The sequence below is a fragment of the Aulonocara stuartgranti genome (genome assembly GCF_965226115.1).
Source record: "Aulonocara stuartgranti genome assembly, chromosome: 17".
Lineage (NCBI taxonomy): Eukaryota > Metazoa > Chordata > Actinopteri > Cichliformes > Cichlidae > Aulonocara > Aulonocara stuartgranti.
In genome coordinates this window covers 14,155,713-14,299,891 of record NC_138953.1, presented here as the reverse complement: position 1 = coordinate 14,299,891, position 144,179 = coordinate 14,155,713, and the positions used below count along the sequence as shown (strand labels likewise).

Genomic DNA, 144,179 nt, shown 5'->3' with positions numbered 1-144,179 from the left:
TCAAGGTGCTTTATTTTGTTATCAATTAATATCTAAATATCATTTTTTGGACAGGCCTGGTGGATATAGCTTCTGATTTTGGTCCCTTTGAGGTCCCTTAAACCAAAATTCTTTCAAATATCCAGCAGGGAGCGACTCCTCTGGTTTGTTTGGATACAATTATGTGGGTAAACAACCCTTGGCTTCCTTGATTCACGACCTCAGCAAACATTCATACCCTCACTGTGATGTCGCCTTTTGAAAATTTCTAAAATTGTGAAAATGCTCAGTTCAAAATGGATGAGTGATGTCACAGTGACAGCCGTCTTTTATATACAGCCTTCTAATCACAGACTTCCAATTTTAAGGTCTTTGAAGCCAAAACAAAAAGATTGAAGAATGTAACAGTCTGAACAGTGCGCCTCATGAACGGCGAACTGGCTTTCCATTGTGACATTGGTGACCCTTTGAAGTCTCAACAGGTCACCAGTTATGAATGGTGCATGCAGTTTGAAACTGTACATGGAGTCTGGCCTGGCACAATAAAATCACAAAAATGTGAAAGAATGATTAAAAGGAGGCTTTTAAAGAGTGGCCATCACTTTAGTGAACATACCATTAGTGAAAATCATTGTATTAGCATTTTATGCCCAGTCGTATCTGTGTTTCCTGCTCTCTGTTCCCGCCGTGTGCTTCTAATCATTGATATAAACCCCCTCATGACTTGTGGGCTTGTGCCCTACATCAGTGCTCAACTGCATGTCTGCAGAACTTGCGATAAACGCTCCGTAAGCACTTTATCAGAAACGCTTGTTCTTTTGGTCTTTTTCTGCTTTCTTGTTGTTTTGTTTTTCTCCCTCCCTCAATCCTTCCCCTGCCACCCCCTCCACCTCAGAAAAGAAACCTGCATTCTGACACTCATTAAAAGAGAAAAGAGGGGAAAAAAACATCAGGAGATGGAAGCGAGGCACTCTCCCGCTCGCTTCTCTCTAACTTGCGGTCACGTACAGCCGTCACAGCGCAGGTAGGTGCGCTTGTTATCTAGATCAGACTCCACTCACCAGCCATCTCACATAAAGGCGATCAATTATGGATCAAATGAGGGCTTGTCTTTAACTCACTGCTGTTTCCCTTCACTCAGTCTGTCCTGCATGTCTCCTCCTGCGTGGAATCATCACAGTCAGGGCGATCACCAGGTCCCGGAAAATATACTCAGGGTCAGCGACACCCTGCTTAAGTAACTAGTTACAGTTACTCAAGTATTTAGTAAAGGGCACTTTAAGAATACTTGTTTTTTTTTACATTTGCTGTTAAGTTTGTTCTCAAATTCTATATTTAGCCTAAATAACACAAGCTCTCTTCTTCACGACCGTCTGTCTTTGGTGTCTGTCACTTCTGTCTTTATTGAGGTTTTCTCATTTTTTAGTCCACCTTCACCACCTTTTTCATATTTAACTTTTTCCCTAAACCAGTTCCTCCATTTTCTCTTCTCTCACTTTTATTTTTGTTTTACATGCTGTTTTCTTTATCTCTAACTATTCTTGTGTTTTCCATCCTTAATCCAGTGCACCTTATGTTTTCACCCTATTCTTAAACCTATTAATTGCATCCATTGTTTTATTTTCTCTCCATTTTTTTCTATATTATTTTTTCCTCCCCTTCTTTTGGTCTCTTGGGAAATGTGTCTTATTTACTTCCTCTATTAATTCTTTCCATCCTTCTTCATTTAATGAATACGTTCTCTTTTTTCTTTTTCTTTCTTTCCTCCTTTCCTCCTTTTCTTTCCTCCTTTATTTCTTTCCTCTTATTTTCTTTTTCTTATGTCCCTTCAGTTATTGCTCCTTTCCTTTCTACTGTTTTCATCTTATTTTTGATGTTTTCTCCGGTCTCCTTAATTTTTTACCCTTTTTTAACCTTTCTTTTTATTCCTTTTTCCCTCTTTTAACTCACTCAGGAACATGAAAAGGACAAAAATTCTAACTTGAACTTTTACCTCAATGCAAAACTTAAGTTATGAAGTTTCTTCTCTGGTAATAATACCTGTTCGCTCTTCATTACAGTGACAGGATGAGGTGGGATAACAGGCCGTTGCACTGTGTAACCCTGACACTGTGTGGGTGTGTGTCACTTCTCTCCCTCTCGCCTCTCCAGCTGTTTCAGTAAAACAGAAGATAACACTATAACATCAGACCTCCTCCTTCTGTCTCCCCCTCCTCCTGCTCTTCTCCTTCTTATCCCTTCCATCACTCTCATCCATAATTTATCCGGAGGCTGATTTTTTTGCCGACACAATCCCAATGTAGAAGCGCAAACACTCTCTCCAGTTTCACTAAGGCTGTGTGCTGCGTGGCCACTTCCTCCTGCAACAGGAAGCAGGTGTCGATAAGTACAGGAAGTGAAAACTGGCACCAGCTTCAGGTGAGTCTGTCCTCTTAGGTGTTAGATATCCCTTACCACCAATCACTCTGCCCCCCCCCCCCCCCTCCACACACACACACACACACACACACACAAACACAAACACACAGGATACAAACACCAAGAAATAGATCATTCACAAGGGCATCTTACATATTTTCTGTTTTAAAGTGTCTTTATTACTTTATTACTGGCGATCGTGGCTCAAGAGTTGGGAGTTCGCCTTGTAATCGGAATGTTGCCGGTTCGAGCCCCGGCTTGGACAGTCTCGGTCGTTGTGTCCTTGGGCAAGACACTTCACCCGTTGCCTACTGGTGGTGGTCAGAGGGCCCGGTGGCGCCAGTGTCCGGCAGCCTCGCCTCTGTCAGTGCGCCCCAGGGTGGCTGTGGCTACAATGTAGCTTGCCATCACCAGTGTGTGAATGTGTGTGTGAATGGGTGGATGACAGGATATGTAAAGCGCTTTGGGGTCCTTAGGGACTAGTAAAGCGCTATATAAATACAGGCCATTTTACCATTTATTAAAATCATGTTACATTATGTACTTTCTAATCTAATTAATAATTATTATTATTAATTTGTCTGCTTCTTACTTGCTCAAATATGATACTATCAGGAGTTAGTTAAAAGTATATATAAACAAGTTATAGCAATTAATGACTAAAGATGTGAGGGTCTGCTTTTATTAGTGATCTAAATGTTAGAAAAAATTTAATTCTAGAATTTCTGTCAAAATTTCTGAGCTCTAATCATGAATGCAAATTCTCTCCCAGATTATGAAAGTGAGTAGTTATCAAACTTTATTGCAGAAGATTATTTCTGCATGCCCAGGTCTAATGGCATGCTGGGCTTTTCTCAGAAATGAAGTCCAGGCAGCTGAGGGAAGCCTGCTATGATCTCTACAGGTGTTAAATATCCGTGCCTTGTGGGCTTCAGTCAGACAACAGTTCACAAGTCAGTGGTGTTTTTATATTTTATTTTATTTTATTTTATTTTATTTTATTTTATTTTATTTAGTCCTTGTTGTTTTTTGTAAAGTAAATTTAAAAACTGTACTTTTGAGTTAAAATATATATTTATAATTTTAGTAAATGACAAATTAAAAAAGCATGAACATTTTTCTGTATCGAAAAAATATCGAACCGTGACACCAAAGTATCAAACCGAACCGTGAGTTTTGTGTATCGTTGCACCCCTAATATATATATATATATATATATATATTAGGGGTGCAACGATATTCGTATCGATATTGAACCGTTCGATACAGTGCTTTCGGTTCGGTACGCATATGTATCGAACAATACAACATTTGTAATTTATTTTATCAACTTTCCTTCTGACGATGCTGTCTGTGTTGAGCGCTCAGTGAATCTGCGTTCGACTACTCCGCCTAGGCTGCACTGTCGAGCGCAGATCCACTGAGCGCTCAACACAGACAGCATAGTCAGAAGGAAGAGCGCAGGGCAAGCTAGCGAGACAGAAGTTAAGCTCTCCTTGCAACATGGACCTCCCCCACTCTCATTCAGATCTGGCGTTTGGAATTATTTTGGTTTTCATGTGACGTATGACCCTGAAGGTAAGCCAGTCATGGACTAAAGTAAAACAGTATGTTGGATGTGCCATGCAATGCTCAATTACATGGGTGGGAACTAGTGTGTTAGCGCAGTTAGCTCGTTAACGTGTTGGCCGTCTAGCCCCATGCACGGGGCGATCGGCGGTAGCTCGTTAACGGAGATTTGCCGTGTTGTGGCGTTAAGGTCATTTCAACGAGATTAACCTGAAAGCACTAGTGGGAACACAACGAATATGACTGCACATTTACGCCGACATCATCCTAGTGCAAAGACAAAAACAACAAGCATGCTACTAACTTTAGCCGAGTCATTTAGACAGCTGCTGAGAATATAGCCCAGAAGAAGCGGATAGTATAGCTTTTATTTTGGAAAGAGCCATTTCTCTGTAATAAACTCTCTTTTCCAAAGATGAGTGATTCCTCAATCAGATACAGGGCTCGCAATATCGCTGGCCCGACGTCCTGGGGCTAGCGATTTTTTCAGTCGGGGTACCAAAATCTATCTCTGCCCTGCCCGTCGGGCTATTGTAGGAAGGAAAAATATATGTCAATGCTTTTGCATTCTTTCAGAAATGTAGCTGGGTAATTATGTCATTGGCATCGGTGAGCCACTGTCAATATGTGACATATTGAAATCGCGTTTGAATTTGCGCTTGTGTTTTTTTGCTTTCACTTTGCAATCGCGCGAACTGTGTATAGAGAGCGACAGCACTTATCTGTGAGTGATGATAATTTGCGCACCAATTCCTCTGACATCGTCTTATCAATTGTTAGCTTACTATGCAAACATGACAAGTGAAATCTCCCGCAGCTTAAACATGTGAGAGGTTGATCGCGCAGAGAATCGCTGAGCTTATGTGAGTGCGTGTGTAAAAGCAGCAGGATTTATATTTGACTACGATGACCTGGATGACTGAGAACCTTCACAGACAGATATATATTTTAGTTCTGCTGAGCCAAATAAGACAGGTCAGGGTGAAGAAGTGACAGCCAAAGAAAAGCTTACCACAAAACGGAGAAGTTATGACAAATCAGACTATAAGACAAAAAGAAAGTGCAGCTTTATGGTTTCATGGACAAAAGAATTTCTGTGGCTGCAATATGACGAGCTAAATAACCAGGGCTGCACATAAGTGGTCCGCAGGTGCGCATTCGCTGTCAAAATAAAAAACACGCACAAGGGTTAGGGTTAAATTTAAAAACTGTACTTTTGAGTTAAAATATATATTTATAATTTTAATAAATGACAAATTAAAAAGGCATGAACATTTTTTTTGTATCGAAAAAATATCGAACCGTGACACCAAAGTATCGAACCGAACCGAACCGTGAATTTTGTGTATTGTTGCACCCCTAACTAATAGGTGTTTATGTAAAAAGATATTTTTTTCTATTTAATAAACTAAAATAACTGTACCTTTAAATAGCATCATTATATCTACTTTTTAAATAATACACTAAAGGTCCTCTTTACTTTCTTCTAAAACTGCTAGTTGTTGCCTACAGTTAAGTATTTTGTGAAGTTGTACTGTTTCTTACATTGTGCTAAGTTATATTCTTTTTATATTTTTCAAGTTGTTCAGTTTTCAACAATATCTTTTTCATAAATCTGTGCTGAATTTTAGAGACATGTAAATATTGTTTGATTAAACAATGTCATAATTTAGTAATAACATTTTTTTTTATTAAGAAATGTTAAAAGAGGTATCTGATTAATAAAAAAGGACGTGATTTATCAAGTTACAGTTTACAGAGGGGAAAGTGTAATTAAGCAAGCAGCCCCATCCCATTTGCCTCCATTCAGTGGTGTCATATAACTGCTTTGTAAATGTGCAAATCAGCAGTGGTTCAGAGAATAGCACTTAGTGACCACAGCCAGAGAAACCCGTCCACTCTAATACATTCAGTACAGCTTTATTCATCCTTATGATTATTTTTCATTTTCTTCGTGCTTTCTTCTATAACACTAAATGATGAGTCAAGCAGCAAATTGCAATCATTTGGAATACCTTAATTATATATCACTCATGAATTTAGATGAATACATCTGGATTCAACTCACATCCAATGATGATGCATTGTTGTTCACTCTCATGACTGAGTTGCTTGCAGCAATGAACGACTAAAGCACGACACAATTGTGTCAGAAAAGGAATTGTTGATATTATATATACTCAAAAGCTAAATGCTCAAAATAATTTACTAGATCCAGTAAATTATCTAAATTATCTTTGTTGGTTGCAGCCAGCAACCAACAAAGAGCCTTAAAGACCACTGCAAGTAGCCTTAAAGACCACTGGAATAATGCTCCAAGATCCTTGAAGCTCTTTGTTGGTTGCTGGCTGCAACCAACAAAGATAATTTAGATAAGGATCAAGGATCTTGGAGCATTATTCCAGTGGTCTTTAAGGCTACTTAAAGACCACTGGAATAATGCCCCAAGATCCTTGAAGCTCTTTGTTGGTTGCTGGCTGCATTTTGTTTCATGACATAGCTTCCACCATTCACAGATGGCTGTAGCTACTCACTGATTTTCAGTCCAGTTATTGTGTCATTCTTTTATAATACAGGCCCGATCAAAAGTTTAAGACCACTTGAAAAATGGCAACCAAAAAAAATCATGTTTTGCATGGCTGGATCTTAACAAGGTTCCAAGTAGAGCTTCAACATGCAGCAAGAAGAAATGGGAGTGAGACAAAGCATTTTTTGAGAATGCAATTTATTGAAAACAATGCTTAAACTGAAACAGGCTGTTTAGGATGACATGCCTTTAAAAGGCCAAATCTGTGCAAAAATTTGGATTCATTGTCATTTACAGTCAGGTACTTAGTTTCAGCAGCACTGAGCCGGAGGATCCAATTGGCTGTCTGTCAAGATACTGGACGGTCCTCAACCAAAATTAAAAGCAAAACACATCTTCAAAGGCCTCGTCTCCTTGAATGCCACAGAACTTAGCATTTGGACTTTGCAAGAGAGCAAATTGAAAGGTGAAGAAAGTTTTATTCTCTGATAAGAAAAAGTTTAATCTTGTATGTCCCGGTGGTTTCCAACGTTACATGTACACGTACATGACAACCAGATCCCACCTGAGATATTAATATACTGTATATATTCATATTTAAACTTAATGCTGCACAGAAAATAAAACAGATATTTATAAAATATAATATAGTGTATCCGCAGCTAATAGATACTTAATGTCATGATTGCAGTTCAGATCAGATTTTCCAGTGGAGCAAATAAGTAATTCCTGGGCACATTCTCCTGCATGTTTCCATCACCCTGATTTTTATTGTGATATACTGCATCATTTTTGCCCTTTCATGCCTCTAAAAATGTTAAACATAATAGGCATGCTTCATCATATTAGAGGGTCGCAAGCAAGAAAGGGGGACATCATAGCTTTATAAATTAAAAAAAGGGAAAGAACAGGACACCACACTGGTGGAGTTCACATAAAAAATATGGAGATGTTGCCAGTAGACACCATACTAAAGAAAAGGTCAGTGAAAATATTACCTCCTCTGAGGCCCCTGAAAATTCATACAGAATTTTGAAGGAACCTGACCATAATTTTTGAGATAACCAGTTTTAGATCAGCTTGTCAGACAAATGGACTCAGGCCTGACTACAGTGATATAAAATATCATCTCTGTTTGGCAATGATTCTGATTGGCTCTCACCCTATGATGTCATGAGGTGATCACAGTTTGAAGCCCAGATCTGTATCTCTTTCTGTGAGAGGGGCAACTAATCAGAAGAATTAAATGACATAAGTCGTCAAACCGATGGACCTCAGATGACCCATGTTTTCGCTGCCTGCAACAACAAACAGCCCCCCACCCCCCTCTCTCCCTAGCTGATCATGGCAACATTCCCAGGAGACAGTTTTCCGAACAGTTTTCCGTGAGCGGGATGGGATGAACTCCACATCTCTCACCCGTAAAGAGACGGAGCAAAAAGCAGCTGCCTCAGCACCTGCCGGCCCCCAGTGAAAATCAAAATATCAATAAGCTCTTATAGCATTAAGGAAAATGCCTAAATCTGACACTTTCTCTCCCTATATCCCCTCCTCTTTCCCTTTGCCAATATCACTCAACCACTTACACTTGGCATGGGCCCACTGGAGAGTTTTACATGTACATTAAGAGAGGCTTTTTGCCTCTATTTATCCTCCTCTACCTCTTCCTCCTCTCCACTATATCTATTAAAGTAAATATACACTGGCTGGGTGGTGACACATAGTCCATCCTCATTCATTTTTGAGCAGGTGATTGACATGGCTTGAGTTATAGCCACATTAAAGAAGAGGACCGCAGTAAGATTGCCCTGTGAGTCTAGTAATAATGTTAATGCCTTATTTCATGAGGAATATCACAGGAAAACAACACAACTGTTTGCTGCATTAGAGTACAGTGGGAATCAGTCATGTTTAGATAATCCATCAATGTAAAAGCACAGATTGACCTCGTCAAAAAGTGCCTTGCCAAGGGAAAAAGGATAAAGATATGATGCACATAAAAGGGCTGGAAAAGTGGGCCGAATAAGCAAAAAGAGATATCACAGGGTGAAGGAGTTTAAGTAGGGAATAAGGTGTGCAAGGGAAGAATGGCCTAGGGCAGGAAGAGGATAAAGAGAGGAAGAGAGGGATGGGGGACAGAGAAAGAGAGAGAGTGGTGGTGGTAAAGCTGATGATTGCTCTGTGAGAATTATTATTGATGATTCAGGCAGTGTGAATTATTAATGGGGAGCGAAAAGCATCTTTGAACGTGTCTCTGACATTCAATACTGACAGAGATCAATGAGCTGGCATGGACACGAAGAGGAAAGATGAAGGGAGGAACGAGGAGGAGCGTTTGGAAAAGAGGAAAAATAACAACAGAAAGGAGGAGATGGAAGGAAGGTGTGTTTGGACAAGTCGGGTCCTTCAGGTTGGGTGCTTGTCCAAAAGCTTTAAGAAGAAGGAAAGACGATGAGACGGCCAACTGCAAGGAGTCATGTGACAGTGTTGAAGGTGATTGGCTGTGACATTGTCTTAGGTCTAATGCTCCTCCTCAGACGCAGGAAATAGCAGAGCAGTTCCTCCCTCCCCCCAATGTCTTAGGAACTGTCTCTCCTTCCTGTCTGCTACACTGCTCTGTCTTAATAAATGTGTGTGTGTGTGTTTAGGAGTGAGTGTGTGTAAAAGGAGACTTTATTGTGGTCCTTCCTTGGCTAGCCTCAGTGAGCTTGGTTTCCTACACAACATTCAGGAGACGTGGTAAGAGCTGGGTTAGTCCTCATTCGGGCTCTCTGAAGTACCCTATTGTGCAATGATGAGCTTTAACTTTGTAATGCTCAAAGCTTGTAAAATCAAGTTGAAGCTGAGGTTTAACTTTTAAACATAAAGTAAAAAAAAAAAAAGTATAAAAACTTCAGCAAGTATTTGAGATGTCACTTGGGAAAGCATCATGCCAAAACTGAAAAATAGTTTAGACTTGAGAAAAACAAACTGCTTGCAAAGCAGGAGATGGATGTACAAAGTTACCACAACTGTCAAGAGCTGGAGTGAGAAGTATCCAGAACAAGCTTGACACAGTTAGGAAGCGAAGGATTTCAAAGACTTATCCAAGAAACCAGAGAGAGATGTGTATAAAGATCCCAGAACAACTGCCGACACACCTGTGAATGATTTAACCAAGCTGGGAATTGTAGTAAATGGTAAATGGCCTGTATTTATATAGCGCTTTTCTAGTCTCTAAGGACCCCAAAGCGCTTTACACAACCAGTCATCCACCCATTCACACACACATTCACACAATGGTGATGGCAAGCTACATTGTAGCCACAGCCACCCTGGGACGCACTGACAGAGGCGAGGCTGCCGGACACTGGCGCCACCGGGCCCTCTGACCAAAGAAGAGAATGACAATTCAAGAAAGACTCCACTTCTCCACAAGAGACACCTTCAAGCCTTGCTGAAGTGCACTGAGAAAAACTGGAAGAAAGAATACACATACTGGATCAGATAAGACGAAACTAGACCTATTCAGCCAAAGAGTTGCTGCTTATGTTTGGAAAAGCAGGGAGAGGTGTACCATCCAAAGTACGACATCCTCACAGTGAAACATTGTGTGGATGCTGTGCGGATGCTTCAGTGTGTCTGGAACTGGTAATATTATCAAGGTGGAAGGAATTATGGAGAAAGATTGACATGTGAAGACTTTGCAAGAAAGCTGTTGTGTCATTGTACTTAGTTTGCTTTTCCAAAATGTCATCTGGGGCTTCTTAGCAGACAGCAGACCCTGCTTATTCTGACACAAAGTAATGAAAATACTTGTAAATGTACAATGTAAAGACTCCCCTCTCTGCCTCATGCTGAGCTGACTGACACAACCAGAGGAATGGATACATTACACTAGACACATACCCAGGAGTCAGGAGGGAGACAATAATGTTGTAAATGTATTTGGTATTCCTTTTTTTGGTGACAAACAGGTAAACACACCAATAAAATATAGTAAACATAACAGACTGATTATTTTTAAAAAGTAAATTATTTCAATGCTAATCTGTGACATTAATTAATCTGCTTGGTTGTTGTGGTTTTAGCATGTAAAGCCACTGTGCAGTTGTTTAGTAGAAATCTCCGCCCGTGTGTGTGTGTGTGTGTGTGTGTGTGTGTGTGTGTGTGTGTGTGTGTGTGTGTGTGTGTGTCTGCAGAGGTCAGCGGGTCATGCAGGAAAGACTGATCCTAAGGGACAAACTGCCAGTGTTACTCAGCCACTCCTCACAAACAGACACACACACACACACACAGAGATGTTGTTCTTTCAGACTGTCAGTCTGACCATTGTGATGCGGACATCGCCAGGGCTGACACTAAAAGGGGACAGGGCTCAGCTCTTATCGTCACGGTAACAAGCTGATGGGAAGACAGACGAGCTCCAACCGCCACACCTGATCAAGAAGGAGGAGGACAGTCTCTTTGAAACAATCCCTCCATACACCAAGCATTCGCTTCCTCTCATTGTCACATGTGCACACACACTGGAGTAAGTCAACACTGAATAATCTTTATATATATATATATATATATATATAAAACACCCAGCACGCCCCTGCGGGCGGTTTATCCTTCAAGCTCGGGTCCTCTACCAGAGGCCTGGGAGCTTGAGGGTCCTGCGCAGTATCTTAGCTGTTCCCAGGACTGCGCTCTTCTGGACAGAGATCTCCGATGTTTTTCCCGGGATCTGCTGGAGCCACTCGCCTAGCTTGGGAGTCACCGCACCTAGTGCTCCGATTACCACGGGGACCACCGTTACCTTCACCCTCCACATCCTCTCGAGCTCTTCTCTGAGCCCTTGGTATTTCTCCAGCTTCTCGTGTTCCTTCTTCCTGATATTGCTGTCATTCGGAACCGCTACATCGATCACTACGGCCGTCTTCTTCTGTTTGTCTACCACCACTATGTCCGGTTGGTTAGCCACCACCATTTTGTCCGTCTGTATCTGGAAGTCCCACAGGATCTTAGCTCGGTCATTCTCCACCACCCTTGGGGGCATCTCCCATTTTGACCTCGGGACTTCTAGGTTATACTCGGCACAGATGTTCCTGTACACTATGCCGGCCACTTGGTTATGGCGTTCCATGTATGCCTTGCCTGCTAGCATCTTGCACCCTGCTGTTATGTGCTGGATAGTCTCTGGGGCATCTTTACACAGCCTGCACCTGGGGTCTTGCCTGGTGTGATAGACCCCAGCCTCTATGGATCTTGTACTCAGAGCTTGTTCTTGTGCTGCCATGATTAGTGCCTCTGTGCTGTCTTTCAGTCCAGCTTTGTCCAGCCACTGGTAGGATTTCTGGATATCAGCCACCTCCTCTATCTGCCGGTGGTACATACCGTGCAGGGGCCTGTCCTTCCATGATGGTTCCTCGTCTCCCTCCTCTTTCTTGGGTTTCTGCTGCCTGAGGTATTCACTGAGCACTCGGTCAGTTGGGGCCATCTTCCCAATGTATTCTTGGATGTTCCTTGTCTCATCCTGGACTGTGGTGCTGACACTCACCAGTCCCCGGCCCCCTTCCTTCCGCTTAGCGTACAGCCTCAGGGTGCTGGACTTGGGGTGAAACCCTCCATGCATGGTCAGGAGCTTTCTTGTCTTTATGTCAGTGGCTTCTATCTCCTTCTTTGGCCAGCTTATTACCCCAGCAGGGTACCTGATCACGGGCAGGGCGTATGTGTTGATGGCCCGGATCTTGTTCTTACCATTCAGCTGACTCCTCAGGACTTGCCTGACCCTCTGCAGGTACTTGGTGGTTGCAGCCTTTCTAGCGGCCTCTTCATGGTTCCCATTTGCCTGCGGGATCCCCAGGTACTTGTAACTGTCCTCTATGTCTGCAATGTTGCCTTCTGGTAGTTCAATCCCCTCAGTTCTGACTACCTTCCCTCTCTTTGTTACCATCCGACTACACTTCTCCAGTCCGAACGACATTCCAATGTTATTGCTGTATAGCCTGGTAGTGTGGATCAGTGAATCGATGTCTCGTTCACTCTTGGCATACAGCTTGATGTCATCCATGTACAGGAGGTGGCTGACAACTGCTCCGTTCCGTAGTCGGTATCCGTAGCCAGTCTTGTTAATGATCTCACTGAGGGGGTTCAGGCCTATGCAGAACAGCAGTGGGGACAGAGCATCTCCTTGGTAGATCCCGCACTTGATGGTGACTTGTGCTATGGGCTTGGAGTTGGCCTCTAGTGTTGTACGCCACATCCCCATTGAGTTCCTGATGAAGGCTCTTAGGGTCCCATTGATCTTGTACAATTCTAGGCATTCCAGTATCCAGCTGTGGGGCATTGAGTCATAGGCCTTCTTGTAATCAATCCAGGCAGTGCACAGGTTGGTCAGTCTGGTCTTGCAGTCTCGGCTGATTGTTCTGTCTACCAGTAGCTGGTGTTTTGCACCTCTGGTATTCTTGCCAATTCCTTTCTGTGTCCCGCTCATGTATTGACCCATGTGCCTGTTCATCTTAGCCGATATGATGCCTGACAGGAGCTTCCATGTAGTACTGAGGCAGGTTATTGGTCGGTAGTTGGAGGGGACCGGTCCCTTCTTGGGGTCCTTGGGGATCAGGACCATCCGGCCTTCAGTTAGCCATTCCGGGTGTCTTTCGTTAACTAGCAGCTGGTTCATTTGTGCTGCCAGACGCTCGTGGAGTGCAGTCAGCTTCTTCAGCCAGTAGGCGTGAACCATGTCGGGCCCTGGTGCTGTCCAACTCTTCATACTGGAGACCCTTTCTTGGATATCTGCCACTGTGATGGTTACTGGACCCTGTTCAGGGAGGTCGCTGTGGTCTGCCCTCAGATCCTCTAGCCACTGAGCATTGCCGTTATGGGTTGCATCCTTCTCCCATATGCTCTTCCAGTATTGCTCCGTCTCCAGCCTTGGTGGTGCTGTTCTCTTATTGTTCCCTTGCCACTGAGAGTACACCTTTGCTGGTTCTGTGGAGAACACACATATATATATATATATATATATATATATATATATATATATATATATATATATATATATATATTAGGGGTGCAACGATACTCGTATCGATATTGAACCGTTCCATACGGTGCTTTTGGTTCGGTACGCATATGTATCGAACGATACAAAATTTTTAATTTATTTTATCAACTTTTCTTCTGACAATGCTGTCTGTGTTGAGCGCTCAGTGGATCTGTGTTCGACTACTCCGCCGAGGCTGCACTGTCGAGCGCAGATCCACTGAGCGCAGCACAAGCTAGCAAGCCAGAAGCTAAGCTCGTTGCAACATGGCAAATTGAACCTCCCCCACCCTCATTCAGATCTGGCGTTTGGAACTATTTTGGTTTTCATATGAAGTATGACCCTGAAGGTAAGCGCGTCATGGACAAAAGTAAAACAGTATGTTGGATGTGCCACGCAATGCTCAATTACATGGGCGGGAACTACTGCGTTAGCGCAGTTTGCTCGTTAACGTGTTGAGGCTGTCCAGCCCCATGCACGGGGCGATCCGCAGTAGCGCGTTAACGGAGATTTGCCGTGTTGTGGCATTAACGTCATTTCAGATTAACGCTGACAGCACTAGTGGGAACAAAATGAATATGACTGCACATTTACACCGACATCATCCTAGTGCAAAGACAAGTGGAAGCAGACAAAAACAACAAGCACGCATGCTACAAACTTTACCCGAGTCATTTAGACAGCCGTTAGCACATGATTCTCCTTATGGGGACCTGATATGTTTAATATGCTGCTGAAAATATAGCCCAGAAGAAGCGTATAGTATAGCTTTTATTTTGGAAAGAGCCATTTCTCTGTAATAAACTCTCTTTTCCAAAGATGAGTGATTTCTCGATCAGATAGATTTATTTTTTTATTACTTTGTTGTTTCAGTAACATTAAATTTAAAAACTGTACTTTTGAGTTAAAATATATATTTATAATTTTAGTAAATGACAAATTAAAAAAGCATGAACATTTTTCTGTATCGAAAAAATATCGAACCGTGACACCAAAGTATCAAACCGAACCGTGAGTTTTGTGTATCGTTGCACCCCTAATATATATATATATATATATATTAGGGGTGCAACGATATTCGTATCGATATTGAACCGTTCGATACAGTGCTTTCGGTTCGGTACGCATATGTATCGAACAATACAACATTTGTAATTTATTTTATCAATTTTCCTTCTGACGATGCTGTCTGTGTTGAGCGCTCAGTGAATCTGTGTTCGACTACTCCGCCTAGGCTGCACTGTCGAGCGCAGATCCACTGAGCGCTCAACACAGACAGCATAGTCAGAAGGAAGAGCGCAGGGCAAGCTAGCGAGACAGAAGTTAAGCTCTCCTTGCAACAGGCAAATTGAACGTCATTCAGATCTGGCGTTTGGAATTATTTTGGTTTTCATGTGACGTATGACCCTGAAGGTAAGCGAGTCATGGACTAAAGTAAAACAGTATGTTGAATGTGCCATGCAATGCTCAATTACATTGGTGTGAACTAGTGTGTTAGCGCAGTTAGCTCGTTAACGTGTTGGCCGTCTAGCCCCATGCACGGAGTGATCGGCGGTAGCTCGTTAACGGAGATTTGCCGTGTTGTGGCGTTAAGGTCATTTCAACGAGATTAACCTGAAAGCACTAGCGGGAACACAACGAATATGACTGCACATTTACGCCGACATCATCGTAGTGCAAAGACAAGTGGAAGCAGAAAAAAAACAAGCAAGCATGCTACTAACTTTAGCCGAGTCATTTAGACAGCTGTTAGCACATGATTCTCCTTATGCTGCTGAGAATATAGCCCAGAAGAAGCGGATAGTATAGCTTTTATTTTGGAAAGAGACATTTCTCTGTAATAAACTCTCTTTTCCAAAGATGAGTGATTCCTCAATCAGATACAGGGCTTGCAATATCGCTAGCCCGACGTCCCGGAGCTAGCGATTTTTTTCAGTCGGGCTACCAAAATCTATCTCTTCCCTGCCCGTCGGGCTATTGTAGGAAAAATATATGTCAATGCTTTTGCATTCTTTCGGAAATGTAGCAGGGTAATTATGTCATTGGCATCGGTGAGCCACTGTCAATATGTGACATATTGAAGTCGCGTTTGAATTTGCGCTTGTTTTTTGCTTTCACTTTGCAATCGTGCGAACTGTGTATAGAGAGCGACAGCACTGATCTGTGAGTGATGATAATTTGTGCACCAATTCCTCTGACATCGTCTTATTAATCGTTAGCTTACTATGCAAACATGACAAGTGAAATCTCCCGCAGCAAGCTTAAACATGTGAGAGGTTGATCGCGCAGAGAATCGCTGAGCTTATGTGAGTGAGTGTGTAAAAGCATTTCAGTTCTGCTGAGCCAAATAAGACAGGTCAGGGTGAAGAAGTGACAGCCAAAGAAAAGCTTACCACAAAACGGAAAAGTTATGACAAATCAGACTATGAGGCAAAAAGAAAGTGCAGCTTTATGGTTTCATGGACAAAAGAATTTCTGTGGCTGCAACATGATGAGCTAAATAACCAGGGCTGCACATAAGTGGTCCGCAGGTGCGCATTCGCTGTCAAAATAAAAAACACGCACAAGGGTTAGGGTTAAATTTAAAAACTGTACTTTTGAGTTAAAATATATATTTATAATTTTAATAAATGACAAATTAAAAATGCATGAACATTTTTTTGTATCGAAAAAATATCGAACCGTGACACCAAAGTATCGAACCGAACCGAACCGTGAATTTTGTGTATTGTTGCACCCCTAATATATATATATATGTATATATATATATATATATATATATATATATATATATATATATATATATATGTGGTTAAATGATTAATTGTCATAACTTTGGATGTTTTTCCTACAGTTGAAATTTAGTACATATATTCACAACTTTATCCTTGGGGTAATTTGTAATAATGGAGGATTTAAACATCATTTAAAAAAGTATTTTGTTCAGTGCTTACTAACTATGTGAAGGTTAGCAACCTAAAAAGGTGGTAAATCTTTTCCAACATCCATAGCTTATCTTTATATGCAAGTTAGCATGCAAACATTATAGCATAGCATTTCATATTTTTCATTTTGTCTTAGAGTGCCTATGATATTTTTTGCCTTATATCAACCAAGAACTACACTCCCAGTCAAAAGACACACCTTCTCATTTAGTCATTTCCCTTTATTTTTACTACTTTCTACATTGTAGATAAATACTAAAGGAAAGGAAGAAAAGGAAGACCAAGAGTCACCTCTGCTGCTGAGGACAAAAGTCATCCGCCTCAGAAATCACAAGTTAACAGCACCTCAGATTAGAGATATGCCACACAAAGTTCCAGTAGCAGACACATTTCTACATTAACTGTTCAGAGGAGACTGTGCAAATAAGGTCAAATAGCTGCTAAGAAACCACTGCTAAGGAAAAGGAACAAGCAGAAAAGATTTTTGGGTGCCAAGAAACACAAGGAATGAACATTAGACCAGTGGAAATCTGTGCTTTGGTCTGATGAGGCCAAATTTGAGATCTTTGGTTCCACTCATCATGTCTTTTTGCGAAGCAAAAAAGGTGAACGGATGGTCTCTACATACATGAAGCATGGAGGAGGAGGTGTGATAGTGTGGGGGTGCTTTGCTGGCAACACTGTTGCAGATTTATTCAAAATTAAAGTCACACTGAACCGGCATGGCTACCACAGCATCCAGCAGCGACATGCAATCCCATCCGGTTTGTGTTTAGTTGGACCATCATTTATTTTTCAACAGGACAATGACCCCAAACACACCTCCAGGCTGTGTAAGGTTTATTTGACCAAGAAGGAGAGAGATGGAGTGCTGCACCAGATGGTCTGGCCTCCACAGTCACCTGACCTAAGCCCAATCAAGATGGTTTGGGATGAGATGGACCGCAGAGTGAAGTCAAAAGGGCCAACAAGTGCTCAGCATCTCTGGGAACTGCTTCAACACTGTATAAAAATAAAACATGTTTTGAGTTATTTCACACTCTTTTCTTTACTACATAATTCAATATGTGTTCATTCATAGTTTTGTTGCCTTCAGTGAGAATCTACATCATAAACAGTCATGAAAATAAAGAAAAACCATTAAATGAGAAGCTGTCTCCAAACATATGACAGTGGGAAGGAAAGTCGATACTCCTATTGATTAAAACTTGCATAATGAATTTGAGGTCTTCAGAGGTCTGAGAGAGTTCAGCGGTCTTGATTTTGAATTTCATGTAACTGTACTTTCATTTAGTTCCGATTGTATCTGCTTTACATTTATCTTCATTTTTTCTGCACTAGAACGCCCGAGTGTGTCCAGGGTATGCATGATTCCCATAAGAGGGCAATGCGAATGCTGACATGTCTGTTTTTTTATGATCTGAGAGCAATTTGAGCAAAATCCAATTTCTTTGCATCCAGATATAGTTCATTGTATGAATCCTTATATGACAGAATTTGCACTGAGACAGAGGCTTTAACTGGAACTCAAGAGTATATTGTACGCAAACGTGTATTTGCAACAGAAGCACAGAAACACACATACACACACATACACACACACGTAGATGATACGCTACAGATATTGATGCACTATTCAAACATTTTTAACACCATTAGAATTTTGTGGGGGTTTTTTTAATAAGTTTTACTTATACACACTTACTTAACCAGATGTCTTTTTCTTGATTAGCTAAGAATTTCTACCATTTGTTGTATTGGGACTGAACTACCAGGGCAGTTGCCTCCCTCCTCCTCACCCTGCCTCTCTGGCTGTCTGTCACCTCTGAGCTTTAATACAAAGGGACGTACACGATTGACCTGGTTCCAGAGCAGTAACAGAGTGTCTGGACACTTTACAGCCGGTAAAGAGAGATGCACTATTAACCTCCATCAACCCCGCCTCCCTCACTTTCTCTCTCCTGTCATTCTCCACTCCGCCCCCCTTTCGCCCCCCCATCACTACCTGGAATTGGCTGGGGGTGAGGTGTTGGTGAGAGGGACATCAGAGGGGCAAAAGAGTGGGGTTAAGAGCGGGGTCAGTGGCTTTGTGTGATATGTCACCCTGTTGGTGTTAAAGGCATATCCAACTGTGGTGATGATGATGTTCTGGGAAAACTGACTGCATCAAAACATGGTTTAGTACAGCGTAGTTCAGACATCAGTTGCCTCAAGGAGCTTCATATATTAACGTCGACCCTACAATAATACATACAGAGGAAAACCCAACAATCAGGACAAGAGACATGCTGTGAAGGAGAGAGAGTCAGAGATTAATAACAAGTAATGATTCAATGCAGAGAGGTCTATTAACACATAGTGAGTGAGAAAGCTCAATACATCACATTTTATCACGACTGGTCCTCGGGAGAAAGTCAGGGGATGTTCACATTTTCTTGCTATCACTATTCAATAAGGTTTGGTGACAAAAACTGTTGTATATTGTTAGGGTGAAGGAAAAAAAATAGCTGTTTGAGTTTAAATTATAGTCTGTATATAAAACATGGAAGAAGTCACTCATAGATCTCCCACTGGGTTACAGGCTTCTGTGTTTGAAGCCTTGATCTAGATTTGATTGCAAAACCAAATCAATTGCATGCTCGTATCGTAGTGACTTGTCATTCAAGTCAGTGCATAAACGCTTTATCAATCTGGACTGTAATAGGGGAAGTAATTTACAAAATCAAAGACTGAAGCCCAAAAAGGCACCAGGAAAATGTTCTGTACCGTACAGGCTATAGTGAATATATTCTTCTACAACATTAAACTAATTACAAAGCTCTATTCAAGATTTCCAGGGTATAGAGGCTTGCATTTTACATACGAGACTGTGGAGGTTGCTTAAATGTGAAATTTAACGTTTGGTAAGAAAAACAGCTTGCACAACGAAATCTATTGGGTGAACCTATGCGGGTGTTTTCAGAGGAATGACAGGCTGTAAAAATGTGAAACCATCATTAAAAATGTTGTACAACTGCATTTTTTTTTAGTTTGTTGTTTTAATAGCAGTCGAAGTTACATCAGTATCTACTCTCTTAAATTGCTTTGCTCCCATTTCCATGACAAAGTGAGACAAACCTTATCAGCTACAGTCATCTAGTTGTTTAGTTTGACAGACAACTTTCACATCAGCATAACTTAATCAACACAAATGTGGCATCCCTGTGAGGGAATGACCAAATTAATATTATTTGGTGTAAAACCGGTGTTATGGGACAGTTTTCCTTACTATATGTACTCCTTTTCAGTTACTTTAAAAGAATAGAAACCCATGAAAAGGGAGTCATTTTATGTTAGAAAGCAGTGAGGGCGGAACGTTGGTGGTTGCTCCAGGGTTTCAGGGTGCAGTAAGTGGAGCCCACCTTCCGCTGCTTCCTCAGACACGTTCTAGAGGAAAACAAAGATGCATCGTGTCTTCCTTACTCTGCTCTTCACCTGCTTTTACAGGTAACATATTTGTCATCGTGGTCTTCATCCTTGGGACCCGTAACACAAACAAACAGCAAAATTTCCAACAGATAGTTGTCAGACACGGTGGTTTCCTGTATGTTTTCAGACAGGATGAAAAATTGTATTGATTTTCACTAACGTATTTATTTTTTCATTATCATGTGTCAGCTGTTTGTGTGGTGGGAGTAGTGAAGGAAAGGCACAAATCTTGTTTTTGAGACAACCGATGGAAAAAATTGTTTCCCAATTTGCAAATTTATGATCGCGGTCACATTTGTGCCTCATTGTCTCATGTTAAACGTATATTTGAGACTCTCTCTCTGTTTAACTAACTGCTTCCAGTTGAGGGGAGACAAATCACTGCTCATTTGGAGGCAATTCTCAGAATGCATCATTTGCCCTGTTCATGGGACGTTTGCCGGGAGAAACCCTTCACATGCACGCACAGGAAGACAGAAAGAACGTGATCGAGAGGAAAGAGGCAAAGAGGCAAACGGGGATCTCAGACAGCAGTGGAGAGTGGCACAGGAGTCCCCATAAAGCCAAGGTTAATTCCTCAGTCTCTCCATCCATCACTGAGCAGCTGAGAACGGGGGGTGGGTGGTATGGGGGTGACATACCACTTTCAGCCATATATATGTGTGATGAAAGGAAAGAGGGGTGGTAGGGGTGACAAGAGAAATACAGTTCAGAGAGACTGGGGGGGTGAGGGGGAGTCTGTATCGCCCCATTGTCTCCCCAAGCACCCATAAAGGGCGTAGGAGGCAAGGGATCATAAGGCTCGTTTGGCAGGAGTTATGGCTGCCACCAGAAGGCGAGTCAGAGCAGGCAGGCAGACCGGACCAATGACAAGCTCGGGATGTAATTGTCACGGTAACTGGTGGGCACTGATGCCGTCGGGGTCAGGAACAGTCCTGGGTGGACAGCAGCCAGGACATCACAGTGAGTGCGGTAGAGACATCACTGTCACTAATGATCAATGGTCAGCTGAGGCAGAGAGGGCGGTAGCAGTGGTTAGCCACCCAATGAGAGAAACATGGAGAGTGGCAGGTAGATTGTTTTAACTGAGGTAGCAGTGATACAGTCCAGAAAGGAAAAGTGGAAAAAAAAAACCAAATGTGGGAAAGCCAGATTGTTTTAGGACTAGAAGTCTAAAAGATGTCAAAGCAGCTGCTGAGAATAAAACTCTGGGTAATGCATTCATAAACTCCTTTCTAGTGATGCACACAAATACCCTAACACTGCTATCTAGTTACCAATACTTTTAGTTTATGTGGTTAGAGAAATATAGTTGTTCTCAGGGGGGTATTACTGATGCTTCAAACAATTGTAGAGGTAATGTTTAGGTTAAGGTCAGATTTTTGGTTAGGGTTTCTGTAAGTACGCCTAGATGTTGCCATTTTTGTCAATGTGTAGCTACAGAAGTGTGACTGGACACGTTTAGTGTTGATCATATGGCAGCAGAGTCTGAGTTCAGGCAGACCGAGCACAGGGAAGGCAGAAGAGCTCATCTTAATGCCAGCCGCATTATCTGGCGTGCTAATGGTAAATAGACTGGATCTTATATGCCGCATTTCTACTCAATTTGAGCACTAAAATCACTTTACACAATATATCTCATCCACCCATTCAAGTACTTTTTTTATGTCCAAGTAATTTCTTTTTAACATTGAAACAAGCCACTCATGGTTCACTATCTTGCCAAGGATAATTTGGGCATGTAGACTGGAGCAGCCAGGGATCAAACCACCAACCTTCTGATTAGTAGATGACCCGTTTTACTTTCTTAGCCACAGATACCATGGGTATGCTGGTACTTGCTTGGCACAAACTGATAAAGTTCATATATAGTACCCTATTTAAGCATCTTTAATAATAATAATAATAATAATAATACATTTTATTTAAATAGCGCCTTTCAAAGCACCCAAGGACACTGTACAACAGATAAAATAAAAAGTCCTGAGATTTGTGTCTCTTTTTTTGTTTTTTGAAGGGCTTCTCTGAAGAATAAGAAAATCACCATCATCGAAAATAGTACCCTATTTAAGCATCTTTAGCCTACCCACTGTTGCTGTGTGTTTGCAAGCCACTATACAGCCCACCTCCACATCAGCTCCTCCCGATAATGTATCTGACTTATTAATGGCATATCTGCTGTCACTGATGACCCCAGGTTTATCCTTCAAATCATAGTTCAAACATTTTAAATTTAAATATTGCTTTAATTAAAGAAATATTTGCAATTTTTTCACAAATCCGTACTTTCTTCGAGAGGGACAGACACACTCCCCTCTTAGTTATGTTCCATGTCTTTTTATCCTTCCGACCTGGCTTCTGTCAGGAAGGTGGGTGTTATTTAAACCGGGCTACACTCCAAAAACTAAAACTGACATTTACTTAAAATTTTTGAGGCAACACTTTTACACTTAAAAATATTGAGTAGATTGGAAACCAGTCAAATCTGTTCAATATACTTGATCAATTGAATAACTTAAGCTTAAACATATTAAGTTGAAATTAATAATTGTAGTTGTTACACAAACATGAAAAAATTGAGTAAATAACACTGACATGCTTGGTCAATGTAACTGAATTATAGATGGTCAGTTAATCCAAAATTTTGTTCCATTTACTTAATATTGTAAACTGAATGTAATCAAAATTGTACTTAATATTAAATATGATAAATGGCCTGTATTTGTATAGCGCTTTACTTAGTCCCTATGGACCCCAAAGTGCTTTACACTACATTCAATCATCCTGAATGTGTGTGTGAATCATTCAGTCATTCACACACACATTGGTGATGGCATGCTACATTGCCACAGTGATCAATTGAATAACATTGCCTGGCAGCGTGGCGCACAGACAGAGGCGAGGCTGCCGGACACTGGCGCTACCAGGCCCTCTGACCACCAGTAGGTGGGCAGTAGGCAACCAGTAGGCGACCAAGACTGTCGGAGCTCAAACCAGCAACCTTCTGATTACAAGACAAGCTGCCAACTCTTGAGCCACGATCGCCCCCTAGAATTCAGATATGAATGTTATTGTATTTCACTGGTAGTCTAAGTCTGAAAAACCAAACAAACTAATATGTAGTTGTGTGTTTCATAATACATGTATGAAAAATGACCACATGTTAAACATGAGCAAACACAAAAGCTCAGAGTATTTAAAAAACAAAATGAACAAAACAATGGAAAAGGCTCACGGTAGTCAATTACTCTACGTTATCGGGTTTTACTTACACTTTTCAGTTGTAGTTGCTGACAATAAATAATATTGATGTGGATAATTAATGATAGTACAAGATACTGATGAGTATAGATACCTATTTCTCAAATATTTTGATTCAATTTTAAACAAAAAATATTAAGTACATGCAAAGAAGGTATTCTGTGAACCACATACTGAATTTTTTTTGTCTGAGATAAATGTAAATAAATACCTTAATTTAACACGAACACATACGTTAACATTTTAGACATTTATTTCAACTTATCAAACTCAAATAATTACTAAAAGCATATCCATAGATTTTATCAGGCTCATCTAACTTATATTTATTGTGATATTTACTAAGCCTCTGAATTACTTTTTAGAGTGTATGCTTATATTTTGCTCATTCTCTCTCTCTTACCCTCACACTCTCTTCTTGCCTCTCTCTTGCTCTGTATGTCTCAGAGGGTCATTTGCCTGTTCAGATGAGATTATGAGCTATAATGGAGGAGGTGTGGAGTGCTGAGACAAGGAAAAATGGCCTACCGTGCAGATAGGAGATTTGATGGTTAGTCAATAGCTTTTTTTCTGTCATCAGAGAGAGAGGGGAGGAGAGCATGGAGACGAGCATGCATGGACCTTGATTCTGTATAGGAAATGCATTATTTTCTTGAAGACTACCTGAAACGGTCTCAGAAAATCATTTTAGCATGAACTAACCTTGAACATTCCCATACTTATGTAAATGATCATTGTCAGTGGTAATCAATGAATGGAATAGCCTTGAGGTTCTTAAATGTTATTGAGAACATTTTCAATCTAAACAGCATTTCTTTGTCAGGTTGGTTATAAAAGCCTTGTAGACAAGATGAGAGGTCACATTGTTACTCCATCTTTACCCTCTGTAAAGCTGTCTTGCAGTTTCACAGTCTATGTGCCAGACTGCTAGTTGGCCACACACTTTCATGAAGTCTCTGCTGGCTGTCTAATATTGTCTCAGTGACCATAAAGGTCAAACAACTGGTGGTGACACAACGAGGGTGTGAGCTGAGATTAGCTTCCAGCTTCCAGGAGAGCAATTGAAAATCTACCTGGATCAAAGTCCATTTAAAATGAACATCAGCTCTCAAAAAAGAAAAACAAGTCATGACTTTCTAATGCATTTTTCTGGTATCATTCTTTGAAATATTTATCTGTTAAAAAGGTGTCTAAGACCAGGACTGTGGTAGCGAACTCTTTCTGTCCTCTGGAATATGGACAGGGCATTTTTTAATCAGTCATACTGAGGACACTTGATAATATTGGTGACTGGTTACCTTGGAGGCCTGATCAACTCCTTGGACTTTTTTTCATATTCTTTCAGCATTTGCTGATTTTTTTTTCCTGTCCTGTGGCCACAGGATGCTGCCTTTATGTGTGCCATTGCCATGGACAGGACCATCTGTGGTGTTTAATAATCGATCAAACTTCTAAAGTCAACAATGGAAGTGAAACAAGGACTCTTTCCAACTGTAAAGGCAACAAGCTGGAAATGAATTATTGAATTTTTGAATTATTGTCAAACTTTTACAAAAGGCATTTTCTTTGCTGTTCAGTTTAATTATATTCATTCTGATTTATATAGCACCAAATCACAACAACTTTATATTGTAGAATAAAGATCCTACAATAATACCAACAACAAATGAGCATATAAGCAAAGTGAGTTGATGCAACACTCTGCAGACTTTTAAGAGGACTAAGTTGGAAGTTTGGTCCTATTTTAGATGCTAAGAGTGCTGATGAAGAGTAGAATGATAGAAAAGAGTAGCCTCTGTGCCTGCAGAACACGCTGAAAGTAAATCACATCACAACAAACTACCCACTATTCAATATCAAATGAAAGGTAAGTTTGCTTTTAGCTCAGTACATGGTATGAGAACACAAGAGCAGGAAAAATACACTAGGAAGCATTGCTTGCCTGTGAGGTGTCAGTCCACATCTGGACTGGACTGTGTTGTGAGCTTTACCTTATGACTGTCCTGATGACGCTCGTGTCTGAGTGGAAATGGGAGAGTGACATGAAGCACTTGAAGGACGAAGTCCTCAGTCAGTGACAAAAAGCATGAATGACACCTGACACACGGCTGACCTCAGAGTGCTGTCTGCTTCTAACAGCTGCTCAGAAAAAGACGTGTGATTAACCGGACCTGACACAAACACAAGTGAACACACACCCACACACTCGCACCCAGAGCCATGATAATACAGCTGAGGGATAAATGTGGCTCAATCACACGAATTTCTTTCTGATAACCATGATACCACTGCTGCTGCTGCAACTGACTCTTATAGTCACATTGATTTATGATACCTTTATACTTTCAGTTCACTACATGAGTGTATCAAAAGAAACAAACTATATAAATCTGAGGCAGGGCCAAAATGACACATGACACACCTCTTTTGATTCACTAAGCATTAATGCAGTTTTGTATTTAATCTTTATTATTATTAAGCTCTTGCTTCTTAACATGCTTTTTAATGCATGAGTCTAAAATACCCAAATCTGCTCATATTAGAGGAACAGCAACCGCATTGGCTTCATTTCTCAGGAGACTGCTCCTTTAAATATAACTTGCGTGTTTTTTTTTTGCTTGTTTGGTTTTTGTTCTTCTTGCATATGTGTTTGACGTGCTTTCTTAACAAACTTGCCTGATGCTTGCAGGCAAACGTATTCTCGCAGCTCTGACATGTACAAAAACTTTTGAGCCGACCTCTAATTTGCCCGGCGACCGCTCTCTCCTGCCCGCTGTGTAGTGCATGCAGAGTTGTTTGTAAAGTCCTGTGTGAGAATGTGTCTAAAATGCATGTGAATGTGTGCAGTGAGCCAAGTGAATATGCATGGCCGCACCCACTTTAATGCATGAAGCCTATCTGCGGCTCATTCATATTTATCTGCGGCACATGCATGCATGCTGGCCCGCAGCTGTTCCACTGCAGGTAATCATACACTCACCGTTTCTAATGTGAAGCAGCACGGGAAGTGCCACCGCATGTTGTGTTTGCAAACAGCTTGCATTCTTACTGTTGACGTTCACTGTGAAGCCACGAGTGTGTGGTGGTTCAGCTGAAAAGTCGAGAGGGAGAAGCAGTAAGACCCTGCCAAAGCTTTCAGAGGTTGCAAACACACACACAGACACACTCAGCTCCTGTCATTGAAGATATTGACTGGGCAATCAAGTGTTATCAAGGATTATCTTAACCTTCGCCCTGCTCCTCCTCTTGACTCCACAAACATACAGGATACTCCATCACAGGGAGAACTATGGGAGATCAAAGCTGGCACTGACATTCTCACACTGTAATATGTAATATTATCTAATCTGAGCTTCATTCCTCAGCTATAAAGACATGGCAGGAGTGGATAAAGTACATCTGCTTATCCATTTATCAGCTTACCCCCCACCCTCCTTATGTCTTACATCCCCCCACCATCTCTTTCTCTCTCACCATGTCTCCCCCGTCCCCCCCTCTATCTCTCTCTGTCTCACTCCGCCTCTGACACCCTGATCAATTCCCCATCAAATCCTAATGCCACGGTTTAACTCAAGTGTGGCATCTTAATTAGAACGATAACTGCACACTGTCAGGGTCATCGACTGGGCCGGCTGCAAACCAATGCTTCTCATCGACAGGCTGCCAGCGCTCAGAGAGGCTCTAAAAGCAGGGGACAGGGGACGTAGAGGGATGGATGGACAGAGAAGACGTACAGGTGGAGATTGGGGGTGAGTAAAAAAGATATAAGAGTCAGTAAGGTATACCTGAGAGCACTCAATGAATGTGAGACTAGAAAAACCTAAAGAACATGTGACTAGAGTTTGGTAACAGTTCAGGAGAGATTAATAATGTTTTAGAAAACATGTTTTTGTAGGAGATAAAAGGACCAGGAACACTTCTATACGGAGCAATGACAAATTGGATTGGCATCTCAGGTGGTTTCTCTCAAAATGTTGTTGTCATATTAATGCAACTATGGGCAGAAGAGGGAAGGAAGAGGTTTGAACCCTTCTCACTGTCAAAACATTGTTTTCTTTTAATGCATTGCTGTACCAATTTGTGCTAATTATACACTCACCTGCCACTTTGATAGGTGCACTGGTTAACTGCTTGTTAACACAAATATGTGATCAGCCAATCACAGAGAGTCTGTGTACTTAGGCATATGGGAATGGTTGAAGTTCAAACCGAGTAGAAAAGAGATAGCGAGATTTTAACTGACTTTGGTTGTTGGTGTCAGAGGGGCTGTTTTGGGTATTTCAAAAACTTGTTGATCTTCTGTGATTTTACTGCACAATCATCTTGGGGGTATACAAAAATGGTTTAAGGAAGAGAAAATGTTCAGTGAGTTCTCTTGACAAAAATGTCTTGTTGATGGCAGAGGATAGAGGAGACTGTTTTAAGCTCAAAGACAGGCAAAAGTAACTTAAATCACACAAACAGCACAACACATCAAGCCTTTAAGCAGACGGGTTACAGCAGGAGACAACCACATCTGGAACCAATTCTGTCAGTGGAGAACTGAGGCCACGATTCACATGGCCTTACCAAACCTGGACACTAGACGGCTGTGAAGTTGTTGTCAGGTAGATGAGTCTCAGTTTCTGCTATGTCTTTTGGATGGTCGAGTTTAGAAATTAGTACAAACTACATAAAAGGATGTATCCATTATGCCTCATAGTGACAGTTTGTGTGAAGGATATGTTTTTACACACTTTGGTCTTAAGCACCTATGCAGACTGCTTCTGCAAACATTTTTGGACGAATGGGTCAACCTCAGGAAGTCAGTGATAGGCCATGTAAAATTACAGATCAGGGTCAGCAGATGCTGAGGTGCACAGTGCACAGAGCTTTCTGAGAATCAATTGCTACAACCCTCCAAACTTCATGTGGCCTTCAGATTAGCTAAAGAACAGTGTGCAGAGAGCTTCATGGAATGGGTTTCCATGGCTGAGCAGCTGCATTCAAGCCTCCAACTGCAATGCAAAGCTTTGCAGTTGGAGATGCGGTGGTGTAAAGCAAGTAGCCACTGAATCTAGAGTAGTGGAGACATGTTCTCTGGAGTGACAAATTATGATTCTCTGACTTGGGCTCTGATGGATGAGTCTGCATTTGGTGGTTGCCAGGAGAACGGTTCTTATCTGACTGCCTTGTGCCAAATTTAAAGTTTGGGGATTATGGTGTGGGCTTGTTTGAGTTACAGTGAGATCAGTTTGGAGATGGTCCCTTCCTCTTCTAATATGACTGCACACCAAGGTTCATAAAGACATGGATTAGTGAGTTTGGTGTGGAAGTTTTATGACCTCCACAGACTCCTAAAATCAAACAGATGACTTTGGGGATGAATTAGAGAGGAGACGGTGAGCCAGAACTTTGTGTCCAACATCAGTGTCTGACCTCACAAAAGCACTTCTGGAAGAATTGTGGAAAATTCCCATAAACACACTCCTAAACCTTGTGGAAAGTCTTCCCAGAAGATTTGAAGCTGTTACAGTTGCAAAGGGTGGGCCAACATCATATTTAACACTATGGATTAAGAATGGAATGTCACTCAAGTTTATATTATGCCTGTGAAGGCAGACGAGTGAATACCTTTGGTAACATAATGGATTACAAAAGAAGTTTAAAGTAATTTGATTGAAAAGACTAACTGACGGTATTCAGGAATGTGAGAGAGCTGTGCAAACTGTGAAAAACATAAAATACAAACTGTGTTGATGAGTTATGAGGTTCAGATGAGAAATGCATCAACACAGTAATAAATATCTTCAGTAGAAAAATATGTGTCGAAACTACATTGAAAGTTTACACAAACACAATGAGAAACACCTATGAGGCGGGAATGCACTGGTTATTTGAGAACTTTGTGGTGAGAATGATGTAAAATTATGTCAAAGTGATTGTTAACAGCAGTCACATCAGTAAAATCATTAGAAGTAAATTAAGTGTCTTGAGGTAACTGTTGTAATTTGGAGTTATATAAATACGACTGACTTGAATTTTCAACTATTTTTGATTTGGTTTGGAGAAAATGGAATGAAAGAAAGCAAAAAAAAGGAAAAAGAAAGAAAAGGACTGAATGAAGGAAGACAAGCTAAAGGAAATTGTTGGATGGAAAGGAAAAACAGGCAGAGAAAAGGAAGCGTGGAAATAAGAGGAAGAGAAAGGAATCCTTGGAAAGAAACTAAAAGGAAACAAAAGGAAAGGAAATTTCAACCAAGGGTCTCATTAAAAACTTCTTTATCAAGTAGGGGAAATGGAGCTACAGGAAGAAGGCATCAAGAAAAAGAAAATAATTAAAAATGAAAGGAAAGAAAGAATAGCACTGAAAAATCAGATCAGGGAAAGGAAAAAGGAGAAGATGAGAAAAGGTTAGAAGACTGGAAAAAGAGGCATGAATGAAGAGCTGTAGAAAAATAAGAACAATTAGAAAAATGGAAAGAAGGCTAAAGCAAGAAAGAAAAAACAGAGGTTGCTGGCAGAAATAAAAAGCAAAAATGAGGGATTGGAAACAGAAAATGTGGGCAAGAAAGAAAGGACATTTAAAGAATGAAAATTAAAGATGACACAGGCATCTCAAGGAAGACAACAACAATTAGGAAAGGAGGGTAAAGGAAGAAAGAATCAAGAAAGGAAATTACAAAGGAAGAAATAGGTAGAGAGGAAAAGAGTGTAAGGAATAAAAGGAAGAAGAATGGAAAGACAAAAGAAAAAAGGCTCGTCTGTATATTTGCTGTCAAGCAGAGAACTGAAGATCCTTGACTACAGACACTGAACTCGCTTTCACATGGCAATTTGCCCTCTCTGTTTGCTTTTCAGACCAGAAATAAGGAAAGAAAAAGAAGAGAGGGGAAAAAGAGAAGGACAAAACACAGAGATGCTAAGTTTGTCATTGTATGTGACAAATGTAGAAATCAATAAATCATTGTGGGCTGTTGACAGGTTGTGGCAAGGAGGGGCCGCTCATTCCTCATCGACTATTTATGAAACTGTCGCTGCTGTCTGTCTCTCCTTCTCTCAGAGCATGTGTTGCCTGGCTGACTGGTTGGCTGCCAAGCGAAAGTACTGTCTGAAATATTTAAATGTTTGCGTGCATTTCACACCGGACCTGTGACGCCCACAGAGGGAGCGTTACGTGCCCATATGAGAGGAGGAGGACTGAGACACAGGTTCTGTGTGTCTATCACAGATTCGACCACCAAAACTCATCCTGGCACAAATAAAACCACCTCTCTGTTGTTCCTTGAACTGTTCAAGTCCATGCATGTCTTACAGTGGATAGGACTGTTGCCTCACAATTCCTGGTTCAAACCCTGGCTGCTGCCTTCCTGTGTGGAGTTTGCTTGTTATCACTGTCCCTGTGTGTCCCTGTGTGGACAGTGATAACATGCCAAACTCCTACAGAGGTCTGGAAGTCACTCGAAAAGGGACTAAACTCAGAAAAACAAAAGTAAATATCTACATTCCATAAACAGCAATGTAAAAAGAGAATATAACAACTCAGGCATTGTACTAATTTAATTCACTGCAGTTTTATTTATATAGCGTTAAATCATCACAAGTCACTTTATACTGTCAGGTAAAGTCTCTATAGTAATACAAAGAAAACCTCAACAATCAGATGACCCCATATGACAGTGGGAAGAAAAAACTCCCTCTTAACTGGATGAAGCCTCCAGCAGAACCATGGTCAGCGAGGGGCAGATGACTGGCCCTGGTTGGGGAGGGTGAGGATGGGGCTAAGGGAATGAGACAGGTCAAACAACACAGTGTGGAAGACAAGAGTGAAGAAGAAACACACAATACATCTGTACACAGCCTAGACCTATTGCAACATCACTAAGGGGAAATTCAGAGTTACCTGATCAAGCCTTAACTCTATTGTTTATCATAAAAGAAAGTTTTAAGCCTAATCTTTAAAGTAGAGAGGGTGTATATCTCCCAAACCCAAATTGGGAGCTTCCACAGAAGAGGGGCCTGGAAACTGAAGGCTCTCCCTTCTATTCTACTTTTAAATACCCTACAAAACATGAGCAGGTAGAACATGTCTACCTGTTTGGTAGGTTTTGTACAGAAGATGTCCTTCCTGCTGTAACCTCAAATGGTTTTGTGTCTTCTCACAAGCTTTCACTTGTAAGGTGGATGTGTAATGTGCAAAAGGAATCGTGCAAATTGTGATAATCTTCAGAGATAAAGAAACCTAATAAATTTATTGCTCGCGTGGCTAGTCATACCATCCTTTCTGTTTCTGGAGACGACTCATTAGAGTCGGCATACATACTTAGCATACATGGTACTGATATAGAGATAGATAGATATTTCTTCTCAGTTAAGCACACAAAGGCCTTTCTAATGCAAGTCTAACTGACCCAATCACACAAACAAAACTTTTATCTATGCCTAACCACTGTCTAACATTCCCCCCCAACCCTCACCCAATTGTGGTTAAGGGAGGGAGACAGACTGTGATTGACAAAAACAATCAAATTCATGAATTTTTCCACATGACTTGCTGTTGAGTCCATGTATACTTGAATGGAACTAAATGGCCTACAACTCCTCACATACTTTATGTCCTGCTGGACCAAATACTCCAGAGTAACAAATGTAGATTGATCCTCATATCCTGTGTAAGTAAAATTTGCTAAACAAAACTAGAGAGTAGGAAGGCCAGAAAGCAATGAAAGGTGGGCTAATATTCTTCGATTTTAGTCTAAGAAAATTAAAAGTATAGAGCACCAGCTTTACCATCTGAAATTAACTTCTGGGGATAATAATTATAGAGGGCTGAAGCATCAGTTCTCAGAGCTCTGCTGTGACTGTCTCTAAGCAGGCCATGAATGGGCATTAGTTGATTAATGAATTAGACTTTATATCCAAAGGGGTGCTCTCCCAAAGAGTCCAAACTCCCTAACCTACTGTAATCCACCTATTACAGACAGATTATCCTGACTATTACACCAGTGTAGATTTAACAGACCATGAGCTCAAATTACCCAGAGGGGTTGGATGAAAAATTTGTCAGTTTTTACTTCAGGATTATCCGTATTTGAGAGTGATTGCCCTAAACCTTTACTGTGGATGTGTTAAATACCAAGTTCCTTTTACATGCAGTGCCATCCTTATTTTTTAAGCTGTAGTTGCTTTTATATGATCATCATTTATATCATTTATAAATGATACTAATAAAGGTTTGTTGATTAAATTATTTTCATGTTAGAGCATGCGGATATTTTGCACTTTTTTTTACAATACTTTTTACTTTGTCACCAAATATTCCAACTAAGCCAAAGCTGTCAATCATGCGAGCGATGTGCCATAACCTGGTCGGTAAAGGTTCGAAACCGGTCCGCCGTATGCCTTTGCAGTGTGTGAAAACTGAGGTGAAATCAGGCGCAGTTTTTGAATCTGTTACTGTGTTTTGCACCAAGGAAGCATTGTGTTGGAGATTGTTAAGAATAGATGTGTTATGAGAGGGGCTGTCCAAATTGGTTATTTCACCTGAGTGTGAGGTGTGAAAGTGTTCCAGCATTCCTACTGACAAAGACATTGTCCACAGCCTGTCATACCACGCTGAAGCAAGACGGTTGAGCCAAAGAGCTTTGCCAGCTTTTATTTTGATTTCCAACCATACAGTAATGACAGTAGACTGGCGGAGAAAAAAAATCATTCTGCTGAAATTTCACTGCACATTTTTAAACTAAAAGAAAAAACAATTTTTGTATAGGGCATCATGCAATAGTTTTGCTTGTCTTGCCCACTTGGGAATCAAACTAGCTGAGCTTGACACCCTTGGACTAAACAACCAGATTTTTCTCATTGTCTCAAAAAAAAAAAATACAGTGTCCCAAAGTAAAATTATTCCTTTTTATTTTAGATTTTAATTATTTAAATGGTAAATGGCCTGCATTTGTATAGCGCTTTTCTAGTCCATAGGACCCCAAAGCGCTTTACACTACATTCAGTCATTCACCCATTCACACACACGATAGCAAGCTACATTGTAGCCACAGCTGCCCTGGGGCGCACTGACAGCCTCTAAAGCCTGCTTAATTTTGAACCCAACTATAGGCCATAGTTAAAACGGTAGTTCGGGGACTGTGACTTTTTTCAACAGTTGGTGCATGTCCCATCTAAGATTAACCAGTTTTCTTTGGCCTATAAAACTGCATGCAGCCTTAGCGTGGTCCAGACGCTGAACATAAAGCTCCAAATTGCCTGAAATTATCAATAACCCTTAATAACGTGTGAATAGGAGCAGACGAAAGGCTATATTACTGAAAGTCTGAAATCAGAGGATGATATCTGCATATTGACACCTGTGGTATTGAAACAAGACGTTAGTCCTCAGTTTCACCAGCTTCTCTCACTCTAAGTCTGAGCTGCTTCTAAAAGTAGTTTAAAGCCACACAAAGCTTTTAATAAAACAACATTTTGCTTCATATTTTTGTGATATGTGGTGTAGTCTTGCTTCACAGTAAGTGTGCACCTGTGAAGTCTGATGTGTGCAGAGAGAGAGAGCAAAAAGTAGATGAGGCACTTTGAGAGCTTGCGGCAATGGTGAGATTTAAACTCATTCTGTCTACGGTTCCATCAGATAACGAGCTGAATCAGCACGCACTGTGGATATGCACAGAGTGGGACACGCACACAGACACACACACATCAGACATTTACGGAGATACAGGAGGAAAAGACAAAGTCTGGCACTGGCTGTTCATGAGCAGGAGTCCTCAGAATCAGAAACTGTCACTTTGTCATTCCTCCACCATTTCTCTTTCCTCAAAGTTTCTCTCTCCTGGTGTCTCAAAGGTCACAAAACAATTAAAGGTAACAAAATTGATTTATTTATCCTTGGTATGCAGTGTACACTGCATTTCCTTCCTCACAAAACATTTCCAAAGTCAGATTTAGGAATAAGGTAATCACTGCAGTCTGTATCGTCTTCTTCCTTGCTAGTGGAGGATACAAATGCGGTCGTGTGGAGACAGAGTGGACTGAACTAAAAGCGACCTGTTTATTGACTGTTTGCAGAACTTAAAGGGCAAAAGGGGAAAGTGAAAACTATAAACTTCTGAAACATAAAGCTCTGTGAGGGACTAATGGAAGGGCAGCACTACAGACAGATGCAAAAACAAGACACAGCTGAGCTAAACTACAGAGGATGAGACAACAAAAGGAAAACTAAAAGCAAGACACAAGACACTAAGCATCACGAAGTACTGGGACAAATGACCCGGGGCAATGACAGCAGGATCCCTTGGTTTCTTAATCAGATCAATCACGGTTATTTAGTGTGCTCACATTGATCTACAGAACAGCTAATGGTGGAAAACTTTTACAATGCACCTTTAATAATCTTAGATATGAAAGATTTCTGCCTCAAAATCTATCTGCTCACAATCACTTTTAATAGGATGTTCTTTATTGAGCATTAATTAGTCATTTTAAAGGTCGTCATCTGCAGGCAATATGCAATTTATTAATGTTTTAAATTAGTTATATATTAGTTAGGAACAGGTCATTTTGTCACATTCAATGATATTTATGCTATTATGATATTTCAGCACACTATTATTATTATTATTATTATTATTATTATTATTATTATTATTATTATTATTATTATTATTATTATTTACACACATTAAGAACGACAGTCTATCACTTTCCGTCTTCCATCTTCCTCTGTCCTCTTCCACCACTGCTCCTGCCTCCTGCTTTTACTTTCTCTTTTCCTCCTTCTCACCCAGGCTTGTTTTAGGCTCTGTGTTGGATCACTTTCATAGCCCTGCTGTCAGTGCTAACCACACCTTGACCCCACTGACCCCTCTTATATCCTCTGCCTTATCTCTCCCAACCTGCCACAGCACCCTGCACCTCAGCCCTCACCACATACTCTGCTGCTACCTTCTCCCTGTGAAGGAGGAGGAGGAGGACATGGAGGAGGAGGATGAAGGAGGCGGTCAGTGACGCACTCCGCTACAGGCCTGTCCCTGCTCATTTCAGGTTAGCCCATCTGCAGTAGCACCAGCCAAAGTGACAGCTGTCAGCGCCACTAAGCGTACTCCACATGCTCCCCCTCCATCCGTCCTTGGAGCTCGGCCAGAACGAGGAGAGGAGAGGAGAGGAGAGGAGGAAAAGAAAGATATTTAAGAAAATGAGAGAAAAGGAAAGCAGATATTTTTAATAAGGCAAGAGAACAAACTGAAGAAATAAGTCAAGAAGAAAGAGTAAAATAAATTGGGTAGAATTAGATTTTAATAAAAAGAAAATCTAAAAAGAAGAAAATGAAAGGAAAAAGAGGGGACAAGAGGAGGAAATAGAAACGGGATGAAGGGCGAGGACGTAAAAAATCAAGGAGAGAAAGAAACAAGAAAAACAAAAGAACAGATGAACGGAGGAAAAAAGAGATGAAAGGGGTAGAAGTAAAAGGAAAGGAAAGACTGAGGGCTGAAACAAGGGGAATAAGTGAAACTGTTTTTTTGGGGGGGGGTTTAATAGAAGCTCAGCAGTTTCTCCAGTCACTGGCCTACAATAATAATAATAATAATAATAATAATAATAATAATAATAATAATAATAATAATAATAGAGGTGTAAATTTAAACTGGGCTTCGTCCGTTTCTCATTCACTCTGACCTCTCCAGTCTCGGCTGCTGTTCTTCGGCCTCTTCTGTGGGCTCGCAGCTGCTCCTGTTTAACGTGCGAGCAGCGCCGCCTGCTGGCTGGGAGCGCAGCAGCCTGCAGCAGCTTCTGCTCGGCGCTCCTACGAGCATCAGCGCAGCGCTGTGCTCAGAGCGAGCGCGAAGGTGCGAGAGAAGACAGACTGAACGTCTAGAGGAGACAAACAAAGCCGGACTGTTCACGCGTGTGTGTGTGTGTGTGTGTGTGTGTGTGTGTGTGTGTGTGTGTGTGTGTGTGTGTGTGTGTGTGTGTTTTAATCGCAAGGGCTGCAAAACTGCCGCAAAGGAGAGCTGGAAATCAGGGGGAGCGGGAAGTGAAAACAAACTTATCTGCATTTTATGGCTGATGTGAATGAAGGTAATATAAGTTCAACATGTCCACGTGCACAAAAAGTAATATTTGCATCGTTCTTGAAAAAGGAGAGCTTCTGACTTAATCTGTGCTGAAATAATTCAATTTTTTTTATCTTCATTTATACACATAATTATGCATGTTTTCATAATTTTGTGCACATATTATTTCTTATGTTCACTTTACTGGATCATCATTGTATCAAATGTCATGTCAGTGAATATAATTACTTATATGACGTCATGTTTAAACTCACTTTCAGAACCAAATAAATGGACAGTGTGTATCCAGCCTTGGTTAGGTAAGTGAAGGACGACAGCATTACAGGTAGGAACAAGAAACCGAACTAAACCTGACAAAATGTTCTGTTAGAATCTTGGTGGGAAATCTCTTTTTCAGATCTCTTGTTCTTTAAATGTTCCTCCCATGTCTCTGTTTCTGTTACACATTTCACAAAATTACAAAATGTTGCATTTCAGGTTTCGAGGTCAACAAAGCTACAGTCTGACAGCGAAAACCAGTCAGTGCGACAGAAACGCGACATGAAACTCATGCACTAAGCTCCTCATCTCCAAGCGTGAGTATATTGTTTCCTGTCCTGGAACCTGACTTGAAGTTGTGCAGACTGTGCTTGAAGAGGTCGGAGGTCGAGTTAATGATCTTATGAAGACCTGAGACCCAGAGATAAAACAGCTACCTACTCTCCTTTGCTTCATTCTAGATACAACCGGTACGACTGAGTGATGCCTGCCACAAGATGTTCTAATAACCACGTACATGAATAAATAACACACACACACTCACACACACACATACACAGGTACAGAGCTATCGGCTGAGCAGCAGCAGCAGAGCGGGTGTCTTGATTCCTAGACAGACACACTCATGCACTTTTAATGGGATCCCGCTCTAAAACCATGGGATTCCTCTGCCAAGTGCGACCCTTTTTTTCACTGAGAGTGTGTGTGAGTGAGTGCTTAACCGTGCGTGTGTGTGTGTGTGTGCAGGAGGTGTGGATAAGGGTCATCTCCCGGCCCAGGGGTGCGATTTCAGCTTTCCAGAGGGAGGGTAAGTGAGTAGTCCCAAGACCCTGAAAACCCTAAGGTTTGAAATGAAACCTCATCGCACACGTTGTGCACTCAGCCCGCCCGCCAAGAGTGCACGTGAAAATATCACAAATATAACGTGCAGCTGGATCATTTTTAATAATATATGGGGAAAAAATAATCACCCTTTTTGCTGACCTTTCCAGTCTTTCTTTGTTTATTTATTTGCTTGTCTTTTTTGATGCCCATAAATTAAAGTCACACTTCCTTACATAAAGAAAGTCTCAGTGAATAACAAAATCACATGTTCAGTATATGTAGATTTTTTTCAGATGATTCCTTAATATTTCTGCATCATTAAATCAAACAATGATACTTCAGGTTTCACGGGCAACATTTTTAAGCCTGGATTAGCATCTGAGTAAAAAAAGCTAAAAGCAGGAGCTGTACTTCATGCCTGTGATTTAATCCGGGATTAAACGGTTTGATGAATCCCAAATTGATCCCAAATTTGTATAATATCTCCATCTCATCAGCCCCTGACACAGAGGAGTGTTTATCAGGCAACTTCTTCAACACAATTCAATATGCATTAGAGTAGCCTGAAATAAAATTCTCTGAATGAAAGCCTCACAAGTCAAGCATTTTAAGATTTGTTTACCAATTTGTTATTTACAGGAGTGCATGCTTGTTTATGCATTACTGACACTGAGTTGGCAGAAAGCTGGAAAAGCTTTCTATTGGACAACTCTCAAGAGGTCAAGCTTAGGCATTCTGCTCTGTGACATCCTGTTGGTGTCCCTGGCAAAACCATCTTTGTCACCTGTCTCATCAGATGACAGAGATGATAGGATTAGAAAGTATCTTATGTGAATGAGGGGATGAGCAGAATATTTTCTGATATATAAAAATGCTCCCAGTGGTCGAGCGCAGCCTCAGAGGTGGGGTGATAATATGACCTGCAAAGATGCATAAGTTCCCACAGTAAATGATTCTTCTACTGTTTAACCCTGAGTCTGCTGAACTGCTCTTCGTATAATGAGGAGACCCCATCTCATCACGTTTTACACAAAACTACCAGAAAACCCCACGTGAGATGTTTTTGATGTATTTTTGCCTAAAAACCCATGATATAAATGTATCATATAAAAACACTATTATTTAGTTTCTGCAGTGGTGATATTTATTTATTTTCTGACTCACATTTCATGCCTCAGAGTAGTGGCTCATTCCAGGGTATTGGGGAAAATAATCAGTGTCATGTATCATGGACTCCAAGATTCTGCCTGTGAGCTCACTTCAGCGTGTGAATCCAGCCCATGATCACTTTGGACACATTGTCTCAGACTCTTGATCTCACATATCCAGCAAAGGCTCAGTCTCAATGAGGTGCCATATTTGCAAAACTGCTCAAATGAACGTGACACCCAGCAACACGTCAAGCAGCTGATGAAGCAATGCCCCCTTTAACTATTTCTTGTTATATGTAGTTTTTTTTAAGATCCACTTTTTTAAAAAAAGTACATTTGACTTCTGTTATTTATTTATTTTTATTTATTTATTTATTTTTTTGGCTTACTTTTATTTTGTTGATGCATTTAAAAAACATTCAAATGTACTCTTGTTTCTCATATATTGTTTTATTGTAATGAGGAAACAGTCTGTATTATTAAAAAAAGAAAAACTCAGTTATTGTGCTTTTGATTTAATGATGTAGCTATCACAGAGCTGCATTTTATTAATAATTAGTTTTATAATGACTGAGCCCCCTCGTGAGCTGCTGGAAATAAGGTTCTTTAAAACACTTACATCAATCATGTCATTTGCATTTTTCAATTAGCCTGTTAATAGGTTCATATATACAAAATGGGACAAAATAAATTACTATTGATGGAAATACTGAAGCAAAAAGTCCAACACCGCATGTCGCATGTTCGTTCGACCAGCCGAAATCCCAACGCTTCACAAATCTTTGTGGTATTAAAAAATGACCATTATTTAAAAGGTATATTTTTGCAAACTGTAGACCTACACATCTGTTTTGTTCCTGTTGCGAGTAAATAAGACTGAATTATCACGTTTGCCTATAATCTCTGTTTCTCAGTGTACCTGTGGTAGTGTCACAGGTTCTGACAGCAGAAACTTGTCTTATATGTCTGTTGCTATATCAAACAACAGATAGTGCCATATCTGACTGAGTGTTTTTGTTTGTTTGTTTTTGCTTTATTATTATTTATATTATTGTCTGGATTTGAAACAAATAATTCCACTTTGGCATCTTTATCCAACCGTTGTTCTGAAGCTCAAAAATGTTGCAACAATGTGTGTGTGTGTGTGTGTGTGTGTGTGTGTGTGTGTGTGTGTGTGTTTGTGATTTTCAGAAATACTTCGAGGTTGAATAAAAAATGAAATGATGGAGCAGCTGTTCCATATTTATTACGCAGAAGGCACTTAAAGGTGGAACACCGTGGAGGAAATCTGTGCATGCTGCTGTGTTGAGCACGCAGGAGCAGAGTACCAAATGTTTGTGGTTTTTGCTTTTTCTTTCTTTATTTATTCATTTATTTATTTGTTCTCTGGTGAGCGGGATTACCTCTGAATTATGGAACAGTCCCCTTTCTCTCCTTAAGTAAAAAATAACATCTGTCCGGCAAATGGAGAGCTTAGTGTTTCTCTATAATTAATGGTAAAAGCCTCCAGAGCTGCACATAAAATATACATCTTCCATGCAGGACCCCCATAACAAAGAGAGCAAGAGAGACCAAGAGACGAGGAGGCGGAGGAGAGCAGTAGGTCAGTGAGAAAGGAGGAAGTGCCACTCTCTGTGCATGACAGCACAGTGAGTGACTGTATTTATTCACAGACCTAAAAAATTAAGTCAACACTGCCAAAAACGGCCTTTTCTCCAAGATTTGTTCTTACTTTAAAACCCTTTTATTGTTAAGTCTTTGAATAAAAGCACAGCAGAGAACACTAAAGACTTGCAGGCTGCTTGTTAACGAGGTGAAAATATTCCATGTATAACTCAATATGCAATTTTAGATGGGTTTTTTTATGTGTGTTCCTGACAGTTTGATGCCATCTAGATTGCAGTTTTCATATACAACAGTGCTTGCTCAGTAAAAAAAAATAAAAAAAGTAAAAAATAAAAAAACCTTTTTATTGAAAGAGATCTCATCAATCTCAATGTTACATCTCAAACAATGTTCTGTCACATAAAACATCTCACGTTGCCTCTTTGCAGACTTCCTTCTAGTAACTAATGGCTGCAGTTAGAAGCTAGCTTGACTCTGCTTGACTATGTCGTTTTCATTAGAGGCCAGCAGCATTTTCTGGTTGCTTGTGCGTGCTCTTGTGGATAAACCTCTTGTCGGTTTAGCAAAAGAGCAGCTTGTCCTGATTCTGCTTTCACTGTTCTGAGATCAGCTACAGTTTGCATGTGAGAGACTGCACATTGCATGTGTGTGAAAACAGAGCAGCTAAAAAGTAACCAAGCAAACTTATTCTGTGATTAATCATCTAAATAAATACGTTTTCTGTAATGACCTTGCCCGAAATGTAGAGAGGAATTTTATTACGTTTAGCACAGTTGTTTTGCAAATACACCACCATCAGTTTTCTTTAATATTTTTAATCCCACTGCAGATATTGACAGTTAATGTGTCATTCTGTAGATTTAAAATGTTATTGATATGTTTTAATAATCAATTTGTAGGTTTGTTTATCTGAATTCATTAATTCACCACTTTTATACATAATACAGGTCACCCATACCACAAAAATAACATTTTATAGAATTGAATTCATACTGTAGATAAAACAAATTATATAAAACATTTAAAATAAGACCATCCTTACACATTTGCAACAGTAATATTAACCCGTGTAAGACTAATGGGAAACATTTTTCTGCAGAATAAGTACTTTTACCTTTAATGCTTTAAGTTACATGTGCTGGGGTACATGCTGAGGACTTTACATAGACTTGCAACGCTACTTTTACTAAAGGAAAAAAATTAAATCCACCAACACTCTTCATTGACTAATGAAATAATAATAGTGAAGATTTTAATAACAACTATAGAAATAAGAATATTTTACAATTCTTCAGGCGAAGGAGTCTATGCAGAGTGCATAAAATATTGAGAGATAGCGCAAAGTCATTAAATATTGTGTTTTAATAAGGTATTTAAACAGTAGCAAACATGCATTTTTCTTCTTTTAAAGGAGGTGGTGATCGTTACCTCTGCTTCTTGCCTTTCTGTAAAATCACAACACACCAACAACACATACCAAGTTCACTTCTAGCAGCGCTAAACACATGTGCTGCGTGCATAAACTGTATACATACAGTTTCCCCTAAAGACGTTCAGCAACATTATCTTGGATCAATCAATAAAAACTTTTCCTGCTGACAAAAAAATCTTCAGAATTCATCATCTCTTATTTAAATGAGCTAACCTCCTTAATAGTGTTGTCTCTTATATATGTTATGCAGCATCTGCTACACATGAACACATAACCTCACAACCACGCATGCCATAATCATCTGCTGTGAACTGCTCCCAACTGCTTTGTTTATTGATTAGTGATTGAAAAATGATTGGCTGTGGAAAGTAAACACAGGAGCACTCAGACAGTCACCATGGAAACACACATCTCATTAAATTTACAGCCAGCATAATACACACACACACACACACACACACACACAAAGTCAGAGCTGTAAGTGACTCTTCGGAGTTGGAGCAGTTTATTATATAGCTGATAGTCTTCAGTAAGTGAGGGCATTAATATAACAAAGGCTGCTTTGATGTATAGTGAAAACACTGACGTTTTTATTGAAAGTAAACAGTGACCTCTACAGGTTACAGTGTGTCAGAACAGGTATCAGACTTAAAGCAGTTCATCTTTCACCACTGCTGTTTGATACATTTGGAGATACATAACGAGAATAATCCTCCAGCTTTTAAGGGAATGGCTGTAACATAAGGATGGAAATTGCAGGCGTCCACTTATCTCTGAGATCATCTGCCTAGAGATACAAGCATTGTAAAAATGTACACAAACCCGCATGGATTGCCTTCATCTTATCTTATCTTCCCAATTGTTATACCTATATATATTTGAAGATGAATTTTAAAGGATTACGTGTTGTGAACTATTAATTTTTCATTTAATTTTACTTAGTTTTACTTTATTTACACATTTTATGAACACGAAGTTGTAATTTTCTCTCTCTCCCTCTCTCTGTGTAAAAAGTCATATTTTGCTACTAAAAAACATGACTTTGTTATTGTGGTGTAAATGGGTAGTCCAAGTACAAACATGTTAAAACAAGTCGATACTTTATTTGCGATAACTGTTTGTTGTTTTTTTGTTTTGTTTTTTTAGCGGAACCAATATGTAAACCGTTCTCTCCGCCGGAGTATTATAGATGTGGGACGGGAACGATGGAAAGATGGCGGCCGCAATGGTGCAAATGTCATGTTTGTACCGGGGGATGTTAGCGGTCAGGGCCACTGGCATCAGGACGCTGATCCCCGGGCTGGTCCCGGTCCAGTTCCGAGCCTTCTCGGTGCGGAAGGAGCCCGAGCTAGAGGAGAATCCGTACTACAGCAAGTACCAGGACAAGATCCAGAAACTGCGCAGGTCAGCCACCAGCCACACACCACCACAACCCCCTTACAAACGATAGGTTTCCCGTCGTTTACAGTTTCACATTAACGCTGAGGTATACGGAGTATCTCTTCAAAGATTTCACCCACAGTGAAGTTGTCTAATATTATTTATTGATAGGTTTTTAATATGAATATCTATTGTTAAACTATAATGGGTCGGCGTGTGAAAATGCAGGAGAAATCCAGCATGTAGTATATATGAAATATATATAAATATTAAAAATATCCATTGAATTCATTTCATAAATGTAATGTGAATCTTTTATCATTTGTTTACTTTGAGAGTTGTTGGAATAGTACCCAGTGGAAGATAGTGAATGAATTTCTGCTTTTAACAGTTTACTTGTTTCATTATGTTATCATTATAAAGCCACGAAAATGGATTATAGTATAACTACAAACACTCTCCACTGTTACCGTTGACTTATTGGTTGTTTTAATGTTTTCATCAAAAGTTCCTGAAGATAATAATAACTGTGATCAGATGATAATGATGTGTACAGTTGCAGTCATGATAGAATAGTGATATTAAACACAGATAGCTAGTTAGTTAATTTGTTTTTACACTGACTTTGTCTGAATCCTCTGTAGTGCCAAACCGCAGGAGTACAAGACCCGACTGGAGAAAAGGCATGAAGCCAATAAGGAAGTGCTGGGACACTCGAAGCAGGCAGAGTTTGTCCGATTTATGGAGCAGGAGGTGGAGTATCAGCGGGGCTCACAACTGAACAACATGATGAGACAATGGACTAGTTAGAAACTGTTTCGTTTCTAACAACCACTTGTTAACAATTGTGTTGTTGCGTAGACAATTTTATTCAGATGCGTGTAACTGGTTTGCATTAGGATGGTCTGGTTGTAGTCAGTGAATTTCCTTTTTGCTGTGGAAATCTTTGCAGCTGGAAAAAAGGGACAAGATGGCAGCTGGTGACGCAACATCAGGAGGTTTTACAAAGAATAAGGTGAGCTAAAGATAGAAGAGGTTTAGGCCTCAGTTGGCAGCAGTGGATCTTGAATAGGACACAAATGGAATACTGAGACAGTTTGCCTTCAATTTAAGAGTTATGTCTAACTGCTACAAGCAAAGCATTTTAAAAGCTGCAGCTTTTATTTTGAAGGTGAATTGTCTCTGTTTCTGGTTTACATCGCACTTTCCACTGTTTTACATCACTTGGCATGTAGCGCACAAGTGTCTGCAGGCACATTAGCATCTTCCTTGCAAGCTGTGAGTGACTGCAGTAGCTGGTTAGCAACTTAAGTGATTACAGTGAGGTTCTCAAGTCACTTTCCCCTTTTGCTGTTGTCTCAGACTGTGATGTGTTTTCTTTAGACTTTGGGCTCCATCCTCAACTTGGAGATGATCAAGGACAAGACAGGCGAGGAGATTGCAGAGGTGATTGTGTGGGATTGGCCTGTGCACATCAGCCTCAGACTCTCTGTACAGAAACCTTTTGAAACTGTTTTCACCTTTCCTGTTTTTCTCTCAGCTTTGGATGAAGTATTATTCTACCAAGGATACAGTCAGCGCCATCATCCCAGTGAGCTTTATGTTTTTATCTCCTTTATTTTTTGCTTGGATTTAAATGTGAAAATAATATTCATATTTGGTGGCTTTCTGATTGTTTGTTTTTGTCTATTAGTCTTTAGAGTAAATCTGATGGTTCAGTGAGCTTTGATGGAAAGATGTGCTTTTAAACACCGGATGTGACAGAGAAATCAAGTGACACAACATGCTCATTGGCTAAACAGTTGTGATTAACTAATTGGCCAATGAACGTAGCGTAATTTATCTGTCTTTCTGATTCTAATAATGAGCTCAATTTCCAAAATGAACTTTGTGCTTTATTTAGCATAACTTGTAAATAGGAGCTGAGACCACAGACTGACCAAAAAAGTGTTTACTTAGGTCACAGAGTGACAAAGCTGAGGGCCATGTTCTTCCTCACAACCAAACCAAGTAGGAGGAATCACCCCCTGCTGTCCATGCAAGAGAATGCAGGTTTTTGTAAATTTAGCATCGGGTTTAATTTTTATGATGTGATATTTTATACAAATACTTAAAAAAAAAAATAATTCGATGGTACTGCATGAGGTGGTCAGCAGTGATAGAGAAGTATGTGAGTTGTGGTGTAGGACTGGGTGGAGACGAGCGCCAGGGGTGATTTGTGACAGAAGGACATGAGCAAGGGAAGGTTTACAAGATGGGAGTGAGACCAGCTGTGATGGTCGAACTAAAGACAGGAGGCAGAGATTCACTTGGAGTGACCAGGATGGACAAGATTGGAAACAAGTGCATAAGAGGCACAGATCATGTTTGGAAACAAAGCTGAGATGGTTTGGACGTGTGCAGAGCAGGAAGAAAAGAGAGAAGAGTCATGGATGTAATGAAGGATGTTTGGTGAGATGGAGGAAGATGATCTGCTGTCTGACAGGGCAAGATGATATTTTATATACAGTCTGTGGTCTCATTGCTATTTAGGTAATGCTAACTCATATATGATGTACAAGCAAAAGGACAAGCTGTGCAGTGATGCAGAGAGTTCCTTTGACATGGTGTCAGTAATAACACAGGAAAAAAATAAAGTGCTTGCTTTCATAGAATGTTTGTTTTTGACTCATCTACACATTTAAATTGCAGATTTTTTTTTCTTTGGGGCTTTTCTGTGCAGTTTGGTATTGACTGATAATAACACTCTAACACTGCAACGATGCCATTAAGATAATATTTATAGTTGCAGATTAAATTGTGATAAGCACTGTTCATAATGATCTAATATTCTCTCCTCTCTTGTATTTGCAGACACAGATCTATGAGATGATTTTCAGCAGATCACAGTCCTGCCCAATGGTAAGATCAATGCAGCAAGCTATGGAAGCTAAGCCAACGTTATTTCTGAACACTTTAATAACAGCAACACTGACCAAAGTTCGGAGCGAAGGAATAAAAATACTGAAGATAAGAAAAAAAAAAAGCTGCAGAAAGTGATTGATGGGTATTTCAAAAGCAGCAACAAAGTTTGGCTGAATAGCTGCAAAGTACTAAACTTTAAATTGTCATACCTGTGATTATTCATTAACCATCTGATCATCAAGACTTTCATGATGCTGTTATTCTGTTTTCAGGCAGCCCAATTTTTTTCCCTCTTTTTCTAAGTCGTCACCTCGGTGACTTTTCTCTGTTTCTCCTTCATCTCAGTTCCTTTACGCGTTGCCTCAGAAAGAGGGTTACGAGTTCTTTGTGGGTCAGTGGTCCCGACACGAGCTCCACTTCACCTCCCTCATCAACGTCCAGGTAAAGTGCTTCAGACTTACAACACCTTGACATGCTTCTGGGAAAGGTCATTACTCTCTGGATTCCGGAGCTTGTGAAACTAGGCTTTACAGAGTCATTCCTTCTGGCACCTTTCCTTTGGTATTTTTAACCATAAAAGATGGAAAGAGAGTCTTTATTTTGTTTTTTTACATTTTTGAAATTAGCAATTACGTTTTTTGGAAATGAGTTGATCTGTTCATGCTTGGCTATTTACAGTAACAACAACTTTGCCCAAACTCTCGTAATTCCACTTTGAGTTTATCAAGGTAAATTACCTGATGGTGTCTGTGTGCAGACGCTGGGTGAGAATGCTCCCAGTCAGCTGATCCTATACCACTACCCAGACCTGAAGGAGGAGAAGGGCATCGTGCTCATGACAGCAGAGATGGATCCCAAGTTCATAGTAAGTCCACATACGAGCCTATATGAATAGACTTCAGAGGTTTTATGTTCTTGAGAGATTCACAAATACAGCGATGCAGCGGATGTAGTGTGTCACACCTGATGTGTATTTAAGGCCTCAACATCTGTCCCTCATCTCCACAGACCGTCCAGCAGGCTCAGTGTTTGGCTAACCAGGTGCAGCTCTTCTACGGCACCCAGAGACAGGAGACTTACCGATTGGTGGAGATGTTTAACCACCACCCTGCAGAATTCAAGCACATGTCAGTCATAGCAGAGCTGGAGCAGAGCGGTTTGGGGCCTGCAAACCCTTCCACGGGTTCCTGAGATGGACTGAAGTTGCCACCAGACAGCCTGCTGAGGAACTGTTGGTTTCCGTGTACAGTCGCAAAGATATCCAAGCTTCTTTGCTCAGCACGCTCCAGTGGGATATAGCTGCTTCTTGCTCTGTGTGTGCAGTCTCCAGCAGCAGCTGTGAATTACAGAAAAAAGAACTTAAAGAAGCACAAACAGCTTCTCTCAATATTTACTACACATCTTGTGTGTTGTCAGTTTGCCTCAATGGGAAAATAATGTTGAAGTGAGCACTTCTATAATAAATAGTTCTCACTTTGTCTTGTTTTTCATATCAGACTGTGATGTAAGCAGAAGAACATTGTTCATAGGAATCCAATTAAGTAATAAATCATCTTCAAAACTGTAACCTGTTTATATAGTCAGCGTTCTAACCAGAAGAAAAACTTTAAACACAATACTGAGGCAAACAGGAAAGTCTTCACAGCCTGGATTGTGACTGACCACTTATTAATGATCAGTGTGGTATCATTCCATACAACTGTTACTGTACGTTAGAGTTCACATTAACCAAATATTTATGACAGATTTTACTTATTTTTTTAACAGTGATGGAAACATTTCACGTGTGTCCTTCCTTTTGACACATAACACTGATGGATTTATCAGAAACTTCCATAATAACACCCTTAACAACAGTGCAGCAGAGGTGGGCAGTCTCTGCATAAAATGACATAAACATATATTCTGGGCCTAAAGTGGAACTTTGCAAGTGAGGCACCAAAGGCTCTGGTGCAGAATTTAGAAATAACTGAAAGTAGAAACGAGTCATGTACAAAATTGTTTTAGCTTTACTAGATTTACTTTCTTTACATGTAAGCTGTGGGCAGGTAACCTGTGCTGCTGCTTCTGAGGTTTGGTATGCTTTGTGGATGTACTCAACTTTACCCTGTAGTATAAGAGCAGATATTACATAAGCCTTTGTGGCTGGTTTCAAACCCTCCAGCCAGAATACAGCTGTGTAAAGGTGGAGTTTGATAAGTGATACTAAAGAGAATACTCAGCAGACTGCGCTACACTGCATAGGAGCACTTTGTATTTGCTGATATTTATTGAGTTGTATGAAACAATGCAATTGAATGTACAGATTAATTTTAATCGATACAGCTTCAATTCACAACAGTAACTTTAAGGTGCTTTATATTTTAAGGGAAAGACCACCAATCACACGACCCCCTATGAGACTGAAAACAGCTGAATTCAAAGATTAAAAGCTGTGGCTCAATGCATCATGGTTCTATGATGCGTGCTACTGCATGTGTTACAGTAAATGCAACAGTAAGAATGGCAGCAGGTCATTATTCACTTTTATTGTATTTATTTAAGGAAAAAAGTACTGTGCAAATCCCCAAATGCAGTATTAGGGATGGTCACATATTCAGGCAAAAACACAAATTCATTTCTCTTAAAAACAGTCAATTCCAAGCATTTACTCAAATGTACACACACACACACACACACGGAAAGCCAGAGAGGACATAACAAAAAAAAGTATTTGGGTCTAATCACAATAAAAAGATTTAAAAAGTATTTTCAAAGAGTTCAAATCTATTTTTCTAATGCCATAAACAAAGTTTTTGTAGTGATAGAAACACATAGTCAACAGACATAAATCTATGTCATTGCAAAATAATGCAGTGCATCTGCAGGTTGCAACACCTTAAATTTAAGCTGGGAGCTGTAAATACAATTATAAAGCCAATTTAAGACTTACTTAATAATCACACAAAAAAGTACAGACAAGGAAAAAAATGAATTTCTATTAACTTAATCTCAACTTTTACTAACTCCAAACGAAACAAGTTAGGCCAGCGTCTCTTCAACAGTCAGCAGTGGCTTCTGGCCCTGGCAGATCCCCAAAGAAAGCAGAATGGATTTGCACGGGGTGGCTGTGATTGTATACCGACTAAATGCTAATGACGTGTTAGGATCGGGGATCGGAAGTTAAATGTAGACAGTGAGAGAAATGAATCTAATGTTGAAGGCTTGTAATGAGTAGTGACACTTTGATGGTACACATTTTAATTCACATAATAGGGAGTGACTGAAAATTCAGAAAAGCAGGTTTGGGATGAAATGAACCAAATTTCTAAATCTAGTCATGTTAAGTCAAAGACAGCAGTTGCTTCTGTCTAAGATGGTTATGTCAAACAAGGTTGGGTTGTCTACGTGAATGAAAATGGATCTCTTGATGAGCCACTATTACTACCGAACAAATTTGAAAACAGCTGATGTTGGCTAGAAGAAACTTTTCTGACTGAACTTGGGTCGTTTGGTGTAGAACCGCATTCTGCCATAAAACTGGCTGGATTGGTATTTGTGCAGTGCTAAGTGTTTTGCTGAAAGTGCAGCTGGCCCTAAAAACTGCCATTGAAGCTGGCAAAGGGTGTCAACGTAATTGTGCTGTTGGGCAACTGTGGAGATGTGTGTGGTCACGTTTCTCAGTGGTTTCTGTCTGAAATGGCTTGATCCCTAAGAAACAGGGTGTTATGGATTTGAAAGCATCAGAAGTTTAACTTATCAACATTGTGTGCAAGTAAACCAAAGCCGTGCAGCAGCAGTTCATCAACAATAGGTAGACTGCTTGAGGAGCAATCTGCATTTCCTGCATATAAATGTGTAATCTGAAGGAAAGGAACAAGATCTCATACTGCAGAAAATCCCATCTGGTTTCCATTTGTAGTCAGAGCACTACTGATCAAACACATCTGACCACATAACTGCATGCAACAATGCTTGCAGAGAACGGAAATGCAATGATAAGACCACTGAGTAATACTTTCTGACAAAGATTTAGCTTTCGAGTGAAGGAAGATGGAAGAAAATCATGGCCTAGATGTACACTGGCCTTACTTAAGCTGTGAAAACAGAGAGCTGAAATCAGGTGCTGGATTGTAGCAACGTTCTTTCATTTGAACCAGTTTCCTACAGCACCTGAACTGATAAGGGGTGTGAGTATATTTCCCATACATCCATCCATCCATCCATCCATTCACTTCCGCTTATCCTTTTCAGGGTCACGGGGGGGTGCTGGAGCCTATCCCAGCTGTCATAGGGCGAGAGGCGGGGTACACCCTGGACAGGTCGCCAGTCTGTCGCAGGGCCAACACACAGGGACAGACAACCATTCGCACTCACATTCACTCGCACATTCACACCTAGTGGCAATTTGGATTATCCAATTAACCTATCCCCACAAGCTGCATGTCTCAGAAGACAGACATGCTATATTTCATAACATGTAATTGCTAAATTTTATTGGGGCTAAACACAGTACAGGAGAATGCTCAACAAATACAAATTAAGCAGACAAATATAACAAGTAGAATAGGGAAAGTGTATCTGGAAACCTGCTGACAATGTGAACTGAAATGTAATGGAAAAAATAGGATGTAGAGAAGCATATTTGGTAACTCAGTGTCTCAACAGGGAATTAAAAAATGTTTCAAAAGCAGGATGGAGGAAAGATTATCTGGCAGCCTCGGGTCAAAAACAGGTTATCAAGAATGTTCAAACACAGGATGGAGAAAATGAAACTGTTATCTCAGTTCCAGAAACTGGAGTAGTTGATGTTAGTGAACAGAGGAAAGAAATTAGCATCTCTGTGCTAACACAAGTGGAGAAAAGTAAATGTTAAATGGACTGGTTGTTATATAGTGCTTTTCTACTATAGCTGAGCAATCAAAGTGCTTTATACAACGTACCTCGTTCATGTCTATTCATACAAGCAATTTTTTCTATGCTTAAGTATTTTTCTTTCTATCTAACATTCATACTCTGGTGGATGCACGAATCATGGTATCGCATCTCGAATAGTCTTCTTACTGTCAAAAGTGGCACAAAAGTTGCTAATTTCCAAAGGAATGTGAATATCATCATTGTGAAAGAAGTTGTCAGACCTTTTAAAACTATATTTAAGATTTTCTAGACGAAACAAGACTCAGATAAACACTAATTTTTGCTCTTGTCCCCTCATGCTTTCCACACTCATGACTATGGACCGTCATGTCACAGTGAACACGACAAACTCAAATAACATTCATTTTAAGCTGGAACAAAATGCTACTTCAAGTTGTATCAAAATTTTACAAAAAGTTCAAACAGCATTGATTTAAAGAAAGAAACATTTTCTCAATACAGCTCTTACAACTACAGATGCAACATTGGCTGTTTCTAACATACAGTACAGTGGCTGGACATTGTTAAACACAGTGGACTTTGATGTAATCACACCTCATGTCATGCTTTTCCTACATGATCGCTCTCTATCACATTTGACATCCAAACACACATCCTCTCAATGTGAGTACATCATAGGCATTATTGTAAAACCTGAAACTACATTTACAAGATATTTGTCACAGTGCATTCAAAATACTAAAACTACATTAGAAAACAGAGCAAAGTTCAAGTGCTTTAGTCACCTAGAAATGATAAAACTAAACATAAAAAAATGATCTAAGGATTAATTCCAACATGACACTTTTAGTAATAAATCCAGGTTGAACTGACTGTCTGAAATAATCCTAATCTATTAAAAACTGAATGTGCTTTCTGTCAGAAGTGAACAGATTAACCGTTGGAGGCCTTCAGTGGTTAATCACAGGTGACTGCTGGTCTATTCGGTCCCATCAAGAATACAGTACAAGAAATTTTGTGCTTCCTTGCTAATTCTGCTCTATCTTCTTCAACGATTATTAACATTTAGAGAAGCTACTTTCAGCTGTATTTACAAGGGATCATCACAGTGGGTAGCACCACATTGGCAGGTTTTTACACCAGATATCTCTTCTGACGCAACCCCAAAGTAATTTGTGTAAACCACTACACTCTGACAGAAGCTGTTTTTTTTTTTTCTTTATTCTTACCAAATAACTTTGCCAGCTGTATCAGGCAGAATTGTACAGTGCTTGAACACTTAAAGTGTGTCCATAAAGAAGGGTACTGTACAGCTGTCAGCTTCAACACAGCAAGCATGTATGTTTGTAAAGCCTTGAAATTAATTAAGAAGAAGCCTCAGTTCTGTTATTTTGCTCCCTTTATACTTTTGTGCTTTTATTTTTGTAGCTACTGCACTTATATGACATAAAGCTCATTGAAATTCTACAAATGTAACTTTGCTAGGCCCTGTGGAAAATTTGCATCTATTTACTCACACACTTACTGACTTTATATACATTGCCACCACATTCTTCCTAAACATGCAATTTAAATTCAAAGTCAGGTTACCCCAGTGTAGGAACTGGGGACACTGTTCAAGGCCTGTACAATGTAGACAGTCCCAAAAAGTGAAGCCATGGTATCTTGGATGTGGGCAGTGCCATATTGTGCTGCTCATTTGCAAACAGATCCTTCATAGTAGTGACTTCAGGTGAGAAATTACAGACATATTTCCACTATCGACTTCCCTACTGCGCAGTCTCTGTTAGAAAGATGCCAGGACACAATTCTGTGATACTTCAAATTCACTTTTGTACAATGGGTAAAAGTAATAAACATCACATTTCAATGATTAACTGACGAAGATGTCAGATATGCTGGAGTGTGCAAGAAGAACCTGGCACAGCACGTGTTCCTTGACTATACATGTTTTTTCTTTTCCTTTGTCCCAGCTTTGCATCATCACCTACCTCCTCAACTCAGGAGAGGCTGTTTCTTTGTGTCTGCTGTACTTGTACCGTGTGCTCCGCTGCTATTCCCTGAGTGATTCTTCTGAAGTCGTCTCTTAGTACATGGCCTCAGTGTCTCGGATGCTTCCGAACGACAAACTGAAAGCGCTTCCAAGTCTTTTTGTGATCGTGCTGCCTTCCCTCTTTTTCTTCCTGTTCCAGTTCAGCAAAGAGGCGGAGCTCTGGCCTTTAGCCCCAGACAGCAGACGATGCCGAGTGTTTTCTTTGTCGCTGCACAGCGACAGCATAACTGCCCTCCTCTCCACCTGCTAAGAAACAAAAAAGCATACACACAGGTACACAACCACTGAAACAGCAGCCAAACCCCACAGATATTTCCACAATTTAAGGAATCAAAGAAGAGACTTTCAGTTTTGATTCAAAGGTTTGAAAATAAAGTATTGCATTGACCTGAGCCTTCAGGCTAATACTAGGTTAGTATAAAGATGGCTCAAATGTAATCAAATGACAAACACTCATATTCCCTTGTTTCAGCATTTTACAGGTGAGGGGTAAAAAGCATCCATCAGAGAGACAGAAGGGTAAATTCTGAAAAAAGGTCACTGAGCACGGCCTTTTCATGCTGCTTATGCTGGAAAAGGGCTAGACATCCATGGAAAACAACAAAAAATAAATGCCACCAAAAAGCTTTGCAACAATTTATTGTTCTCTACGTCTCTACGAAGGAAGTTATCTGAAATCTACATGCTTATGAATACCCTACATAGCTCATACACATATTTACCTGTGTATCATGTGAGTGTAATGTGACCACACTGATCTCCACCCCTCTGTCACTGCAGCTCTTCAGCATGTGGACCACCTCACCATGTTTGGCCCACTTACAGTCCTTTCCATCTACTGCTACTATGTAGTCTCCTTCCCTCAGTCCAGCCTCCTGAACACATCATGTAACATCATTAGTTCATCTTAATTACATGTTTTGACCTCATTTTTTTCATGCAAGTATGCAGGCCCGCAATATATTCCCACAATGAAGAAGGAGACAAAAGAAGGAAGTGTATTGCATTTTGTCTCCTTCATGTCCATCACAACTCTTTTCTAAATAACAAATGAATGGCTCTTTTTTGCAGTTAACTACTTAATCAAGTTCAATTCAACTGTATTTATGCAGCGCCAAATCACAACAGTCACCTCAAGGCACTTTATATTGTAAGGTAGACCCCATAATAATACAATAAGTAGACAGGAAAGCAGGTCTTAAAATATTTAAATCTTAGAATCAAACTGCAAATCAATTCCTTTTGAGAGGATAAAAATAGAATAGAAATAAGACTACAAGAATACAAGAGAAGATCTTTTCTTCTCACAGAATCTTCTCTAGATGTGCAGGGTATATCTCACCTCTGCCCAGCCTCCAGGCACCACTCCAGCCACCAGGACAGGAGAGTCTCCTCTGAGCGTGAGCCCCAGTCCTCCTTCTCTCTTATTCAGGCAGATCACACGCATCGGGCCCCAGCGAGCCCTCGCACAGAACACTGACAGTGGACCCTAGAGCATAAGAACAGGAAACAATTTTAATGGTTACCTAACCTGGGTAGGTATCTGCCAAGTGTGTATTATTTCTTCCCTGTGGGACTTACCAGTCTTTGGAAGATATCAGTAACCTTGACTGTGGAGAAGTTGGGTGGAATGACGTCTGGTTTCTGGTGGGTATGAGCTGGTAAAGAAGCCAGTTAGTCACTATGATTTAATCAAACAGAAAATGTAATCACTGACTTTACGATTATACGTGACACTCACACTGTATCTCTGGGGCCTCTGCAATTTCATCAAAGTCGTCCTCTCGGTCGAGCTCTGAGTATTTGTCCAGGGAACGTTTGTGTGTGACAGAGAGCACATCCTGCAGGATATCCATCTTTCTCAGGATCTTGCACAGACTGTGGACACGCATGGCCTCCTCATGTCTGATTACAGCACGCCGCAGGTGGGCCTTACCTTCATGTAAGCAGAAATTATTATTAAAAAAATAAAGGTTTCAAAGAATGGGAATATAACTATTCAAGTTATAACATGAGCATTTTGGTTCATTTTCAAGATGCTTGCACAACGCAGCTCATAGCAGCTACGTGATGAATACAAACTCACCAAGTTTTCGTCTTTTTTCAGGATCTTGAAGAACCTGGCTGAGTTGTGGCCCAGCAGGAACACTGGCATGGCACTGAAGGAAGGCCTTCTCAGCTTCCTCCTCCTCTTCCTCCCCTCCTGCCAACACTATGGAAAAATATATACAGCTAAGATCTGTTTAGAAATGCTAATTAGGTGAGCATTATCTCTGGAAAAGAATACAATAGTTAGGTTTATTGGGTAAATCACTAGAAATGTCAGTTTTCTTCTTCAAAACACAGTGCTTTTGATGCTGCATAGGTGATACACAGGACAGAGGTGTACTCCATAGGTGACAGAGGAAAACAGCTTTGTTGATGAATTTGCCTCATTAGGCATTAACAGACTGCTGACAAGATGACAAGCACAGACAAGATAACGTCGCACACTGCCCGCTGGATCAGTCTGACACCACTCTCACACCACCAAGAATGTCAGTCTTTGATAAAAAATATTACATTACAGTCTGTTTATAAATTAGCAGCAAAATGTGTCTTACGTATGTAACAAGCTTCAACTTGATTTTAAGACTTTTTAAAGACACAAGTGTACTGCTTTAATTCAAAATTAAATATAGCCAAGGCAGAAGGTTATCTACAAAACAAGAAGTATGAACTCTCCCTAATGAACATGTGAGTAAATTTTGTACTTACACATGTGGTCGCAGAGTGCAACAGCAGCGTAGTAGTGGGAGAGAGCGCGGAAGTGTTCAGATTTTACCTGAACCATGGACACCCATGAAAATGGCACGTAGTCCTTCATCAAAGGCTGTGTCATAGTCTGCTGCACTAACAAGTAAACATCTGACACCTACAAAAAACACACATGCATACAGTTAAACATAGGGCATTAAGGGTAATAACACAAACAAAGCACATATGTATTTACTCACCCGTGCAGCCTCCTGTGCCAGCCGGAGCTGGGAGGTAAAGTGCGTGTCCTGTGTGGTCAGGGTGATGCGCTCAAACACACACTCCTGTACCTGGGCAAGCATGAGCCGCACCAACATGCAGAGTGATGGACTACTCATGTCCAGACTTGGAGCGTTGGAAAAATTCTCTTTAAGATAATTAAATGCACCTACACATTAAAAAATAAATTAATTACCAATTAGCCATGTGAATTCAAACATCCTGATATCAATGTTTATTATATCAAAAGTATATAATAAAAACAACTGAACAAAAGCTTTAAATTTACAGGATTGGGTACCTCAAAATCATCAATAGCTGATTATAAACAACAACAAAATCTGTTATATTAATGGCAATCTTCTTGTTTTGGCTGCTCCTTTTAGGGATTGCCACAGTGAATCATCTGCCTCTATCTCGCCCTATCCCTAGCATTGTCTTCTGTCACAGCAACCCTCTGCACGTCCTCCTTTGCTCCTCTGAGGTCTTCTTCTTTTCCTTCTGCCTGGAAGCTTCATCTTCAACATCCTTTACACAATATATCCACTATCCCTCCTCTTTACATGTTGCATTCTTCTCTGTCACTCCTGACTTACTCATGCAATATCAATATTTCCTATTCTTGGTACCCTAACACATGCGTTCTCTAGATTCAAAAAGACAACAGTGAAGCTCTTTCTGACCTCCATCAATACTCTCAAAGCAAACATTGCATGTGTAGTTCTTGCCACGAAGCCAGACTGCTGCTCGCTGATCAAACCTCTTCTTAACCTAGCTTCCACAACTCTTTCCCTTAGCTTCATGTACAGTGGGGCAAAAAAGTATTTAGTCAGCCACCGATTGTGCAAGTTGCCCCACCTAAAATGATGACAGAGGTCAGTAATTTGCACCAGAGGTACACTTCAACTGTGAGAGACAGAATGTGAAAAAAAAAATCCATGAATCCACATGGTAGGATTTGTAAAGAATTTATTCGTAAATCAGGGTGGAAAATAAGTATTTGGTCAATAACAAAAATACAACTCAATACTTTGTAACATAACCTTTGTTGGCAATAACAGAGGTCAAACGTTTACTATAGGTCTTTACCAGGTTTGCACACACAGTAGCTGGTATTTTGGCCCATTCCTCCATGCAGATCTTCTCGAGAGCAGTGATGTTTTGGGGCTGTTGCCGAGCAACACGGACTTTCAACTCCCGCCACAGATTTTCTATGGGGTTGAGGTCTGGAGACTGGCTAGGCCACTCCAGGACTTTCAAATGCTTCTTACGGAGCCACTCCTTTGTTGCCCGGGCGGTGTGTTTTGGATCATTGTCATGTTGGAAGACCCAGCCTCGTTTCATCTTCAAAGTTCTCACTGATGGAAGGAGGTTCTGGCTCAAAATCTCACGATACATGGCCCCATTCATTCTGTCCTTAACACGGATCAGTCGTCCTGTCCCCTTGGCAGAAAAACAGCCCCATAGCATGATGTTTCCACCCCCATGCTTCACAGTAGGTATGGTGTTCTTGGGATGCAACTCAGTATTCTTCTTCCTCCAAACACGACGAGTTGAGTTTATACCAAAAAGTTCTACTTTGGTTTCATCTGACCACATGACATTCTCCCAATCCTCTGCTGTATCATCCATGTGCTCTCTGGCAAACTTCAGACGGGCCTGGACATGCACTGGCTTCAGCAGCGGAACACGTCTGGCACTGCGGGATTTGATTCCCTGCCGTTGTAGTGTGTTACTGATGGTGACCTTTGTTACTGTGGTCCCAGCTCTCTGCAGGTCATTCACCAGGTCCCCCCGTGTGGTTCTGGGATCTTTGCTCACCGTTCTCATGATCATTTTGACCCCACGGGATGAGATCTTGCGTGGAGCCCCAGATGGAGGGAGATTATCAGTGGTCTTGTATGTCTTCCATTTTCTGATGATTGCTCCCACAGTTGATTTTTTCACACCAAGCTGCTTGCCTATTGTAGATTCACTCTTCCCAGTCTGGTGCAGGTCTACAATACTTTTCCTGGTGTCCTTCGAAAGCTCTTTGGTCTTGGCCATGGCGGCGTTTGGAGTCTGACTGTTTGAGGCTGTGGACAGGTGTCTTTTATACAGATGATGAGTTCAAACAGGTGCCATTCATACAGGTAACGAGTGGGGGACAGAAAAGCTTCTTACAGAAGACGTTACAGGTCTGTGAGAGCCAGAGATTTTCCTTGTTTGAGGTGACCAAATACTTATTTTCCACCCTAATTTACGAATAAATTCTTTACAAATCCTACCATGTGAATTCATGGATTTTTTTTTCACATTCTGTCTCTCACAGTTGAAGTGTACCTCTGGTGCAAATTACTGACCTCTGTCATCATTTTAAGTGGGGGAACTTGCACAATCGGTGGCTGACTAAATACTTTTTTGCCCTACTGTATGGCTCACCACCTTTATCCCTCTCTGCTCATGCTTAGCTACAATCTACAGAACACTGCCTTGCAGTCTCCTTTATCTTGCAGTTTGCACATGCGGCATAAGGGTTAGTATGCAGTCATTGTTAACCCAGACCCGACAAATTCAGAATGAAAAATTCATTTTTTATGATCTGCATCTTTGATCTGGTCAAGATTTTACATCAGCTGCACTTCCTGATGCAACCCTCCCTATTTATCTGGACTTGGGACCAGCACTAGGACTATATTGCCTTGTGCTGTTTTGTGTAAAAAACAAGCCCCTCGTATTTGAAGGCTCACAAAACGAGAAATCAAGTATTTTGATGTATGATTTTGCCATTGTGCTACCTGCAGCACGCTGAAAAGCATCTATAGCTCGGTCTATGCCAGCTGTTGCAGAGCGGTCCTGTCGTGCTCCGATCTGCGTGTACAGGGCTCCGATGTTGAACAACACACTTCCCTTCTCGAAGGCCAGCGCACGCTGACACGATGGAACGCCAGTCAAAGAGTCATACCTGAATGACAAACGAAAAGGGAACCACCAATGAGCAAAGCCCCTCCAGAGTTTAAGCTGCTGGAACAAAAGTTTCTATTAAGCTTAAGTTTTTTTTTTTTACAGTCATGGAATGAGACACTGCCATCCATGCTCTGCTTCATAATTAGCACCTTCAAGCTCAACTAAAATTTGTAGCCAACCACTTAGAAACATAAATGAGATTTTAATTCTGGAAAAATGGTTTTATAGTCACATTACATAAATCTGTCCCTGGAAAACAACTATTGAATGCTTCGATTTTCTCCTGAAAGAGAGAGCAGCAGTAAGGCACCAGGATGTAGTAACAACACGGCTAAAGTGCACATTTAAAAAACTGTTCCTTTGCCCATTTTTATTTTACTGCATATTGCACATACTGTAAAATGCATGTTAATGATTATGATAACCCTTCAGTATTTAAATTATGCTATCATATAATACCAGTGGAAATGAACACCCAGATTCTTCTGAGCAGAGAAGAAGCGTTGATCCAGGTAGTACAGCTGATTGTAGTACTCCATTAGCAGCTCCAGACCGGCCTGGTTTCGACTGGGTGTACGCATGGCCTGATTGAATAATCAATAAACTAAATGTTAACACTCATTTAATGTCAGCTACAGACAGCCTAAAAGAGACATCAACTTTAAATAAATCAATACTTTTCATTCCACTTGTTTTTCTACCCATGATGAGCAGAATGTTTACTCTGGATCAAACTGTATGGGTGAATTTATTAACCTGTCTAAGTTCCATAAGCTCTTTGATTTCCTTGTCATAGAGAAAGCTGTCCTCCCCGTAGTGCTCACATATGAAGTCCTGTGAAGGCAGACAGAGACACGGTGACAAAAGAATTATCTTCACGTGTCCACATGAAGATGATTTTGGTTATTCTTCCATACTATCTGGAAAAAGGAAAGCAAATAAGCACAAAAATATGATATTTCATCAAACTACCCATCTGTGTCAAATGTTTAGTAATGAACAAGTAATGAAAAGAAGTCAGGCCAACTAATGTAAATTAGCATAAAAATATAAACACTGCTTGTAAAATAAGCTTAAAAACATTGATTCAGTAACTTTTATTAGGATACATTTATTGCAATAATCTTTTACTCAAACACAAGTTTTTCTTGAAAAGAACAACAAACTGGATAAATAAAGAGAAGGAGGTAGATAGATGCTGACTTCACCTTGATAGCAACAGTGACATCCACCTCTTTGGTTTCTTTTAAGCCAAGTGGGATCATTGGAACATTGACAGCCTCACTACAAAAAGAAATTAACAGAGGTAGTGTAGGTTTCGGCAATGACTGCTGCTGCCATCTGCTTGTTTTCAAAACCAGCGAGCACTATTCTCAGTGCTTCATCCTGCTAATCAGAAAAGCTAAAGCCAAGCAGTAAGCCTGTCACCCCCCACAGTTACCTACTGCCATTCACAATAACAACAAATGTGCACACTGCCACCACAGGGTTATTGACTATACTCTAATCAGGGGATTTTTCCCTCACACGATACGGAGCCGTGGAGGCAAAAATCTTATGGCTGTGACAGAATGCATGACACACATGTGGATGCTTTTTTCCTTTAGTCTGTTTAAATAAATGTGACTGAAACCCAACTTTGACTTAAACCCCATCCTATTATTAAAAAACAAAGATAACATTTCTAAGGACTGGTCATCACAAATATCCAAGTACAAGGAGGTTATACACCCAGTGCCAGCGTCACTACAAAACTATAATGGATGCTTGTTTTCCCCAATTATAATGATCATTAGTCTAATAAGCACGGCCTGGAATTAATGGGACAAATACGCATGCATTTGTGCACCTGTCTGTCTGGTAGACGTCCATGCTGCTGTTAAGTTCCTCCAGCTCCTCTTTGAGCAGCTGCAGGTTGGAGTTGACAAAGCTGAGCTCTAGAGCCACCGTCTCCTTCACCTTGTTGTTGGTTGTCGCCCTGCAGAATAAAACACAAAGACGTCCAGGTGTTTTGTTTTGTTTTTCAGTTCTCAATACTTCTTTGTGGGCTTTCTAAAAACAGTACTTGGGCTGATTCCTAATCTGCTTTGTCGTAGAGCCCAGTATCACAATTAGAACAACACAGCTAAAAACTGACTTGCTACTTTCATTCAGTATTAGTGGATGCAGCAAACTTTTCTGAGAACATAAATTCAGGATGGGGTGAAGGCAAAAAAAAGCCTCTCTTTAATTTATGCAGCTCTCTCCACCTTCTCCTCCCTCTGTCAACCACTTTCTCCGGTTCACCCCCCAAAAACAATGAGAGGGTCGATGACTAATGCCAGCTCATACTTCTATGGGGTACACAATGTTCCCAGAAATCTGAAGCATCTCTAGTTTACAATGTTGTTGTTTAGAAAAGTGGTAGAGAATTCCTCCATTATTGGTCCTAAACAGTGCACAAAATTATTGGGACTTTGCAGTCATAAAGACATTCTATCCATGAAGGAGAGAAATGCATCAAAATGGGCACTGTGTCAAATTCACAGAAATGTAGAAGAAATGGTTGAGTTTAGATGAACTGAAAAAATAAAGGCCTGCAACATCAAATTTACTTACATTTCCTCTGGCCCATCTATCCACCCCATCTATTCTGTATCTTGTTTTAGCGGGAAATCTGGTGTCAGTTTTGTTTCTACAAACTCCACGTCGCCTTGTTTTCAAGTTATCGATTTCACAAGACTTTCAGAAAACTTACTCTGACTTTGAGAGTGAGGTCACTGAGATTCGAACTCATCCAAGATTTTCAGTAGATGCACCTGTGGTATGAATATGAATACACTGTCGCATTCTGGAGTTATCATATTCAAAAAAAATTCAGAAAAATAAACCTCTGACCTCGACTTTGAGGATTCAAAATCCTCAGATATTTCTAGGAGATACATCGATGATATCAATTTGTAGCTCCTACGTCGCCTTGTTGTTGAGTTATCACATTCACAAGCTTTTCAGAAAACTACCCCTCACCTTTGACCTTTAGGTTGAGGTCACTAAGACTCAAACTCATCCGAGGTTTTTGGTAGATGCACCTATGGCATTTGAAAATCCTAGGTGACTTCCTTCTTGAGTTATCACAAACTTAGGTGTCCAGCCTGCCCAGCTGCCCATCTGGAGGGATGACTACAACACCCCATCAGCCTTTTATGGCTGAGCGGTAAAGAGCTAAAAAAAAAACATATGTTTGAGTGTTTATCTTGAAATAGCACTTCAGCTTCAGTTGCATATACCTGTTACCAGAACACTCACATCACTTTGAATTTGAAAAATTTGTGGCATTTTTTCCATGTTATCCTTTAACACATGACCAATCTCAGTTCAAACACACAACTGAAGCTCACTTTTGAGGACTTTTTAAATCAGGTTAAGCTTTCCAGTTAGACCACTTCAGCTTCACCTCTCTCCTCATCTGTCACTGCCTCTCCCAGTCTCACACACACAAACGCCGATATGTAGGATCAAGCCAGGGCCAATCTGATTAGTCAGCATTAAAAAGGCTGCCAAATATCCCCTTCACACACATCCACTTACACACACAACATGCTGCAGCTCCGGAAGGGTAACACAAGTATTTCTTGCTTATGAGATGAAGAATCAGAGAAGTTTAAATGTTAGAAGTTTTTTTTCCTGTCGCCATAACACATTTTAATTATTTTAAAAGCACTAACCAAAGCAGAAACAGAAAACAATGTTTTGATATCATTAAGAACAAACTGATCGACAAAGTCATTAAAAAACTGAGCAATAGTCCTTGTCACATGACCTGTAAATAGTGTCTCTGTATGTTTTTACTAACTTGTGTTTAACACCAACCTGCCAGAGGGTCTGCAGATGGAAATTAGCACAAGGCTATAATCTGGCATATTTACATTTGTTTAAATGTTCATTAATATCTATTGCCCCTCTTTCTAAATAAATAAATGAAATAAATTATATAAAGCACCTGTGAGATAAGAAAAATATCTCACATGCAGAGATATTTTGCAGACCTCTGGGGTCTGCATGGACCCCTGTCACTGGGATGATGTTTAAACAACATTACAGCCCCTCAGCTGAGCTCCTACATGCAGCACAAAACATGACGTCTTCATTAGCCAATCACAAACCCTGATTAGTGACACCCCCTCCCCTGTATTTAATTAGCATCCCAAACCCCCCTACATACAAACACACACAAACATCGACTCCCACACACCAGCACTAATACCATGACACAGTTCCACAACAGTTTCACAACAAGTGAAGTGCAAGTGAAAGCTACATGTTTTTGTGTATGTGTGTGTTCATGTGTCTATGTGTTCCACTTGACTGGAAAAAGAAGGACAGAAAAAAAAAAGGTCTGACAGCACCAGACAAATAAGTGGGGGATGAGCTTGCCAGAGCACCGCTGGGAATCTCTGCATGGGAACAGGACGGGGGCAGACACAAAGCTAGCTGATTACAGGCTGACGGGTTGTGTGGGGGTCTTTGTCTATGTGACCGGGCGTCCCAATAGAACGGGAGAGAGTGCTTGTTTTATATCCAGTAAACTGAGTCATCACCTTTCGGGATAAGAGCCTAAATAGGTCAAATGTGGAGCTAGGGAAACATTGAAAAGACAAATAAAAATAAATTAACACCCTGTTACACAGTAATTACTTTAAGGACTGTTTCATCATTTGAAACATTTAGAAAACAAAACAGCAACAGCCACTGCAGTCAGGCCACTCAAACTGGCTTGACTATGAAATAAGAATTTGCAAATAGAACGACAGATAGGGCATCAAAAGAGTAATTTATTAATCTCATACCAGCTGTGGTTTTCTACACTAACTAAACTTATGGGAGCATTTTGAAGCATCGTAATAATACAATAAAATAATACAGAGTACAGAGTAAATAAAAAAGAAAGAAGAAAGCTTTTTTTCAACTTTACCAGTTGTTGCAAAAACAAGTCCTGAGACAACAGTGTCTGTCTTAAATTAAAAACATGGTTATTTTGATTAGATTAGATTTTAATGCGGCACCACTGAGGAAGCAGAAAGGAGCTCTTTGCTTTAATTAAGTGGCTCCTCCTACTCCTCCCGAATAGTCCTGGAGCAGCAGCATGTCCCATGTCTTTCCAGAGACTTTTGCACAGCGGTCTGCTCATACTTTAAACATTCTAAAACTGCCACGGCAGAGGTTTAGAGCAAATGTATCCACATACTTCATGCATATACTCTGAGGCTCTGTACTAATTTACCTCTGAGTGGGCAATAAACATGGACGTGTTGAGAATGAGTTGAGGAGACAGAATATAGAGGAGAGCCATGGAGAGACACTGGACAAAGATGATGCCAATGTCCTCGGAGACAAGACCTTGATGCTATGTGAACATTTCATTTTTAACTTCGTTCACTTTCCTCACCAGTAAAACTCTCTGGTTTGTGTGAATGACAACTGGCTGCTTCAAGACACAGGGCCAGCAGTTCAGAGAGTTGGGAGATTAGCTTCAGTGGTGCTCATGCTGCCAAAGTATGCAGTGTTCACTCACTGTTTTGTTTGAAAAAAGCATTAATACAAAAAAAGCAAATATTTGCACAACAGGGAGGAGATAAACCAGCACAAGCACATAAACAGCCATATTCACACACAGTGAACACAAACAGAGCTGTAAAACTGGGTGGTGCTGGTGTGTGTGTTTCTTTAGGATGGGAGTGATCTCTGACCTTTTCCCATCAACCGACTGAACCAAAAATGTGAGGCAACTAACAAAGACGACAACACAGATGGCACCTGAATGGCATTTCTCACAAAATCAAACAGAAAAAGTTGCTGTGTGATGAGTGAATATACATTATATTTAAAGCAACTGTGATACAGCTGACAAACACAAAGCTTCACTATTTTTTACCCATGGGATTGGAAAAGCAGCTCAACACTACAGCACTGCATCACTTATTTCCAAGAAGATTCGTGTCCATTTTTGCCTCTCCAAACTGTGAAACAGACACGCATGCAGATGTTGCATTACTAGAAGGAGGAAATAATCTATTTAAAGCCACGAATTCGGTAGTGAGAAAAATGTATGAAGTACATTCCAGGGTCCTTAATCATCAAAATTGATTAAGCTAGGCAGCTAATATGTATATACATATAACTGTTAATGTTAATAATGTCTGTTAAAATGCTTTTCCACGATTATGTTCATGTTGGCTTGAAATAAAATATCTTCCTCTGCCGTTACTGCAACTTCTGTGCGCATGTACGTGAAATGGACACCGTGGACTGCTGTGTCTATTTCAAGTTCTATTGTGATATCAGGTTGCAACCACCCCTACCTATGGGAGTAAGCTAAAGTTCCTGGAGAGAACATGCAAACTCCACACACACGATAGATTCAAACTCAGGTCCTTCTTGCTGTGAGGCAGCAGTGCTAACCACTGCACCACCGTGCTGCCCTCGTGTAACATTACAACAGAAAAGTAATTAAAAATAAAATAAGAATTGTGCGTGCAATGTTCTGATCCGTCGCAATGTCTCACCTGAACAGGTTCTCCGCTCCAGTTCTCATACGCATCTCCTTGTTGATCTGCTGGTTGATGCGAGCCCGTCGATGCTGCAGCTTACTGCGCTGAGTCTGAGCCAAAGGATCACAGCCCTGCAGATGAAATAAAGAAATGGAGGAGGTAAAAGAATTACTGAATTACTGAATGACCAACTACAAAAGTTGCATTTCCCACAGAATTAGACTATCTTAATTAATCTACTCACCGGCAAGAAAGCAAACCCTTTTCCAAGCAATAGCGTAAATGATGCTGTATGTTATAAGGGTGTAAAGGTTATGGGGTTATCGTTTTTATCGGTAACTCGGTTTCCCTGGGTCTTTCAATTATGTTTTATGATTAAATCTTCTATTTTTTTGGTACCAGTACTGGTTTTATTTTTGTTATATTTATCCGCGACACCTTAAAGGCCGGTCCATGAAAATATTGTCGGACATAAACCGGTCCGTGGCGCAAAAAAGTTGGGGACTGCTGCTCTAAGAACAACACAGATACTTCCAGACACCAGTTTAAAACCATCCAGTTGACTACAGGATGAGAAACTCAAGCAGCTGACTAATATCAAAGATAGCAACAAAAGAAACTGGCAAGTGGACCAGACTGTAAAGAAACACGATGGTAAGGGCATGTGAACTTCCACTTATATCGTTATCAAGTCCCTGTATGAGAAACACTGGAGTCTGGAGAGGAAGCTGAATGATATCGAGCCTTAGAGAAACACAAAGTGGAAGGGTCAGGGCTGGTTGAGTTAATGAATTTGCAAAACCGGAGCAAACTGATGTAGTACCAGTAAATCCATCATGGAAGCTGCTGAAAAACCTAAAACTTAAAAAAAAGACAGCTACACTAGACTACCAAATATACTTGGTGGCTGTTAATATATTTTGGCAGTCTGCCCAAGAAAACACAGAACAGCTGTGCAAATGTGACAACATTACTTCATGCTGTATGATCTGAGTAAGAAGTACTGGAAGCAGCTGGCAGACTTACAACCAGCTAACTAATGTTTTCCCCGATGGAAATTATCCTGTCCAAAAAAAAAAAGAAACCGTAAGAGACACAGCCACAGTGGGGATAAGATTTGATATATCGAAAATAAATCTCAAACAGACTGCGGCGCAGTGAGAAATTACTTTTTTTAAGCCTTCCTGTTTTCACATGACACTAACCCCAGTTTTACCATGGCACCATGGCATGTCATTACTGCCAGTGGAGAGCAGTCTGAAAGAATTACTTCGCACTACAAACCCAGTATAGCATAGAGATGATGGACGTGACAACACGTGAAGGTCATTGTGACTGCTTAACATGATAATACTGTGCCACAACAAAGCAGAGGACATACATTCTCTCAGAAGATAAAAAACTTTAACAGGATCTGTACATGTGTTTGAAGATTTAACAGCTTTTTAAAATCTTGCTTCAACAGAGGCAATTTGCTCACAATACTTTAAGAACTGCCTCACAGCTGGTAATTTGTGTGCTCACTAAAACCAGACATGTGTCATACAGTACAGCACACTTTCACACTCTGAGGTAAACAAATGTACAGTTACATGACAGATGGCGGAGCTGTACTGTAAACAAGCTGAATACTCCCTTTTTCTTATGCCCTACTGCTCCTTCCATCTTCTTCTCTATCCCTCTTCCAGGAATCTCAACAGTATATAGTTGTTATGTTTGTCTCTCTCTTTTTCTTCATATATCTCTTTACCTCCCAGTAAAGGAGTTTGTTTAACATGCGCACATCAAGTAACCCTCCAGTGAACTGAACTGATCTCCCACGACAGGGCAGGTTACAAAGACTGAAAATCGTACTTCTGATTGCTTTGGTCACTAACAGACTGGTGCACGGAAGATGCTGACTGTCTGTAAACACTTGCTGTTTACTCTCCAAGCGTTAGAGAAACTTGTGAAAATGTGAAAAACTGCCAACAGGAGGCAAAGAACATTCGCCTTCAACAGTGAAACTTCTGCCTGACTGCTGAAAGAAACACATTTTTAAAAATTGCAATTTTTTTGGAAGGCAAATGCTCACTCATTTTGCTTCTTGCTTTTCACAGACAACTTGGCAAGTAGTTTGGAATTGTTTGCAGACATGTCACAATCCTCCAGGTACACTACTTGCAACCGTGGCACCCAGCTAATGACTAAAGCAACCACCAAGAGGTTTTTGGTACAACACACTATTATATACATACAGTAAGCAAAGTAACTACACACTGCTGTTAATACAGCATGCATAGATTATATATCATCTATTATTTTTTTATTGGTAAAAGTGATAACTAACAGTTTGGTAAATGTATATTCTGTGATTTACTTATTTGTTACATTTTATTTAACAATGTCAGGAAAGCAATGTTTCAGGGGATCCTGATGTCACACAGTCTCATAAAAATAAATAAATTACAGACTAATAATTTAACAGTGGTATACGATCAGCACTCTGTGAACATCTACACGAAACCAAGGTATATGTAAATATAGAGCTAGATCAGTTCAGCCCTTCTCTGATGTATTGGGATGGTCACTATGTCAAAACTCAGAAAATGTGGTCAGCGAAAACATGTGCTCTTTTTCCCAATAATGTGGGTATTATCCCTGCTGCTAACTTTCTTTGTTCCCTAAGTTAAAGTTTACATTTGCCAATTTACATGATTATCGATGACATTCAGGTTTCATGTTCTTTAGTTTTAATTACAGGTCCAATAAGATCCCCATGTGAAGCCACACAGCATCATCTCGTGGACTGTATTCTAATTTTACTTATCCAGTATTTTTTTTTTATTTGAAATGAATGTAAGAGTGTGGGTGTCTGACCTTGCGGATGCTCCCACTGTGGCTGCCATCTGTGGGTAAAGTCGACGGGAATTCGTCGTCGTCGTCAGAGGGACCGTCTGACAGGGACATCTCAAATTCTCTGCAAAGATTCATGTCAGCATTTTTATTACACTCAGGCACGTTTAGACGCACTTCTCATACACCACCGCACTCTTGGAACAAGACTCTTAGCTTAACTCGCCATTTTAAAACGTAAGTTTTATCCCAACGTAAACAAAACAAAAATATCCTCCCCAAAAAGCGTTAATTTGGCTAACATTAATCCTTGCCTTATCGCTGGCTCCTCCATCGTCAAGCTACAATACCGGCGATCAAAAAGTCTCTACATGTCTCCCAACTTTCCCACCACTTTGTGAATTTCCAAGTAAGCGTACTACTCCAAAAACAGTCAACCGCAGATTAACTTTTTTACTCCTGAAAACAACTAAGCTTTCGCTTTAATGTACAACGTCGTCCGCACGACTCTTCCCGACGTGTGTGCAGCTGGGAGCGCTTACTCACAGAGGCGGGCCGCGAATGTAGAAGGTAGCCAATCATGTTGCAGCTTCTAAGACGGGCAATACATGAAACAAATCATAGGGGAGGTTGGGACGGAACAACGATCCGAGGTGACCAATTGCGAGTCGCTCGTGGCATCTCCCATACTCCGCGAGTCGTTTCTATGGTAACGGCAGGGCTTTGGCTTCTGTGTGTGGGCCTCGGAAAGATTACAGAAGCTCCGCCTCAACCTAGGACTGAAAACAATTTTCCACATTAGATCACTTATTCTGTTATTCATTGTCTCCGTGCTCTGTTCTGCTGTTGTCATATGGCAGCGTTTTTTGCCTTTTTAAAAACTTTTTAACTTAGAATGTATGTAAAGTTCATCAACAGGAAACACTAATAAACAGGTTACAACATAGGTTACAACAAGGTTACAAATAAAAAAAATATTGAATATGATGTAATAAGTTGGGTTTCATTCTGTAAATGGTGATAGAGTTTTTGTTTTATACGCTAAGTCTATATCTGAAGAAGCCACGGCAGAGAAGAAGTGGGTAAAAAGCTCAATATTGCATGTAACAAAACATGCAGCAAGGAAGGTAAGCCAGTGCTAAGGTGGCTTAAACATGCATCCCTCCTAATAGTCAGCAGGGGGAAAATCCTCTCGATGGGTAGTAGTCTACGGGAAACCGAGGCTTTTCAGCACTTTCCTGGTGGGTTTATGGCCTTGAGGGGTCTTTACCCTTCACAGATTTGCCGTAAGGCAAAATAAATTTTTCTTAAAACCATCGTCCAGCGGATGTCTTTTTAAAAGATTGTTACCAACCAAAGTGTATCAGTGAAATAGGCTTTTTAAATATAACTGTTCTGTCTGTTATTGGTTTATACAAAAATGAAAGAACAAACATAATTTTAATAATAATGCTTAATAATAATAATGGTAATAATAGTAATAGTAATAATCGTAATAATAATGCTTTTAATAAGCAGTAACACATGAAAGGCAATCTTGTTTGTTTATTAGTCACGAGAGGATGTCACATAAAAACAGATGAAAGGGGCAAAATTGTGTGCCATAGTCAGAGGTTAAAGTGGGCATGTTTTTATTTATTTGTTTTGTTTGTTTGTTTTGCTACTACATTGGAATGACTGTGGGTGTCCATAAGTTGTGGTACTTCAGCATCTAGCTAGCCATGCAGAAGAAGAGTGAGCATAAGTGTGTAATTTTTTTGTGTCAGGACATGTATTTCACAGGGAGAGAAAAGAAATAGAGTTAAATTTACTTAGACATGGAGCAAGGTAAGAAAGCCAGAACTAGAAAGGAAGAAGAGAGGTTAGACTTAAAGGTAAGGACTGCTCAGTGGTGTTTGATAAACTGGAAATGTAAAGCTTATATTTAAGTACTCATGTATTTAAATACTGGGTCTGTATATGTGCGATTGTGTTTTTCAAGTTGTGAAACATGCTGCAAAAAAACAAACAAAAACAGCATGGATTTAAACCAAAGAACAGTGTGTGACTAGCGCACAGTGGCTGTAGTCATGGTCAGAGTTTGTTACATAAAGGGTAGCAGAGATGAATTTGAAGTTAAGCTGATGATGTTCAAATTCATTCACTGAATTCCACATTCATACCAGCTGTATAGTGCACAAATGAAATGCAGAATCAGGGACAGTACCTACAACACAAAGGCAAAAAAAAAAACAAAAAAACAAAAAAACACACACATAAGCAAAACAATGACATGCTAGATGCATTTTATTTATTTATTTTAGCTATAACACTGGTCAGCAGATAACTTTTTATATGAGTATATAAGACATTAAGACATTCTTCCTGAACCAAGAGAGCTCCAGCTCCAGTAACATTTACATCAACCTCCAGTGGTGCTGTAAAATCTGTAGCTGAGAGCATTGGGGCAACAGAATAGAGCTTTTACACAGTGTGAAAAGACTATGCACACTTTGCTTCTCAAATCCAACCCTCTGGCTTTTTGTGGGACAATGTGAAAGAGCTATAGTGGTTATATTGCCATTTACTGGATATACTTTACCCCAATCAAATTGTTTGCCTTGACAGGTGATGGTAGTCTCCATAGCTCATATTTAAAAGGCTCTTGTAAACAGTAGACAATATATGCACATGAGAATTCAAGAAAGTATAGAGAACTACCACTTCATCAATGGATATGATGCAGCTTTAAGAAACTTTTTAACAAAAAGGGGAAAATGATTGGTGTGAGGAAGAAGCTACGTATATACAACAAACTCCAATAAATAACCAAAAAAAACAACAGATTTTCCATTAATTGTGGTGAATTGTTATTACATGGAATGAAATAAAAACCTAAATAAATATAAATAAAAATAAATAATCTAAATCAAAAGCTCTAATACAATAGTTGGTTACTTTTTTAAAGTATTCCACTGTCTGTCTTTGATTTTTTTGATTGATCAGATTTTCCCTTCTCCTTGCTTTGTACCACTTTGGTCACTTGGGGGCAGTTTTTTCCCCTTTTAGCCAGTAAAATACTATCCTGCAAACACTTCTCTTTTCTGTGCGCTCTGTGATTATTTGTATGGAGGTATCTATGGTTCAAACTATGTACATTTTTACAGTTACTACACTGTGGTGGGGTTGGGGGCTGGTGATGTTGTTGCATTCAGTAAATCCAAATGCCAACACATAAAGGTAGTAATTTCTGTCCACCTGTGGATCCAGAACACAACCTGCCATCTGTAGATTTGACCTTTTATGCTCAGTTTGCACCTTTTTACTCTTTGAATAGCTGCCAATTCAAATTTAGAAATGCTTCAAACCACTGTGATGAAGCTCATTCATGTACACTGTTCTTTACAAAGTTTGTAGAAATAAAAATTTTTCTGCTCACAATGGCCAAGTAATATAGGAACGTCTGTGACATTTTCACACTGTCAATAATTTAGTGTTGTTCTCTCCTTCACAGCAAACAATGAGTCGATGCTGTCGATGTGAAAAATGTCTTCGTCCTCACATGCAGGGGGGAAATGGACATTCTGTGCAGGCCGAAATGGATTAGGGCAGAACAACTGTCATTTCAGACACCACCTTGAGGTGGCTGTCGTTGTGAATAAGAGGTATATGAATAAAGCTAAATGGAATTGAGCTGAAAAGAAAATAAGGTACTGTGCAAATGTTCCACCAGACTTTTTGGACATTTTTAAGTGGTCTTGAGCAGTGGTTCAACAGGCTTCCTGAAGGTCTTTTTGTGGACTTTAGCTGCTTTTTCATTCACTATTAGTCGGGTCCTTGTACCTTATTATTTTTGTTTGTATGTTTGTTTGTTCTCTGCATCACTCAAGCATAAAAAGATACCTAACTTAAGTGATGGACCAGTGATGTGTCCACACATAACAGACAACTTAGAAAAGAACATTTTAAATTGTAGCTTTAAGCAATTTGTTAGCAGTGACCTGCTGCAAAAATAAACTTTTTGTTCTCATTTCTTTAGTTAAATGCCACCAATAACACAGACCGGCATAAAATAGTAATTTTGCACCAGCAACATGTTTCCAAAAGAGCTATGAACCAAAAACTTGGCATATATTTGGTTGGTGTGCAGGGTGTCACTGAGGAAACTGGAAAAGTGGAGGGCAAAAGAAAAAGCGGCAACCCTTAAAAATAATCTACAGCAGATGAACAGTATCAGAAGACATGTCCTTAAGCAATAGGGAAAAATCCGGAAAAGACCTGAGACAGGACCTGAGAAATGCTTTTGACAATTCAGCCAATCCATCTACAGTACTGTTCGTCAAAGCCTCACCAGAAGTGGTCTTAATGGAAGGATGGTTGAATATAAGAATCAGTCCATTATCTGTAAAAAAAAAAAAAAAAAAAAGAATGGTGGTGGCTCTGTCATTGTTTGGTGCTGCATTTTAGCCAGTGGTGTTGAAGAGCTTAATGGAGTTACGAATGCAGAAAAGTACCATCAGATTAGGATCCACCATGTATTGCCAACTAGAAAGGCTTCCCTTTTCAGTGTGACAGTGATTCAAAACACAGTGCCAATGAGGTACAAAACATGCCTGGATGGAATAATATACACTGTGAGTTGTGGACTGCTCTCCCCACAGCCCTGGACATAAGCATTAGTGAAGCAGTGTGGGATCACCTTGACAAAGAACAGAACAAACAAGCAGCCAATATCCAAAGTAGAGCTGTGAATTTCATTCAAAAAGCCCAGAGCACTGTTCTTGATGATGCCTTAAAGAAATTACAAGAAAGCTTACCTGAAAGAGTTCCTGTTGTGTTGAAGTATAAAGGTGGTCATACCAGATATTGACTTTCTAGGCCATTAGAATCTGACAAACTCTGGTTTTGCCAGTTATACTGTATTTCCATTCTTCTTTGCACATAAATTACTGCACCTATTTACCATTTTTATGGCAAAATTTAAACCACTGAGGGGTGACTCAAGAATTGTACAAGGTACTGCATACAAACTTTAGTCTTCTCTAAGGAAAGGGACACTAAAGGTAGCACATTCAGGGGTGCTGGTTGTGAGGTTGAAAGCACTTCACTGGGAAGTGGTACTAATGAAGCAAGGTGACAGCTCTTAAGACAAAGCCACTGAGGTGACAGGAGGTCCCACAGAGCAAGCTAGGGGGCAGTTTTTTGTAACAGAAGGTTACCTGAGCGGGCAGGGTGCCTGGCAGGCCTTGCTGCCCTTTCATTAGCTTGCGTGTCATCCAGTCTTTTAATGGGGGTGGCCCCTGACAACAGCTACACTCAGCAGCATTATGAGTACAAAGCTGGATTGTCCTCTGCACACATGAAGACTGTAATACTTCAAACTTAGAAGGTGCTTTGGGGTGATGAAAAATTCAGACCGGGGTAGTCTGTGATGTGTGAGCTGTCAAATCAGATCAAATAATTAGCTTCTTTTAGAAGAAGATTTTTTTTAATCTTGTCTAGCAATAAATGTGTGAATTTAAATAATACAATAAAGAGACACTGATTTTCTATCAGGTGTTTATTTATTTCAGGTATAACATGAGCAACAGAATATGTAGCAGCAATTAGCAGGCTGCTGATATAAGCAGCACGGTCAGCTGCTTATATAAACTCCACACGCATGTATATGTATGTAGATAGATAGATTGTGCAAGTTCCCCCACCTAAAATGATGACAGAGGTCAGTAATTTGCACCAGAGGTACACTTCAACTGTGAGAGACAGAATGTGAAAAAAAAAAAAATCCATGAATTCACATGGTAGGATTTGTAAAGAATTTATTCGTAAATCAGCCTGGAAAATAAGTATTTGGTCAATAACAAAAATACAACTCAATACTTTGTAACATAACCTTTGTTGGCAATAACAGAGGTCAAACGTTTACTATAGGTCTTTACCAGGTTTGCACACACAGTAGCTGGTATTTTGGCCCATTCCTCCATGCAGATCTTCTCGAGAGCAGTGATGTTTTGGGGCTGTCGCCGAGCAACACGGACTTTCAACTCCCGCCACAGATTTTCTATGGGGTTGAGGTCTGGAGACTGGCTAGGCCACTCCAGGACTTTCAAATGCTTCTTACGGAGCCACTCCTTTGTTGCCCAGGCGGTGTGTTTTGGATCATTGTCATGTTGGAAGACCCAGCCTCGTTTCATCTTCAAAGTTCTCACTGATGGAAGGAGGTTTTGGCTCAAAATCTCACGATACATGGCCCCATTCATTCTGTCCTTAACACGGATCAGTCGTCCTGTCCCCTTGGCAGACAAACAGCCCCATAGCATGATGTTTCCACCCCCATGCTTCACAGTAGGTATGGTGTTCTTGGGATGCAACTCAGTATTCTTCTTCCTCCAAACACGACGAGTTGAGTTTATACCAAAAAGTTCTACTTTGGTTTCATCTGACCACATGACATTCTCCCAATCCTCTGCTGTATCATCCATGTGCTCTCTGGCAAACTTCAGACGGGCCTGGACATGCACTGGCTTCAGCAGCGGAACACGTCTGGCACTGTGGGATTTGATTCCCTGCCGTTGTAGTGTGTTACTGATGGTGACCTTTGTTACTTTGGTCCCAGCTCTCTGCAGGTCATTCACCAGGTCCCCCCGTGTGGTTCTGGGATCTTTGCTCACCGTTCTCATGATCATTTTGACCCCACGGGATGAGATCTTGCGTGGAGCCCCAGATCGAGGGAGATTATCAGTGCTCTTGTATGTCTTCCATTTTCTGATGATTGCTCCCACAGTTGATTTTTTCACACCAAGCTGCTTGCCTATTGTAGATTCACTCTTCCCAGTCTGGTGCAGGTCTACAATACTTTTCCTGGTGTCCTTCGAAAGCTCTTTGGTCTTGGCCATGGCGGAGTTTGGAGTCTGATTGTTTGAGGCTGTGAACAGGTGTCTTTTATACAGATGATGAGTTCAAACAGGTGCCATTCATACAGGTAACGAGTGGGGGACAGAAAAGCTTCTTACAGAAGACGTTACAGGTCTGTGAGAGCCAGAGATTTTCCTTGTTTGAGGTGACCAAATACTTATTTTCCACCCTAATTTACAAATAAATTCTTTACAAATCCTACCATGTGAATTCATGGATTTTTCTTTCACATTCTGTCTCTCACAGTTGAAGTGTACCTCTGGTGCAAATTACTGACCTCTGTCATCATTTTAAGTGGGGGAACTTGCACAATCGGTGGCTGACTAAATACTTTTTTGCCCCACTGTATGAGTGCATGTATATGGATGTTCACTCATAATATGATACTTGTCTTTGTTATATAACAAAAAGATTTTTTTATTATCTTAAATATTAAATATTAAAGAAGCACAAAACCCAAAACAAATACTTTTACCAATGAGTATTTATTCAATGATCCGAAAGGAATACAGCGATTAACAGCATGGTAAAAAATGAAAGAGCATGGGTTTTTATTTGTTTGTTTGCTTTATTGCTTTTTTTTTGCAGACTGTTTTCCACTTTTACACTCACAGATCAGTGTGATTAACATATTTGAGGAACAAGACTCTTAAAAAAAAAAGTCTTGCAGATTGGGGAAGGGACAAACTAAGATCTTGTTGATGTGAACCAGACGCCTGTTCCTCGAACCTTTTATTCAAACCTATTATAAATGAGAGAGAAAATTGGAGTTCTAACATCAGTACTTTCAGGTAGAACAGACCCTTCAAAGATACTGTTTATAGTAGATCCATGTGTGCAGAGGATAAGGACCACATGCAAAGGAGAAATAAGCCCCATTATTTGTGTCTGTGAGCAGTGTCATCAGCAGCAGTATGTAGCCCTTAACAGTGAGGTAATAAAGGTAAATAAAGGCTTTGACAAAAGCCATTCCATGTGACATGTAACCAATAATGACATTAAAAGCAATGCACATTTTTTGAGAGTTGACAGCAGGTATAATCAGAGCTCTTGAAGGTGACTTAGCACTTGTTTCCTCTTACATCAAGCTAATACCATGAAACTACCAAATGATTTTATTTAATCTTTAGGGATAGACTTGCCTTTGGTAATTACAGTATCATCATATAGAAAGAGATACAAATTTATATAGATTATGCAAAACCTCATCTCGCAGCCTCAGCGAAAATGACAAAAGTGTTAATCTAACTGTTCTCATGAGGGTGAAGTTTTTCACTTTGCTATCAGAAATGTTACAATAAGCACTGACCACCATGTGTTGTATATCTAGAGCGATTAAATATTGTTTGCATTGGTGTTTTCATTTTAAATGGATGAGGGGTAACTTAGAGAAATAAAAGGGTTGGCACGATGAGGACTAAGCATGAAAAAATAACAGTTGTCTCTCCGGCTGCTTGTCCAAACAAGCTGTAGCTGCCCTCATCTGTCATTTCAGCCAAAAAGAATCAAGTCACATACAAACATCAGCATCTCATGCCTCCAAGTACCTTCTGGCCCAACATTACACAGCCACCTGCAGGTGAAGAAACAGTGGATAAAGCTTCCATTTGTGTCAGACTTGTAAATCCACTTTAACACAAAAAGCAAGCAAAGATGCTGCTTGATTTCTCTCAGTGAAGATCAGAAGGTTGCAGTTAAGTCCCAGAGGGAGTGTTTGGAGGTTGCTGCTGTAGTGTCTCATCTATGGTGACCACTACCTCCTCCTGTCTGTTGGAGCTCAGATGGTTGGTGTGGTTCAGGGATATGTAGCTCATTTCCACCAGCGGGGGCCTCTCACTCATCTCATTCATGGTGTTGGTGATTGAGTTAACCTCGGTCTTGTTGCGGTTGGCAGCACGGCGAGAGCCAAACACCCAGTCTGAAATAGAGACAGTCATAGTGTTGCTTTGATAGGCATCAGTTCAAAGCAGATACCTGTACTACAAGGAAGGATTAGGGATCTTACTGATCTAACTTCAGGTAATATTTTCAGCATTTTTCAAATTGGCTCACTTGTACTTGTTAGTACGTCATACTGTCACTTAGGCTACTGACCTAACATTCCCCGAAGAAGATAATGTTCACATGCAAAACCACCGCCTACTGAACAATCCCTTCAATCACCACTATTCCTGGAAGATCCATGAATTAATTGAGCACACAGTAAGAGAATCTAAAAAATATACCCAGTTCCCGAATATAATCTCTTTGCAAGCCAAAAAAAAGCTCAGAATTGCAATTAACTAAATACAAATAAAAGATAAATACTCAGTTAAAAAATGTATACTAACCTTTCAATATAAACATATTCTCTGTTTTTTTCTTTGTTTGTTTTAATAAACCTCTTATGTCTGGCAGTTTTAGCAAGCAGAATCATGGTCTTAATGGCCTGCTGTGGCATACACATTTGCTTTGCCAAGAGGAGGTCTATAGGCTCTCTACAGGCTTCTCTTCTAAGTCTTTTCCCTTTTCTCTTTCTTTTATTATTCACATTAGTATCTGTGGCGTCATACAAGGTTGGAGCAAATGGGGAGAAGTGACAGGTTAGAAAAAGAAAGGGGAGGCAAAAAAGAGAAGGAATAAGAGGAAAAGATAAAGAAAAGGGACAGAAAGAGGTGGGACCTCAAGAGAGTCGTGTAAAAACAAGCTCAACGAAGTGAAGCAACGCTGTGAAGAAGAGCAGACCAAAATTCCCCTACAATGATGTGAGAGATGGAAGTTAATATTGCTAAAGGTGGTTCTACAAGCCACAGATGCATCGGGTATACTTTATATCAATGGTTGTTTTTTACAGACCCTTACACAAACTTTCTTGGATGTAATTAGAATATATTAATCAACATAATATCATAATAATTTTCCTAAGCTAAGTGTTAAATAATTCCCACTCTTATGCCTAACCACCTACCATTCCTTAAGTCCTTTACCCTTCAAGGTGAGTTTATTCAATCTGACACTTCAATGTTAACAATAAAAACTCACAAGGTCTTTCATTTTCATTTTTTAGGTAGTTTATTTCCTCGACCCATCCCCAAATTCCAACCTCAAATTGCTATCCCCTCCCCACGGCTTGCTGTATGTCATCCCACTTAAATAATCCTGGAAATACAGCTGTGTTTATTATTGTAATTTCAAAACCCAATTTCAGGAATTTCACAGGAAGAGGTGTGAAACTTGAACTCTCCATGTAAGTGAAGCTAATAAGCACTTTTCATGCCATGGTTAGTTTATGATAAACCATCACAGATGATGCTTTGTGGAAGGGAAGCATAAACTGCAGACCCATACATTCTGCAACGGGGCAAAAACAAGCATGCTGAGCATTTATAATGTGCACTGAACAAGGCTGTAAACTTCATCTAACAAAAAGTCGTGATGGGTTCAGCCTCTGTAATTCCATTAGAGGCAAAGCACCATAAAATTGTTTCTGGGGGTAGATGTCTACTGCACAGCAGCCCCATCATGTGTGGTGGAGCCTTTTTGAATTGGAACCCATCAATCATTGTTCTGTCAGATTAGGATCTGAGATTATAGCTGACAGTCGTGAGTGTGAGGAACAGAAAGAAGGCAGGGCGGGATTCCTCAGACCCATAGATTCCCCTGTTAAATCATGCATTTCAGACTCTGCTGCAAAGTGACAGAGAAAAACTGAAAGTGAGCCAACAGCATGCTACACTAAAAATTCACATTTAGATTCATCTGATCTGATCATCAATAAATTCTAAGCCTATTTTTGAACTGATGCAGTTTAGGTGTTATTTGGAAGCCCTGCATTTTTAGCAGCCAGCAGGGTAGCTGTGGACCAGGTGGTAGAGTGGGTCATCTACCAATCAGGTCAGTGGATCTATCCCCAGCTCCTCCTATTCATATGTCAAAGAATTTGCACAAATGATACTGAAACCTCCATCCTGCATCCATCGCAATATGTGGTTAGATAAAAGTGTTTTAGCATGATATACATCATCACTTTAAATCCCAGCTGAGCAGAGATGTGGAACTGTAGAAAGGAGACTTCAGAGTGTCATGAACCTGAGAAGAGGAATACAGATACTGTAAAGTATGTTTCTTTGAGTCAAATCTCGACTGATGGAGCTCTAGAGACAAGTTTTATCACAGGAGAGGAAATATTTATTTCATATTTTTAAGACATTTCCCTCTCTTTATTGAGTTGTCGTGTTCAAGCTTGTGAATCAAGTTGTGTGAGACTTGTAGAAAAAAAAAAGACCTTTTGGCCTTGTAAATATTATCTTGATTATATATTGAAATTCAACAAGACCTTTACTATTTTGATGCATTTTCCATTAAAAAGTCTTTTATTGGAAAACTTTTATTTAATGGGTTACTTTTGTTTGTAATTTGAAAATGCAAATTTAACCCATCATACTATGTACTATTAACTGCTGAAATGTCAGACAACTAAAACCTGACAAAGTAAGTGAAATGTATTTGAATTCTCAAAAGTGAACCAGAGACGGTATAAAATATGGACGTAGCTTCCAGGTCAGAAAAATAAAGTCACAAGCAGGAGTGCTTTAAACCTTCATTTTATCCTAAAACCACCACATGGTGAATTTTGGGGCATTCTGAATAAAACATTAAATATGTTTTATAAATCTTGGTCATACCATGGAGAAATATCTGTAGCTCATTGACTAACCTGGTATCAATCACAAGTCACTAGTCAGTAAGAATGTGACTTCACAATCAAAATTTGTGTGCAGCATGTCTTTAAGCAAAGATTGAATAAAAACCCATAGTGTACACTACAGCTCATAGCATAACAGCAAATATTTGAACACTTCAGAAAAGAGTCTGTCAGCTTGACTAAGATTTTAGTGTAGTCATTAAACTAAGGATTAAATCTTTTTCATAGTGAGTAATCCAAACCCCACAGCATCTTAAATGTTCTCTTGATTAAATTCTAGTGTGTTTTTGTAGGCTTCTTAATGCTTATCTTATATGATGGTGTTTATCTCTGCTCATGACCCTCAATATGCACTTTTTTTGAGAGCAATTTAACGCTCATCCTAAATGTTCCCGTTAAATTTGAATTTTCAATTCAATTTTTCAATTCAATTCCTGAATTGTTTTTATGCTCTGTAGCTGTTTTTATGTTCTTTAGCTAGCCACCAGGTAGCACACATTTTATATTAGCTAGCCCAATATCACTAACCCACCATTTTTTATTTTTTTTGGTGCTGGTGTGCTTGCTAGCACCAAAAGATGTCATATTAAAAAAAGTAAGACTGATGCACAACGACGAGTTTTTAACAAGAGATTGACAGCTAAGTACTTATTTACTGAAGTCAGGGGTAAAGCCATGTGCTTAATGAAGAACACATTTAACAATTTACAATTTGAAACACCATTCTGAAACTAAATACGCAGAGTAATACATGAACTTTACCGATGGAGAGCAGGTATCACTGCCTCTGCTAGCTACAAAAGCATAAAAGACTCTTCTTCTTTTTTTTTACCAAGCTGGACTCTACCATACTAATATGAAAAAGCATTTAAAATGTGCGCTTCTCCAGGCAAATTTGCAAATCTGGAGCTTTAGTTAAAAAAAAAAGAGAACAAATTTGACATTCCTCCTTGACTCTGGACAAGAGCTGTGCTGTCCGTGGAACAGGTAATTGCATGCTATGATGGGCTTGATGTGAAATGGGACAAATTTGAGAGCATCTGTGAGGCTTTGTAGTCTTTTTAACCTTCCTGTGGTGAGAAGGAAAATGTCTGCACAACACAGATTCTCCACATTTACACCTCAGCAAAATACCCAGGAGGCCAAACACTCTGTTTGTGTTAGTGCACGTGTGTCAGTTTGAATGTTCATGTGAAAGTGAACAGTTCAGGTGAGGTGAAGGAGACAGAGAGGAGGGGCAGCGTGTCTCTGTGGCAAATCTAAGTGCTGCAGCGTGTGACCCATGTGGACATTTTTTTTTACCTGGTTCACTGGTGTCTGTACCGTCACCTTCCCCAACAATCGACCTGCCTCCACCTGCAAACAGTGAGCAACAGAACAAATGTGTAAGATTTGGCGCACACTACCTTCTGAGTGTTATGAAATGATAAAGACAGAAATCATATGAACACAACAGGTATAATAAAAGGTAATGAAAACACACCAACATGGCCACTGTGGTGCTGAAGACCAGTACAGTTCTGCTGTACTACTGAGTATAATTCGTGACACTTAAAATGCATACAAAGGATGCAAAGAAAAAAGTGATAAATGTTGAATAATACCTGTTTTATTTGTGATGGGAAATACCAGAACAAAAAGTACATAAAAATAGTAATATATGGTGATGCATGTTTTGTGTTGTGACAAAAGAAAGTGATAGCTATAGTGTATAGATATGAATTTAATATACATTTGCAAACTATTTTCCTTACAGCAAGACAAATTATCACAAGAAAAGAGTAGTTGTGCTCATTTTTCTAGAAGAAATATTACCATATTAATGAAAGAAATTAAGCATACACGCTTAACCCAAAAGTCAAAGGTTTTCGATACATATTATTGTTAATATTATAATTATGTTAGCATTCAGATTATGAAAGAAATAATATCCAGATTATATCATAAATAATTTTTATATGCTGTTTTTAAATTATGACTTCATTAGTTAATGGAAATAAAGCTACCCAAACTATCTGGCCCTAGGAACTGTACACAGACATTAAATCATGAATTAACTGTGATTATTCAGATTTTTTTGGAAGCTGAGTTCAGCTTCACTAGCCATACATACCCAGGCCAATATATATATATATATATATATATATATATATATATATATATATATATATATATATATATATATATATATCCAGAAATCCTACCAGTGGCTAGACAAAGCTGGACTGAAAAGACAGCACAGAGGCACTAATCATGGCAGCACAAGAACAAGCTCTGAGCACAAGATCCATAGAGGCTGGGGTCTATCACACCAGGCAAGACTCCAGGTGCAGGCTGTGTAAAGATGCCCCAGAGACAATCCAGCACATAACAGCAGGGTGCAAGATGCTAGCAGGCAAGGCATACATGGAACGCCATAACCAAGTGGCCGGCATAGTGTACAGGAACATCTGTGCCGAGTATAACCTGGAAGTCCCGAGGTCAAAATGGGAGATGCCCCCAAGGGTGGTGGAGAATGACCGAGCTAAGATCCTGTGGGACTTCCAGATACAGACGGACAAAATGGTGGTGGCTAACCAACCGGACATAGTGGTGGTAGACAAACAGAAGAAGACGGCCGTAGTGATCGATGTAGCGGTTCCGAATGACAGCAATATCAGGAAGAAGGAACACGAGAAGCTGGAGAAATACCAAGGGCTCAGAGAAGAGCTCGAGAGGATGTGGAGGGTGAAGGTAACGGTGGTCCCCGTGGTAATCGGAGCACTAGGTGCGGTGACTCCCAAGCTAGGCGAGTGGCTCCAGCAGATCCCGGGAATAACATCGGAGATCTCTGTCCAGAAGAGCGCAGTCCTGGGAACAGCTAAGATACTGCGCAGGACCCTCAAGCTCCCAGGCCTCTGGTAGAGGACCCGAGCTTGAAGGATAAACCGCCCGCAGGGGCGTGCTGGGTGTTCATATATATATATATATATATATATATATATATATATATATATATATATATATATATATATATATACACACACACACTTGTGTGTGCGTGTGTGTGTGTTTTATACTCCCCTTAGGGCCCCCTATTGCTGCTTGATTAATATCCTCCTCTGTCCTGATCACTTAGTTACTAAGTGCATTTTTCTTTAAACAATTTAATGGAAGAAGCTGACTATCAGATCAAGACAGCACTGAGTGTCTGTGCCCTAAAAATAGACTCATTGTTTCATTCTTTCATATATTATGTATCAGTCACAGGAAGCTCCTCAAAAATAGAAAAAAAAAAACAAAAACACAGCAGCTTTGAGTTGTCAGACAGTGGTTTGTCCTCCACAAGGTCAATGGCTAGGAGAGCAGAGCTACTGTACATCTGCATTACAATCATTTAGGATTTTTTTGTTTTTGGGGGGTTGGTGTGTGTGTGTGTGTGTGTGTGTGTGTGTGTGTGTGTGTGTGTGTGTGTGTGTGTGTGTCGGGGGGTGCTCTCACTAAAGCTCCTGTAGATATTCCTTTAATAAACAATGTTACTTTTGCTATTTCAGGTAGTCCCCAAGTCACTTCCTTCATGCATTCCTTAAGATATTTTGATTCTTCTGCGCTGCTGTGTCACTTTCAAGCAGCAGTTCTTCTAGAATAAGGAAAAGTGACTCTCAAAGGGGGCTCAAGGGACAGTCCTTTAAGGCTTCTAGTGGTCTTACTGACATTTAGAGATAATTTAGTCTCACTTATTTATTTATTTACTTATTTATTTTTACAAATTCATGTAGGGGAGACCGGGGATAGTTGTAACGTGGGTCAGTTGTAACACTTCCAATTTCTCCAATCAGGGCTAAGTTTCAAATGATGTGACTCATCCTGTGTATGCCCAACTCAGTTCTGCTATCACATGTGAAAAATCAGCACATTTCGTCAAACACAGACAATTTAACACGAAAAAAAGTAATTTGTATGCCAAAAAGTAAGTTTTTCTACTTTATTTCAATTTCTAATAGCATTATCTGCTTTGCAGCTAAACTCATCAAACTCAAATTATGTTATTTGTATGTCTATGGGGATATAGTCTGTGTAAGTCTTTAGTGCTAGTGTTTTAGCCGTTGGCTGTAATGTTAGCTAGTTCATGGCTATAGGAGTCTGGGTCAGTTGTAACAATAATGCAGATGTTACCACACTATTACTTTAACTTATATTAAACAAGTTGGGGCAACGACATCAGCAGAGAGAGGTTCACTGGTCGCATTTGTATATGCGGTTAATGCCATTGGCAACACAATTACTTCACTGTTTGTGTTCCCACACATACATTATGCAGACCTCTGTGTCAGAGATGGACCAGTAGGAAGTACTGGTAGTGGAAATAAATCAGGATGGATGCAAGAAACAGATTTCCTCATCTTTCTGAAGCACTCTGCAAACCTCACCAAGGTAAGCCATGATAAAAAGTAATGGAATTGCGATGCTGGTGAACAACTACATTTTTTCAGCTTCATTGTTATGTTCAAAATTGGTGCAAGAGTTGTAGGTTATAATGCCCACTGAGCCAATGGGACCAAACTCAAGGAAGACCAACCAAAATTAATGAAATATTCAGTTTCAGAAAATTTTATAATTTGTCTTTTTTGGGGGGTTGGAATATGTTCAAAGTTAGATTTCTGCATTCTGTCACACACACACACACACACACACACACACACACACACACACACACACACAGCTACATAAATGGATGTAAGTGCATTCATGTGTTGAATAAACAAAGATTACATGTTAATGTTTTGTCAGTACCCTTATTTCATTGTGTTACATTTCACCCCAGGATATGTTACAACTAACCCAGACTATGGGGTTAATTGTAACATTTCACTCTTTGTGTTTGAGGCCATACCATGCAATGGGTAATTGTGCTGCAGAGAAAATAGCTGCACTATTTAATAGCAGAGACATGTAAATACTTTGCATTACATTTTGAATCCACTACCTTAAAAGAGCTCCAATTTACAGACAGAAATGTGAAAAATGTTACAACTATTCCCGGTCTCCCCTAATGATATTACACATGAACGTTTTTACCACCTTTCCATGCTTTACGCTCTTTATAGTAAACCCATTGGCACTGAATGTACACTCAACACACACATATAAGCACAGTAGGTGCCACATACCGACGAAGTCATTCACCACATCTTTGACCAGGTGTCCAACTATCGCATACGCCACTGCCACTACTACCAGCGCTGCCATGACCAGATAGAGCACCGCTTTGGGAAGAGGCATGGGATCTCTCTCCGGTGTCCGATAGTCCGTGTACAGCAGGTCACTCTCCGAGTACGAGTACTGAAAGACGTGCTCCATGCCCGAGGTATGGTTGGAGTCGATAGGGGGATTACTCGCGCTCATGGCGCCGTCCGGCTGCAAGGATGTCACCACAGTGGTCGTCACAGCCTCCGCCTTGTCGATGTTGACCATCGACAAAGCGGAGGCTGTAGTTTTATTCATCAAAGGCAATATCTGAGACAGAAAGTAGCTCCAGTCCTTTATGGCACTCGTATTGCATGAAAACATCGTTTCCACCGTCATACCACACCACAAGAGGGTCACCAAGGCGCAAAAAATCCACTGAACACGGACCGATCCAGTTTCCCTTTAAAGTAACGTTTGTATATATATTTTTTTAATTCCAACAGGTACCCTCAGATGCCAAAGTCTCACTCCGACAGTAGCTCATCGGTGCCTTTGAAAACTTGCCCCGCTCTCAATGATGAAAGGCAAAACGCGTCACCGTAGCCTTACCGCGCGGCTATTACGCACGAAAGAAGGAATTTAGTGCATTCGATCTTTGGTTTGTTTGCTAAAGTAAAACAAAAAGAGTGCAGTAGCAGAGCGCACCAGCCTGCAGAGTCATCGTCAAGTAAAGGAACAGAGAGTGTCCGCAGTCAGCAATCCACGTCCCTGTGCCTCTCACGTGCGCAGATGGTGACAGTTACACACTAAAAGCCCGTCCTGCACCTGCGTTATGTACGGCAAGGACGACTGCACGGTGCCAGCAGGACACTTCTTCACCTCTCTCGGATCTGAAATAAACAGTAGCCCTACGGCTGGTGTCAGAGCACTTGTCCGTTCTTCCTCCAGACTCCGGATGGAGCGATTCTCTACAGAAGCCACAACTAGAAGTAAGTTCATACCAGTTTCCTTATTCTTCCTCAATCTGGCGTTTCAGATCTTTGTTCACTACTAGGTTTAACTCAGTATTCAACAAATCCAGTGATAACTGCTGATGTTAGTAAGATGTGAGAACTATTCCTTCATGTATTTCTTATTTCAGAAAGAAGAAAAGGGGCTTGTATAGCCCCTGGGCAAGTGGATGATTAACTATCATTGTACCGGTATTACCATTCACGGTAGATAGCAACCAGAAACAATAAACATGGTCTATCTTTGCTTTGAGGATGAAGGATTTGTTGTCAAATTAGTTTAAGTCATATTAATTTACATGAGATGGAAGTGGGAGACAGGAATTATGTTCACCATCTATATTTAGCTTGTTAGCATATTAATATTTACTGATTAAAGACAGGAGAGTTAGGGCAAATGAAAATATACTTGATCTGCTTATACCCTAAATGAAAGCATTTAACAATACTTCCGATTGATATGGGGTTGATTACAAGTCATTGTGATAGCAAAATGCAAATCTGGACTAAATTTGATTGCAGTCTATTCAAAAAAGTAGGAAACATTTCACACAAAATTAAAACATGGTGGCACAGGGAAAGTTAGGGTGTCATTAAAGCCTTTGTAAATCGTATTAAAGTTTATTTAGGACAGATAGCATGTAAGTCTATAACAATATACTGCCTATGACCAGTAGCAAATGTAGAGAAGTTCAAGAATGATAACACTCCAGTGATGCAGATACTGTCATTCCCATTCAGGAAGAGAGAAATACATTCCCAGAAATAATGCACTATTTTCAGAGTGAGTGGAGGATGCGCTATAATACAAACTAAAAAACATAATCATTCACTAGAGGAACTGAAGTAGATTCATTGAACATTACTGAAGTTACTATTTCTTCACTTAGTATCCAAATTTAATCCAACTATGTGCCCCGCTGCTCCCCCAAATTGTGTCACATCAGTGCAACAGAAATTTACATGGTGGGACCTTCTCCTGTACCCCTGACAACTTGCTGGTTTATAAAGGCACTATGGCATCATAGCCTATATCACACCATGATTTGTTTGCTGCAAAGTTCTTCCTCACACAGAGACAGTGAAAAGTCAGCACTGGCACCCTGAGCTGGTATAATGCAAAAAAAGTTTTAAAAAAAGGACACTAACTGCATCTGTAACTTGAACACTGTCTTCCGCTTTAAACACTATGGACTCTAGCACTGAAAACTCCTGTTCTCATGTTTGGCATTCACCAGTGTTCATTCTGGACATGAAGGCAGGGTTGACCTGACATACATAGAGGTTGATGTTTTGCTCTCTACTCATGTGTAAGGCCTGTGATGAAACTGTACATGTGGAAATTCTGTGAAGTGATCTAAAAAAAAAAAAGCAGATGTGCTGAAAGCGGTCCAGGGGTGTACAGGAAAACTACTTTATTAAAAAGATCTGGCATATTTAAACCACGAAAGGTTTTTCTTTGAACAGAGTTGCAGAACCTTGTTATCATACCTCTGTATCTGTTCTAGACCAAGCTGATGACTTTGTGTACCTGTAATTATATAATATATTGTGTATCACAATAGTTACATACATACATACAGGTATCAAATACATCAGTTGTCATGCTACTGCAACATTTTAACAAATTGGATATAGTCAAACAACAGTGCTGTTGTTTGGAACCAGAAGGGAACAATGTAATACTGTGAGCATCAATTATCTCTGTGATGTTCCTTATACCTCTGAGGCCTGTGTATTTGTCCCTTCCTTCTCTTTTCCTGGGAAGATGTAACAGACTCAATTAAGATCACATCAGTTCTTCAGAGATCAGCTCAGATGAAATGTATTGGACTCACTGACCCTTAAATCAATCATGATGTCCAGTGAGGCACTGACGAAGCCACTGTGGCCTTCAAAGGTTCAGCTGTCACAAATGAGCGTGACATTTCCTTTAAGATTTTTAACATCAAGCATCATCAGTCTCAGAAAGTAGGTCATTTTCTTTTAACTTTGCCTGTAGTGAAGCTTTTAAATGTGATGTGTGCAATGTAGAATCAAGCAAGTCAATATAATAACAAAATAATAGAAAACTAGAGCAAAGATGCATTTTAAAATACCATGAACCAAGATCACACAAGATAAAAAATTTTTTATCTTAGATTCCTGCTGTTATTGGCCATCTCCAGGGCTCAATGAACAATGTGGAAGTGACAAAAACTGCATTTTCTCATCCACTTAAGAGTGTAACTGCTTTGACTAACAAGTGTCCCAACACAAGCAATCACTAGCTACTTTTAAGTGCAGTGCACACATTTTCAATGGGGTTTGAGTTGGGGCTTCGAGAAGGCCATTCCAGAGGTTTAGTGTTAGACTGCTTCATCCATTCCAAAACTAGCTATTTGTGTTTGGGATCATTTTCCTGGTGGAACACACAAATGTGTCCAGGTTTTAACTATTTAGCTGTTGATTTGAGGTGAAGTTGAACATTTCTTTCCTCATTAAATTCTATTCACAATCTCTCAGTATCATATCAGCAAGACAGCCACAGAGCATTAAAGTACCACCACCATACTTGATAGCTGACATTAACAAGATCTTTGCCAAATCAAACTTGCGGATAATTAAGAATGAGATTTCCAAACTGGACCCTATTGACCAACAGGATATGGTGGAAAGTGTGATACTGTTGACTGAAAGTGAAAGAAGAGGTAAGGGGGAAGGTGGTTTAGGAGGCAGCGAGAGAGAAGAAAAAGCAAGAATGTCAATGTAAGAGTAGGGACTGTACATAGGGACTATGACTGGTAAAGAGAGAGAGAGAGATATTGTGCACAGAGGAGTCCGGGTGGAAGGGAAACAAAGCCAACAGCAAATTGTTCTACCACTGGTACAGTGGTACACTGTCTTAGTAAAGTAAAACTCCCTGTGGACAGTGACACTGGGTTTCCAACAGTTTCCAATTCATGCCAGGCTCGAGCATTGATGGTTCCTGGGTGGTTCCGAGATGTCTTAACTAATTTACTCTCATCTGAGGGTGACAGTTTGGGTCTTCTTTCAGACCTTTTAAATGTACGCATCAGAATAACTTATATTTATGAACAGTTGTTTAAACTAATGACCTTTGAATCTGCTGTTGTTTTGCTACAAGAGAACTTCTCAACTTCTGTAAATCCAAGATGCTCACTGATGACAAATTAAAGTCATTGGTAAAAGATACTGTAGAACCAATTATTAAAATTACTTATTAAAAGATTTAAGTGCATGTATGTATTATTTTGACCCTGTACAGATTAGCAAAAATCCAAAAATAAATTCAGACTTGACCACCCAGTCTGTGCTTTTTAAAGTCAGTAAAGGTGTATGCTTTACAATGACTATCCTGAAATAAACAAAACAACAACAATTAAACAAAACAAAAAAAAAAAAAGATCAAAAGTCCAAATTCTTTATGATATTCATGCCCTTGATCTGTGTATGCAACTTTTGATCATAACTGTATGCATCTCCGTGCATTCAGCTTATCTGCCAAATATGGTCACTAACTGGTTGCAAAATCTTGCATGGACATTAATTAACATCAAAATGTAAAGTTCAAATTTAGTGGGTTTGGTCACCCAATTTTTTTGTTTTCCCGTTTATAGGTGAAGCCTGAACTGATCAGCTTGGGTTTTTTTGGGACTAGGCAAAGTAATAATGGTTTCAAAATGTTACAATTTTTCATGGATGAAAGACTTTTTGGTATGGAGCTTTGTCAGGCATCGATTGATAAACATTACAGTCGAGATAAAATAAAGTGTCATTGTTGGGCTGACACTGAGTAGTCCACCTGTTTTAGGGCCTAACATTGTTCAGACTATGAACATTGTGAAGACTATGAACAGCATTCCTGAGGGATTTTCAGTATGAATATAATGCCATTTTTAAATTCATCAGCCCAACTCAGGATCTCTGACACCGTCTCACCCTCTCAACACACACACACACACACACACACACACACACACACACACACACACACACACACACACACACACACACACACACAAATCTATACCTATACCTATCTAGATAGATGTAATTATATATATTTATATATAAAATCTGAGTTATGGCTAACTTAGAGAAAAGAAATACATAAATAAAATCCCTGTTTATGTTGTGACTTGATCAGTAACATTTTACTGAGTCTTCAGCTTGGGAGAGTCAGAGTGCAGAGATGTAGCAAATATAATTCTCTGCAAAAATGAAGCAAATAGATTATGAAAATGAGAGCAGTATAGATGCAGAGACACAAATGCCCATTGCAAACCCTTAAAAATGGACAGAATAAAGAAAGCTTATATAAATACAAGTGAGGCAAGTGTTGACCAAGTAGCAATGTCTCAGGCAATGCCTCATTGCAGTTTCTGTAATGGCTAAGTGAAGCCATTTTGAAAAGCATGTCAAGCTCTATAGATTTTCTAATTAAAATGTCTACTTAAATGCATTAAAAAGCATGTTCACAGCCCCGGTGTGTCCTGGGTCTGCCCCGGGGCTTCCTCCCGGTGGGACATGCCCAGAAAACCTCGCCCAGGAGGCGCCCAAGAAGCATCCTTGTCAGATGCCTCAACTGGCTCCTTTTGATGTGGAGGAGCAGCGTCTCTACTCTGACCCTTCCCGAATGGCCGAACTTCTCACCCTATCTCTAAGGGAGAGGCCAGCCACACTTCGGAGGAAGCCCATTTCCACTGCTTGTATTCACGATCTCATTCTTTTGGTCACTACCCACAACTCGTGACCATAGGTGAGGGTAGGAGCGTAGATCGACCGGTAAATTGAAAGCTTCGCTTTTACACTCAGCTCTCTCTTCACCACAACAGACCGGTATGGCGTCTGCATCACTACAGCCGCTGCACCAATCCGTCTGTCGATCTCCCGCTCCCTTCTCCCATCACTCGTGAACAAACCCCCGAGATACTTAAACTCCTCCACTTGGGGGCAGGGTCTCATCCCTGATCCGGAGTGAGCACCCCACCCTTTTCTGGCCTCAGATTTGGAGGTGCTGATTCTCATTCCCACCGCTTCACACTCGGCTGCAAACCCTTCCTAGGCCATCACCTGATGAAGCCAACATCATCTGTAAAAAGCAGAGATGAGATCCTGAGACTACTGAAGTGAAGGCCATCCACCACTTGGCTACACCTAGAAATTCTGTCCATAAAAATTATGAACAGAATCGGTGACAAAGGGCAGCCCTGGCGAAGCCCATCACTCACCAGGAACAAGTCCAACTTATTGCTGGCTATGTGGACCAAACTCTTGCAATGGACTGGATCAGTCACCCCATATTCCCGGCGCACCACCACAGGACCCCCCGAGGGTCACGGTCGAAAACCTTCTCCAAGTCCAGAAAACACATGTAGACTGGTTGGGAAAACTCTCATGTGCCCTCGAGTATCCTTGAGAGGATGAAGAGCTGGTCCAGTGTTCCACGACCATGACAAAAACCGCATTGTTCCTCCTGTATCCGAGGTTCGACTAACTAACTAACTCTCCTCTCCAGCACCGTGGCATAGACACTCCAGGAAATGCTGAGGAGTGTGAATCCCCTGTACAGTGGGGCAAAAAAGTATTTAGTCAGCCACCGATTGTGCAAGTTCCCCCACTTAAAATGATGACAGAGGTCAGTAATTTGCACCAGAGGTACACTTCAACTGTGAGAGAACGAATGTGAAAAAAAAAATCCATGAATTCACATGGTAGGATTTGTAAAGAATTTATTCGTAAATCAGGGTGGAAAATAAGTATTTGGTCACCTCAAACAAGGAAAATCTTTGGCTCTCACAGACCTGTAACGTCTTCTGTAAGAAGCTTTTCTGTCCCCCACTCGTTACCTGTATGAATGGCACCTGTTTGAACTCATCATCTGTATAAAAGACACCTGTTCACAGCCTCAAACAGTCAGACTCCAAACTCCGCCATGGCCAAGACCAAAGAGCTTTCGAAGGACACCAGGAAAAGTATTGTAGACCTGCACCAGACTGGGAAGAGTGAATCTACAATAGGCAAGCAGCTTGGTGTGTAAAAATCAACTGTGGGAGCAATCATCAGAAAATGGAAGACATACAAGACCACTGATAATCTCCCTCGATCTGGGGCTCCATGCAAGATCTCATCCCGTGGGGTCAAAATGATCATGAGAACGGTGAGCAAAGATCCCAGAACCACACGGGGGGACCTGGTGAATGACCTGCAGAGAGCTGGGACCAAAGTAACAAAGGTCACCATCAGTAACACACTACAACGGCAGGGAATCAAATCCCGCAGTGCCAGACGTGTTCTGCTGCTGAAGCCAGTGCATGTCCAGGCCCGTCTGAAGTTTGCCAGAGAGCACATGGATGATACAGCAGAGGATTGGGAGAATGTCAAGTGGTCAGATGAAACCAAAGTAGAACCTTTTGGTATAAACTCAACTCGTCGTGTTTGGAGGAAGAAGAATACTGAGTTGCATCCCAAGAACACCATACCTACTGTGAAGCATGGGGGTGGAAACATCATGCTATGGGGCTGTTTTTCTGCCAAGGGGACAGGACGACTGATCCGTGTTAAGGACAGAATGAATGGGGCCATGTATCGTGAGATTTTGAGCCAAAACCTCCTTCCATCAGTGAGAACTTTGAAGATGAAACGAGGCTGGGTCTTCCAACATGACAATGATCCAAAACACACCACCCGGGCAACAAAGGAGTGGCTCCGTAAGAAGCATTTGAAAGTCCTGGAGTGGCCTAGCCAGTCTCCAGACCTCAACCCCATAGTAAATCTGTGGCGGGAGTTGAAAGTCCGTGTTGCTCGGCGACAGCCCCAAAACATCACTGCTCTCGAGAAGATCTGCATGGAGGAATGGGCCAAAATACCAGCTACTGTGTGTGCAAACCTGGTAAAGACCTATAGTAAACGTTTGACCTCTGTTATTGCCAACAAAGGTTATGTTACAAAGTATTGAGTTGTATTTTTGTTATTGACCAAATACTTATTTTCCACCCTGATTTACGAATAAATTCTTTAAAAATCCTACCATGTGGATTCATGGATTTTTTTTTCACATTCTGTCTCTCACAGTTGAAGTGTACCTCTGGTGCAAATTACTGACCTCTGTCATCATTTTAGGTGGGGGAACTTGCACAATCGGTGGCTGACTAAATACTTTTTTGCCCCACTGTAGTTGGAACACACCCTCCGGTTCCCCTTCTTAAAGATGGGGGTCTGCCAGTCCAGGGGTACTGCCGCTGATCTCCACGCAACATTCCAGCGATGTGTCAACCGAGACAGCCTACAACGTCCATCCATTCAGGAACTCGGGGCGGACCTTGTCCACCTCAGGGGCTCTGCCTCCAAGGAGTTGTTTAACTGCCTCAGTGAACTCGCCCCCAGAGATTTGCGGGTCATCCCCTTGGTCCCCAGACTCTGCCTCCGCCACGGAAGATGTGCCAGTGGGATTGAGGAGATCCTCAAAGTATTCCTTCCACCGCCTTCAACCGCCCACGCTGCATTCGGCTTGGCCTGTCCATACCTATCAGCTGCCTCCCACAAGCTAACCAAGCCCGGTAGGATTCCTTCTTCAGCTTGGTGGCTCCCCTCACCTCTGGTGTCCACCATTTGGTTCGGGGATTACCACCACGACAGGCACCAACTACCTTGCGGCCACAGCTCAGTGCAGCGGCTTCGGCAATGGAGGTGCTGAACATGGTCCATTTGGACTCAATGTCCCCAGTCTCCCTCAGAATGCTGCTGAAGCTCTGCCAGAGGTGTGCGTTGTAGATCTCGTGGACCGGGACCTCTGCTAGAAGTTCCTAGCACACCCACACTGGACATTTGGGCATGCCAGGTCTGTACAGTGTCCTCCCTTGCCACCTGATCCAACTCACCACCAGATGGCGATCAGTTGACAGCTCAGCCCTTTCTTTATCCGAGTGTCCAAAACATATGGCCTCAGGTCTGGTAATACGATTACAAAAGTGATCATCGACCTGTGGCCTAGAGTGTCCTGATGCCACGTGCACTTATGGACACTCTTATGTTCAAACATGGTGTTCGTTATGGCCAAACTGTGGTTTGCACAGAAGTCCAATAACAAAAAAACGCTCGGGTTCAGATCCGGGACGCCGTTCCTCCCAATCACGCCCTTCCAGGTCTCACTGTCATTGCCTACGTGAGCATTAAAGTCTCCCAGAAGGACAACAGAGTCCCCAGGGGGATCACCCTCCAGTGCCCCACCCAGGGGCTCCAAGAAGGCTGGGTACTCTGAACTGCCACTCAACGCATAAGCACAGATGACAGTCAGGACCCATTCCCTGACCCGAAGGCGAAGGGAACAAACCCTCTCGTCCACTGTGAGAAACCCAATCATGCCAGCAGCAAGCCGAGGGCCTCTCACCAGGGGCAACTCCAGACTGGGACAGAGTGCAGCCCTTCTTCAGGAGACTGGTTCCAGAGCCCAGGCCATGCGTTGAGGTGAGCCCGACTATATCTAGTTGGTACTTCTCAACCTCATGCACTAGCTCAAGCTCCTTCCCTACCAGAGAGGTGACATTCCATGTCCCAATTTCCAGTCTTGGTAGCCGGGAATCAGTCAGCCAGGACCTCCACTCCTGGCCGCCGCCTGACTCACATTGCACCCGACCCCTACGGTGCCTCCTGCAGGTGGTGGGCCTGCAGGAAGATGGGCCCGTGTCCCTTTTTCGGGCTGTGTCCGGCCGGGCCCCATGGACTAAGGCCCGGCCACCAGACGCTTGCTCCAGGCGGGGCCCCAGTAACCTTATCCCGGGCAGGGTGAACTGTTCCCTCGATGGTCTTTTCATAGGGGTCTTGTGAATCGCTCTTTGTCTGGTCCCTCATCCAGGACCAATTTGCCATGGGAGACCCTACCAGGGGGCAAAAGCCCCCAGACAACATAGCCCCTGGGATCCCTGGGGCACACAAACCCCTCCACCACGATTAGATAGCGATTCGCGGAGGGGATGATTAAATTCAGAGTGGTAAAAAAAGAAAGTCATGGGAAGCCCTTCATAAAAACTGAGTTTCTTTTTATAATACATTTATTTAGATTCTGATCACAGTATCTAGATAGATGTGCAAATATAGTCCCTAGCAACATGAAGTGCTCTACCCTATTGTAAAACGAAACAATATTGAGCATTTGTTTAATGGTAATGAATGCATCTACAGTGGGGCAAAAAAGTATTTAGTCAGCCACCGATTGTGCAAGTTCCCCCACCTAAAATGATGACAGAGGTCAGTAATTCGCACCAGAGGTACACTTCAACTGTGAGAGACAGAATGTGAAAAAAAAATCCATGAATCCACATGGTAGGATTTTTAAAGAATTTATTCGTAAATCAGGGTGGAAAATAAGTATTTGGTCAATAACAAAAATACAACTCAATACTTTGTAACATAACCTTTGTTGGCAATAACAGAGGTCAAACGTTTACTATAGGTCTTTACCAGGTTTGCACACACAGTAGCTGGTATTTTGGCCCATTCCTCCATGCAGATCTTCTCGAGAGCAGTGATGTTTTGGGGCTGTCGCCGAGCAACACGGACTTTCAACTCCCGCCACAGATTTTCTATGGGGTTGAGGTCTGGAGACTGGCTAGGCCACTCCAGGACTTTCAAATGCTTCTTACGGAGCCACTCCTTTGTTGCCCGGGTGGTGTGTTTTGGATCATTGTCATGTTGGAAGACCCAGCCTCGTTTCATCTTCAAAGTTCTCACTGATGGAAGGAGGTTTTGGCTCAAAATCTCACGATACATGGCCCCATTCATTCTGTCCTTAACACGGATCAGTCGTCCTGTCCCCTTGGCAGAAAAACAGCCCCATAGCATGATGTTTCCACCCCCATGCTTCACAGTAGGTATGGTGTTCTTGGGATGCAACTCAGTATTCTTCTTCCTCCAAACACGACGAGTTGAGTTTATACCAAAAAGTTCTACTTTGGTTTCATCTGACCACTTGACATTCTCCCAATTCTCTGCTGTATCATCCATGTGCCCTCTGGCAAACTTCAGACGGGCCTGGACATGCACTGGCTTCAGCAGCAGAACACATCTGGCACTGCGGGATTTGATTCCCTGCTGTTGTAGTGTGTTACTGATGGTGACCTTTGTTACTTTGGTCCCAGCTCTCTGCAAGTCATTCACCAGGTCCCCCCGTGTGGTTCTGGGATCTTTGCTCACCGTTCTCATGATCATTTTGACTCCACGGGATGAGATCTTGCGTGGAGCCCCAGATCGAGGGAGATTATCAGTGGTCTTATATGTCTTCCATTTTCTGATGATTGCTCCCACAGTTGATTTTTTCACACCAAGCTGCTTGCCTATTGTAGATTCACTCTTCCCAGTCTGGTGCAGGTCTACAATACTTTTCCTGGTGTCCTTCGAAAGCTCTTTGGTCTTGGCCATGGTGGAGTTTGGAGTCTGACTGTTTGAGGCTGTGAACAGGTGTCTTTTATACAGATGATGAGTTCAAACAGGTGCCATTCATACAGGTAACGAGTGGGGGACAGAAAAGCTTCTTACAGAAGACGTTACAGGTCTGTGAGAGCCAGAGATTTTCCTTGTTTGAGGTGACCAAATACTTATTTTCCACCCTGATTTACGAATAAATTCTTTACAAATCCTACCATGTGAATTCATGGATTTTTTTTTTCACATTCTGTCTCTCACAGTTGAAGTGTACCTCTGGTGCAAATTACTGACCTCTGTCATCATTTTAAGTGGGGGAACTTGCACAATCGGTGGCTGACTAAATACTTTTTTGCCCCACTGTATATACCCAACACAGATATTGACATTAATATTCTTAACATGCTTCACCAAGAGTTTGTAGCATTTGGACTTGTAGCAAAGAGATTCACAACCAGTCTACACGTGCTCTATTTGCCACTGTTACTGTTGGAAAACAAAAGCTGGTTATTTAAAGCTAAATAAGAGTAACTTGTAAAGTAAGAGAAGCTAGAGTTAGTATAATGCTTACCATCACAATATCACACCACAGATATTTTTAGCTTGGTTTACTTGGGTTTGGTAAAAAAACAAAAACATAACTACATAAATTAGGGTTTGGGTTAAAAAGAGAACATTCATTATAATGCTTAGAATAATAAGCACTTGGTTACACAGTGGGGGGAAAAAACGAAAACTGGAAACTAAGAGTGGCACCGATGTCTAATGACAACCACGTTTTCAACTGAGACCAGTTCTGATGAGGCTTCAGAGAGCAGTGGAAGGACCAACTGAAGAGCAAGCTGCATCTGTCAGGTCCTGTTTCAGGCCTTTACTGTTGTTGTTTTTTTTATTTCTTTTCAATTTCTTCAGGGCACGACATTACAGTACTATGTCACATCTACTGTAGTTTATCCAAAGGTCCCCAGGCCATGCCCCCCAATGCTACCCAAGCCTAGCTTGGATATGAGCAGCAGACATAATTTAAGCCATACATTATATTATCTGTGATCAATTCTTTTTTTATTGTTTTCCTCTATAAGATTTGTGAGTTTTAGCAATGGTGCCCATGTGCACGAAAATCTCAGGCTGATAGCTGTTACATACATTTCATCAATGAAAAATGAAACAGAGGTTATTATTTACTGGAATCAAGCCTACCTTTAGATTATATAAACATTCATCCATAACTGAGCCAAAATCACAGGCAACCATGTCAAATGTTTATGACACATAGATTATGGAATATGATTGTATGTTTAGCTTAATAAAAAATAAATAAAAATCACAGCTTCCTTTTTCAAACAAGTCAGTCACAACAATATGTGAACGAACTGCCTCGTTAAGTTGCTCAGGCATGGATCTATCTTGTTTGAATATTTACTTACAACACATTTGCTCCTGAAGATATTTTCAGTCTGACACTCCAGTGGGGCTATGAGGATGGATTATGTAAAATATAAATCTCCTAAATATATTGCTAATTCGCCCTAAGGGCTTGGTGGTAGGTTACCAGGTGCTCAGGTGAAATAAACACACTGCAGATAGATTTAAGGAACATAAATAGAGCTGAGCCTGTGTCTCTTGAAGGGTTGAAAACCATGATTAGTAGGTGATGATTTGTCACTAGATGCCTTTGAATTCAGAACATTTCTGCTAGGGTAATACCGACTAAGGTTTCCATTTGACGTTTTTCAAACTGAGTCATTCTTTGAACCACCTGACAAACATTTACAGCGGGGAAAATAAGTATTTGACACATCAGCATTTTTATCAGTAAGGGGATTTCCAAGTGGACCATTGACACAACATTTCCACCAGATGTTGCCATCAAGCCAAATATTGACGTCATACAAACAAATCAGAACATATAAGTATACAAGTTAAACCACAATAAATAAAGTGAAATGACACAGGGAATAAGTATTGAATACATGGAGATAACAAGGGGCAAAATGACATAGAAAGCCAGGAGATCACCTGAAATCTGTCAGTATTGATAGAGAAATCCTGTCCCCTATCAGTACTAATTGATATCAGCTGCTTTAGTCCTAATTGATGGCCTATAAAGGCTCCTCATTACCCAGAAGGCACACAGGAAAGACTTCATGATGGGTAAAAGCAAAGAACTCTCTCAAGATCTTTGTAATCTTATCGTTGAAAAGCATTTTGATGGGAATGGTTATAGGTGCATTTCCAGAATGCTGAATGTTCCTGTGAGCACTGTGGGGGCCATTATCCGGAAATGGAAAGTGCATCAGTTCACCATAAACCTGCCACGATCAGGTGCTCCACGCAAGATCCCTGTCCGAGGAGTCCAAAGAATAATCAGGAGGGTTCTCCAAGAGCCAAGAACCACTCGGACAGAACTTCAGGAAGACCTTGCATCAGCAGGTACTGTTGTTTCAAAGAAAACTATAAGCAATGCACTGAACCGCCATGGCATCCATGCACGCTCACCACGCAAGACTCCATTGCTGAACAAAAAGCATGTCAAGGCTCGGTTAAAATTTGCGCAACAGCATTTGGAGAAGCCTGTGGATTATTGGACGACTATAGTATGGTCAGATGAAAGCAAAATTGAACTTTTTGGCAGTCATTCTACACACCATGTTTGGAGAAGAAATGGCACTGCTCACCACCCCAAGAACACCATACCAACAGTCAAGTTTGGGGGTGGAAGCATCATGGTTTGGGGCTGCTTTTCAGCAAGGGGTACTGGCAGACTTCATATTATTGAAGGCAGGATGAATGGAGAGATGTACCGGGACATTCTGGATAAAAATCTGCTGCCATCTACCAGGAAGCTAAAAATGAAAAGAGGGTGGACATTTCAGCAAGACAATGATCCCAAACACAAGGCCAAGGAAACAATGAAGTGGTTTCAAAGAAAGAAAATCAAGTTGCTTGAATGGCCCAGTCAATCACCTGACCTAAATCCCATAGAAAATCTATGGAGAGAACTGAAGATTAAAGTTCATAAAAGAGGCCCAAGGAACCTTCAAGATTTAAAGACCGTTTGTGTGGAAGAATGGGCCAGAATCACTCCTGAGCAATGCAGACGACTGGTCTATCCATACAAGAGGCGTCTAGAAGCTGTAATCACCAACAAAGGCTTTTCTACAAAGTATTGAATAAAGTGTGTTCAATACTTATTCCCTGTGTCATTTCACTTTATTTATTATGGTTTAACTTGTATACTTATATGTTCTGATTTGATTGTATGACTTCAATATTTGGCTTGATGGCAACATCTGGTGGAAATGTTGTGTCAATAGTCCACTTGGAAATCCCCTTACTGATAAAAATGCTGATGTGTCAAATACTTATTTTCCCCGCTGTAGGTTCACTGTGAGGTCTTGCACGGGTAAGACACTCATTAGGTCACTGCATCACACTTTTGTTCAGACCATTTTACTTCAACAGCTGAGTCAGCAAACACACAGAGAGGAATGGCTACAGCCATGCTGCAGATGTGAGTCACTAGGGATGAAAAGCCACACCTGTGATTTCAGATGTGGAAATGCGTGCAACATTACGTACACCAACAGAAACACATCTAACTGCAATTTGTTTTTTAACCATTAAAAATGGAAAAACTTGCTTTGTGTATGCAAATCACAAAAACTTCCATGAGACTGTCTTGAATAAATGCATGACAAAAAACATTAATTTGAGGTGACCAAATAAATAAGACAATTAAGACGAGGACAGAGAAGATGATGTAGTGAGTTTTTACCAAAAAAACGTTTTTAAAAAATGTGTCAAAGAAAGAGAAATAACAGTGGAACACTCTTCCTACTCCTAACTAATCAGCCGGGACTGTGATAGCAATGGAGGACACATGCCTATGATTGAGTCTTGCTGAATAACAAAGAATCCGTGTCTTTGTGATTCTGACTTATCTGGCTGCCTGATGAAAATTACCCCTCATACTGGACTCATATTTTAATCAGATATAACCCGAGCCAGACAAATGTGTGATTCCACCTACCTTCTCATCCTTTCTCTTTATCCTCCATCCCCTCCATCCTGCAGACTGAATTAAGCTCTCTTGTGTCACTCAGCACCCTTCATCTTTACAGCCAGCCTGGATGAAAAGTCATTTGCTCTCCCTAAAACCATCAAGGTCACTCTCTCTTTCCCTGTCATGTCAGATCCTAATCCTCAGCAACTCTTAGGTGAGCCGAGTCTCAGAAAGTGGATTCACTTTCAGCTCGTGTTCTCCATGAACCTATCTGCCGCTCTTCACCCTTTTTCTTGACATTTCCCTTCAAATGAACATGTTAGAGTTCAACAGCTGTTTTATTTTTTTTAACATTTTTGCACTTAACAAATGTCATATGTTTCAGGGGAAAACCTTAAGAGTGCTTAAAAAGCAGTTGTATAAAATAACTTAGGATTTATTGTCAATGAAGAGTCGCAGGATTTTTGGTGAATTGTGTTAGCCTTATGGCTTTAGATTAAAAGATCTTACAAAACCTTTAATTTGGTGTACCCTGACGACAAAAAACTGGATAACAGGTTTGATCAGTCTTGCCTTCATGAAACTGAATGATTACACAAAAGAAAGAAAGAATACCTCATCACATATTGTGTAAAGATTACTGCTCTGAAAATACATTCAAGAAACAAAAGTAAACAAACCTGGGCTCACCCATATGGAAAAGATATATATAAATCTTATAAAGTTTGTATCTGTCTTGTGTGAAACAAGTATGAAAAGCATACAAGAGTGAAAATAGATATAAGATCCATTGAAAAATTATATAATGAAACTTGTATGTTTTGGATACTTACTAAAACAATATATGAAAGTAATGAAAGTGGCCACTTTCATGAGTAAATCATATAAGTTTTTACTATTTCTTTTCCATATGGGCATGGGGAAAAAAGATATTTAGGAGGATTTTGAGATACAACGTGTCTTAGTCCTCATCACCACTCCAGGCTCTGGTTGCGTATCTAATCCTCTAAAGTAGTTACAAACCCATCATTTGTCAGTCAACAGACTCATTAATCAGAAATTACTCTCACATGCTTTGTCCTGTGGTCTCAAAAGACCACAGGACAAAGCATAAAATTATCGAAGAATCCTGCTGTCTTTGTATCCATTCATTTTGCCTGTCACCACCGCATGTCACTGAATTTCATTAACATTCCTTGGTTCTTGATCATCGTGTGCAGTGAACTTATGATCTTGTTGCCTTTGAAATAATTGTTTCAAAGATGGGGATCAGGTCTGTAAACACTTGTAATGTATTGCCATCTATAAGGTAAATTTATATGTCAAGGTGACAATAAGAAAAATCAGATTCTTTTATGAATCTGTTGCTATCGAGACAGAAATTCACATTAAATAGAATTCCCATTCACTACTCTTGTAAAGTTCCTTCACAAACAGGGACATAGTTTCTGCAGGACAGCATAAAATGGCAACTTTGGCATCTCCTCTCATATAGGAAATACTATCAGAATGCAACCAGTTGAGTCAGTTCTGTATTGCAAAGATTGCAATTAGACTTTTCCCTTAAATCTCTTAATTTAAAAAAAAAAAGAGGTCATATTGTCATAAAACTGAGCGGTTTGCCTGAAATGCAGACACACCAGGAAACTATTTATAGAGATTTTATTTAACTGAAATAATCAACTGGTTCTGGAGAGGGGATCCTAAGGGCTGGATCACAGAGGGGAGAGTGGCAACGAGGAACAGAGGAATGAGGAGGGGTCTGCAAGAAGATGGAGAAGCATTTTTTGTCATGAGGTAAGGAGCTGGTAACAGAAAGGAGTTTGCTGGTGAGTTTTTTCTTCATACTTGCAGGGCTCTGAGGAGGGGAGGTCTGTGGAAGTGTTCAGAGGTAGTTGAGCAGCCAGATTATCCGGGATGCAGTGGCAGGCAGGAGAGCAGGCAAGCAGGCAGGGAAGGCAGCCAGAGATTCCCAGAGCAGAGGAAAGGAAGTTCACTCCTGGCAAGTCCAAATTATGGAAGTGACACCCTCTGTACACAGGGAGAATAAGGTTACATGAGGAAAAGTCAACTACCACAGTTATACAAGTGAGCTGTCCAGTTACTGCTGGAAGGCACATAACAAACTGGCAAGGAATGGCAGACTGCTCCGGGTTTAAAAAGCCCTCCTGCTGATTGCACGTAGACAAGGCCCAGGTGAGACGTGGGAAGCTCCACGCCAAAGGGGTGGACAGCCACAATTGGAAAAACCCCAAACAATCCAACTGACCATGAAACATATAAGGTAGTGAGGGTTAAACCGTGAATTATATCAGGACTGTCAAAATCTCAAGTTTGTCACATAGATCTTCTGGGATCTGAACACAAGATTACTCTTAGCACAATCACAAATATGTTCAAGTCCTTTAATTACAGACTAATTAATCAGCTACAAAAGTTAAAAAGTTGCTGCTTAATGCTGTTTCCCTGTGTTGCTCACATTAGAAGAGAATTTGAATTGAATGCGAATTTGTATGGAGTATCTGTATAAGTAACACAACCAGCGTTGTTGTCAAGGTCACAGATCCCTGAGACAAGTCTCACAAAGTGGATCCACTATCAGCACGTGTTCTCCGTGATCCTTATCTGCAACTCTTTGCCCTTTTCGTTGACATTTCCTGTGAAATGAACATCTTAAACCTCACTTGCAATAAAATTGTATGTATTTAAAGCACACTGAGAATACTTTCTATTTAACACAGACCACACTGGATTATCATTGCCTTCTAAGCCTACTATCATGTAGATGAAGGCACTTTCCGGACATAGATGTGAGACTGGTCACATTTAATTCTATTTAAATCCATTTAATCTAACATAAGGAACCCTATAATATCATCAACTACAAAAAAAACTTTCTTCCTTCCTGACACCACATGTCCTCATTACTGCATCTTATACATCTTTATATTCAAAATATTGTTTTTATACTTCGCAAAACAATGGTGACTTACAATATCAGGTCCAATTAATCCCAAATAGCAAAGAGAAATTAAAGATATCAAAAACAAAACAAGTTCAGGGCCCTATACTACAAAGCTTGTTCAGGATACCAGGATATCTTTCCATTATCTGGATTCCCTTACCCTAATTGTCAGTCAGGATAAATGAAACTGGTCGTTAACTGGCTATTTAACCCAGGTATTCAATTGCGCATTTACACAAAAGCCGTGGCATTGGCAGCATTTGACCATTTCATTTCATGGATCTTATGACTCTTCCACTGAAAATTATCCCTGTGACATCTACAACAAAAACATAAAATGGTCATTAAAAGTCAATAAAGAACATAAACTATACTAATAAAATTCGACACTGTCAGAAGGACAAGACATGATCATTAATCTGGTGATTTAGCACACAGAGCCGTAAAATAAACATTTAAATTCTAGTTAAGTATTTTAATCACTGAGTGTGCTCTCTGTGCTGCTATTTATTTCTAAGGTGTTCTTTAAACATTAAAGCTTATTGCGTCAAATAAAAGAGACGTGGGAATCATTGCAGTTTGTCGCAGTTTAAAGTGAAAGTATTTTGATTGGTTGAGCAGATAGCCTTGGTGTCTTCTGTAGCTGCAATTCAAGAATCAAGCATGACATTTTAGTGCATATTAAAATTTTGCATTGCTGTGGTGTCAGATCCCAGGTAAATATGCATATGATATGATAAGAAACAGTTTTGCCAAATTTTCTTCAAGGTGACAAGGTGTAGGTTTTTCAAGGTGCAGCTTGGAAGAGGTTCATTGGTATTGTTTTCACGAGTCATGAAAATTGAACTGTGTTGTACAATTTAAGATTTGTTGGAGTTGTTATGTGATTGTGGTTGTCCTATGGGTGTTCAACCCTGTTGGGGAACCAAGGTTGCTGCATTTATTAAAGAAGCTGCCTGGTTCAAATGTATGTTACATTGATGTGCTTAAGTTTTGTTGTGCCATAACTTACAGAACTGCAGTTACGAGTTTTTGGAACTAATTCAATAACCTCAGTGTTTATTGATCCCCTCTTGTCTGGTGAGCAAAGCAGACTTACTGTATTTCAAACTTCTCTCAAGTTTGTTTTATCCTGAGCACAAGGTTGTTTATTTTTGCCTCAAAGTTAAGTTCCCACTCTTCATTACAGGGTGGGCCATCTATATGGATACACCGTAATAAAATGGGTATGGTTGGCGATATTAAAGTCCTGTTTGTGGCACATTAGTATATGTGAGGGGGCAAACTCCTCAAGATGGGTGGTGACCATGGTGGCCATTTAGAAGTCGGCCATCTTGGATACAACTTTTGTTTTTTCAATAGGAAGAGGGCCATGTGACACATCAAACTTATTGGTAATGTCACAAGAAAAACAATGGTGTGCTTGGTTTCAACGAGAAAAATAATTGTATGTAGATACATTTCTGGAAGGCATTATTCCAGAGTTTAAACAGCAGTATATTTCTATAGTTTTATTTGTTGTTGTCAGTGGGTATAAATAATTTTAGGGGGGACATTGTTGCTCTTATTGATTTTACAGTGACCCACTTTATCTGTTTCTGAAGCTCAGAGAATTGCAGAGTCATCTATAACATGTATTGTTAGACCTTAGGTGACAATAAATAATTATTTACATTTTTCATTAATTTAACTATATGAATATGGAGAATGATACTGATTCATATTCTGGGTAGCATGTACATAATGAAAGTGCTTATGTGTGTCTTTGTGACAGCACATGCCAGCTCTAAAAAGCTACAGGTGACGCAAAATCTGGATTTACCTACCATGATCATTATCCCTTGATATGTCAACCAGTCACTATTTCCACAGCATTAATCACATCAGAGAAATCCCTGTTCTCTAGGAGATTAATTTAAAAAATTGACTTTACTGTTTGCATTTTGCTCTTAATATTCCAAATGGAAAAAGAAAGGTGTACATGAATTCAGTGAGTGAATTGTGCATATTTTTATCTCTCAGGTCACGGCTATCAGTCTGAAAGCAGCAGTTTAAGGCGTTTCTACGTTCAGGACGAACATGTGCCTTTGTGTTTCTGATGGAAACTGCTTTTAGTGGTGCCAGCTGACATTTGGGACAGACTGACTCGCTGTTCACTTTTAATGTATCATTGCAACGGCTGCATGCTGAGGGATCACAAAGTTACAATAGAAGGATCATAACCAAAGCAGAGACTGTTTAAACTTAAATGCCTACTGTCTTATTACACTCAAAGGGTTGGGATTTCCTTAGCTGACTTACTGAGACACATTTTAGAAATATTATATATTTAAAATGCAGTCATAGATTTGGACCTTTTTGGATGTTTTTTGTTTTTGTTTATTTTTTGCCTGCTCCTCATGTGACTGTCTCTGTGATCACTGCCTGAATGAAAGGTTTGCATTATTTGGGACTTTGATTGTGCCTTATGTATCTTGTTGTCGGTTCACCTTCCTTGTGGACTATTATGTTCTTTTTAGTGTAATTACTGTGAGTCACACATGTATACATGTGTATATATGTATAAGTAATGGATCAAGACTCTATGCTGCGCTAGCTTCTGAAACTGCTGCTGGGTATTTATGGCTAGCCTAAGCAACATGCTAATTACCCTTTTAACTGCATCTGTGTTCTAAAAGTAACATCCCAGTATATCTATATTACATTTTGAAGGTAATTCTTTTTCCAAGTTACATTTGTGTCTCAAATATTACAAGTTTCTCTACTATAGTTACTAGCTGTGTTTTTTTCAGCAACCAATAAACTGTAGTTTTCAACAGGACTTAGCTGTTCCCTTCTTTTGTTAGATAACAAATACATTTTTCCAGATTTTTGATTACCAAACAATAGTTCATTTTTATTGAACATCGGAAAAGGAGTTTAAGGTTAGTACTGGTTAGCTATAGCTACCTTTAAGTTACAGTAATTGATTTGTTAAATTCTGTGGTGGTTTAAAATTAAGCTATGCAGTATAAAAAAAAAATTTTCTTTATAATTTTGGATTCACTGAAAAATTATCTCAAAATATGTGTCACCCAGACACATGTTAACTATTACATTTTGACATTGTTGGTAAAGGTAAACCTTTCTGTCCTTCCAGCTTTAATGCAAGCTACCAATTAGCAACATAACATAAGCCAAGTTGACAATTTGACATTGGTGCTGACATTATTTAATAAACAAGACAGTATGACAGAACCCAAATTATGTATGTATGATCTGACTTGAAATTGCATATAATGCTGCTAGATCCCACAGATACTTTAGTTCAGTATTATTCCAATTATAATCATGTGTTACATTAAATTGTTTATTACATTAGTATTATTTATAAAGTCGATTGTTCTCTGAACTTAGTGTTTTATTTTACTTCACAGGTTAACTCTGATATAGATAGGTATAGGAAGTATAAAAATCCGATGTATTTTGTTTCTAATTGAGCTATATGCAACTTCTGACCATATTTAAATGTAATCTGTTTGTTTTCCATCTAATTTGATTAAAAAAAATATGTATTTTACATGTTATTCGTGTACCATTAAAATACTGTATAGTGCTTCCTAGGACATTTGATATTGGTGCACCTAATGGTTAATTTATGATCAACATTTAACATAACATTTATGATGGACTGTTGGAGGAGAACACCAATTGGAAAGACTGCAATTTCCAGCTGACCTGTTGCCAGATGAAATCCATATCAGTGACCACCACGTCCCACCCCCGACCACAGTCCACAGTATTCTGATGCTCACCTCAAAGGAGGTATGGGGCAGATTTTTACCGAGACAGTAATGGGGATTCATTCTGTATTCACAATAAAGTCCTAGAGGCATTTCTAGCTCAGCGTAGCTAATTACTCTTCTTAATGAGCAATAAAGTGAAGCTGTCACTGTGTAAGTTAATGTTCAGATGTGTCTGTCCCACAGCTGAACTCACAGGCACAGCACATCTGGCACAGGGAATTCCCCAGCAAGTGTAATGATCCAAACTGTTTTTGTTTAATAACGGATTTGTTGCTTTGTTTTCCTGCACTAAATGACTGATTAAGGGTTTATGGTGAGCCGCTGTGTCATTTCAGTTTGAAAGACTTACAGCGCAACCTTACAGCGCAGTTCATGTCAAACTGATTTCTTGAATATCATAAAAAGTTCAGTGTCCTTGAACAGCCTCATATTCACCAGATCTTCAGTTCAGTACAGGACTGTCGGAGTTTTGTGTCATAGATGTATAGTATAGTTAACAGATCTGCAGCAACTGCTTAACACTATGATGTCAATATGGACTGAAATCTAGGAGGATTTTGTAGCCTTAAAGAATTAAGGTAGTTCTAAAAACAAAAAAGGGGTTGCAAAGTTTTCCCAACTGACACTCATCCAGAGTAGCCAGACTGCTACCAGTCTGGCATCTAGCTAGTGCTGTCATATTCTCCACAGCCTGTTTAGTTCACTGCCTCTATGTCAGGTTTCTGCCTGTATGCAAGTATCAAGTGAACCATGGAACGGTCTGAGAATCTGAATGCAGTGTGAGGAACACGGTGACGACAACTGGAGCAGACAGAAAAACTACACTAACAACAAAAGATGGAAAGCAAACATGGAGAGCCTGATTACCACCAATGAGATGAAGACAATCTTTCAGAGATACTGCCCATCCAGCCTTCAAATACTGCACGGCTGATGAGATGGAGAGGGTCCAGGAAGGACTGTCTGGCTGAATACTCTGCCCAAAGGCAGAGCACACCGCTGCACCTGGAACTTCAAGGCAAGTTAGTAGAAAAGGGAAAGAACAGTAAATCTAATAACAAATAACATGAAAGGGAGTTTGTGGCTGAAGTTTCAATTAATGTTTCTGTTGCCACTGTTCCAATATCTGGGATGGACAGGGAGCATCTAGAGTTGAGCCGAACAGCCAAATATGGATTACTCTTGACAGAACATAAATTCTGTTCTGACTAAAGTGTACCTTTTGAAAGTGCTGTGAGTTTACAGTCGATCATTTTAAAGATCAGCTCGTTTTTGGTGTTCTCTCAACAGCTGTCATTGTCCCTGTGGTTTACCACAATTTCACTGGAGGGTAGTTTCTATGAAGCAATTGAACACTGGGGGATCATTTATATTTGTCATTTGATAAACATAACATGCAAGTGATGTCTCTCAAGTACTACGATGTACTACACCTGACGTATTTTGGATTCATAGGAAATCCTGTTTTATTTTAACTTCCAAAACATATTGTTTATACAGTATACAGTATTTTTTTGTTCTTTATAATTATGCTAGTGAGTGGCAAAAAACAAAAACAAAAAAAGTGCCTAATGGCTTGACATTAAATTAATTATAATTTAAATTCTGATGTAGTTTTATTGGTGGACTTCTTTTTTTTAAATTTGCACTCATGCACATTTTCTCTCAGTGTGGGAGTTCTTCTCAGGGAGTGACTGCGACCTTTTTGTTTGCATCAGCTGATAGTAACGTGACTATGATCAATAGAAAATTAATGCATTCCCCTTGTGCTCTCTCCTTCCCATGCACTCCAAGGGTACCTGTCTGAATCCAATCAGCAAAATCACTCAGTTCCTCAGTCACCACCGCCATGAATCATTAAACAATCCCACTCTCTGCTGCTGCCATATTCTAAACATGTCAGAAGTTTACCTGGTATTATCAGTGATGGAGTGATTCCATTTTAAATTGATCACATAGAAATCAAAGTTTCAGTTCCATTTTTTTAAATTAAAAATGTTAATAAAGACAAACTGTTCCTTGATGTCAACAGATCTGCATCTCAAATGTATCCATAAGTACTACTAGCCAGCTAACCACAGATTAAAAAACAGACCGACTCTTTAAAAGTCAGCATTTTTGCAGACCACATTTATTACTTTAGATGAGATTCATTTTGTGATCTTCTCTCCCCTGCTGGTGTCCTCCATCACAGATGTGATAATGGAAATCTCCTGCAAATGGGATTGTTTTGAATAGCCTTTCAGGCTGTCTCTCCCCTGATGAAACACATTTGTTTCAGCTGCTTTTCCCCCCTCAGATGTCTTCGCTGGGAAAATGGTCTTTTCACAGCTTCCCTTGATGTGTCAGAAAGACAAAATCTGCTCTCTGAAAATTTCATTATCACAAATGGTGAGCTTGAGGAGCCAGGGCTTGCACAGACAGGGCCACCCTGTTCAGTTTCAGGAAATTCCCCCAACCTCAGCACATGCAGACATCATGCTGAACCTGTGCAGTACTATCTACTAACCGTATAAATGATGACACTGGACGCAGCGTGTTCGGGTGATGTGTTCCAACTTTACTCCTAACCCGGAAGCTCCCCCCACACACAGCCTTATGGGAACAGTAGTCTACCGCTACACCTCCTCCTTTTAGCTAAAGACATACTTCATAACGTCTCAAACAGCTCACTAGAACAGAAATGGGGAACATCATGAAACATGAAAATTATACACATCCCTCATTTGTTCACTTACATTTAAACAAAACACATTATTGTAAACATCTCTGACAGCTTAACCCAGCTTTGAATAGGGCATGAATGGATAACTTCAGAGAATTACACATCCAGTCTTTCAGGAGGTCTCACCACTCGACCAGATCTGGTAATAGTCCCTGTTGGTCTGAGGTGGCTCCTATTTCTCCTCAGAAAACCCCTGTCTGTCTCTACCACATAGGATCTGGGAGCACTGGCAGGTCCAACTACTGCTCCGGTAGTTCCTTCAGTGGTAATCCACACTTTCTGTCCTGACGATAGTTCCGGAAGTGGTCTGACTCTATGTCTGCGGTTGTAGTGTTTTGCCTGCTCACGCCTCCCCTCCTCATCTTTTTTTCGAAAAGCCTGTAGGTCAGGCCACTTTGGCACCAGCTTTGCCACAGCCTGTGGCAGCGTGGTCCGCAGGTGTCTCCCCATAAGCAACTGCGCCGGCGAGAGCCCATGTTCCAGTGGGGTGGCCCTGTACGCTAGCAGTGCTCTGGTGTAGTCACAGTCCTTTTTCCACAAGTCTTTAATGGTACGAACAGCGCGTTCTGCCTCCCCGTTGGCTTGGGGGTACCTAGGGCTGCTCGTTTCATGTGCGAACTGGTACTCTTTGGCAAAGTGCTTGAACTGTTCTGATGAAAATTGTGGCCCGTTATCCGATACCACAGTCTCGGCAACACCATGTCTTGCAAAGGCTTCTTTTACAGCATTAATAGTGACCTCTGCAGTTGTGTGTCTCAGTTCAGCTATCTCAATGTACCTTGAGAAAAAATCAATAATCAGCAGGAAGTGTTTCTTTGACCACTCGAACAGATCCATGCCGACTTTTTGCCATGGGCAGTCGGGAATAGGAGTTGCCAGCATTGGTTCACGGCACTGTAACCTATGTTTTTGACATGTTTCGCACCTGTCTACCATTTGACGTATTTGAGTTGAGATGCCCGGCCACCACACAGACTCTTTTGCTCTGGCCCTGCATTTTGAAACGCCCTGGTGGCCTTCATGCAAACGTGACAAAACCTCCGCTCTCATTTGAGGTGGTATCACAAGTCTCTCCCCTTTCATGAGAAGACCATGGACTAGATTGAAGTCCATTCTGTATTGCCAGTATCCCTTTAACTCTGGATCTAGTTTACCTTTTTCTGGCCAGCCTGTCCCACATTGATACACCACCTTTCTACACAGGTCATCCATTTCCTGCGCCAACTTAATCTCCTCCAGCCTTTTATCTGTTGCTGGGAGATGGGAAACTACACCGTCCACGAAAACCTCCACCTCTTTTTCCAGCTGAAGATCCCCAGCAGAAGGAGGCCCTGCCAGCGGTGCTCGTGAGAGAGCATCAGCAGTGACAAGGTTTTTCCCTGGAACATGGACAATGGTGAAAGTAAAGCGCAGCAGCCTGAGGCGGAATCTCAGGATGCGTGGAGGCAGGTCATCCAGGCCTCTTGTGCTCAGAAGAGGGACCAGGGGTTTGTGATCTGTGATTAGAGTGAACTGTAAGCCCATGAGGTAAGATGACAGTCGTTCACACGCCCACGTTACAGCTAGCGCCTCCTTTTCTATCTGCGCGTAGCGTTTCTCTGTGTCTGTGAGACCTCTTGAGATATATGTGACCGGTCGCCAGGAGTTGTCAGACTGTTTCTGAGTGAGAACAGCCCCGACACCGTATGGTGATGCATCTGCAGCGACTCGTGTATCTGCTGAGTTGGAGTACTGAGCGAGCACTTCTGGAGAGCTTAATATCCCTTTTAGTCTCCTAAATGCTGTTTCCTGTGGCTCCGCCCATATCCAGTCATTTCTGTCTTTTAGCAGTTCCTTTAATGGTGTGGTGATTGTGGCTAATTGTGGCATAAACTTGGCAAGATAGTTGGCCATGCCCATGAGACGGCGCACATCTTCCACACTCTGAGGCTGCGGCAGCTGCTGGATTGCTGTTATCTTGTTGGGATCAGCCTCAATGCCTGTTGCTGACACTTTGTGTCCCACAAAGATTATTTGACTTTTAGCAAACTCACACTTCTCATTCAGAGTGAGACCCTCCTTATGAAACATTTGGAGCACACAGTGCAACCTCTGGTCGTGCTCCTGCCTGTCTCTGCCGTATACAAGCGTGACAAATCACCCCTTCAAAATCTTCCAGCATCTGTGACATTCGCCTTTGGAAATGTTCCGGTGCCGATGCAATGCCAAAAGGAAGGCGGTTGAACTGAAACCTTCCAAAAGGCGTGATGAAGGTAGTGAGTGGCCTTGACTCTGGCGTGAGCGGAATTTGCCAGAATCCAGACCGGGCGTCGAGCTTTGTGAACACTTTAGCATCTTTCATCATCGCTAGTGTTTGATCTACTGCTGGGAGGATGTGTCTTTCTCTTTTGACTACTGTGTTCAGGGGTGTGAGGTCCACACATATTCTGGGGGGCTTTCCTGCTGGTCTGGGGACCACTACCATGCCAGAACACCACTCTGTAGGCTCAGTGACTTTGGAGATAACACCCATTTCTTCCATTCTGTGCAGCTCATTTCTCACTGCATCTCTGAGGGGAAGAGGAACACGTCTTGGGGCAGATAGGGCTATTGGTACAGCTCCTTGCTCTATCTCAATGTGATAAGGCTCCCTCAGCACGCCTAAACCTTTAAAAACGTCTGGGTATGCTGCCCTGAAATCTGTCGCCGATTCCGTTACTGTGCTTACTCTGTACACAAGACCCAGAGCCTCACACGCTGGCCTGCTTAGCAGTGGCTGTACTAGACCTGACACAAGGTAGACGTCTTGAGAAACACTGCGCCCTTTCACTGCTAGCTGTGCCTCGAAGCAGCCTTTAACATTAAGTGGGTTACTGCCCGGCCCTAGTAACTTCTTTCTGGGTCTCTGCAGCTTACCATCCCTGTCTGGACTGTACAAACCCTCTGGAATAGATGTAACATCCGCCCCTGTGTCAAGTTTAAAATATACATTTTCCCCATTTAACTTGACCTTTTGCACCCAGGGCTGTGACCTCCCAGTCTCTACTTCACCCAAGAACACACAATCCTCGCTGTCTGCATCTTTCTGATTTTCTGTCACTTCGCGTAGTGCTGTAGCTTCACTACTGCGACAGACCGCAGCAAAGTGCCCTTTTTTCTGACATTTTCGACACTGTACCTCTTTGGCTGGACATTCTTTCCATGAGTGTTTGTTCTTGCGACCACAGCGGCCACATTCCTTTCCACTTTGTTTGATTGGCTTTTGTTCTTTCTTCTGCCACGTCTGCGTTTTCCCGCGTGTTGTATTTGTCCGTATTGTGTCCATGTTCAGTGTTTTCTCCACTGCCGCGCTGCTGTGAAGTATTGATTGTTGTTTCTTTACCGTTTCGCTCTGCCTAACTTTCTCAATGGCTTTAGCAAGAGTCAACTCTGAGTCCATTTGCAGCAGCTCGGACAGTCTTTTGTCTTTTATGCCAACTACAATTCTGTCCCTTATGAGTTTGTCTTTGAGTGCTCCAAATGCACAATTTTCTGCAAGTTTGTGCATAGCAGTGATGAACGACTCTGTACTTTCCCCTTCCTGTTGCCGTCTGGAGTTAAACTGTGCTCTTTCAAAAATTACGTTGTGTTTTCCTACGTAATGTTTGTCAAATGCCTCTTTGACAGTTGCATATTTCTTTTTATCTGCATCGCACAGTGGTAAAACTGCCAAAACATCATCAGCAGCGTCTCCCATAGCGTACAGGAGTGCATTAACTTGATACTCGTCTGATTTGTTATCAAGAGCAGTTGCAATGCGAAATCTTTCGAACCTTCTGATCCACTTTGGCCATTCGGCAGGATGAGAAAAGTCAAATGTTTCTGGGGGTGTTATTTGTACCGTGGTCGCCATCGTGACGTGTGGATCCCTGGCTTCCTCGCGTTCAGAATCCAAGCTTTCCGGTGCGCCGACCTCGTCTCCTCCTTCCGACATGTGAAGCTCGTGCTCGACCGCGCGCGCGCACGCGCCCTGTTGCTAGCGCCGGTCACAGCCTCGGCCACGCTTCACCTGCTTGCCGGTCTTGTTCGGGTTACCGATGCGAAAACTTCTCTCGCAGTTAACTGCACCGTACTGTACTCGAAAAAGAAGAAGAAGAAAAAAAAAACTGTGGAGACGCCGTTCGCACTTCTGACACCACGTATAAATGATGACACGCAGCGTGTTCGGGTGATGTGTTCCAACTTTACTCCTAACCCGGAAGCTCCCCCCACACACAGCCTTATGGGAACAGTAGTCTACCGCTACACTAACCTTTTCCCACAGGTCCTGGTGATAACACTGGCTCACAGTCAGTTTTAAACAATAAAACAGAAAGAAAAGAAAATGGACAGCAAATCACTCTTCTTATTGATACATGTCAGTTGTAATCCAAAGAACTCTCTCTCTCTCTTTACTTGCATGATTTTATTTTCTCCAATCATATCAGATTTCAATAATTCTGTATATGTTTACAAGTGGAATTAGGAGTCTATTTTGCTTCTTTCTTTCCTGTGACTTTATTGTAATATTTAATATATTCTAAAATAATCTTTGTTTTTTGTTTAAGCCAACATCGATTGACGAGCTTTGGAAAGTCCTTCATGACGTCAAAAGACCTTGTCATGGCACTGGGTCTGTGACCCAGCGTTTATGCAATATTAGGTTTAAATGATCCTCTGTGATTTAGAATTGTTTATGGTTCTGTTTCCAGGTTTTTCCTAGTTTAGTAACTTGTATTTCTAGTTCTTCTTTTACTTTTCTTGTTTCTTTTAGTCTTTTTGCCCTTTTCGTGCCTCCATGTGTAGCCTTTCTTGTCTCTCGTGTATGTTAAGGTCTGTCTCCATGGTTAGTCATACATCTCCCCAGTCACTGTGTTAGGCTCGCATATCTTGAGTCTGAGTTTCTGTCTGTGTGTTTCCTGTTTTTTATATATATATATAGTTCCTTGTCCTGTGTTCAGTGTATTCAGTTTTGCTTGGTCCTTGTCTCCTTGTGTGTGATCTCTCCCAGCTGTGTTCCCCATGTGTTTCTGCTTTTCCCTCATTACTCCACCGTGTATTTAAGCTCTTTGGTTTCCTCTGCCTGTTGTTGTGTTGTCCAATGTTGCTTTGTCTTTTCTCTGTGCACCTCGTGTTCCTGGTAGCTGTGTGTTTCCTCCATGCTCCTATTTCCTATTACTAGTTTCCCAGTTTCCTGGTTTTGGTTGTTTCTTATACTTAGTGTTCCAGTTTTTACAGCATAGTAAAGCTGCCTCCCTGAGTTCACTCCTTGGTTTAGAGTCCTGCATATGGGTCCTACTCCTGTCTGCCACAGCACTAAACATGACAGAACGACGGACCACAACATGGTCCCAGCAGTACTCACTCATTCGTCCAGGAGGATATGGTTTTCATGGTGCAAAAGTAATGTGAGCAGTGGCTGTAAAGGCCCAATTGGGAGTACCAGAAAGCAGTCGCTCACAGGCTTCAACGCCTGATCTCTGGCCTCCTCTGGTTACTGGACTCCTTACATCTGCTAATATTGGACTTTACTCCACCATACTCATACTCCACCTTCTAACAAACCTCTTCCCAGGATTATTCCTTCACAGACTGTGTTTCCTGTTTTTGGGCCTGTGTTCAAAAAATACTGTTTTTCTCCCACACCTCCTGAGTCTGGAATAATAATTACTAAGACTGTTTTGTCAGAGTGCTGAGCCAACCCAGCCTCCTACGTCATCTGCTGGGACCTTAGGCAAGCCAACCTGACCTCCTGCAGCATTGTCAGCTGAGAGCTCAGTAGCGAACGAAATGGCTCTTAGAGCCGGATCTTTGAAGTGAACAATATGAGCCGGCTCCTTATTGGGAGCCGTGGTTTCCTTTTTATTTTCTTTTTTTTCTTTCTCTTGCCCTCTCTTTCTGACACTGCAAGTCACCCTTGTGTTTGCGCCCCTCCCCAGTGTTACCAGCTTAGCAACTTTTCACTATATTTAGCGAGTTTTCAGACCCCCTTAGCGAATTTTTTTCTAAAAAGCGACTAGCGACAAATCTGGTGACTTTTTCTGGTGTTATTGGAGACTTATTTATGACGACTTTTTGGCGTGAAAGCGCGTATCGCTTTTACTCTCAACAAGCAGCGGGTGCTGCCGTGGGCACCTCGCCTGTTCCAAAGCACTCTCGGGTGGAGGATAGTCCTCCCCCAGCTGCTATCAGGGCAGGAGATGCGTCCGAACTGCAAATGAATCACGCATGAGCGAAGCCGCTGCTCCCGCACTGACTGTAACGCAGTCAGTTCTTTTTTGACTCTTATGCTGTTTTGTGGATCACAAGGTTTAAAACTACTTATAAACACACACAAAGTAACTCCACCAGAGAAACTGTTATTTCTCTCTCCAACAACATAGGTTACAATTACATTAGTATGACCAATTATGCAAATTAGGCGATGACGTCATTTAGCGACTTCTAGCGACTTTTAGGACAACCAATAGCGATTTTCCATACTGAGGAGTTGGCAACACTGCCCCTCCCCCCTCTCCTCAGCCCTGAGCTGAGGGGGCAGTAGTTACACTCACAACAGCAGTAGCACACAACAAGAGCAGGAGGGAGAGGGAAAGAAAGAGAGCCGGGAGCAACAACAAGACACAACACCGTCACATTGGAAAGCTACAGTAAAGAAAATGAGTGACACCAAGAAAAGAAGCAAAGTCTGGAACCATTTCAATCTTATTGACAAAACAAAGGCAGAGTGTAGAGTCTACAAGAAAAGGATATCATACAGAGCTGGCTCCACAGACAACATGCACAGGCACCTAAGAACTGCCCACCCATCAGTGCAATGAGAAGATAAAACGCAGTCAGTTGAGTGTGATATTAATATTTCTAAATGCCAACCTTTCCCTTAATTAAAGATCTGGGCGTTCTTTTTTTTCTTTTCTTTTCTTTTTTTTCCCATATTTTAATTTATATTTTACTGTGTTGTGGTTTGTAGTGTTTTGTGTTGTTTCACTTTAAATTTGTTTAAAAGGAAAACGCTGAAAATTTATGTGGAGTGAATAAATATAAGTATATTTACAGTGGCCCCTAGAGACAAAGCACGTGAAACCTCCAAAACACGTACAAATATGAGGTGCCGTAAGGGACATTATTACTGAAACGCTCTCACACACACTACTGAAATTTTAGCTCTCACACACACTACTGAAACGCTCTCACACACACTACTGAAATGCTCTCACACACACTACTGAAACGCTCTCACACACACTACTGAAATTTTAGCTCTCACACACACTACTGAAACGCTCTCACACACACTACTGAAATTTTAGCTCTCACACACACAACTGAAACGCTCTCACACACACTACTGAAACGCTCTCACACACACTACTGAAATTTTAGCTCTCACACACACTACTGAAACGCTCTCACACACACTACTGAAAAACCAAGTCATTTCAGTTGAACAGGAAGGCATTTCAGTTAAACAGGAAGTTAATTCTTGACAAGGAAACTGAAGGAAAAAGTGTTAGATTTCAAACAAACCACTACACAGATGTCTACTCAGCAACCTGTTAGTTAGGGGTGGGTTTTTATAATCAATTTATTGATTAAAATCGATTCTGGCTTGGATAACGTGAAATCGATTCATTAAAATCCTGAATCGATTTTTTAATATAAATTTATTTTGCCCGAAATGCCAGAATCTCTGGTGAAACCTCACAAAATTTCAACAACCACCAAACAGCTAAGACAGTAAATGAGAGCAGGTACACGGCTTCTGCACAAAGACGTAAACACACAGCGCGGACCCGCGGATCAGAATCAGTGAGATGTCGCCTTTCTCACCCGACAGCACGGACACGGTCGGGGCTGAAAGCCGACAGCTCACTGATTCTGATCTGTCGGCAGGTCCGCGCTTTGTTTTCACCCCGTTTTTGCGCCGATTCTAAAGCTGTTAGTTTGATCTCTCTCCAAACAATATTGACTGAACCAGCAGCAAAAGAAGATCCAAACTGCGCTTCACATAAACATCGTCATGAATTCCCTCACTGTTTTGCTTCCACCGCGATAAAATCGCACGTCATGCACAGCCCTCTCTCTCTCTTTCTCTCTCTCTGTACTTCAAGAACAGTTTTCCGTTTAAAAATCTGTTTTCTGCATTATTCGCTTGCTTGTTATGCACAAGTCTACTGTTGTTTACAGCGCAGTCGGCCGCTGTTTTTTTTTTTTTCATTTTACATACTTCCGAAAAGAAAACCTAATTTCTGCCGTTCAATACTGAATAAATTTAAACTTTTTAAAATTATGCAAAATGCAAAACGTTAGCCGTGTCTCTAATAAAACCGCTGTAACGTCAGAGGTAACGTTCATATGTTGATTAATGGTTTTCTTTCGTTTTTGATGTACTGCAGAATATTTTTTTATAAAATCCCAGGCCAGGAAAACCACCTTCATGTTTTTATGTGTTTTATCTTCAGCTACTTTGACACAAAGGCATCTGCTGTGATTCTCACACCTTTGATAAAGTCTTGCGTGTGTCAGCTTCCTTTTTTTAAATACAAAAATATGTAAATGTACTGATCTGAATTATAATATTTCTGACTGTCAAAATTCCCCATAATCAAATCGAATTGAATTGAATCGAATCGTGGAACAAATCGATTCTGGACCTTAGTGAGACAGCTGCATTACTTAACAATATATTAGCCTCAGCATAAGTCAAAATTTAGAATAGCGGGAGACGTGCATTATCCTGGTTATTTTTTTGGCATATGTGCTTTTTGTCTTTTTTAGCAAAGAAAAATATCTTAAAATCATCAATAAAACCAGGGAGAGAAGGCTTAGCGTTCCTCCATTTAGCACAATGGATATGATATTTACTCAAAAGTATGATGATGTTAATAATGTCTGAGACATCCAATGCTAGATGATCCATATAAAAAAAATTATGATGTAATTCAAACAGTGGCACATCATTAATATTTAGGGAAATCCAATTTTTTAAGTTGCACCAAATACATTGTCTGATAGGGCATAGAAAAAAAAAGATGTTCTAGGGTTTCATTTTCATCAGTACAAAAAGAACACTGATCCACCTCAAAGCCAAATCTCTTTTTTTAGAAATTCTGCCACAGTATTAGTTCTGTTTAAAGTGTGTTTCTTTAACTTTAGGTAGAATAGGCTATTTCATAATTTTTTAGTATGCTTTATCCAGTGTATATGAAATAACTAAATTAGAACCATGCCATGTAACCATTCTGTTGTAACTATGAAATATTTTGTCTTTGAAGAAACTACTAACAAATTTCTTATTGCATTTTTATCAAACAGCTGACATTGCCCTAGCAATAAATTTGGGAGCACTGATGAGAAATTATTGTATATCATAAAAATTTTAATCAAATGAAGCAGAGGCAGTGGGACCAGTTCACAAAATTTGTTATATTCTCTTTGAGAACAGTTTAGACAATATTTTTCTGAAAAGTCTGTGTAACTTAGAATGACACCGTTATCATCCAACAAATCTGTTATGAATATAATATTTTTGTTCAAACCAGTCACTCTTGAAAATTGATTTTTGATTAAGTGTTATTACCCTATTATTCCATAAGGTTGAATTATGGGGAGAAGTTGTGGGTAAATCTCATTTTCCCAAAAATGCAACGTCTGTTTTATAAAGTTTGATATCTTTATGGGGATTTTATTTGCCGCAAAATCACATTTCGAATAAATTCTAATCCTGTATACTATTTTATTAAACAAGAATCATGGGATGTGGAGCTAAGTAGAGTCTGGCTGTGACAGACAAGATTTTAACCATTTAATTCTAAGGGTGCCAACCATAAATTCCAATTCTGGAGTTTTGATACCACCTTTATTGTATCCCTTCACAAGCTGAGATCTTTCTATGTAATGGGTTTTATTCCTCCACAAAAATTCGAACACATTTCTATTTATGGTTTTCATGGTATTTATCGTTTTTTTATTTTTATATTGTTTACGTGGCGCAAAAAAGGTTGGGGACTGCTGTACTAGCAGGTTGCTGAGTAGAAATCCTTGTAGTGTTTTGAAATATACCACTTTTTCCATCAGTTTCCTTGTCAGGAAACAACTTCCTGTTCAGCAGAAATGCCTCTGGTTTCAGTGGTGTGTGTGAGAGCGTTTCAGTAGTGTGTGTGAGAGCGTTTCAGTAGTGTGTGTGAGAGCGTTTCAGTAGTGTGCGTGAGAGCTAAAATTTCAGTAGTGTGTGTGAGAGCGTTTCAGTTGTGTGTGTGAGAGCGTTTCAGTAATAATGTCCCTTACGGCACCTCATATACAAACACCAAAACACAACGGAAGTGCTCCAGGATGCTAGGGGCAGTGTTTTGTTACCTAGTGGCTACACAAGCAAGGAAGTACCAACAATCGGATTGGGTGTGTGGTAGTAACAGGTAAATGAAGTTTTGTTGTTGTTGTTTTTTTTTTGTTTTTTTGTTTTTTTTTTAATTCTTCGTGTGTGTGTGTGTGTGTGTGTGTATATATGTGTGTATGTATATGTGTGTATATATATATATATATATATATATACATATATATATATATATATATATGTGTGTGTGTATGTATGTATACATATGTATGTATATATATATGTATGTATGTGTATATATATATATATATATATATATATATATATATATATATATATATATATATATATATGTGTGTATGTGTATATATATATGTGTATATATATATATATTAGGGGTGCAACGATATTCGTATCGATATTGAACCGTTCGATACAGTGCTTTCGGTTCGGTACGCGTATGTATCGAACAATACAACATTTGTAATTTATTTTATCAACTTTCCTTCTGACGATGCTGTCTGTGTGGAGCGCTCAGTGAATCTGCGTTCGACTACTCCGCCTAGGCTGCACTGTCGAGCGCAGATCCACTGAGCGCTCAACACAGACAGCATAGTCAGAAGGAAGAGCGCAGGGCACCTCCCCCACCCTCATTCAGATCTGGCGTTTGGAATTATTTTGGTTTTCATGTGACGTATGACCCTGAAGGTAAGCGAGTCATGGACTAAAGTAAAACAGTATGTTGGATGTGCCATGCAATGCTCAATTACATGGGTGGGAACTAGTGTGTTAGCGCAGTTAGCTCGTTAACGTGTTGGCCGTCTAGCCCCATGCACGGGGCGATCGGCGGTAGCTCGTTAACGGAGATTTGCCATGTTGTGGTGTTAAGGTCATTTCAACGAGATTAACCTGAAAGCACTAGTGGGAACACAACGAATATGACTGCACATTTACGCCGACATCATCCTAGTGCAAAGACAAAAACAACAAGCATGCTACTAACTTTAGCCGAGTCATTTAGACAGCTGTTAGCACATGATTCTCCTTATGCTGCTGAGAATATAACCCAGAAGAAGCGGATAGTATAGCTTTTATTTTGGAAAGAGACATTTCTCTGTAATAAACTCTCTTTTCCAAAGATGCATGATTCCTCAATCAGATACAGGGCTTGCAATATCGCTAGCCTGACGTCCTGGGGCTAGCGATTTTTTCAGTCGGGTTACCAAAATCTATCTCTTCCCTGCCCGTCGGGCTATTGTAAGAAGGAAAAATATATGTCAATGCTTTTGCATTCTTTCAGAAATGTAGCTGGGTAATTATGTCATTGGCATCGGTGAGCCACTGTCAATATGTGACATATTGAAATCGCGTTTGAATTTGCGCTTGTTTTTTTGCTTTCACTTTGCAATCGTGCGAACTGTGTATAGAGAGCGACAGCACTGATCTGTGAGTGATGATAATTTGTGCACCAATTCCTCTGACATCGTCTTATTAATCGTTAGCTTACTATGCAAACATGACAAGTGAAATCTCCCGCAGCTTAAACATGTGAGAGGTTGATCGCGCAGAGAATCGCTGAGCTTATGTGAGTCCGTGTGTAAAAGCAGCAGGATTTATATTTGACTACGATGACCTGGATGACTGAGAACCTTCACAGACAGATATATATTTTAGTTCTGCTGAGCCAAATAAGACAGGTCAGGGTGAAGAAGTGACAGCCAAAGAAAAGCTTACCACAAAACGGAGAAGTTATGACAAATCAGACTATAAGGCAAAAAGAAAGTGCAGCTTTATGGTTTCATGGACAAAATAATTTCTGTGGCTGCAATATGACGAGCTAAATAACCAGGGCTGCACATAAGTGGTCCGCAGGTGCGCATTCGCTGTCAAAATAAAAAACACGCACAAGGGTTAGGGTTAAATTTAAAAACTGTACTTTTGAGTTAAAATATATATTTATAATTTTAATAAATGACAAATTAAAAAGGCATGAACATTTTTTTTGTATCGAAAAAATATCGAACCGTGACACCAAAGTATCGAACCGAACCGAACCGTGAATTTTGTGTATCGTTGCACCCCTAATATATATATATATATATACAGTGGGGCAAAAAAGTATTTAGTCAGCCACCGATTGTGCAAGTTCCCCCACCTAAAATGGCAATACTTTGTAACATAACCTTTGTTGGCAATAACAGAGGTCAAACGTTTACTATAGGTCTTTACCAGGTTTGCACACACAGTAGCTGGTATTTTGGCCCATTCCTCCATGCAGATCTTCTCGAGAGCAGTGATGTTTTGGGGCTGTCGCCGAGCAACACGGACTTTCAACTCCCGCCACAGATTTTCTATGGGGTTGAGGTCTGGAGACTGGCTAGGCCACTCCAGGACTTTCAAATGCTTCTTACGGAGCCACTGCTTTGTTGCCCGGGCGGTGTGTTTTGGATCATTGTCATGTTGGAAGACCCAGCCTCGTTTCATCTTCAAAGTTCTCACTGATGGAAGGAGGTTTTGGCTCAAAATCTCACGATACATGGCCCCATTCATTCTGTCCTTAACACGGATCAGTCGTCCTGTCCCCTTGGCAGAAAAACAGCCCCATAGCATGATGTTTCCACGATGTTCTTGGGATGCAACTCAGTATTCTTCTTCCTCCAAACACGACGAGTTGAGTTTATACCAAAAAGTTCTACTTTGGTTTCATCTGACCACATGACATTCTCCCAATCCTCTGCTGTATCATCCATGTGCTCTCTGGCAAACTTCAGACGGGCCTGGACATGCACTGGCTTCAGCAGCGGAACACGTCTGGCACTGCGGGATTTGATTCCCTGCCGTTGTAGTGTGTTACTGATGGTGACCTTTGTTACTTTGGTCCCAGCTCTCTGCAGGTCATTCACCAGGTCCCCCCGTGTGGTTCTGGGATCTTTGCTCACCGTCCTCATGATCATTTTGACCCCACGGGATGAGATCTTGCGTGGAGCCCCAGATCGAGGGAGATTATCAGTGCTCTTGTATGTCTTCCATTTTCTGATGATTGCTCCCACAGTTGATTTTTTCACACCAAGCTGCTTGCCTATTGTAGATTCACTCTTCCCAGTCTGGTGCAGGTCTACAATACTTTTCCTGGTGTCCTTCGAAAGCTCTTTGGTCTTGGCCATGGCGGAGTTTGGAGTCTGACTGTTTGAGGCTGTGGACAAGTGTCTTTTATACAGATGATGAGTTCAAACAGGTGCCATTCATACAGGTAACGAGTGGGGGACAGAAAAGCTTCTTACAGAAGACGTTACAGGTCTGTGAGAGCCAGAGATTTTCCTTGTTTGAGGTGACCAAATACTTATTTTCCACCCTAATTTACAAATAAATTCTTTACAAATCCTACCATGTGAATTCATGGATTTTTTTTTTCACATTCTGTCTCTCACAGTTGAAGTGTACCTCTGGTGCAAATTACTGACCTCTGTCATCATTTTAGGTGGGGGAACTTGCACAATCGGTTTCTCTAAAAAGAGCCGGAAATCCCATCACTAGAGCTTAGCCGAGTCATCCCAGCCACTTGTCTCTGCTGGAAGCTCTGAGTAGCCGTCTGTAGCAGCATCTGCTGGTAGCTCGGGTGAGCCATCCCAGTCTCCTCCTGTTCCCACTGAGAGCTGAAGCAAGTCGTCTCTGTCTCTTCTGTTGTCAGCTGGGAACTTAGGCGAGTTTATCCAGCCAGCTACTGACCCCACATTTCTGCCTGAGCCGGAGAAGCTACCTGTGCAAGCTGTGACCCCTGTGCAGCTCCAGCTAGCTCTGACTCTGCCAGAGGTTTCCAGACCATCTCTTTCTGATCCTGCCTCCACCAAAGATCAGCACGCCTGCACATCCTGCTCAGCCATCAATGAAGCTACGCCGTGGCCGGCCACCTGAACTGAGTTGTTGCCGCTGCTTCCCATGCAGTCAGCCTCCAGAGCTGTTGTCGCTGCCGCTTCCCACGCAAGCCACTCCCAGAACTGATGTGGACTTTGTTGTTGTTGTTGTTGTTGTTGTTTTGCTTCCTTTTCATCCTATTCCTTAAGACTACATAAATAAAGTTTGCCAAAGAAATTTCAAGCTGTTGAAGAAAAAGGGTGTTTATATCAAATGTTGACTACAAGTATGTTCGAATTTTACAACCTCTGTTTCGACTTGTATATTTTCATTGATATTTGTACAGGCTTCAATAAATTCCAATTTTTTCTGACAAAATGGGAAAAAAACAAGCGCCTTTAGACTTTTCCACTTTGCTGAATGAAAGTATCTAGAAACCATTTGATTGACAACAGTTTTTTTTTCAATATTGCAATTGATTTTTACTATGAAGCTATTCTGTTGGAATTCACAAAGAAGGTGATTTTGCATTTGTCATTCCCAGATGTGGTCTTAAAGAGACACTGTTTGAATGGCAGTATGTTTCTCCAAAACCTGCATGTATCATTCAGCATTATTAGGGCCTTCACTAATGGCTGAATTACCCATGCCAAATTTGTGAGGAGGCGGCAGATTTTTATAGGATGAGAATGTTTTAATACTCATAATTTGCTTCTTGTTCATTATCCACAGTGGTGGAAGGCTGAATAATAAGGCCTGTTGTTTGTGAAGCTATTATGCAACTGTGGTGATTGCGACAGTTTAATCTGCATGAACATCTATCCCTTCTGATGTCACTGTACCTCGTTCAGAATGGGTTCCCTCAAGGTTAATAGTGAACTCTGTACTCTGGATCCACCGTTAATTTCCTGCAATTTCCCATCTCATCTCTGCAAACAGATGTAGGATAACAATTGGAAGAGCTGAAACAAGGAACGTGCACTGAACAGGATGTCAGTGCGGTAAAAAATTATGCTTAGTAATGTAGATTTACTCATAACAATCATGCTGGTATAATTTGATTACCATGACACTGATGGAAATAACTTGCAGCCTGCATGAAAAAGTCACTGACCTCACAATCAAGAACACAACTTAAATTGGATCTCCTCCTCTGTGGCAGAGCCATAAATGGCAATAGCTATAAATTGCAATAATTTACCCAATAGCTATTAACATCTAAATGTGATGCATTTGGTGTCATGCCAGAGCCGTTTCATTGTGACCATCAGGGTCACCCTGCAGTAATGCAGAGCTACATTTGCATTAAATAAACAAAAAAGGCCACTGATCCTTTCTGTTAAATATAAAAGGTGCCATATTGAGAACATGACATAAGAACCAGTAACTATAGCTGGATCTGACATAAGTATGAGGGCCTATGTGCTTGCCAATTTTTTGTGATCATGTAGATCTATCTGCTTTACACTACATTGCACTAACTGCACACACACCCCATGTGGTAGACTTCAAAAGGATTCCAAGTGGCTCCTCACCCTCAATAAGTCTAAGTAGTTGTGAGTTTGGAATATCTTCCCCAATTGAAATTTTGTTTTGAACAAACAAAAGTTGTGCTGTTGTAGCCAATTTTATGGACATTAACTGTTATGAAGTGATGATGTGTTAGCACAAATAAATTTAATCAAAGTACTGGCAGAGAACTTCTAATTAGAATGAAAAATACTTCCATACATCCAGCAGGGTGATTAGCGGTGTACATTTGTGGTTTTATATCAGGTACTTGCGAGATCCTCCAGAATCAATGGAGCCCTATAGAGCCATTACTCAAAAAATTTAAATTGCTTTGGTAAATTTTTCTCCTCATATTTTACTCCTTTTTATAGTGAAGACCATAGAAAATATAAATGATTAACATGGCTTGAAAAGTGAAGCCAAAGCAGAAGTTAGGTTAGATAGAAGTCAATAGGCTCACTTTTCTGTGTCCTTAGAAAACGATGTCCTGATAAGTTTGTGGCATCAATCAGTAATTTAAAGTCATACATGGTATCACTACACTGCTAACATCAGGCCATCATTTAGAACAAAGTGCCAACAAGCAAATCTAAGCAGTTGGCCGCTATTTCATGCCAAGATATCTTCTTGTGTAACGCGCAGCGGACACTAAAGCGGTCGCGCCAGAATGTCACGCTAAAAAGAAAGATTCTTTAAAATACAAGGGGGAGCAAGCGAATCAGATATCACGGGCACAGAGAGTAAGCAGGTCTGATCAGAAACAGTTTATTACTAGGCCAGGGAGCACAAATAAAAACACCCTTAAAATGTACGTAATAAAATGTTTGCTCTCTACTAAAAACAATTCTAAAACCCGTAAAACTACCATTTTCTACATTCACTAAACCCCCCCCCCCCCCCCCCCCCGCTATAATTAGGCCACATGTTCATTATGGGTCCATCAGCAGGCCAGGAATTCCTCCTTTAGAGCAGAGTCCACGCCAGCCCCGTCTTCGGCAGACAAGAAAGAGCCACCCATCTTCTTGTCCTTCCGCTGGCCCATCACTTCCCAGCCCGGCTTGCGTTCTGCACTCGAATCCATGATGCGACCACCGCCACAGCTCCCCTTGCGTCGGTGTCCTGTAACATAACAAATAGGGGCCAGAACAATGGTCCCAGAAGCGGCCCTGGCTCATGGCCATGGTGACCCTCTCCCAATCCAGCTGCACCCAGTAAACAACAGTAGAGACCCTACTCACAAATGCAGGCAGAGGTAAACCTCTGCCCTGCTGCCAATCACACGCGTTGTCTCTTACTGTTGCCGTTCCATGAGGTCAGGACTTGGTCGCCGCATCACACTGGCCAGCTCGCATTAACCTTCCAGTCTGGGGCCTCTCTCTTCAGTGCTCAGCTAGCCTGTTTTTAAAAGGTCTTTACACAGCTGATAGGCCACCTCTGGACACACCCCTGCCTCAGCAGGTAGTCCCTATCAGCTAATTTGTCCCATGTGCAGCCAGTCCACAGTGGATAAAAACCATGTCACACACTAAAAACCATGCAATAGAAACAACACTCATAAATAAACACTAAAAATCAGAATAAAAACAATATACAAGATAAATACAAATTTCCACTGTGTGACACTTGTACGTCATATGAGCTTAGATTACAAAAATGTTCATGTTTTAAAGAAAAGTTGGCTTGTTTAAAAACAAGTTTTATTTCAGTTTGGAGATTATTGCCAAAAGCATTCCCTCCTCTGCCTTCACACGCATATGAACTTGAGTAACATCTCATTCTTAATCCATAGGGGTTATTATGATGCTGGCTGACCCTTTTCAGCTAAATCAACTTCAACTCTTCTAGGAAGGCTTTCTCCAATGTTTAGGAGTGCGTTTATAGTGATTTTTTGACCATTCTTTCAAAAGCACATTTGTGAGGTGAGACACTGATGCTCACTCAAACTGGTCACGGTTCTACTGGAGGTTTCTTCCTGTTAAAAGTGAGTTTTTCCTTCCCACTGTCATCAAAGCTCTTGCTCATAAGGGGTCATATGATTGTTAGGATCTTCTCTGTTTTCTTTCTATTATTGTAGAGTCTTTACCTTACAATATAAAGCACCTTGAGGCAACAAATGTTGTGATTTGGTGCTTTAAAAATAAAATTGAATTGAACTGGACAAAAAGTCCTCGCTAGTATTCTCCACTCTAATTAATCCCAAGGTCTCCTATCGGGTTGACTTCAGGACACTGTACAGGCCAGTCAAGTTTTTCCACATTGAACTCACCCTTCCAGGTCTTTATGAACCTGGATGTGCACTGGTCTACAGTCATGATAGAAGAGGAAGGGGCTAGAATGCCTTAGTATGCTGAAGCATTAAGAGTTCCTTTTACTGAAAGTAAGGGGCTGAATCTAACTCTCCTCAGGCCTGACCATTCACTCCTTCGAAGATTTTTCACTGTAGCAGTCTCAGGACAATAATCAACACTCAGCCTTTGACCAAGTGATGAAAATTTATGGCTACATCTAGCACTGACCGTGCTGCATTTTGTGTGTATATAGCAAGTCATAACACTTGCATGGAAGAAAAACACACCCATTTTCTTCCTTTGAGTTACTGTTTTGTCAGAAGCCATATGGCATATTGGACCTCTTTAAAGAAAACTCGGAGGAAGGTCCTAGCCTAGTAAAATAAATGTAAATACGATCTAGATGTGAGAGCAAACCTACATATGTTGGGAGGCTTTCACGGGAAAATTTGTTTCAGTCCCAGCAACATCAGCAGTGCTTGCATGACAGAGAGGCTAGGCGCAAACAATTTTCACCAGGAGACAAAGTGCTTCTGTTGCTCCCTTCACTCAGCTCAAAGTTACTCACCGGGTGGCAAGGACCCTTTATGGTCATGTGGCGAGTGGGGGACGTTGACTATGAAATGCTGCACTCGGACTGGGGGGAGCCACACAGGTATATCACCTCAGTCATTTCAAAGTATGGAGGGAGGCGAAACTGCTTCTCTGGTTAGCCAGGTTTAGGAGCTGGATGAGTTGGGACCAGAGGTACCAAATTCCACCGTTCCCACCTCCCTCCATTATGATAACCATTTGGCCAGCAGAGATGGGCAGTAATGCGTAATCTGATTACTTTTTTCAAGTAACAAGTAAAGTAAGGGATTACTATTGCAAAAAAGGTAATTTGATTACTGTTACTTTCCCATAAGCACGCTGCGTTACTGCGTTACTAAAACCGTGATTTGTTTTCCCGAGAGTGTCTCATGACAATGACGTAAGCAAGTGCGACGTTTGTAGCAACAGCTGTGTGCAGATCAACAATGGATAATAGGGCTTTGGAGTTGACGTCACGCCGCAATGTACTGTGGGAGCGCGGCGCCATTTTACGGGTCCACAAATCAAAACAAACACACTGTGTTGGAACGACGACAACAAGAAAGATGCTTAAAAGCATCATATTAAGTTATTCATAATTGTCACTTTATGCTTTCTCCATCTTGAAAGTGATGACATCCTTGCATTACATACTTTAGGTTCATTTTCTGCAGGCAGGTTTCTGAGAGAGAACAGGCAGATTTAGAATATAACATGCAGCGTTCTATAGATGGATACATAAAAATATGAAAAATTACATGTATGTGCAAACTTTCTAAACACTTTTTTACATTTATGATAAAGTAGATAAAACACAATTATGTCGGCCTTGGCTCATAGTTCTTGTCTTTAAATGAACTTTGTCTGTGTGTGTTTCAGGACCTGCACTCTCAAAGACTGAATGAACCAGCATTGCAGCCATGGGTCACTGTGAGCATTACAGAGAGGTTGAAGCCGCCCACTGCACCTGTATGGCCGGAGTCGCAGAGACCTGCAGCCATGTCACTGCTCTTCTGTAGAAGCAACAGTGCGGATCCATGGCACAAGGACTGTTACAGATGAACCTGCATACTGGGTTGTGCTGGGTAATATGACCAAGATACAGCCAGAGGTTGGCCATAAGATGGACTTCTCCTCTTCAGCTGCCCAAAAAAAGGCTCTTGATCAAAACATAAACACACCATCCATATTGAAACGTCAAAGGAGCCGTCCTCAAAAAAGAAAAATCCCACCTTCTACTGTGGAGGAGTTGTCACTGCTATAATGCCATAATGTTTTATCTAGGGGTCTAGATTTATGCCTGTTGTGCACTGCCATGTAAATAATTTGCATTTACTGAATATGTACTGACTGAGTCCCACTGTTCAAAAGTTGAATAAAGAAACAAACTAATTTTTGCCTCTTTTTTTTTTAATTAAAACCACTTTATAGAACATCACATCAGTTACAATGTAGAATCCATGTCATTTATAGTTTACAAATGACAAAATGTTTACACCAAATCATGACAGTGTTTACATGATATCACCCACTACTAACTTATTCACTGTATCTTTTGAAAAAAAAAATACCGCTATTTATACGGCAAAAGACTTAAGAATATTTAACAGGAGCAGGTTTCATTTTTCCCTGGTTTTGCTACCAAACTGTTCAACAAACACAGCAAACCTTCACCATCTTATCCAGAAGGGTCACCTCTTCACCCTCACATGGAAGAAGTAATCTGATTGGCATGGTGGTATGTTTGAAGCAGGTCCCTTGTGTAGCACTGGAACCCAGTCATGATGTTTCATCCATTTCATTGGCTGGTTTGCTGCAATAATGCCAAATAATTAGCAACTCTATAAATAGAAGGTAGTTCTGCAAAATCACTCAGTAGGATGTTTGTTCTAATTTGCTATGAGCTCAGAGCGCATCGAAAATAAAACTAATAGGCTATAAAGAGTGATATGAACATATTTAGAACTTACCGGAATGGAAACGTCGGGAGCACCAACAGATATTTGGAGATGGAAGAGAACTGGATATCAGCTCGTCTCACAGCTGCTATCCAGGCTAGACGCTTTTGTTTGGTAACATCAATACACGAGCTCCCTCATGTTGCTTCCAGGTTGGGAAAGAATGAAAAGATAAACCATTTTCAAGCTTATTCTCTTGCCGGTCGTGTGATCGAACATTGCAGCCGACCACACAGCAAATACAAACCATGGCTGTTGTGTGTGACTTCGCTCCTTTTTTGCTTGTGCTTTGTTTTGACCCTGAAAATGGCGCATCCCACCCCCGTGACATCACGCTCCAAAATCCTAACGAGTGCAGGAGAGCATATGACCGTGCAGCGTTTAAAGAGTGGAAGTACTGACCTTACTTTGAGTTTGATTCCGTAAAAAGTGACAAAAACATTAGCGTCTGCTGTTCACTGCGTGGGAAGAAAACTTCTTTTTACAGCGAAAAAAAACCCCTAAATGTCTGAGCAAGCACTGACAGTACGTGAAATTCACAGAGAAACTGTCATATCCTTCCACTGAACGCTGCGGCACACCTGCACCAGGGCAAACCTCCGCCTGCCTCACTCCTGCTATACAGGTGAAAATAGAGCAACGGGACCGCTGAGTCTTTGATTTTATTTATTTTCGGCTGTGTTTTACTTGCATCTATTTGAAAGACTGAGTGTAAACACAGAAAACTATTTTATTTTATGTGCTGGAATGTGCAGAAAATAGGTTTAAATGTTAAACAAATTTCTTCCAGTCAGGGAATGTTGCATATAATTTAATGTTTGCTTGATGCATAAAGTTAAAAGATTAAAACTAATAAAACTAGTTTCAAAACGAGACTTTTTCATTTGATTACATTTTATATGATGGATTATGCAGAAAAAGTAGAATTGGGCTGAAAGATCTATTGCTTTATTACCTATTCAGGTTGTAAATCATTTTTTTAAAGTAAGTAAGTAACTAAGTAACTAATTACTATTGAAAATAAGTAATCAGTAAAGTAATGGGATTACTTTTGGGGGAAGTAATAAGTAATTAGTTACTGATTACTTTTTTCAAGTAACTTGACCAACACTGCTGGCCAGAGCGCAGATCTTGCTGCCATGCAACAGCGTTTTGCATGTGTGTTCTCTGTTCTCTGTCACACAACTCTGAGAGTGGGAATTGACTGCTATGCTGGAGATGGGGGTGTTAGAAGAGTTACACAGCACTTGGTGTAGCCCCATAGTTTTTGTGGAGAAGAAAGACACAGGACATAGGGCTACTGGCAATCTTACTTGTCTCGAGAGTCTAAGAAAAAAATGGCCTTCTCCACTCTGGCTGGGTTGTACCAATTTGTTACACTTCAGTTTGGCTTGTTAGTAGACCCAGCCACTTTCCAATGCCTCATAGACTGGCACACGCTGCATATTCTGCTGCCTATGGATGATGTTGTCATCATCATTAGTGACACCTGGGCGAAACCTGTGAAGCGGGTGGCTGCGGTATTGGAATCCCTGAGGCAGGCAGGGTTCAGAGGCAACTCAAAGAAGTGTGCAATTGGACAGATGGAATTACAATATTTGGGATACTACCTGGGAGGCCGGTGCATGCACAGATGGAGAAAACAGCAACCATTGCAGCCTGCCCATATCCCAAGACCAAAAAAGAGTCGAGGCAGTTTTTCGGGCTGTCTGGCTAACTGGCATAAGTTGGGTATGTGAGTGGGAATGTGGTCTCCAGAACCAGTGCAGAGAAGGGGTGGCGCAATTGGTTCAGGGCCAATGTTAGGGAGTCTGCCTGGAGTCTGAGGTACACCTGTGCACTACTCATGATGTCAGATCAGCATCCTGATGTGGCACACCTGTGAGGTGGGATGGATTATCTCAATATAGCAGATGTGCCCAATACCACACATTTGGACTGATTTGTGACCACTGTTTGGGAGGGATGGTTATATTGTGTATCTGGAATGAATTTTAGGTCTCTACGTGCATCCCGTGGGGAATGGGAGCAGTAACAAAGGTGTTGCGTTTATATTTTTGTTGAGTGTAATAAGATAATGTTAATGTAATGTTAAGTTGCCTTTACTTGCAAACGTTACTTTTTTTGTATAATATCGATAAGCTCATATTTTGTTTAAGGTTTAAATGAACCATAGGGAAAAATATGGTAGAGCCCTTTAAAATAAACCTTTGTGCAGTTAGTGAGCAGCTATCTAACTCCTTTTGTTTAGTAGAGAGACTGCTGTGAGTAATAGTACAAATTCTGAGGCAGATGGAGTCAGCCATCAGTGTTCAGCCAGGGGGCCTAGCTTATTCGAAGCTTGTCTATCGGTTAGGGGCTTTTAGCATTTCCTGCTTCTTAATTCTGATAAGACAGATTTGATGGTCACTGGACCACAAAAAATTCATTACTTGTCCCATAAATTCACCTTGAAAATTCTGGGACAAGTAATGACTATCATAAATTGCAGGGACAAGGTAAAGAACTTGGGTGAGTGGTTTGTGCTGTCCTTCAAGTCTCATGTAAAACAACCAACAAAGACTGCCTTTTATCATCAGACAAGTTTTATCAATTGACACTGCAGAGGTTCTTGTCCATGCATTTGTGTCTTCAGGCATTGATGATTGTAACGCTCTTCTTTCTGAGTTACCAAAAACAGTTTTAGAGGTTTACAGATGGTGCAAAATGCAGCTGCTAGCATTTTAACAAAAACTGGGAAATTTTAGCACATTACCCCAGTACTCAAATCTCTTTACTGGTTGCCTTATCAGGTTCGAACCTTGTCAGGTTCAAGCAGTTCTGTTGCTCACCTACAAGGCTTTAAATGGTTTGGCGCCTTCATATCTCTCTGACCTGACCTCTATGTTCCATCCTGTGCTCTCCAATCTCAGAATACTGGCCTTCTAAAAGTTCCTAAAGCTAGAAAAAAAGACTATTGGAGAGATTGTGCTTTTTCTTTTCGTGCCCCATTTTTATGGAACAACCTTCCTCAAGATATTAGGCAGGCATGCTCTGTTTTTAAAGCTAAGTTAAAGACCCACTTGTTCACCCTATCATATGTGTCTTAATTCTATACCTATTAGTTTTTAAATTGTAATCAGTTTTTAAATTGTATTGGGGTTTTTTCTGTATTGCTTTTATTTACTTATCTTCTTTTATCTTCAAATAGCTGTTCAGCACTTTGTTTGAAAGCATTTATAAATAAAGGCCTTAAAAACCTGCGTGTTCAAAAGCAGCAGTTTCAATTTTTATCCTCTCCAATCCTACTGAGGACAAAGTACAGCTGCTACATGCAGTACTGCCACAGATTCCAATCTAAACTCTAATGAACTGTCACACTGTGTATGTTTGTGTTTCCCAAATGGATGTGAAAGGGACTACAGAGATTACATTCTGTGCTGGGATTTTTATTTTTCAAATTATGCTGATAGAAATTTTTGAAAAGCTCGCAGTGTAAAGTGAGCTGTAATCATTAAATACTGATGAATGAATTACTTATATGTATGATTTTTAAAAAAAAAAAAAAAAAAACAAACCCAAAGCTTTTTAGACCATTAAATTGTTAATATATGAGAATGGAAGTGAACCTTTTCCTCCTGTTACCTAAACTGAGAAAATTTGCCACAACAGGCAGAGACATTTTAGTTAATCCAAGGACCTTGGTTGCCAGCATCCATCATAGCGACCGCATATTGACATTGTAGGATGTAAGCAATTGCTGTTTCTCAGGGAGAAAAAAGTGCTATTTGGTCAAGAGAAAACATGAATGCACCCTGCAGACGCAGGACAGCCTCACCCCAGTTCTAGCCATCATTGGTTCAGTACAGTTCAGTTCATACACTACCAGCAGCTTGGCTGTGAGCAAAGGGCCCTACTCGCCTAAAAAAAAAAAACTCCCGCACCAAGCTCTTCTCCATTCAGCCCTTTTCTTATGCTTGTAAATCAAACCTTGCACTAACTCAAATACACTAACCTAGGGGTGATGTCACTCCTGAGTTACAACATCCGAGGTATGCATTTGGAATGCAGCACCTGTTGCTACTGAGTTTCAGTTCAGTTCTTGTGTAATTTGACACACCTCAGCCTTTGTTCCCTGTTTCCCTGCCTTAAGAGTGACAGCCACCCTTCTATTGATAGTGAATGGATCAACTGAAGGGCCAGATGGTCCTGTGTCATGTCTGTGGTGGGTTTTTTTGTGTGTTTCTTAAGGAAAATCAGAATCAGAATCAGAATCAGAATACTTTATTGATCCCTGGGGGAAATTATTTTTTGTTACAGTGCTCCATTTTAAACCAACATTAAGACAAGACAGACAATACACTAACTAAGAATAGTACAATATATACATATATATACATACATACATACATACATACATAAGTCACTCATAGATAAATAGATAAATAGATAAAAACAACAGGGCACGGAGAGGATCAACTAGGACTTAGTGCTACACTTTACATGAGAGAGTCACACTACATAAGACCAAATAATTGGTCTGGAGGAAAAGTGCTCGTCATTGTGATATGCACAGAATTAATCCAGAGATATATTTTTCTTCCTTCCTTTTTTATTTCTCATTTTATCTGATCTTTGTTCACATATATTAGTTTCATTCCAGAAAGTATCACAATCCAACATTAAGGGGGTTTTTTTTGTTTGTTTTTTTCATTTTAGACAAACTTAAGTGTGGATATAACAAGGCAAGGCATCAGATAAGAAAGTGCTGCTGATGGTTATCACTTTTTCCTGAGATAGTGACAGTGCTGAAGGAGAAATGGAGGTACTGTGTCTTCTGTCTGGCTCTCAGCCACCAGTTCACAGCTCTGGAGTGCAGTAAAAAAGAGTTATAATGTTATTGAAGACCTCCACTCATGTGCTTCATTGACTCTCACCTCCAACGTTGTCGTAAAAGTCACTTCCCTTGAGGTAAATCACTAAGCACCAGGGTGCAGAAGTGAAGTAAAATTGTAAATGAATGTCACTTTTACAGGAGAACATCCGTTTGTCAACCTCAGGAAAACAAGCTGTCAAAACACAAACACACACAGTTGTTACATAGAAAATGACTTATAAACTAACATAAATGTGAATGAATGTGCACTAACCAGGGATAGAATTATTCAAAGGCCATAAAATATATATTTTCTAATCATTAATAACATGAATTTATTAAGTGTATTACTGGCAGGTCTTGGTCTAAGACAGAATTAGCTTCTTCACACAAAATACAATCCCTGTTTCACAAAGTATATTTCAAGGCTTTGGTGACTTGATAACAAAGGGATATATTGGACTCAAATGCAGAAACTCTTCCAAAGTATTTAAAAGTGGAGTATTAATGTAAAGTTCTCTTTTTTTGGTAACAAATTCAGTGATGGTGCTAACCTATTTTTTGTGTGTTTTTGGCAATAGCATTTTGATAGGCATCCTCAAAAGAGTGACCTTTGTCTTTTAGATGTAGATGGACCATTGAGTCTTGTCCAATCGAGGTGGCTCTTCTATGTTGTGCCATTTGTTTATGAAGTGGCTGTTTGGTTTATCCAATGTAGAGGTCTGAGCATTCCTTACTACACTGTACAGCAGGGGTGTCGAACTCCAGGCCTCGAGGGCCGGTGTCCTGCAGGTTTTAGATGTCACCCTGGGTCAACACACCTGAATCAAATGATTAGTTCATTACCAGGCCTCTGGAGAACGTTCAGACATGTTGAGGAGGTCATTTAGCCATTTAAATCAGCTGTGATGGATCAAGGACACATCTAAAACCTACAGGACACCAACTCTCGAGGCCTGGAGTTCGGCTCAGGAAATTTCATACTTTGCTAACGAAAACTTATATTTCCCAGTCAATACCTATACAATACAGAGAAGAATAGGAGCTCTGTTCATTTCCCAGATCATCTGTTCATAATGGCTTAATGTTTCCAAACAATCTGGATTCTTAAAAACTAAACTGCAATACTTAAAATAATTGTGTAGAGAATTTTCAGTAATTAAAGACTTGTAAAGCTGACCTTTATTTTTTCAATTAGACATGGAACTATTACTAAACTCTGAGTAGTAACTCAGGAAAAAAATCCCTATTTTCTGGCTGTTGGAGCGCCATAATCTATCTAAAGGCTGAGATTAGATCAGATTGATTAAACTAAGGAACATTAAATCAGTTTATTCCATGAATCTCATTAAACATTTTTATCCAGTAATTGCAGAAATTATTGTTACATTCCATCACAACATACATTTTTTAGTGAACAATTCCATAAACAATGAAATGGTCGTAAACTCTTGCAAAAACAAAACAGCTGAATAATTAGATTTAAAAATCAAATGTAATATTTGATCCCTTGATGAAACTTGATTAACTTCTCTTTGTCTGAGTATGCATTTTAACTGTGACTGGCAAAAAAGATCACCTCCTTGACAATGTACTGTAGTTTAGACATATCTATAGCTATCCATTATTTTTAACTCACTGCACCGATTAATAAATATATGACATCAGATATTTGAAGTGATGAGCAGACTGACACTCATTGCGCTAATAACTGACAAAAGACAAGAATATATGGGATAGCTGAGGACACAGCATCTGGCCCTTTCACACCTCATTGAGTTGATGGAATACTAATAAAAGCCATATGACAACAGCATACTAAGTGTGCAATTAATATTCTAAAATATTCCTGCGCTGTATGTGGCAAAGACCTGTTGGAGGCTTGTTTGCAGGCAAAGTGACAGTGCTGTCTTTCCAGTAAAGAGAAGATATCCTTATTAACCTTTTTCCCAGAGCTGTGTCGCAGACAAAGCAGCATGTTCTGCTGGATGCACAGAGTACACATGGCGACTGTTTGTTGTCCTGCTGCCTGACAGCTGTCCTATCTACACATAAATAATCTCCTCTGTAGCTTTTTGTCCTCCGAACTCAAATGCTAACTGACTGATCTGCAGATGAATCTAAGTCACTGCACAGCTAAAATGAAAATCATTTTCTTACAGCCTGGGTGTAAAGGTGAAGATGTGTTCAAATCAAGAAAAAAAAAGATATATATATATATATATAAGTAATTGAAAAAAGATTAATATATCCATCAACAGTGTCATCAGTAAATATATTCCTTAATGTACCATATAACATCTCTAAGCTTGTCATTTGAAATTAAATGTTATGATGGTGCCTATACTACTTGAAATTATAATTTAGTTACTAATAACACCTCTTTGAAATGTTATTTAAAAAAATTAAAATGCTATGTATTATTTGTGACAGTATTGCATACTCCTTATTATAAATGAATTCATTACCTGTTCTGTGTTACTCTGCAAGATGTTCTGAGAGCCATAGGCCCGCATGATTACCAGTTAACAGTATAAACCTTTGGCACACTGATACAAATCCTTACGCTAATGAGGATGCACAAAAGACACATTAATTATTTCAATTTCAATCTATGTTCAGTTAAAACACAAACATGTTTCAGTTGAGGCCATCTCTGAAAAAACAAAATTACAGTAAATAAAATTAAAAGTAACCACAAAAAAGTAACACTTGTCCTATTAGAAGAAATGCAAGGTTATCTGAGATTAAGTGCTTAAAGCAAAGTTGTTGAAAAAGTTCTTGTATGTCATTGTTTTGAGGCCGCTCTACGTGTACTAGCTGCGCCTGCTCTTTGTCTTTTCAAAACGTGTATCTCTTAGACTTTATATCCTTGTGTTTGTTTGTGTTGTATTATATTAAAATGCTAATTAAAAAATGTATCACTCATTCATAAAGAAGAACGTTTTGTAACTATCTCGACTGTGTCTTTTCCACAACAGTTCTTCTTTCTAATTACTATAATAATTTATACTTTATTAATCCCATAGGAAATTACTTAGTCTTCTGGGACGATTGTGGATCAAGAGTTGGCATTTCGTCTTGTAATTGGAAGGTTGCCCGTCCGTAGACACGCACACATATTTATTATATATGTGTGTCTCCTGTGTATCTTCTAGAAGACAGATAAGAGGCGGCTGAAGAAGCCCCAGGTGGGCTCTCGGCTACATGATTGTCAGCTCCAGTAATTCAAACCAGATTTATGTCAGTGTGCTGTGAACTAGGATGTTGTTTACTTTAATATTTCATTGTGCAATCTGGACTATATTCATCTGAGGAAGGTTACTATATTGATGTAACTTGGTGACTTTCCTACTTGTAATATATTAATGGACATTAGTATGCAGATGTACTATGTATATGAACTACGCATTAGTATTGCAATACCGGGTCATATTTACAGGTTTAGATTTTTTTTAAAAGACACCAGCTGTAACTACATAGGTCCAATAAAACAATGGCCATGCATCATACTGATGTCTGTGAAGGTTTATTTTTTGCTCAGTCACTCTACAATATTAAAAGAAAATAAAAGACAAAATCCCTTTATGTTGGTGTAAATGGTAAATGGTCTGGTTCTTATATAGCACTTATCCACTCTTTAGTTTAGACAAGCATCATTTTTCTACAGCTAAACGCTTTCTATCTCATATTCACCTTCTGATGGGAAGAACTTGGGGTTTAGTATCTTGCCCGAAGGACACTTTACATCCTTTGACATGCCAGTCTCCGGTAAGTCAGAGCAGTTTGGGATTAAACCACCAACCTTGAGTTGGTAAAACTATACAAGATTTGTGTGAATTAAATTACACCTGTGAGGAAATAAAGATTAAAGATGTGATATTTTGCTATTTTTGCCTGATTTACTCACTGCTGTATTACCATGCACAATATTATCTACCAAATTGTCTTGCCCTGCCAGTGGCAGGTTGCATCATCATGTGCAGCCTTTTAAGGCAAAAACCAGGTCATGTTAAAAGCTAGGCAAGGAGGCAAGGAGGCCAGGATCTATAGCTAAGGATCTACAGTTTCAGACATTTAAAAAAGTGATTAAACTTTTAGCTTAAATTTAACCAAATCATACAATCTTATACTAGATATTCATCATCTGATCACATTGAGCAGTACAGCTCTGTTTGTTCTGTATCAGGCATTTGTCTACATCATAACTGAGATTGCAAATGGAGAACACAAAGGTTTTAATAATACAGTCATCATCAGTGGCTTTTTTTATTCAAAAATAACATTCTCCAAATATTTTCCACTTTTGGTATGTACAATATTTTGTGTAGTTGTTGTTTGATAAACGTTCATAAAATAAGATATGGTTTGAAGTTTGCCTCTGCATGTAACTATAGCAGCTGTACTCACTATATAATAGTGACTTGTGAATATGGATAATTTACAGGGTTTTCATCTTTCCATTATCTTGTTCTCTTTCTTTTTCAGTGTCCTTTATATCCTATTTAACAAGACTAACTGTAGGCTTGAAATAAGCCAAGAATGGCACAGACAGGAAAAGCTTACCAAAGATGCTCAGTGACAATCTTGACAGCACACAAAAAACAGCCAATCAATGATTCATTAATCCAATATTTCCAGTGTTTATCTTATCTTCAATGTCTGTAAACGTATCTAAAAACCATGCTTGAAATTGTAGTTTATTATAAAAAAAACAAAAAACAGTGCAATATTTTGCCCTAAAAAAAGAAAAACCCTTGTTCAGCACAGCCATACATGGCTAGTGAGAGGCTTTGAGATAAGTGTTGCCGTCTTGGTTGCAAAAAAACAGATGTGAAAAGTCTGACTGTGTAACCCCATCTTCATTGGCTAATACGGTGGCCCCTAGAGACAAAACACTTGCAAACTCCAAAACACAACGGAAGTGCTCCAGGACGCTAGGGGCAGTGTTGAGCTTTTGTTACCTAGTAACTACACAAGCCAGGAAGTACCAATGACCGGATTTGGGCTGTATCCCAATTCAGGGTCTGCAGCCTTAAAGGCCGCATTTTAAGGCCGATTATGTGATAGCGACATGACGAAGGCTGTTCCAATTCAAAGGCTGCTCGAAATGCGGCCCTCAAATGCGTCCTTAATTTCCCTGAATTTTAAGGATAGGTTGGTGTAGCCTTCATGGCCCAACATATCCCAGATTTTATAGTGCGGCGGTGGTGTGGATAACTTTGCCGAAAAAACGGCAGAAGAGTAAACTTTCAGAAGTAAGTACTGAATATTATGTCACTTATTTATGTGCAAATGTTTTTATAATGAAGAACATTAAAACATTACTGTTGACCACATGTTGGGAAACTTATGTGACATTAGCGATGTTTGTACTAACTTGGTTTTAAAGCCTTTACTTCAAAATATCCCATATGGAAAAGATATATATAAATCTTATAAAGTTTGTATCTGTCTTGTGTGAAACTTGTATGAAAAGCATATAAGAGTGAAAACAGATATAAGATCCCTTGAAAAATTATATAATGAAACTTGTATGTTTTGGATACTTACTAAAACAATGTATGAAAGTAATGAGAAAGTGGCCACTTTCATGAGTAATCACATATAAGTTTTTACTATTTCTTTTCCATATGGGATACGCCGTTCAATAGTTGACCTTAATCTTACAGAGAATGTGATGATTTTATGTATAATTAATGTCAGTCATATATCCACAAACACAACAAGCTGAAAGTCAGTGATGCTGCTCGGTTTGCAGTCCTGAATATCACGGCACAAGCAGGATTCACTGCACTGTTAATGTTAGCTATGTTAGATTGCTACCTCTGTTCGGTGGTGTCGAGCCAAACGGACTTTAACGTGTGTTTGAACGAGCTGACGGTTCACTCGTTAAGCTGAAAGAAAGATGCTTTAATCACAGGAGTCACACATGTGTCCACTGTACCATCTGGGAACTCTTCTTGTTTCGTAATAACACAATCCTCCTTCTTTTGTGCTGTTTTGTAGCAGTGTATACACCTGAGACTGTCACCTGTCTGTCTGTCCTGCACTCTCTCTCTTTTTCTTTCTCTCTGATTGTGTAATAAAAGTATGAACATTCATTTAGAAGTTACACTTGTGTTTGAATCCTGCAGCTTATCAAATGGTAAATGGACTGATTCTTATATAGCACTTTTCTACTCTCCCAGAGTACTCAAAGCGCTCTATACAACATGCCTCATTCACCCAGTTTGGCCATATTTCAGAGCTGCAACATCACTGGAGTGCCCAAAAGCACAAGGTGTGCAATACTCAGAGACATGGCCAAGGTAAGAAAGGCTGAAAGGCGACCACCACTGAACAAGACACACAAGCTGAAACGTCAAGACTGGGCCAAGAAATATCTCAAGACTGATTTTTCTAAGGTTTTATGGACTGATGAAATGAGAGTGAGTCTTGATGGGCCAGATGGATGGGCCCGTGGCTGGATTGGTAAAGGGCAGAGAGCTCCAGTCCGACTCAGACGCCAGCAAGGTGGAGGTGGAGTACTGGTTTGGGCTGGTATCATCAAAGATGAGCTTGTGGGGCTTTTTCGGGTTGAGGATGGAGTCAAGCTCAACTCCCAGTCCTACTGCCAGTTTCTGGAAGACACCTTCTTCAAGCAGTGGTACAGGAAGAAGTCTGCATCCTTCAAGAAAAACATGATTTTCATGCAGGACAATGCTCCATCACACGCGTCCAAGTACTCCACAGCATGGCTGGCAAGAAAGGGTATAAAAGAAGAAAAACTAATGACATGGCCACCTCGTTCACCTGATCTGAACCCCATTGAGAACCTGTGGTCCATCATCAAATGTGAGATTTACAAGGAGGGAAAACAGTACACCTCTCTGAACAGTGTCTGGGAGGCTGTGGTTGCTGCTGCACGCAATGTTGATGGTGAACAGATCAAAACACTGACAGAATCCATGGATGGCAGGCTTTTGAGTGTCCTTGCAAAGAAAGGTGGCTATATTGGTCGCTGATTTGTTTTTGTTTTGTTTTTGAATGTCAGAAATGTATATTTGTGAATGTGGAGATGTTATATTGGTTTCACTGGTAAAAATAAATAATTGAAATGGGTATATATTTGTTTTTTGTTAAGTTGCCTAATAATTATGCACAGTAATAGTCACCTGCACACACAGATATCCCCCTAAAATAGCTAAAACTAAAAACAAACTAAAAACTACTTCCAAAAACATTCAGCTTTGATATTAATGAGTATTTTGGGTTCATTGAGAACATGGCTGTTGTTCAATAATAAAATTATTCCTCAAAAATACAACTTGCCTAATAATTCTGCACTCCCTGTATTGCTGTAATTGTTTATATGCTTTATATTTTCTGAGGTAAGTTGATCTATAGTGTTACATCATATTCTTTAAGGATGTTATGTGTTTGTATACTTTCTGCCCAGTTTGACCCATTTAGCAGAAGTCAGCCTGTTTAAGGCCCTGATATCTATTCCGTATGACTTAAAGCAGTTATGACATGGTCTGATTTTCTCACCCAATAAAGGAATATTCAGTATATCAGTCTACTCTTCATTTTATCAGAAACAGTTTGTACATTTTCTTTTTATAAATATATGTAAGCAATGAGCCAAATTTAGTAATGCCAACATACTGAAGGAACAACATTTGTCTCTTATATATGATACACCTATATATGCACTGTCAACGATACTTGTGTTTGAGTGAAGATTTAAGGTGATAAGACATATAAATAACTGCAACTTGAATCTGTACTGAGGCTCAGTATTTGACACAGAGTTCATGTTCACTGCTGTAATAGCTAATAATGATTAATATAATAACTATAATATTGGCCATATTATATTTACATTACCAAAGTGATATGACTTTAGTCTCATGAACAACATTAGCTAATTGTTATTTACTAACTAATCTTAAATGACTGTTCAGGGCCCTATTTCAGGAAGCCGGTTTAGAAAACTCAGAGTGAAAAACGATACGCAGGGTTGAGTAACCCCGAACTGTCCAACTCGGAATATTCGGTTTCAGAAAGGCTGATAACAATTAGTTCAGTCAACGCGGAGTTGCTTTAACCCCAAGTTAAGCGCGCGCACGAGGATACATAAAGCCCTGATTAGTGGAGCACAGATTAAGCGAGTCACCATGGAGACGGAGGGAAAGAAGGCGCGGTCAATGTATTTTACAGCGCTTGAGGCCGAAATTCTGATGGCAGCATATGCCGATAACATGCAAATTTTGCGGAAAAAAAGTAACACAGCCTCAGCTGCAAAAGAAAGAGAGCATGCATGGCAAAACAAAGCCGACAGAGTCAATGCGTGAGTGTTAATTTAAACATTGATCTAGGGATTTCCACCCATTTAACACGTTATTTTATTATATTTCATTTTATTTTTTATTTTATACATTTTATTTTGTGATGTGATGTGAGCGCAGGTGCAACCCAACAGGTCCCAAACGTTCCTGGCAGCAAGTAAAAATGAAATATAAAAATATAGTCCAAACAGGTAAGGTGTAATTGTATTGTGAGCCATAGTGCTTGGTCTGTTTGTCCCATGTAAATCAATTGCAGTTAGAGGCTACATTAATTTTCTTTCTGTAAGCACTTATTGAAATTATCTGAGCACATTACAAGTACATATTTGCTTACTCTGTATGCTCAAATGTGACCCGTTATAGCCAACAGAAAAAAAAGCGGAGGCCCGAAAAACAGGTGGGGGTCCTCCACCACCACCACTCACAGAGGCTGAGCAGTTGGCTTCCACATTTGTGATAATGTTGACAGCATCACATATGATCTTCACAGTGCACAGTCTCCTTCATTTACTGAAGGAGCAATGATTGGAATGTGAGTGCCATCTACAGTGGGGCAAAAAAGTATTTAGTAAGCCACCGATTGTGCAAGTTGCCCCACCTAAAATGATGACAGAGGTCAGTAATTTGCACCAGAGGTACACTTCAACTGTGAGAGACAGAATGTGAAAAAAAAAATCCATGAATCCACATGGTAGGATTTGTAAAGAATTTATTCGTAAATCAGGGTGGAAAATAAGTATTTGGTCAATAATAAAAATACAACTCAATA

At 40.4% G+C, this 144,179-nt stretch overlaps 3 protein-coding genes and 1 long non-coding RNA gene across 7 annotated transcripts; 2 read left to right on the top strand and 2 right to left on the bottom strand.

The window, feature by feature from the left end:
* The first annotated feature begins 36,029 nt into the window (after positions 1-36,029).
* Positions 36,030-37,985, top strand: LOC309691890. The gene is made up of 4 exons (XR_014272143.1): positions 36,030-36,244; positions 36,501-36,539; positions 36,718-36,815; positions 36,960-37,985. It is a non-coding gene; the product is annotated as an uncharacterized lncRNA (long non-coding RNA).
* Positions 37,986-42,698: 4,713 nt separating this feature from the next.
* On the top strand, positions 42,699-47,294 carry atpaf1 (ATP synthase mitochondrial F1 complex assembly factor 1). Its single transcript, XM_082511265.1, has 9 exons — positions 42,699-42,936; positions 43,557-43,665; positions 43,865-43,927; positions 44,296-44,358; positions 44,453-44,503; positions 45,766-45,813; positions 46,162-46,257; positions 46,574-46,681; positions 46,825-47,294. Exons 1-9 carry the CDS (start codon positions 42,722-42,724, stop codon positions 47,005-47,007), a joined length of 936 nt encoding a protein of 311 aa, XP_082367391.1. The 5' UTR covers positions 42,699-42,721; the 3' UTR covers positions 47,008-47,294.
* Positions 47,295-47,482: 188 nt separating this feature from the next.
* On the bottom strand, positions 47,483-68,591 carry rhpn1 (rhophilin, Rho GTPase binding protein 1). 2 transcript variants are annotated; one of them, XM_082511263.1, is made up of 15 exons: positions 68,074-68,591; positions 65,230-65,345; positions 60,537-60,665; positions 59,896-59,971; positions 59,444-59,521; positions 59,147-59,271; positions 58,519-58,685; positions 55,723-55,910; positions 55,484-55,640; positions 54,813-54,938; positions 54,468-54,662; positions 54,308-54,384; positions 54,069-54,215; positions 53,449-53,601; positions 47,483-52,972 (listed from the first exon to the last, which is right to left on the bottom strand). In XM_082511263.1, exons 1-15 carry the CDS (start codon positions 68,185-68,187, stop codon positions 52,760-52,762), a joined length of 2,061 nt encoding a protein of 686 aa, XP_082367389.1. In that variant the 5' UTR covers positions 68,188-68,591; the 3' UTR covers positions 47,483-52,759. The 2 variants fall into 2 exon arrangements, with proteins under 2 accessions (XP_082367389.1, XP_082367390.1); XM_082511264.1 differs by having other exon boundaries at positions 47,483-52,969.
* Positions 68,592-75,525: 6,934 nt separating this feature from the next.
* Positions 75,526-85,742, bottom strand: LOC309691882 (uncharacterized protein). Of its 3 annotated transcripts, XM_082509910.1 has the most exons (4): positions 84,778-85,742; positions 80,930-80,983; positions 76,701-76,861; positions 75,526-76,516 (listed from the first exon to the last, which is right to left on the bottom strand). In XM_082509910.1, exons 1-4 carry the CDS (start codon positions 85,190-85,192, stop codon positions 76,505-76,507), a joined length of 642 nt encoding a protein of 213 aa, XP_082366036.1. In that variant the 5' UTR covers positions 85,193-85,742; the 3' UTR covers positions 75,526-76,504. The 3 variants fall into 3 exon arrangements, with proteins under 3 accessions (XP_082366036.1, XP_082366035.1, XP_082366037.1); XM_082509909.1 differs by having other exon boundaries at positions 75,526-76,861; XM_082509911.1 differs by lacking the exon at positions 75,526-76,516 and having other exon boundaries at positions 76,702-76,861; positions 84,794-85,742.
* Positions 85,743-144,179: the final 58,437 nt, after the last annotated feature.

Coding starts and splice junctions, on each gene's coding strand:
- rhpn1 (XM_082511263.1), bottom strand. CDS start 68,187: ATGAATCTTTGCAGAGAATTTGAGATGTCCCTGTCAGACGGTCCCTCT. Junction 54,216..54,307: donor CTGATATCTTCCAAAGACTG/GTAAGTCCCACA, acceptor CTTATGCTCTAG/GGTCCACTGTCAGTGTTCTG. Junction 53,602..54,068: donor TGCCTGGAGGCTGGGCAGAG/GTGAGATATACC, acceptor TGATGTGTTCAG/GAGGCTGGACTGAGGGAAGG.
- atpaf1 (XM_082511265.1), top strand. CDS start 42,722: ATGTGGGACGGGAACGATGGAAAGATGGCGGCCGCAATGGTGCAAATG. Junction 44,359..44,452: donor CAGGCGAGGAGATTGCAGAG/GTGATTGTGTGG, acceptor TTTTTCTCTCAG/CTTTGGATGAAGTATTATTC. Junction 46,258..46,573: donor CCTCCCTCATCAACGTCCAG/GTAAAGTGCTTC, acceptor GTCTGTGTGCAG/ACGCTGGGTGAGAATGCTCC.
- LOC309691882 (XM_082509909.1), bottom strand. CDS start 85,192: ATGACGGTGGAAACGATGTTTTCATGCAATACGAGTGCCATAAAGGAC. Junction 80,984..84,777: donor TGTGGTGAATGACTTCGTCG/GTATGTGGCACC, acceptor CACTGTTTGCAG/GTGGAGGCAGGTCGATTGTT. Junction 76,862..80,929: donor TACAGACACCAGTGAACCAG/GTAAAAAAAAAT, acceptor TCTCTATTTCAG/ACTGGGTGTTTGGCTCTCGC.